Source organism: Mustela erminea, chromosome 2, assembly GCF_009829155.1.
Source record: "Mustela erminea isolate mMusErm1 chromosome 2, mMusErm1.Pri, whole genome shotgun sequence".
NCBI classification, from domain to species: domain Eukaryota; kingdom Metazoa; phylum Chordata; class Mammalia; order Carnivora; family Mustelidae; genus Mustela; species Mustela erminea.
In genome coordinates, this window is record NC_045615.1 from 49,024,043 (window position 1) to 49,168,221 (window position 144,179).

Genomic DNA, 144,179 nt, shown 5'->3' on the forward strand with positions numbered 1-144,179 from the left:
TATATCTGTGATGTCCATCTGGTCTAGTGTGTCATTTAAAGCCTTTATTTCCTTGTTGATCTTTTGCTTAAATGATCTGTCCACTTCAGAGAGAGTGTTATTAAAGTCCCTTACTATTATTGTATTATTGCCAATGTGTTTCTTTGGTTTTGTTATTAATTGGTTTATATAATTGGCCACTCCCATGTTAAGGCATAGATATTTAAAATTGTTAGATCTTTTTGTCAGAGAGGCCCTTTTAGTGTGATATAGTGTCCTTCCTCATCTCTTATTATAGTATTTATCTCAAAATCTTGTTTGTCTGGTATAAAGATTGCCACCCAGCTTTCTAGGATGTCCATTAGCATGGTAAATTGTTTCCCACACCCTCACTTTAAATCTGGAGGTGTCTTTGGGTCTAAAATGAGTCTCTTGCAGACAGCATATTGATGGGTCTTGTTTTTTAATCCATTCTGATACCATGTGTCTTGTGATTAGGGCATTTAGCCCATTTACTTTCAGGGTAACTCTTGAAAGATATGACTCGAGTGCTATTGTATTACCTGTAAGGGGACTCTTACCATATATTGTCTCTGTTCCTTTTTGGTCTATGCTTAGAGGCTCTCTCTTTGCTTAGAGGACTCCTTTCAATACTTCCTGTAGGGCTGGCTTGGTGTTTGCAAATTCTTTCAGTTTTTGTTTGTCCTGGAAGCTTTTTATTTCTCCTTCTATTTTCAATGACAGCCTAGCTAGATATAGTATTCTTGGCTGCATGTTTTTCTCGTTTAGTGCTCTGAATATATCATGCCAGTCCTTTCTGGCATGGCAGGTTTCTGTGGCTAGGTCTGCTGCCAGTCTAATATTTCTACTGTTATAGGTTACAGACCTCTTGTCCCAAGCTGCTTTCAGGATTTTGTCTTTGTACTTGTAAGTTTTACTATTAGATGATGGGGTGTTGACCTTTTTTGTTGATTTTGATGGGGGGGGTTCTCTGTGACCTTTGGATTTCGATGCTTGTTTCCTTCCCCAAATTAGGGAAGTTCTCTGCTATAATTTGCTTTAATAGATCTTCTGCTACTCTTTCTCTTTCTTCTTCTTCTGGGATCTCCATTATTCTAATATTATTTCATTACTTACCTCTTGAATGCTCCCTTCATGGTCCATTAGTTGTTTATCTCTATTTTTCTCAGCTTCTTTATTCTCCATCATTTGGTCTTCTATATCACTAATTCTCTCTTCTGCCTCATTTATATTAGCAGTAAGAACTTCCATTTTTGATTGCACCTCATTAATAGCTTTTTAAATTTCAATTTGGCTAGATTTTAGTTCTTTTATTTCTCCAAAAAGGGATTCTCTAGTGTCTTCCATACTTTTTTTGAGTCCAGCTAGCACCTTGATAATCATCATTCTGAACTCTATATCTGACATCTTACTAATGTCTGTATTGATTAGGTCCCTAGCCATTGGTACTGCCTCTTGTTCTTTTTTCTTTCTTTTTTTTTTTTTTTTTTCTTTTGAGGTGAGTTTTTCTGCCTTGTCATTTTATTCAGATAATAATAGATGAATGAGAGAATAAAATACTAAAAGGATACCAATGACCCCAGGAAAATATACACTAAACAAACCAGAAAAGACCTTTCAGAAAATGGTTGCTTTTCTTTTTGTAGAATTGCTGCTATTCTTTTCTTCAATCTCCTGTTGAGCTTATAGGTATTCAGAATGGTTTAATAAGTATGTAGCTGAATTTCTGGACCAGAAGAAATTTAGGTCTCCTACTCCTCTGGCATCTTGCTCTTCTCCTTTTATAGTTTGCTTTAAATCCCTAGTGACATTGCAATTGGCCATGTTTTCTTTGAGATGGTTCATATCCAGTAAAATTACTTATTTCTTCTATTAGTAAATTGCAAATGAACATTTTAAGTGGTTCAACCAGTAAATTCAAATTTAATTTTCTTTTGTTTAGATCATTTAATTTTTTTCCATTACTCATTGCTAAAACAAGATGACAATTTAATTAAATCAAATATATTACAGAACTGCTAAAAATGTGTCATATTAGTCAAAACTGTGATTTTTGCCAACTAAGAAACAAATATTCCTTTAAACGCTACAGCAATTTGTTTTAAAATACATAATTAGAAATATATCATTTATGCTATGAAAACAATGAGCACATTTCAACTATTCTAGTTACCATAACAACACAGTATAATGCATTTTATTTTAGTTTTAATCAAAATCATTTGGATTTGATTGTCACAACTAAATATGAGAGAGATGATCGATACAACATTTGTACTTCTACTCAAAGTTAAAGGACTAGGTTTGTGTCTACACTGACTTTTTGATATTGATTACATAGATTTCTGTCTTGAGAAATATTCAGGGATAACATCTATGTAAAATGGAGAATGGCACATTTTCTATAATCTCTTACAGCTTGGTGGGATATGAGATTAAGTTCTGGCAAATTAAATGTTAGTATAGGTGTCATATGACACTTACTGGAACCTTCCTTTAAAGACACCTGCTGCACAGCTTTTTCCCCCTTTCATCTCTATATAAAACTTCATTCTCCTTCCTGAAATACAGAGATGATGGGTAAAGCTCTTACTGCCATTTTGGACCCAAGGACATTGGACATATATTAGGGATGACAGATTAGTTGATTAGATATAGCTTTGGTCTTTGAAAACCTTCTGGAACAGAGTTGCCATCCCAGCACCTGCCTATCTCTGAATTTCTCCACAAAAGAGATATTACTTTTATTTATTTAAATAATTATTTTTCATTTTTCTGGATTTTTGCAATTGAAACTAATCCTTACATGCCACATCTCTAGGAAAAGTGGAAATAGGAAAGACAGCACTATACATTTTTTCAAGAAAAATGAATCTTCCTTCATTGATGTGCATATTTATCACCTGTGAATACTTGAGTTTACTACTCCTGTTCCCCTCTTATTCTCTTGGTGGAATCCAGACTGTGAAAAGGACCCCAGAATGGATCAATGATATCAGTCCTACCCTCACTGAACTTCAAACACCATTGAGTTTTGTCTTGGCTAATTCGTTTTTTGTTTTTTTTTTTTTAAATATCATGGCATCCCAAGGTAATAACACTCTGGTATTCTGCAAAACCAGGAGTGGAGAGTGATTTACTTAAGGCCTTTTGTTTTTAAATCCTGGGGAAATAGATAAAGACAATTAAATCTTAACTCTTGATGTTACTACATCAGTAGAGCAAATGACACTGCTGATGGTTTTATAGTCGAAATAATTGAACAAGCCATTTACACAAATTCAATAGAGAAGTGACAATACTGAATGTGTAAGCCACAAAGGTGGTCTTTTCTAAGTTACACATGAGGGATATTCTGAAACAGAAAAAAAGCAAATATTAAATGGGATTAAAACAGTTACATTCAAAATTTATTTTATCAAGTATAATAAGAAGTTGATAAGAATGAAGTAAGAAACATGGAAAAAGCTAAATCTTTAATACTTGTTAAGTGATTACAAAAAGATACATAATTCACCTTTGAGTGACAAAGAAAAGAGAGAAAAAGTACATTTTTTTTAAAAAAGATATAAACAAGAGAAATGGGATAATGATAGATCAAGAGAACATTTCAGGCTAAATTTCCAAAATGTTGTTCTAAGAAAACCACTTGGCACAACAGAATGATATATCACTGGCATTACTGAACGTGGGGACAAAATAGAACACATAAACAGATGAGCACTTGAAGTTGGCAACTCTACCTCTGTCCCAACTTGGCAGCTAGGGATGGACCAGAATAAGAATAAGGGAGTCATCAGGATAAAGTTGCTGACTAAATTCTTCTACCAAAGAATTTGTGTTTACAGCATAATTCCACGATAAATAAATCTGTTCTTCCTATACCAGACTGAAATATCTCTCTTCTGTGAGAATAAACCTTTTTTTTTCATCTTTCTTCCTTCTCCTCAGCTCTTTCCCCGTATGTTCTACCCTAGACTACAGTTCTTAAGGGAAAGAAAAGAAGAGTTTAGCAAATTTTGTTTTATTTTATTTTAATTTTTGCTTTTTATTTTACCTTTAGAATCTATGTGACCATCATGGCTTGGGCTTCCCAATGATTTCCCAATGGCTACTAATTGTTCTAATGTATGTCAATTTAACTTTTTCCCTCACAAACCATCCTAATCTCTGTTGATGCTTAGAGGAGATTATCATAGGATTTTTTGTTGTTGTTGTTTTTATTTTTGTTTTAAGAGAGGAGGTGGCAGGGAGGGACAGAGGGAGAGGCAGAGAGAGAATCCTTATGCAGGCTCCACACCCAGCCAACCCAATTTGGGCTCCATCCCACGACCTTGAGATCATGACTTCAGCCAAAATCAAGAGTCTATTATTTAAAAGACTGAGCCCCTCAGGCACCCCTGAGTTTTAAAGTGGAGTGTTCCAAGGTTATTAGTGTAATCAATTGGATTATGAATTTGGTTTCATTTGTTTTGATGTTAATGCCTCTAATATTTAAGTAATTGTCTTTCCAACTACTATCAGATATTAATTCTGAAAAAAACAGTGTTTTGTTTTAGATATTACAAACATTTTTCTTCAGGAATTAATGTGAATAAAACTGTATTTCCTGAATTAAAGCTAATTGTGTTTCTGAGGTTAAGCCAAGCATTGCACTGTGAGTTTTTTAAAAAAATTTTTGTTCTCCTCTAGGATTCTGATAGATTCCTGTCTCACATTGAGGTCTTTTATCCATTTTGAGTTTATCCTAGAGGAGAAGATAGGCAGTAATCTCTTTGATATCAGCCACAGCAAATTCTTTCAAGATATGTCTCCAAAGGCAAAGGAAACAAAAGCGAAGATGAACTTTTGGGACTTCATCAAAATCAAAAGCTTCTTCACAGCAAAGGAAACAGTCAAGAAAACAAAGAGGCAACCCACAGAATGGGAGAAGATATTTGCAAACGACAGTACAGACAAAAGGTTGATATCCAGGATCTATAATGAACTCCTCAAACTCAACACACACAAAACAGACAATCATATCAATAAATGGGCAGAAGATATGGACAGACATTTCTCCAATAAAGACATACAAATGGCTATCAGACACATGAAAAAATGTTCATCATCACTAGCCATCAGGGAGATTCAAATTAAAACTGCATTGAGATATCACCTTATACCAGTTAGAATGGCCAAAATTAGCAAGACAGGAAACAACATGTGTTGGAGGGGATGTGGAGAAAGGGGAACCCTCTTACACTGTTGGTGGGAATGCAAGTTGGTGCAGCCTCTTTGGAGAACAGTGTGGAGATTCCTCAAGCAATTAAAAATAGAGCTTCCCTATGACCCTGCCATTGCGCCCCTGGGTATTTACCCCAAAGATACAGATGTAGTGAAAAGAAGGGCCATCTGTACCCCAATGTTTATAGCAGCAATGGTCACGGTCGCCAAACTGGAAAGAACCAAGATGCCCTTCAACGGATGAATGGATAAGGAAGATGTGGTCCATATACACTATGGAGTATTATGACTCCATCAGAAAAAACGAATACCCAACTTTTGTAGCAACATGGACGGGACTGGAAGAGATTATGCTGAGTGAAATAAGCAGAGAGAGTCAATTATCATATGGTTTCATTTATTTGTGGAGCATAACAAAAAGCATGGAGGACATGGGGAGTTAGAGAGAAGGGGGTTGGGGTAAATTGGAAGGGGAGGTGAACCATGAGAGACTATGGACTCTGAAAAACAATCTGAGGGGTTTGAAGTGGCGAGGGGGGTGGGAGGTCGAGGTACCAGGTGGTGGGTATTATAGAGGGCATGGATTGCATGCAGCACTGGGTGTGATGAAAAAATAATGATACTGTTATGCTGAAAATAAATAAATTTTAAAAAATTATATAAAAAAAATAACCTCCTAATTAAAAAAAAAATTTTTTTTCGGAAAAAACTGACAAGTGAAACTAGAATTTGATACTGCCATCTGCTGTTTAGAAACAAAATTACATGCATGTTAAAGCTAAAATTTGTTAGTTTTCAAGAAAAAAATAGTATTACACTAATTTATCTTGTGCTATCAATACATTAAAAAGAGAGAAATATATGGTGTTTTATTCATGGGGTTTTTATAACTTTGGATTGTATAATTTCTTTTATATTACATAACATGTATTATATAATTATTATATAACTATAACATGAAATTTTGTAAATACAAATATTACATATTTATCTACTTAAAAGTTAGCAAGTATTTAAAAAGACACATAGTTCAGATTGTGCTTACAAATGAAAAGTAAAATAGCAGATATAGGAGACAATAAGAATACTTTCATTTTCAAAAGACAACAGATCTAAATTTGTACACAAATGTTAAAGATCAGAATGGCTTTTTGTTCTGAACAATGAAGACTATCAGTGTAGCTATGGTAACATATATACATATCTTAGACATGGAAGGACAAATATTTTTAAATATTATACTTGTTTAGTAATGGGAATTGTATTACTTAAAGACAAATACCTTAGAAATCTTCAAATACTTGTGGTCACTTCAGCAGCACATATACTAGAATTGGAACGATACAGAGAAGATTAGTATGGTTCCTGCACAAGGATGACACACAAATTTATAAACTGTTCCATATTTTCTTGTTCCTAATTTTGTATTCCATATTTTCTGGAAATATATATATATAAACACACACACACACACACACACACACACACACACACATATACATATATATCTCCTACAAAATATTTTTTAGGGATATATATATCCCTAAATATATATCCCAAAATATTATTTTTTGTAGGGATATATATCCCTACAAAAGAGTGAAGAGGAACCTTGGTGGCTCAGTTAAATGGCTGCCTTTGGCTCAGGTCATGATCCCAGGATTTAGGATTGAGTCCCACCTTGGGCACCCTGCTCAGCGGGAAGTCTGCTTCTCCCTCTCCCTCTGCCGGCTCCCCCTGCCTGTGCTCTCTCTCTCTGTGTCAAATAAATTTTAAAAAAAGAATGAAATTATTCCATTTGCAATGACAGAGAGTATAATGCTGAGTGAAATAAGACAGTCAGAGAAAGACAAGTACCATATGATTTCTCTCATATGTGGAATTTAAGAACCAAAACAAAAGAGCAAAGGGAAAAAAATAAGAGGTAAAAAGAGAGAGAGACAAATCAAGAAACAGACTCTATGGAGAATCAATGATTACCAGAGGAGGGGGGGCATGGGGGGATAGGAGGTGGGTCAAATAGGTGATGAGCACCAGGCGATGTATGAAAGTGGTGAATTACTATATTATATGTCTGAAATGGATATAATACTGTATTAACTAACTGGAATTAAAATTTAAAAACTTAAAAAAAGAAATCTTCAAATTCTTTATGTAATTAATCTCGTGGATTCACACGAAACTAAGAATGCCTCTACAGATTCACTGGAAGTATTTATTTGGAGATTTTATGTAAAATGATTTTATAAGAAATACATAAATATATTCTTTGTTATTTGAATGATACAAAAATATTTTTATTTGATTATCTTTAATTGCTATAGCTTTTGTTTTTACTTTGCCTGATGATTTTAAGTATTGGTAATAGCAAATCAACTAATTAAATAAGTGTTGCTATTCAGGAGAAAAAAAGCAAATCATACATGATTACTAACTGTGATTATTTGTTACTAAAAATCCTGAGTTTATCCAATATGTTAAAAAATAAAATGATTCTAAGAAAAGGTCTATATTTTTGATAAATAGAAGCAAAATCCCAATGAAATGCATCAAATTCTGTTTCATGGGGTGCCTGGGTGGCTCAGTGGGTTAAAGCCTCTGCCTTCGGCTTAGGTCATGATCTCAGGGTCCTGTGATTGAGCCCCATATCAGGTTCTCTGCTCAGCAGGGAGTCTGCTTCCCCCTCTCTCTCTCTGTCTGCCTCTCTGCCCACTTATGATCTCTGTCTGTCAAATAAATAAATAATTTTTTTAAAAAAAAATTAAAATAAAATTTAAAAATAAATTCTGTTTCATTTTCTCTTTCATAATTAGCCAATATTCTATATATGTAAATTATCTATTGCTTAAACCTTGTCACATTCATCTCTCCATTTAGTCAAAAAGATTTGTTAATATGATGAATTTGTTAACATACTAATAGTTAAAAGGAAGTCTAGGAAAGTTCTCAGCAATTTAAGTTTGTGATTTTTACAAAAGGATCATTAGTCTGAGCTACATTTCAAATTACTTTATGTTGTACACAGAGGTAGATTAATATTTCCATGCTAGGTCATTTCAAATTGGTTTAAGTCAGGGTCTTTTCTAATGTTATTAAATTTGCAAGTGGGATTGCAAAAATACTTATTAGAATTAGATTTTCTTTAATAGCTACTCTAAGAGTACTCTAGAATGGTAGGGGGAAAAAATTCCCAATTTTTTTCCAGAATGAAGGAACACACTCAGGTCCTAGACATTACTATGAGCTTACATAAAGAAAGATTTCATGAAGATTATTTTCTTATGTTTAACTCTGTATGACATTCATTAGTAATAACATAATCATAAGAATACGCTGATGTTAGAGTATTTTAAGTAAAACTTAACAGACAGGTATATGAATCCAAATGTTTAAAAAAGCTTTCAGTCTTATAAACCCCCAAGGAAATTGAATTAGCAAACTTCTGCTTTCCAGCCAAGATGGAGTAACAGAGATTGGCTCTATCCTCTTACTTGATACAACTACAAAAACAAACAAACAAACAAAAAATAGAAAAATATATGAAACAGTGGCTTTCTGGCCACTGGAAATCAGTCAACAGTGATTGCTGACACAAGAGCAGCAACTGAGGGGAGCCTTGTAGTTGTCCAGATTACTGCCTAGAAAAAGTGCCCAGGCCACAGCACAGGGGACCCTAAACAGAGCTGTACATTCTCTTTGAGTTTGGTGGATGGAATTGGGAAATTGGGAACCCAAAGGTGCTTAGAGTTTATAGGGCAGAACACTGGAGGAAAGAGCATTCGTTATACAGAAAGAAAATTTCAGAGTTGTGCAGAGGGCCATCCTCAACCATTCAGTTGGGTACTACTGAGTAAAACATGTGAGGAAAAAAACTGAGGCCAGGAAAAAGACCATGGAGAAGATATAGGGGGACAAACTTCTGAGATCACATAGGACCAGGGATAGTGCCTGTTCCTCATATCCAGAGTAGAAAACCACATATTTCACAAGGCATCGGAATAAGAGGAATTGTCTTGCCTCAACAGTCAAGAAAAACTTGCTCTTAACTAAAGCCTCTCTGGTTCTGCCTGACAAAGATTAAAAGAAAACTTGAAATAAGCGTACTCATTTCCGAGCAATTTAACCATACCCCAGAACAACTCTTAATATTTAAAGGAATACAAATATATATAACACTCAACAGGAAACATTCTCAATGTCTGGCATACTATTGAAATTTACCAGGCATGCAAAGATGAGGGAAAATACAACTCATAATGAGAAGAAAAGCAAATGAATTGAAAGTGACCCTGAAAGGACACAGAAGATAGATTTAGTAGACAAGGATATTGAACACTTTCAACTGTACTCCATATGGCCAATAGGTAGATGTAAGATTAAATATGGTACGTGAGACAGAGAAGATCTAAAAAAACACTCAAACAATATCTAAGATGGAGAACACCCTGGGTGGGGTATTAATGGCAGATAAAACATTGCAAAAGAAGATTATTCATCTGAAGACCTAGTAATAGAAATTATCTGTGCTGAAACCTAAATGAAAAATAAGAACAACAACAAAAAAACCCCCAAAAAACAAAACAAACAAACAAAAAACAAATCAACAGTGAACTGTGGGATAGCTTTAAGTGGTCAAATATATATGTAACTGGAAGCCTCAAAGGTGAAGGAAGAAAAATATATATATATACATAGTTGAAGAAATAATGGTCATTGCCCCCCAAATTTGGTGAAAACTTTAAACTCACAGATTCAAGAGCCACAAGTACAGGAATCATGAAAAACACACCAGGGTGCATTTGTATCAAACGCCAAAGACTAGTAATAAAGAAAAACTGATAAAAGCAACCAGAGAAAAAAGATATATTGTGTAGAGGGGAACAAAGAACAAAGATAAGGATGGCAGTGGTTTTTTTTTCCCCCAGAAACAATGCAAGCTAGAAGACGTTGGAGTAGCATCTTTAGAGTACTGAATGAAAAAGACTATTACTTAGAATTCTTCACTCAGCCAAAATATCTTTCAAAATTAATAGTGAATGAATGACTAAGCTACAAAATAATAATAGTAATAATAATAATAGTAAAATAAGGCTTTGTTAGACATAAAAACTGAATGAAGTCATCAGCAGACATGCAAGATAGGAAATAAAAGAAGTTCTTTAAGCAGAAGGAAAATGATACCAGATGAATATGCAAAGGAATGGAGAGCACCAGAGAAGGTAGCTACATGAATAAATGTAAAGCTTCTCTGTCTTATTATTTAAATCTTGTTAAAAGAGAATTATTCAAAAATTAATTATGACATATTGTGTGGTTTCTAACATACATAGAAGAAAAATATATAGCAAAAAATGGCACAAAATCTTGAAGAGCAGAAAAGGAAGAGTACTTTTGTAAGGTTCCTATAGTTTACAAGAAGTAGTATAATATCCCTCAAAAGTAAGCAGCGATAGGGCGCCTGGGTGGCTCAGTGGGTTAAGCTGCTGCCTTCGGCTCAGGTCATGATCTCAGGGTCCTGGGATCGAGTCCCGCATCGGGCTCTCTGCTCGGCGGGGAGCCTGCTTCCCTCTCTCTCTCTCTGCCTGCTTCTCTATCTACTTGTGATTTCTCTCTGTCAAATAAATAAATAAAATCTTTAAAAAAAAAAAAAAGAAAAAGAAAAAAGAAAGTAACTTGCCATGGCCAGCTTCTTTAAAAAAAAAAAAAAAAAAGTAAGCAGCGATAAATTAATGATGGATACTATTAACACTACAGAAACTAAAATGATAATATAAAGAGTTATTGCTAATAAACCAACAAACAAAAATCATAAAGTGTATCATAAAACATGCTTGATTAATTCAAAAGAAAGCAGAGTAAGGAAAAAAGCTGGAAGTGGGGGCAGTGGTGGCAAGGAACAGATGGGATGGATAGAAGATGAACAGCAAGATGATAAATTTAAATCCAAATATGTAATAATCAAATATAATGATGAGTCTACACATCCCAGTTATAAGGCAGACAATGTCAGATTAAATGGTAATGACATGCTGGCTATGGTAAATCCGAATTAAATATACAACACAAACAGGTTATAAGTAAAGGATGGTAAAAGATATTCTATGGTAACATTTATAAAAAAAAATGTAGAGTGGTTATATTAACATCAGGCAAAGTAGACTCCAGATCAAAGAGTATCACCAATGGCAAAGAAGTTTATTTCATAATAAAGTTTTCCGTTAATTATGAGGACATGGAAATCTTAATTGCTTATACACTATTTCTGCTTTCTGCTGCTGCATAACAAATTACCACAAATTAATGACCTTAAAACACCTATATATTAGGTCAGAGTTCTGTAGGTCAAAGTCTGGGCATAGGGTTCTCTATTCATTGAAATCAAGGTGTCAGCTGGGCTGTGTTCTAATCTGGAGGTCCGAGTCCTATTCCGAGCTGACATGGTTGTGGCAGAAATCACTTTCTTGTGGCCACAAGACTAAGGTCCCCATTTCCTTACTGGCTGTTAGTCAGAGGTCTCTCTCAGCTCCTAGAGGCCATCTGTATTCCTTGCCATGTGGACCGCACCATCTTCAAAACCAGAAACAGAGAGTTTCCTTCACACAGAATTCCTCTCATACTTCAAATCCCTCTCACTTGGATCCCTGTCCCTTTTAAAGACTCACCTGATTAGGTGAGTTTCACGGACGAAGAACTTCAAAGATTTTATATAGGTAATACATCACGGGGCAAGATCTGGGCTCTTAATAGACAAATCCATAATTATAGACCTCAACACTCTTTTCTCAATGATAATAAAATAAGTAGACAGAAATTCAGTTAAGGATATGAAGGACTTAACATTACCAATAAACTTGACCTAATTGATATTTTTAGAACACTCCATCCAAATCAGCTGCATACACACTATTTTCAAGTGTGAACATCTAACAAGACAGACTATATCCTGAGCCATAAAGCAAGTCTCAATACATTTTAAAACAATTAAACTCATACAAAGCATGTTCTCTGAACATAACAAAATCAAAATATAAATCAGTGACAGAAAGCTTCCCCAGAAAATCCTTAAATATTGGGAAATTAAATAGTATACTTCTCAACAGCATATGAGCCAAAGATGAAACAAAAAGGGATTTTTAACATTTCTTTAATGAGTGAAAATGAACACACAACACATACAAATTTGGGAGATACAAATAAAATGAGGACATTTCCAACACTAAATACCTATGTTAGAAAAGAAATTAAACCAGGAAAACAAATGCAAGTAAAACCAAGAATAAGCAAAAGAAAAGGATATAATAAAGATCAGAGTGAAATCAATGAAGTAAAAAATAGAAGAATAAATTCCAGGAATAAAAGGGATGACATTACTGCAGAATCTATAGGTATAAGAAGGGTAATAAGAAAATACTTTGAGCAACTTCCTGCCTATAATTTCAAAGACTTAGATTAAATTAAAAAATTGCTAGAAAGACACAAATTGCCAGATCTCACTCAAGAAGAAATGAGATCGGGGCGCCAGGGTGGCTCAGTGGGTTAAGCTGCTGCCTTCGGCTCAGGTCATGATCTCAGGGTCCTGGGATCCAGCCCCGCCATCAGGCTCTCTGCTCAGTGGGGAGCCTGCTTCCTCCTCTCTCTGCCTGCCTCTCTGCCTGTTGTCATCTCTCTCTGTCAAATAAATAAATAAAATCTTTAAAAAAAAAAAAAAGAAGAAGAAGAAGAAGAAGAAATGAGATCATGGGATGCCTAGGTGGATCAGTCACTTAAGCCCCTGCCTTTGGCTCAGGTCATGATCCCAGGGTTCTGGGATTGAGCCCACCTCAAGCTACCTGCTCAGCAGGGAGTCTGCTTCTCCCTCAGTCTCCATGTATCCCTCCCCTCCCTAGCTTGGGCTCACTCTCTCTCAAAAAAATACTATCACTAATACTAATAATAATTATAATTATGCCAAGCTAAAACAGCCAGATGTAATGGTGTGTTTGTAGTACAATTTCACTCATGAAATTTCAGAAAATGCAGTTATCTGCAGTGTGAAAAATACATATTATCAGTGTTTGCATGAAGATGTTATATGGGGAGAGTGGGAGAGACCAACTGCAGAGTATGTAGAACGTTTTGGGGGTGATAGACATGCTCATCATCTTGATTAAAGTGATGGTTTCATGTTCTGTACACATATGTAAAACTTCCAAATTTTGTATCTCAAGCATGTGCAATTTATTATATGGTGAGTATGTCCCAATTAAAAAGTGAAAGTAAATAAATTGAATTTGCCATTTTTTTTCTTGTTATTAAAATGACTTCAACTCCATACCCTGGAGTTCTCAAGAATATTTCTCAATTCATGGAAATGTAAGCATACTCTATGTTCTACTTCAAGAAAATTAACTCCCAGTATAAGCAAAACAAACGGAGAGCAGACCCATACATGCAGCAAAATTATTGTACAGATGAGTCTCAAATACTTTGACTATATTCAGTATTTATTTAAAGAGTTCAAAGGAGAAGGTGCTATTAAGGAATCAATAAATCAGCAAGTTGAGGTATGGTTGAAGTTTGGGAATATATCCATGCTCTTGTAGACTGGAGTCACATCATTTAAATTTGGAGAGAACACCAGTGGTGTGCTAGAACCAGCTCACATCAGTTTATCAAAGCAAATTTACATGCAGTGACTTCAAATTGATATCCTGATATTGACACCAATGTAGCTTTGGCAGGAGTATTTATATGACAGAAACTGGCAAGCCTCCTCCTCACCCCAGAAAGAACCAGTGGCTAAACATTTGGCCATCACTAACTTTCGGGATCATTAGTTGGACCCTTTAGTTTACACCTAATGAAATTGAGACCAATAACTTACTGAAAACATACTCCTAAGGAGTGCAAAAATGGTTTAGAAAATCAAAATGAGAGGGGTACCTGGGTGGCTCATTCAGTTGAGCAAAGGACTCTTGATTTCAGATCAGGTCATGATCTCAGGGTTATGGGATGGATCCCCTCATCAGGCTCCATGCCCAGCAGGGCAGTCTGCTGGAGATTCTCTTTTTCTCCTTCTTCCTCTGCCCCTACCCCTGCTCATGCTCTCACTCTCTTGCTCTCTCAATTAAATAAAGTTTTAAAAAAATAATAAAAAATAAGAGAATCCTTTCAATGATTATCATTGTGTTCATCTAATCAATTTTTCCTTATCTTTTTGCTTTCTCCCTTTCTCCACTATACTCTTTTGTTGTTAAACTTCTCTTATTTAGTATCTGTTTCTGGCTCTGATATTTGTTGAAATGGGTACCTGAGAAGATGATGTAGTATTATACATGATGAAAATCTTGTCTCAGCAGTTAGGTGAAAGACAGTTCAAACATATATTCAGGTGAAATTTCAGAAAATATGAAAAACCATAAAGAAATAAGGATATTTCAAAGAATATTTCTGTGAAGTATAAGATCATACATTTACTAAATATATCCAATCACACCTTAAAAATGGGATAAAGATTCTGGATTCAGATTTTTTTACTCCTCCTTTTTTTTTTTTCATAGTGATTCAATAATTCTATATATTACCTCGTGCTCATCACAAGTGCACTCCTTATCCCCATCATTTATTTCACCCATCCTCCCTCCCCCTGCTCTGGTTAATAGTTACAAGTCTATTTTTTTTTAAGTATTTTTTTTTATTTATCTCTCTCTCTTTCTTCCCTTTTGCTTGTTTGTTTAGTTTCTTAAATTCCCCATATGAGTGAAAGCATATGGTATTTGTCTTTCTCTTACTGACTTATTTCATTTAGCATCATACTCTTTAGCTCCATCCATCTTATTGCAAATGGCAAAATTTCATTTTTTATGGCTGAATTATATTCCATTGTGTATATATACACCACATCTTCTTTATTCATTCATCAGTTGATGGAAAACTTGGGCTGCTTCCATTTCTAGCCCTTTGTAGATAATGCTGATATAAGTATAGGGATGCATGTATCCTTTTGAATTAATATTTTTGTATTGTTTGGGTGAGTACCCAATAATGTGATTGCTGGATCATGGGGAAGTTCTGTTTTTAACCTTTTGAGGAAACGTCATACTGTTTTCCACAGTGGCTGCACTAATTGGCAAGCCCACCAACAGTGCACATCCTTGCCAACATCTGTTCTTACTTGCATTGTCAATTTTAGCTATTTTGACAGGTGTAAGGTGATACCTCATTGTAGTTTTGATTTGCATTTCCCTGATGATAGGTGACTTTGACCATGTGTCTGTTGGCCATCTGGAAGCCTTCTTTGGTGAAATATCCATTCATGTCTTCTCATTTTTTAATTCGCTTATTTGGGGGTTTTTTGGTGTTGAGTTTGATAGGTTCTTTATGTATTTCAGATACTAATCTTTTATTCAAGATGTCATTTGCAAATATCATCTCCCACTCCATAGGTTGCCTTTAACTCTGTTGATTTGGTTTCAGATTTTAGATATATCTTTATGCTATCAATTTCATAGCCATAGAATTTTTTTACAAAAATTTATATATTAATATTTATAGATATTATATTTACATTATTTTATTTAATAATTAATACATTATTATAGTCTATGTAACATACATAATATATACTTATATGTTATACTTATGGATACATGTTATATTTATAGATAAAATAAAATTAATTAAAATGCCAGTATTTTAAATACTTGGATGCCCACTTCCATTTTGTACTCTCTGTTTCCCACAGGCCTAAAGTGCTCCATCCTGTCTGGTATATTCTCCAAAATGTCTTCATCATTCACCCCTTTCACATGAAAATATTGGTCATTTCTTGATTGTCACAGAGATCTTACTTAAGAAATTTATCATAAAGTATGAAAAAATTAAAGATTTAACTGTCCAAAGAGGTTATTTTAAAACATAACTTTCGACCCAAATGTAATCTTATCGTTTGGTACATTCCTGAGATATTTGCCATTTGTTTGCACCAATACTTAAACTCAATGGCACTTCTTAAAGAGTAATAACAATTTTACTGTCCACGTAGTCTCTCCTTGAATCTTTTTTTTTTTAAGATTTTATTTATTTATTTGACAGAGAGAGAATACAAGTAGGGGGAGTAACAGATAAAGGGAGAAGCAGGCTCCTTGCTGAGCAAGGAACCTGATGAGGGGCTCAATCCCAGATCCCTGGAATGATGACCTGAGCTTAAGGCAGATGCTTAACTGACTGAAGCACTCAGACACCCATGCCTTGAATCGTCTTATTATTAAAATATTTTCATCTTCTTGAATACTAGATTAGAGAATTATAAGCATATTAAATTCTATACTCTATGTGACTGCAAATGAAGATGCCCCAAATTATTGCATTAGTATTATTTTGTTTCTATTACTAATATAACTAATTCATTATAGTATCACCTAAATCATAGATCTGTTGTTTTACTATTTTTTGTTATCATAGAGGGCTTAGCTTATATACGTATAGCTTAGACACATTTAAACTTTATGTGAAATTGCTTCAGAAAAAAAAATAGGAAAAGCAGCCCAGGAGATAACAACATAAAAATGAAAATGATCCCAGCAGGCATAAGTGGAGGCCCAGTGTCCTTTCAAATAACCATTTATTTCACATATTATAATTAGGAATGTTAGTCTTAGTTCCGACATTATTGTAATGCAATTACAAAACAGCATTTGATTTAGGTCATAGGAACACTTACTTAGCCGGATTTTTACAAAGCTTCCGATTTTTCCTTAATATATTTCCCTCAAGCTACACATGCATTTTTATAAAAATTAAAATTTTCTCTCCCTTTTTAGTTCAAAATCAATGATATCATCTCTCTTTTGCCTTATGTATGTGTTGACTTTGGCCTTCCTTTATTAAATATTCTTTAATAGCAAACTGCTTGGTGTAGAAAATGTAGAAAATGATTTGATGCTGATGGCCCCATTTATCAAACACCAGAAAAATATGATTTTATGTCACCTTCCAGTGTACATTATTGAAACTGAACAGAACAAAGGAGACAACTTTAATTAACCCTCCTCTCCTTTCCAAAAATCATATGCTGACTGATGGCAAACTTTCCTATGTCCTTCAAGTTTGAGGGAGAGGTGATTTAAAAATTCAAATGTATTCAAGTCACACATGTAAACTTTTCTTAATGTAGATTGATCTCTGACTGACACTGAGTGTCATAACATCAATTCCCCACAACTGGAATTAGTTTTCCACCTTCACATATATGCTTTAAATATAAAATATCATGTGTGTTTTCACTGGGGTTTGGGGACACAAATTTGAAAAGATGGGTTATGCCACCTCATTATTTTTTTAATAAATAGTATGATCTCAAGAATTGGGAAAAGCCGAAAGATCCAAGTCAATTTATTATAGGGTTGATAAGTAAAGAAAGCACTGTCATGTACATCCCATTGAAGAGGTAAAAGAATTCAGATATAGGTACTTGAAGAAGCTCACCAAGATCATACAGCAAATAGATGCTACAGGTGGTATTTGAACTCCAATTTGACTGAGTTCCAGCTCCAGAGTCAACACCCAGGACTATTTTTTCTCCCCTTGTATTTTTATCACAATGAAATTTCTATTATAAATAAAATCATGCTGCAGTATCAAATTTTCTTTTTCTTCTATTATCAGATGAAAAGTTATATTTGAGTTCTATTTAACTAGCACACTAGTTTCTTAGGAATCTATTGTTTTTCACCAAGTGCAGAGAGAAATGTCAACTTTTTTAGCATGATTTATTCTTTTCAAAGTTGAACCATTTTAATAGTACTCCTTTTAGAGGATTATATAAAATACTCTGGTTTTGTAGGCCTTACCAAATATATCTTAGAAGGTATAAAATCATGTTAATGGTAGAAATTCAAGCAAAGAGAGAAATTAGGGAATTGGGAAGAGAATACATTTTTTTAATAGTCGTACTTAAGGTCATTTAAATCAAAGCATAACATTTTCTATTGCTTTCTTTTTCAGCCTTCGGATATAAATTGTTAAGGTACCATTCATGGAATAGTCTCATTGTTAAGGTATCTTTGCCTCCTTCTGTTTTCCCATTGTCTCTTAATCATATTCACAGTGAAAAATTGCCTAAAAATGGTAACTGTCTTGTAATTATTTATTTATTTAACTTTCGAAACAACTTCTGAAGCTCTATGTCACTTACTCTGTTAGTTAGCATTTAGGCGGGATGCCAATCACTGGAATTCCCCATTAACTGTGGCTTAAACTGGATAGAAGTTTAATTTTAATCTTCTCTGTATTCGGGAAGTCTGCACATGATCTGTCCAGCACTGGAGTGATCTATCGCAATGTCCATGACCCAGGTTTTTCCATGCTAAAGCTTTGCCCCACATGGATTTTTGTCTCCCAGTTATTCTCATGATTCAGGGTGATTGCCAGAACTCCAGGTATTCCATCCAGTAAGAAGGAAGGAGCAGAGAGAGAGGCAAATACATTATTTTAAGAACATTTTCTGGCAGATGGACACACAATTTCTGCTTACCACCCGCTAAATGGCCACAACTGCCTGCAGGGAATACTAGGACATGTGGCCTTCTTTCATCTAAAAATAAGGGGTTCTATTGCTATGGAAAAGGGGAAATAAATATTTGCAGACTTACAGTTCAACATCTCTGGGAAACAGATTATTCGATGGAGATTACTTCCAAAGAAATTTATTAGAGAGTGTTCCTGACTTACAGAAGGTTGCTGTGGGTTGAGGGACAAGTTGAGCTGTTCTTTAATCCCAGTGAAGACCTAGGTCAACCCCATTCAGAATTATCCCTCACCAGCATGAGGAACCTGAATCTTCATATTTCAACTTTGGTCACTTGTTGCAGGCTAGCGCTGGAAGGAGGTACGTCACTAAGCAAGACAGTTCTTTTCAGCTGAGAGAATTTCCAGAGAAAGGTGGTGCCTGTCTTCCAGCAGTTGGGAAAATGAAGTCTTTATTCCTGAAGGGGAACCCCTCCACAGCATATCACAGTGTCTTCCACAGCACGCTGCAGATCTGTGCTATGGAAATGGAGAAGAGGACATCTTGCCCTAGACATTTGAGGACTTTATGTTACAGTTGCATTCCAGATAGCTCTAACACAAGTAGAAAGTATTAAACCTTTAAAGAAAAATACATATAAAGAACTATGGGTATGTGGAGGTTACTTTTCATTCACTCGCTTAAAATTCTTATTAAAAACCTACCATATGATAGATACCATGTGAGGCAATGAGATAAAATAAATGAATGTGATTAACATGTTTCTTTGCCATCATGGAATTTAGTGGCTCATTTGGGGGAGAATGATTGAAAACAAATAAATAAATGAAATAACAGCTAATTGTGATATGTGGTAGGAAGGAAATGAACAGTAAATGAACAACTAATTGTGAAATACATATTTGAAGGAGATACTTGTAGGGGAGAAGGAACTATATAAGTTGAGATTTAATCATAAGAAGAAAACAACCTTGGGAAGACAGGAAGACAGATTTTTAGACAAGGAGCCTCCTTTCTAGACAAGGGGCCCCAAATGACAAAGTACTTTGTCATTACCTTTTAATGAAAAAGTAACACATTTGTGAACTGAAGGAACATCAGCATGACTGAGACATAGTAAGCAAAGAAGGGAGTGCTGTCAGGTGAGACTGAAATAAGATCATTAGGGTCTGAGAATCTGGTTTGCATTTTAGGCTCAATGGTAAAGACCAGAATTTAACAAATGGGAGAACACACATAATCTGATTAGCATTTTACATAAATTATCCCTGGTTGCAGTAGACAAAGTAGTATTTAGGGATTGAGAAGGCTTCAGTAAACTTGACATTACTTTTTTTTTTTTTTTTAAGATTTTTAATTTATTTATTTGAGAGAGAGAGCATGAGCAGGAGTGGGGTGTGCAGAGAGGGGTAAGAACAGAGGGAGAGGGAGAAGCAGACTCCCTGCTGAGCAGGGAGCCCAATGCAGGGCTTGATCCCAGGACCCTGAGATCATGATCTAAGCAGAAGGCAGACAACCCACTGAGCCACCCAGGTGTCCTAACTTGACATTACTTTTGAAAATTGCTTTCACAATTATTCTAGAGATACAGTGATCAGATAAAAAGAGAAAAATTTTGACTCATGAAGTTAATTTTCCACAAGGAGATTCTCTGTCTCCATACATATACACACATGCACATAAATTTAATGAAAATGAATATGTAAGAAAAGTAATGTCTAAAGGAGTCCCATGTCACTTTACTTTCTTTTGGCTCTTTAAAATGCTTATTCCTTGGGGTGCTGGGTGGCTAAATCAGTTAAGTGTCTGATTTAGGCTTAAGTCACAGTGTTGCCACCTGGGATCTCTCCTGGCCTTGTCACCTGTCAAACTCTGCACTCAGCCAAGAGTTTGCTTCTCTCTTTCCCTCTCGCTCTGCCCCTCCCACTGCTCATGCTCTCTTTCTCTCTCAAATAAATATATATAAATTTTTTTTAAAGATTTTATTTATTTATTTGACAGACAGAGATCACAAGTAAGCAGAGAAACAGGCAGAGAGAGAGAAGGAAGCAGGGTCCCTGTGGAGCAGAGAGCCTGATATGGGGCTCGATCCCAGGACCCTGGGATCATGGCCTGAGCCTAAGGCAAAGGCATTAACCCACTGAGCCACCCAGGCGCCCCTATATAAATTTTTTTTTAATGAAAGTCTTATTCCTTCATCTTACATTACAGTTTTTTAGAAGACACACAAACATGCTCTGCTCTCCCATTACAAATATGTATATTATATATACACACACATAATTATTTATATATTCTATATGTTACATACTAGCTTATGCATGTACACATGTAAATATTATGCATAGATATGATATAGTATATACATAACAATACATAGACACTACATATAATATGCTGCATACTAAATTATTTAAAAATATTGTTTTCACTTTTTAAAAATTTCAATAAGATACTAACTTTACTAGAATAATTCGAACAGTTGAACCTCAGTTTTGTCATGCCCAATACTGTGCATCATGCTCACACAATATTTTTGTTGAATTCCTATATTTCTGTTTATATATTTCTATGAAAATAATTTTATATTTTTCTTAGAGTGAACAATTGTTTCAAATGCCTTTGCCTCTTTTTAAATTTTATATGGAATTATATTCATCCATTATTTTACAATGTAATTAAGTCAGACATTAGTGTCAAAGCAGGAATATTTTTATTTACTTATGATTCACGATTTAATTCATTCTACTTGTGATGAGATAATATATTTATAAGGTAATTCAGGAGTTTTCTTCCCAGACTTTAAATAGTACAGGCTAGTGGCGCATAGAGGACAGCTGGGAGCAATACTTTTTTTATAAAATTTTGTAATAGAATTTTTAACTGCTTCATGTGAGAGATTAATGATAGTATATTATGGTTCTACCTATTTCCTAAAAGCTAGGTAGCTGATGGAATACATGCCTCAAAAGCAGACACTAAAAACCCACTGAAATTTAGTTACAATGACATTTCCACCCATATGCATCTAAACTTTCAAAAATGTTTCACACAGACATATGTATATGCCCTAAAATCTGGAGACTGTTTTTCAACAATGAACAATGTGTTTCGTTGGGGGGTCTTGGCTGATTGGAGCAAAAAATCTCTAAGGGAGCAAATTATGTATGAGGAAGAACTCAAACTTACGTCAAAGCTGTTACTACTTTTAGCTACAGAGGCAGGCACCATATATTTATTGATCACCTACCTATCTTATGCCAGACAAGTCCTGAAGGATTTAAAAGACAACAAAGCAGAGGTCTTCCCACTGGGTTGCAGAAGAGTTGTTTACTCAAAAGAAAGGTGACAAATGTCAGAAACTGAGTGAAGGGATTCCGCTGACTCAAATCTATGTTCTAGAAAAATTCTGTCTGAGATGCAGACTTCCAAGAACTCATTTTCCACCCACTCACAGGAGCTGTACAAGAAACTATAGAATGCTCTAGCAAAGAATTAGAATAGACTTATCGTTGAGGTGTGGCTGACTATGAAATGCTCTCAGGAATGTAGCCCAGGGCTGCAATAATGGTGTGAACCAAAAAACTAAGAGCAGTTTACTCTGGTTTCCATTACTGTTTTTCTTGTTCCTAAATGGGATCAAATTAAAAGTCGAAATCTTAATAACTATGTTTATAGATTATGCCCATTTCCATACAGGCTTAAATATTACTAATTAACAAAATATATTGCCATCAAGAATATTGAGAAAAGTCTTAGTCTTGCATTATTTGGAAGACGTTAATCACCGGTGGTGACTAAACCTTCAGCTTAGATAACACTTTTTAGTAAGAATCTCGGATCAAATGCAACTGAAAGGACAGGAGGCCGGCTGGGGTCAGTGCCCTCAGGCATCTTAGTTTCTTGGTCTCTGGGCTTCTGTTGCTAGGCATTCACAGAGAGAATAATGGCAGGGCCATTGTAAGGGTGCTTTTTCCCTCTGCCCCTCTTAAGCTCCCGTTTCTCTGCTTCTGCAAATAAGTGAACATTTGGAGACAGCCTAAAGAGAAGCCCACAGAGGTTTCCACATGTTAGCGTCTAGTATACATCATGTGCAAAGGATATTAAGGTAAGAGCGACCCATGACTTTTTTTTTAATTAACATTCTGCTTGAAAGAAAAAAAAAGTAAAGATAGAGGAGTTTGCTATTGTTGCTTCTAATGAGATTACAGGTCTATTTTGAGTATTAATAGTGTTAGCACTTTGTGTAACAAACAATGGAAAAGAATTTTAAACTTTGTACTTTCCTTTAAAATGTGTGACACATCATAACCCCGTAGGAATGGGTGTGGGGAAAATCTTCTGGCAGAATTTAACCATGTTTACGAAAATAGCCTGAAGAAAAGCATTATATTGGAAACTGTTGGAATGTTATTATTCCTCATGGCAGGGTCAATTGTTAAGCTATTCTTTTAGTTGATAAACTAAATCGTCTACTAAATCAACAGACTTTGTTTTGTGAAACTGTTACTTTTTTGGAAGTAGTATGTTGCTGCTTAAACTTTACAGATACTCTGATTGCTCCATATATAGAAGCACAGGGGAAGACAAGCGATGCATTTGCAAATATGGCTGCTTTCTTTTGAAACCAAGCCCTGTGTTGGCTGTTTGTACTAGTTTCCTAATGTCACAGAAGTTGACTTCTATTGTTAACAAAAATTAAGAATCTAACTAGGTGAGATCGGTTATCCTGGGAAAAGGGTTTAGGTGAAGCTGTAGACTTAAAGAGTCTGGATTCAAATGGCATCTGTCAGCTTTCAGTGACATACCTTGGCCAGTTACTTGATTTCCTGGTAAAATGGGTATCATGAATCACAATGTCACAAGTTGTTTGAGAAATGAAACAAGATTAATATAGTTATGTGCCACTCAATGCAATACTTAGCATAGAATCAGTGCATAATGAGCTAACAATCATTATAATTGTCTGGAGAAGTCAAATCATCGTTAATCTGTCCTTCTTTTGGCCTAAGATCTGTCCCCTGAGAGTTTCTAGAACAGAGTAGCCACACAGAAGACTTTCTAGTGCGTAGAGTAAGAGTAAGGATTTAAAGACATGCAAGAATAGGTGGGTCCAGTCTTTTGCCTTGGGAAGAGAAATGGAAATTAAGTGTAGGATTGGTAAAGAATAGCTCTGGTTTCTTGAGATAATAATATTCCAATTTTTACCAATATATGACTTTTCATTGTATAAAGTGGTCCCATAGGCCCTGAGCCATGTAATCATTGGAGGAAGAATACAGAGGAGGTAACAGAAGCTTGGTGAGATCAAAAGACATGTCTAAACCGTAAGAGTGGTACATGACAGAACAGGATGAGAAAAAAAATCTCAGGTTCAAACTTGCATCCATTGGACAGACTACCCCCTTTCTACACTACCCTGCCTATAGTTCTCAAAGGAATAGTGAAATCGGATTCAGAAGAAAGTGGTCCATGAAAATAAGATAGAAACTGTGTTCACTAGGCTAGATGTATTTGGGAGCGAGATTATTATCTCTTGAGATTTGAAGGCAGAAGCACTGATAAAGTTAAAGGAAGGTTATTTATTGATTTTTTTCAATGAAAATCTGGAGAATTTCTTTGCCTATATTCATAGCAGTGCTTCAAGCAGTAATTTCCTTTTCTGCTTCTTTAATTTAGCCAGTGATACACAGATTTGCATACAGTAAGATCAGTAACAAACTGTAACTACCAATGGAGGTAATTTCTTAATTTTATTGGTGTGTTGCTAGCATCTAGTTAAATTTAAATTAATTATAAATTCTAATCTAGCAAATATGTACTTTAAAACTAAAATTTCACTGTAAATTTGAAGCAGACACATTTTAACATATTTCTTAAATTTAGGAACTGCTCATTATAAAGTATTAAAGGACTTCAAGGGAATGTGGCTCTAAGTCATGGCATACAAAATTTCTAAAATTTGAGAATTAATGTTGGGTGTTCTTGTTTTTTAAGAAAGAGTTCTTCTACCTCTAAAGGCAAGTGTTCTCATTTTGTGTGAACGATAATATATGAATAAACTGTTTGTCTCTTCTATCCTTTTTTTTTTTTAATGAAGGTCTGAGAAAAGAATATTAATGAAAGGTGGTTTTGTGTTTGTCAGAGTTGCCCAGGACAAATGTAAAATGTCATTCTAATCAGTACTCTTACTCCAACTTTAGTAATGGTGTATCTAGCTTTGATTCATAGTCCTACCCAGTTAAGTATTGTACACCTTCTTCAATCTATTGATTTATTATTACAAATTATACATTAAATCCATTTCCACAGGGTTATATTTCAATTTATGATTTAACTTTTGAGAACTGAACAATAATGATAGAACTAATGAAGGAACTGGATGTAATAAGTTATGCATCAAAGTTACTAAGAATACTTCAGATGAAAGTGGAGTGTTTTGTGAGCTATTTTTGTTCTGATTATAACACTTGTTTACGACATCTGGCCATTTCCTAAATTTATTACTAATGAGAGTTTGTCAGCAGCTGATATATCTCTAAATTTAAGCTATATTTATTTAATTTGGGTTGTTATTACATGAACCATTTCCTGCTGCTTAAGAAAAGTATATCTTGCAGAAAGAATACTCTCATATTTTGATGATATCTATATGTTACAACATTTCAGTAGAATGAGCATTCTTCTTTAATTCTACAAGATGGGGGAAATACTATTCGTTTTTCATTTTTCTACAATAAGTGGGTTTTGTCATGATAAAATAATAATAATAATTGTTGGATTGCTCTTCAGCTACTTAGTATTAGGTTTTCATTGTTGCTGTTTTTTAATAAATTCATGTTCTTGATATTTAACCATGTTTACCAATATTTTGGCTTAACAGTAAATATATATATGGATATATGTAACTACTTATATATGTGTATGTGTGTGTAAATGTATCTATTGTTGAAACAGTACTTTAACATTATCCCCCCTTAATAAAATTAGAACAGTTTAAGCTTTAAATTTGATTGCGTGTAGGTGGTTTTAAGAGAATATATTATGAAGACAGAGTTAAGTATAGAAAGACTACTTTCTATATTTGGTTTTAGAAAACCTAAATTTTAGTCCTGATTCTAACAGTGAAGTTTTCTTAGTGTGCCACTGTATTCTTATCATCTGTTTCATGTTCCAGGCATATGAAATTTTTGGTAAATACCAAGCTGAACTAAGTTGACTTCCTGTCCTAGAGATCATCTCTGCTCCACAGAAGAATGTAAGAATTAGATTTGTTCTATTTCGAAAAGGAAAGATTGTATACTTGATTTAAGAAAAATCAACTCACTGCTAAAAGGGGGCAAACATTCTTTTTTTTTTTTTTTAAAGATTTTATTTATTTATTTGACAGAGAGAGACACAGCAAGAGAGGGAACGAACACAAGGAGAAGGAGTGGGAGAGGGAGAAGCAGGCTTCCCACCAAACAGGGAGCCAGATATGGGGCTCGATCCCAGGAAGCTGGGATCATGACCCGAGCCGCAGGCAGAGTCTTAACCCACTGAGCCACATTCTTGATTTCAAGTTTATTATGTTCTTTTTCTTACGCTTAAAAAATCAATGTGTAAATTACATACAACCAAATGCTCAGTTCTTAAATGTTCAATTCACTGATTTTGACAGTTGTATATACTCAGTACCCACAACCCAAAGCAAAATGTAAAATATTGCCATCATCTCAGAAAGATCTTTCATGTCCATTGCTAATAAATCCTCATACTTCCAGAGGAAGCTAGTTTCTGATGTCTACCACAAATTAGTATTTCCTGTTCTTGGACTTCATATACATAGAACTATAACATAGGTACTCTTTTCTGTTTCATATCTCTCACTCAACAGATTGAGTGAGAGATTCACTCATGTTATTACATATATCAGCATTTTATTCTTTTTTAGTCTTGGTTTATTCTTAGTCTGTTCCCTTATCCCTTGTTCTGCTCTGTTTCAACGTTTACACCTGCATATTGGGTAGGGAATAGTTTCGGGTGTCCAGTCAGGAAGTCAGGGGCCTCCTATCTCTCCTGCTTAGACCTTAACCCCTTCCCTATTCATGGGGCAGGACCTGTGAGCAGAAAGAGCACCTAGATTTTAAAGAGTGACTAACTATATACTTTTAAATTAGTGGGGGTTAGGAATAGCGCAAGTCTCCAAGGAATCTGGAAGCAAGGCTTTCAGGACCTTGAGGGGCCAGCTGCTGCTAGGATAAGTTTACTTTAAACATTAAGGCACTAAAGCAGCCCTGAGGAAGGTCACACTCTGCATGTTTCAGGTGCGTATCGAGGGCCGCAAGCTGTAAGGGGATTTTAACTGAAGCTTCATTTCTTTTGCCTTTGCTTCCCACATCACTTGTGACTTCATAATTGCCACACAGTTCTCCAAAGTGGTGGTACCATTTTACATTTCTACTGGAAGAATGTGAGAGTTCTGATTGCCTTACTCCCTTCCAGCACTTAGTGGCGGTGTTGTTGTTGTTGTTCTTTTATTTCTAGTTCTTCTAATGTCTGAGAAATAGTATCTAATTATGGTTTTAATTGCTTTGCTTTGCTCTGATAACAGAATATGTAGGACACCTTTCATGTGTACCATTTGTATCTCTTTGTTATGTGTCTATTCAAAGGGCTTTTGCCAAGTTATTAACTGGATTATTTGTCTTTTTATAATTGATTTATAGGAATTCATTTTATTTTCTGGATGGGTAATTTGTTCAAATATCTAAATTCCTGTTATTTTTATCCAGTGCAGACTTTGCTATTCATTTTCTTAATTGTGTCCTTAAAAAGCTGAAGCTTTGGGCCCCTGTTTGGCTCAGTTGGTTAAGTAATTGCCTTCAGCTCAGGTCATGGTCCTGGAGTCTCTCATCAACCTCCTTCCTTGGCAGAGAGTCTGCTTCTCCCTCTGACCCTCCCCCCTTTTCATGCTCTCTTTTCATTCTCTTTCTCTCTCTCAAATTAATAAATAAAAACTTAAAAAAAAAAAGCTAAAGCTTTTAGTTTTGAAGAGGTTCAATGTATCACCTTGTTTATGGTGCATGCTTTCTGTGTCCTATTGAGCCTGCTTCCCCCTCTCGCTATGCCTGCCTCTCTGCCTACTTACGATCTCTCTCTCTGTTAAATAAATAAATAAAATCTTTTAAAATAAAATAAAAATTTGTGTATTTATTTGCTCCAGTATCTTTTAAAAATAAATCTATAATAAATAAATAAAATAAATCTAAAATCTAGTAAGTTTTTTTATTATTATTATCATTGAATTGACAGTGCTTTTACCCAAAATCAGTGTGGATTGATTTCTGGGCCAACACTTTTCTTCAGGTGTTCTGTTTTTGGAGAAAATGCTCACTCTTACATTATTTGGAATCGGTATTATACTGTTCTGACTACTGTAGATTAAAACTTAAAATTTGATAGTGTGAGCAATCCAGTTTAGTTCTTTTAAAAATTTCTTGACTATTTTCCACTCATTAGATTGTGAACTGGCCTAAATTCACTGATTAGGAGGGTTCTTTCTTTATTTTTTTTTTTTTGAGGATTTCATGGAATTTCTATATGCATAATTATATGATCTCTATAAAAGAGCATTTTGCTTTTTCCTTTCCAGTCACTCTGCTTCTTGTTTCTTTTGTTTGCCGTGTGATGGCCAAGACTTCCAACACAATTGTGAGCAGAAGCTGTAAGAGCAAAGAAACATTTTTGCTTGTTTTTTTAAATGGGGGGAAAGCATTTAAAGTTTGTGATTGGTAAAGATGTTATCAGCACATGCTTTGTTGATACTTTTGTATTTCTAATGTGCAGAGATATTTTAATATAAACCAGTATTTAATTCTGTTCAGTGTTTTGCTGTACTCGTTTAAACTCATACTTTTTAAAAATTAATTTATTTTCTTTTGCTAATATGGTGAATTACATTGCTTGATTTCTAAATGTAAACCAACCTTGAATTCTAGGAATAATCCTCATGTGGTCATGATATAGTAGCCTTTTACAATATTTAGTTTTCATGTCTATGAAGGATATTAATCTATGGTTTTATTTTTCTTAAAATATTTGGTATTATAATATTTGGTATTTGGGTTTTTTTGACCTCATAGATTGAGCTGGGATATATTATTTCTTCTTCTATTTTTGATAAAACTTCATGAAGACTTGTCATATTTCTTCCTTAAATTTTTTATAGAATTTACTGGGGAAGCCATTTGGGTCTGCAGTTTTCTTTGTTGGAAAGTTTTTATCATGAATGGAGCCTTTTAGATTTTTGCTTTTATGTACTTTTTTATCACTTTTAATAAGGTTTTTTTAAAGAAATATATTCATGTCATTTAAATTGTCACTATATTGATATGTAGATTTTCTGGAGACAAATTCTTTCAGGTTTTGCTTAATGAAGATGTCTTTATTTCCCATTTACTTTGAAGAATATTTTTACTCAAAATATAATTCTAAATTAACAGATTCATTTTTCTTTTGAATAGTTTAAAGATGTCTTTTGGCTTCAACCTGCATTAACTATATTTAATGAAAAGTCAGCCATAATTGTTTTACACTTTATGTAATATGATTTTTTTTTAATTATCAAGTGCTTTCAATATTTTCTTTTGCTTTTTGATTTTGGTGTTTCGTGATTTCACCTGTAATGTGTCCAGGCATAATTTTCTTCTTAGGGGTTTCTGAACTTCTTGAGTGTTTGAATTGATTTTGGAAAAATAGTGAAAAATATTAATCCATTATCTTTCAAAATTTATCTTTAGTCCCAATCTCTCTTTACTCCTTTATTTTTATCTTTATATACTTCAATTAGATGTATGTCATACTGTATGAAAGTGTTCCACAGATCTCAGACACTGTTCCTTTTGTCTACACATTTACCCTTTTTGTCTTTCAGTCTGAGTAATTTCTTTTTTGACCTGTCTTTAAATTAGTTGATGGCTTTCTTTGATATTTCCACTGTGCTATTAAGCTTATCAAATGAGTTCTTTATTGTTGATGTCATATTTTTTATATCTAGCATTTCCATTTAATTTTTTAACAGTTTTATCTCTGATGAAATTCTCTTTGTGGTGAGAAATGTTGCCTGGATTTTCTACCACCTTCTATCATGTTATGTTAAATTGACTTTCTAATACATCTAATAACTCAGTCTTTCCTGAATCTTTTTCTATTGATGTTTTCTTTCTTCTTCTTCTTTTTTTGTTTTTTTTTTTTAAGATTTTATCTATCTATTTGATAGAAAGAAACATGTTGAGAGAGGGAACATAAGCAGTGGGGAGTGGAAGAGAAGCAGCCTTCCCACTGAGCAGGGAGCTCGATGTGGGGCTTGATTTCCAGGACCCTGAGATCATGACCTGAGCTGAAGGCAGACCCTTAATGACTGAGCCACCCAGGTGCCCCTGATGTTTTCTTTCTTAACTATAGGTCACACTTTTCTTTTTTCCTTTTTTTTTTTTTTTAAAGATTTATTTATTTATTTATTTGACAGACAGAGATCACAAGTAGGCAGAGAGGCAGGCAGAGAGAGGAGGAAGCAGACTCCCTGCTGAGCAGAGAGCCCAACCTCAATCCCAAGACCCTGAGATCATGACCTGAGCCAAAGGCAGAGGCTTTAACCCACTGAGCCATGCAGGCGCCCCTAGGTCACATTTTTCTAATTTCTTCATTTGTCTCACAATCTTTGGGAAGCATTATGTGTATAAGAACTGTACTAAGCAAACTTTGCCTCAGATAAGGGCATACCTTTAGTTCTGTCAGGCCTCTGGTGTGGGGGCCGAGTCACAACAATTTGTATTTGAGCAAGGTCTAATCTAAACTAAAGTTTTTGGGGGCACCTGGGCAGCTCAGTGCCTGCCTTCAGCTCAGACCATGATCCCAGGGTCCTGGGATGGAGGCCCACATTGACTCCCTGCTCAGCCAGGAGCCTGCTTCTCCCTCTCCCTCTGCCACTCCTCCTGCTTGTGTGCTCTCTTTCTCTGTCTCTCTCTCTTTCTCAAATAAATTTTAAAAAATAATAAAAAATAAACTAAAGTTGTTTCCCCTTTTTAAAAAATTTTTTAATTTTTTTATTTATTTGACAGAGATCACAAGTAGACAAGAGAGGCAGGCAGAGAGAGAGAGAGAGAGAGGGAAGCAGGCTCCCTGCTGAGCAGAGAGCCCAATGCGGGACCTGATCACAGGACCCCGAGATCATGACCCGAGCCAAAGGCAGCAGCTCAACTCACTGAGCCACCCAGGAGCCCCATGCCTTTTATTGGTTTTAACTCAACACAGTCTTTAAATACTTTGACAGCATGATTAGGATTTTCTTTTCAACTAAAGTCTCTGAGCACAGACAAAACTCCAAAGAGTTCTAACCATTCACAACACAGAAGAAAGGCTCTGAACTTTGTAGGGTGTAAGGTCTAAAATTAAGGTGCAGTATCATGTGCTGCCTTGACATGTGGAACCCGAAAGGCCATAGATGGCCTAACCACAAGTCGTCTTCCCCACTTTGCCCTGGTGGATAAGGTTCCCTGTCAAACAGTCCTCTTTATCAGAGGGACCAGGCATACTTCCTGCTTGTCTCTAAGTCATAGGTTTCAATTCCCTGTCAGTCTGTAGAATTATTTAAACAAGCCAAGTGCATCCTCCCAGGGGAGCCAGAAGGCAGCCCACACTCTCATTATGATAAAGTCTTCTTCATGCCCCTGGTTGTTTATCCTGTTCCTCAGCACTACCTCTGTGTGACCCTGTATAGTATGTGATGATGTCCTCCTCAGTGTGAGTGTATGTATAAACTGCTGCCAGTTTCATCCATCCAGTGTCAGGTATCATGTGTTCAGCCATCCCCATAACTCTAGGCTGGGAATTCCTCCTCATCAGTGGGGTGAAGAAGAGGTGATAAAACACAGGGGGAGACCTCCTACTTTATAGTAAGAAAGCATTTTTAAAAAGAACTCTGGTGAGTTCCCTTATTTTTCTAGATCCACCTGTGAATTTCTACACCATGAAGATATCTCTCTGAAGTTTTGTCTCTTTCTCCAGCCTTTTGGGGACCATTGGAGTGTAGTCAGTGAAGACCTGACATGCTTCAAAGCTATTTTTATTTTCTAGTTCTCTTTCCTTTACCCAGCCATTGGAGGGTTAGAGCAGTGACTCATTGGAGCTCCCTTGATAGTGAAATTTCTAGCTTCTCTATTGGCCTTTTTCTGACAGCCAAGGGAGGGACAGGGGCTGACAACTTGCTGCAACCTTACAAAGGTAGAAGTCTAAGGTCCTCCATTCAGCCTTTGCTGCAAAGTGGGGGTGGGATCACATGTTTTCTGTAGCTTTGGTGGGGATAGTGCAGCGATTGTCTGACTAGATTCCTGTCTTTGTGAGCGCGCCTTTTTTTATTCCTTTTTGGCCTTTTTTGAAACTTTTATTGTTGTGCCATTGTGTTCCCTGTTTGCCAAGTTCTCCACCACTGGGATATGAGACAGAAAGAAAATTCAGGAAACCCAATGCTGTGGTATTTCTTGGGTCCTCCTTGCAGTATGGCTGTTTTTTCTCTACCTTTCAGAGTCTTCTGATGTTTGTTTGATATATACTGTCAAGGATTTTCAGATGTACTTAGCAGGAGGAAAAAGGAAGAATTATATGTGTTTCATATTTTTAGGAAGAGTCACTCAATGGCTAGACATAAATTGGGAAATGAAATATTGTTATTTTTTATATTTTCAAAAGAAATTATTCTTAATTTCATTTCAAACATACTGTTTTCCTTAAATAGAAAATATAAATTAAGCACTAAGATAATGTTGCAAACGATATATCAATATAGACTTTTGCTTATGAGGGATATTTGGTCTTGTGTTATCAATGTGTTCTTTATGTCCTTAATCATAAAGCTAAAAATTTGATATTAAGACCAATTATGTTGTGTTTTCTTTCCTGACAAACTAATAATATGCTTCTCTCACTTAATATTAAGAATAATATAATTCATTTCACTTCCATATTTCCTTTCCTACCAACCCACTAAGACCTAAATTTTGTTCTTAATTTTAATTTGCATACTTAGATTTTTTTCCTGGCATTACGACTTCCTCATTATCCTTTAATACACAGCTCTTAGTCTTTGCTTTGATTCTCATGTGCGGGCCTGGTTTTAAAATAACCTATTTAAACCACATTTTAAAAAACAGGTGAGGTAGAAACAATGGGCTTTTGAAATTTTATTTAGGGAAGATTGACAAGAGGCAATCTGGTTGAAGGGGTATTATAGGAGATTTTTGAAGTTTATTCATAAAGTAAGTATATATATATATATATATATATATATATATATATATATAAGTATATATTTAGATTGGTTTTTGTTTCTTTTGTGTGGCTATAAGTTGGAAAAATAGATCCCTTTTTTAACCCTCTAATAGGTGCTATTACTGAAGTACATTCACAGTTTCATCCATTCATTCATTTATTTAACAAATATTTACTGAATGCCAATGAAGCACTGTCCTAGATGCTGGGAATGCAGCAGTCTTCTGCTATCCTGGAGGTTCCATTCTAGCAAATGAAGAAGCATACTATTGTGCTGTCAAAAATAAAGCAACGTCATCTCTTACAGTACTGTACAGAAATTGAAAAAGGCACCCAACCAAAGAGGAAAAAAAAAACAAGAAACAAAAGTTTAGACAAAAGGCAAACTTATAAAAACACAAACTTTCCCCTCTAATTCCATTAACTCAAATTTTAGTCATTAAATTATTAGTATATCTCATTATATGTTTTAGTTGTGAGATAAAAGCAAAAAATAAAGAAGTTAAAAAAAACCATTGAGAAAATGAATTTAAGACAACTTGTCAATTATTTTCCTCAAACTTCTATAAATTTAGAAATTTACTACTTCTTTTATGGGATATATTTTCAGATGTGGAAAAAATCAGAATAGGACATAAATATCTGTTCTATCAATTACCATTGTGTTATTCTAGGACATCATTTAACTTCGTTAAACTTAATTTTTTTATCAGCAAAAATGAAAGTAGAATACTTATCCACCATGACTGGGAGAACTAAATAAATGCCAAATTTAACTTACCTAGCACATTTACGGCTCATGAAAATCTCCCTGAAATCTGTTTCTTTCCCTCCCCCAGCCTTTTGACTGTATGCTTGCAACAGCCTTTGTGTGTGTGTGTGTGTGTGTGTGTGTGTGTGTGTGTGTGTATATTCAAGAGGTTTTCAATATTTTCGAGCAACATAAAATTGAAAAAGGCTTAGAACTTTGTTTTCTGTGATTATTTTTTAGACAGTGACAATTTATGGAAGAGGGTTATAAGAGGTTAGAGCTCCCAGGTTGTTCACTCTGTTAAGTATATATGCTTTGGGCTCACGTTATGAATACAGGGTCCTGGGACTCAAGGTCATGATCCCAGGGTCCTGGGATCCATCAAGCTCCCTGCTCAATAGGGAGTCTGCTTCTCTCTTACCTTTTGCCCTCCCATCTACTCATGCTCTCTCTCTCTCTCTCTTTCAGAATAAATAAATAAAATATTTGATAAATAAATAAATAAATATTTCAAACTGTTTTTAAAAATAAGAATTTCTCATGTGAAAAAAGAATGAAGCTGCTCAGAAATCTTATTAATCTATTAGAAGTTATTCTATACCCCAACATTCTATAAAGGATAATATTCTTACAGCCCTAAAAATTGCTTTAAATAATACATACCATCATCGGCAAACAATAAAATCCTTAATCTAAGATTCTCTTTTAACTCATTTATATTTCTATTTCAACTTAATAAACATTTTTTCTAGTGATTAGAAAATTGATTCATGCATATTATAAGGGAGAAAAGAAAAATACAGTGAACACATTATCTCATTACTTGGAGAGAACCCAATTTGCAATATGTATTCAATGCTATATTTGTGATAAATGAAAAATAACCCAAAAAACCTCCTGATAGTACATAATATAATGATAATATATCATATTATATATCATATATCATAATATAATAAGTTTCATAGTTCCTTTCTTTTAAAATTACTGAAAGTTAATAAATGGCAATAGGGTAAAACAAACTAAAAACAACCTAATGGATAATGTGGAGTATAGCAAAATGATGGGATACAAGTATATGAAACTCTGATGATATAGTTTAATCCACAGATAGTATTTAAAGCAGTTAGAAGAATGGATTGAGTATCTTTAGGCAGTAATCGCAGAAATATAATTTTTCTTAATTGTTATTTGGTGAGTATTTGTATTTGGTGAGTCTGAGGAAGCAGAATTTGAGGTTAGGCCTCTGACAGTTTCTGGAGAACAGATATTTTATGTCTCCAATTACAGGGTGATCTATACATCTAAAACCTCCAAATGTGCTGGGGATTCTCTGGAGAGTTACATGTAAAGATGGCTTGGTGGACTGATAATGAGATACAGAACCTTTAGCCTTTTGATCACAAGGTCATTTGTAAGCTAGAAAGAGGGTAACCAAAAGTCGTTATTGGTCAATACCTTGCAAGAGCAAAATGAATTGCTTAGCTCAGTTCAGTTTTTATTTCCATTTGAGAGCTATTTGTTACCAGTTATAGATCCAATAAGTGACCCTTTACCACTAAAGTTCACTTGTCCTGAACAGGATTAAGATGTATTTTACAAACCATGGAAGCCAAAAAAAAAAAAAAAAAAAAAAAATCGTGTGCTATCATTCTGGTTGTTTCTTAAGCTTTCAAGGCAGCCTATTCCTCTGCTTTTATTAGATCTAAGAAAATGTATTTAAAATTATACACTAAATAGAAGATTTTTACTTGGGTTTTCCTGAATTACTAGTTTGCTCTAAGCCAAGGCTAGTTGTTCGTGTCTTTTACAGATAAAGATGCTGTAATGTCTTTCTCTTAGTAGTAAAAAAAAAAAAAAAACTTTGTGTTATGAAAATTATACAGTTTCATTGTTCTTTTTAGTGATGAATTACTGCCTGGATTATCTGTGTTGGATCTATTTGCTTTTTTTACTAATGCAAGGTTTGTTGGATTTTTCTGTGGTATATATTCAAGAAACAGATGGGTTTTAATTCATATTAAAGTTAATTAGGGTTTCTACTGATTAGTATGTGTCTTGGTTTAAATAACTTCTTATTATATATCTCTAATTTGTCAACAATATACTTGTAGAAATAAATGGTAAAAATTAAAGGGAGGGAAGAAGTATTATGACCTAGTAGTTAGTAGTTCAGAGAAAAAGTAGGCCTTGTTCCAAATCCTGGTGCTCTGAATACAGGATTAGGGACAAGAGTATGTATCTACAGTAATATGTAACGCAACAGGCATGAGGTTTCTGGTTATCTATTTTTTCTTTTTTTGGTTATCCAATTCTGAAAGAAAAAAATTCTATGGCTGAATATCAGCAAAAGCCTAATGCTTTGCACAAAATGGGCAGAAAGATTAATTACACATAGATCTGAGCTTAAGATAACATAACAGACCATAAGCAAGTAGAGAGCCAAGAATATTCTTGCTTTGTAATCTCAGCACCTAAGTCAGCTGAAGCTGACTGAGGGTTTGGGTAATTACTGAAAGAATGAAAGAGTGGATGAACTGTTATAATGTGTTATTTATATGTCCAAAGAGTCTGCTGTGGAAATTTTTTACAGATGAGAGAGCTTAATTGAAGCCTGAAAATCAGAGATTTGCTATAGTAGTGAAGTCATAAATCCTATGAAGCATCTCTACTAGGAAAACAACCATAGAAAAGTCTTTAATCAATTTAGTTCTCTATTACCTACAGTTAATATCCTTTTGCACCACAGTAGAAGTACCAAAGCATTATATATGATTCCATTTTAATCTATTTTCACATGACTTCATTTTTCTTCATCTGTTATTATCCAAAATTCTTACTATTCATTCCATAAACTGGTTCTGAGAAGTTCTAACAGCAAAATTTAACGTAAGTTCCATATATACCTGTATAATTCAATAATCTACACTTCTATTTTTTGGTATTACTTGTCATCACTGAGATTAACTTCAAGTAATGCTTTGGCAGAAGTATATTTATAAAAATAGGGGTATATATATATATATATATTTTTTTTTTTTCATAATTCAGCCTGTGATGTGTAAAAGGTTAGGGACTCTGTCAATGAGTTTTTGTTTGTTGTGCATGCATATAAGCATTTGAACAAAATGTGATTCTCTGGATGGGGCACAGTGGAAAAGAAACGTCATAATTTCTTTTTCTCATTTTCCCTGTGTAATAGAACAAAGTGTTAAACTCCTTGATCCAGCTCATCCAAACAAAATTCCATACTCTTCTATCATCAATGTGAAATTTCTCTTCAAATCAGCAACCAATGAAACATGAGTGGACATAGGAAAGAAAAGTTACTTCATGTTTTTCTCATGGATTTCCCTGATAATAATTGCCTGTGTTTTCCCATTTACCCTTAGCTTCGTCAGACACCCTTTGCCACCTCCATAGATCCATCCCACCCGAGGTCACAGATCACACAAAACCTACAGAAACAGGAAATCAAACTTCCTGAGTCCATTACAAAACACAGAAACCTGTTTCCTCTGCACATCTCAAATTGGCAAAGCTCTGTCTTAGCGGAGTCAGTGTGGAAGCAGCTGTTGAAAAGACTAGAAGGACTGTATCTCCCAATTTCACATGAGCTTTTTTGCTACAAACTACTGAGATGAAGAGAGCAAAGCTATTTATTCTGCTTTCTAGTTTATGGAATGGGGGCTTTGGGCTTATCAACACCACGCATACTTGGACTACCCCTGAGGATGCAAGCTCCCAGGAGAACATAGCCTCTGCTACGGTTTCTCTAAATAAAATGCTTCCAACCCCTCAGATCATGTCAGCTGAGATAGCTACAATTCCTGAGGCAAGAACCTTTGAAAAGCGTCTTCTAAAATCAACACTGCCTCCCTCAAAAAGAGGCACACCTCCTGAGGGTGTGGGAAACCAAACTCTCACACCCCCAGAGAAGACAGAAGGGGCGCTGAAGTTACAGCCTCTTGCCCTCCCAACCAAACCTAGCCTCAAGTTCAGCCCAAGAGCAGAGTCAGTGGTCCTTTCCAACTCTACAATGAAATTTCTTCAGAGCTTTGCCAGAAAGTCAAATCAACAAGCCATCTCTCCCAACGCAGTTGCAGGCGACCTGGGAAATCGGTCCCCACGGGAAACATACCTCAGCAGAGGTGACAGCAGTGGAAGCCAGAAAACCAACTACCAAAAATCAAGTTTTGAAACAACTAGAGGAAAGTAAGAAAGATTCTTTCCTTTTCTTTCTTCTTTTTTTTTTTTTCTCTCCTTAACTATAAAGTCTGTGAGATTGCAAGCTAACAGTTTCTCACTCTTAGAAAATGTTTTCATGTTCAGGATGAAGCTGGATCACATTTCAGTTAGATAAGGTAATTAAGCATTACTTTATCTAATGTAGAAAAGATGAACCAAAAAAATACAGCTATTTTGTTTTAATTGAACTGATCGTAGTCATTTATAATGGGGCTTTTACTTGAGATGCTCACTAACAAACACTTAATACTACAGTGATTGTTAGTTGCTTATTCAATTCAAGGGTATATTGGTGGGCCTCAGAAGGACACCCACAACATGAAGGAAAAATGACAGTACAGCGAGATGTGAACAGACTTAAAAGTTGACAGAGCCTGGTGCTGTTAAAGATATAATTCTCAAGATCAAACCAAGTAGAGCTGGGGTGGAATCCCGGATCCAGTAATGTCTCAGTTGGTGACTTTGAGCAAGTTAATGGGGCTCCCTGACTGCCTTTTTTCCTATGTAAAAATACAGATATGGTATGAAGGTACAGATAAAAATACCAAGTTCACAGAGTGATCCTGCAAGGTTCATATTATTCGAACATACTTAGATGTATGCTTCTCACAGAACAGGTGCTAAGAAACATATTTTACTAGTACTCTTATATTGAGTTATAGCATTATCATGAATGTGATGAGTAGAAAAGCCCATTTTTCAAATGGATTTTGATATAAAATTCAAGCAAAGTCCATGTGAATTGTTGAAGTAAAAAAATAAAAAAACTTTTAAAAGTACTGTTAAGGAAGACTTTCCAAAGGGCTCCCAGAATACTAAAACAAACAAACAAACAAACAAACAAACAAACAAAATAGCTGTGAAAAATGCAGGCCAATGTTTTTATTTGTTTAATGTCCAGAGCAATCTGTTTGGAATACTAGTAGTTTAGTGTTACGAAACTAAACTTTCAAATACCTTTTACCTACAACAAAATAATTTCAAGACATCAAATAATGCCTTGGGATCTTAGTTGAATTAAACATCTTACTAACTATATAACATAGTTTAAGGCAATGATAGTAGCTTACACCTGCTCTGTGAGAGGCATCATGTCAAAGCAGTTATTGATATTGATAAGAGTATCAGTGTTATTGATACTGATAACAATATCAGATATAGGTATTGATACTGTTATTGATATTGATACGATGAGGAGACACTGGGAAAAATATAAGCCAATAGATTCATATCTATGTATTCTTTATTTTTAAATCCCATTATTTCACTGTATTTCAAAGGTTATGGAATTTTTAAAAATATATAAGTAAGTCTGATTCTAACTAAATATTTATTTACTTAGTGGAATTTAGAACAATAGCAATGTACTATAAAACTAATTTTACAGATTACAAAATGTTCAACTTAGGTTGGGTAAACTATCCCTATAACAGACATTTTAACATATAAATTAAACTTTCTCACGTTGAGGGACAACAGGATGTGGTCTATTAAATGATGATAGCAAATGCCATGTCACTTTATTAGATTGCATGATTTTATTTTTTAAACCAATTATATAGAACTCTTAGTACTCATTGAAAATGATTATGAACTTTTTAAAGATGCTGTCATCAAGAGATTTTTCAATAGAATATGAAATATAGTGAAAACAAGGAGAAAAATCCACATTAAAATGTCACATTTTATATAGTATTATTTCATAATTAGATTGCTTTTAAGAGTCTCATGCTCTACCGACTGAGCTAGCTGGGCGCTGAAATACTCGCTTTTAAATAAATGCTAGTTGTTTTATTATGTGCCTAACACTGTTCCAGTTTCTAAGGACACATAGAATTTTTTTTTTTTTTTTTTTTTGGACACATAGAATTTTTAAAGTAAGAATGATTCTGCCTGCAGGGATATGTCTTATAAAAACTGAGCAGTAACATATCTTCCAGATTTCTAAAAACTCAATATGTAGTAGAAGGAAATAAGATGTTAAAGGTGTAACCTTTAACATCATCCCGTGGATTTTCCAAAGAAAATACACATATATTTTTCTTCAATCATTTGATCACTACCATAACTTCATGAAGAAGATTCTGTTATTATTTCTTGCAGAGAGATTAAGTAATTTAACTAAGGTCACTTAAAAGTAAATCTTGTAGATTCAAACCCTGCTGGCAGGCTTCAGTGATGTAACTTTCAACCCCTATATTATACTCCTTCAGCAAATGCGATCTGTTCTCCCAAATGGGTAAGTGAGAGTGACTAGTTTATGCCCCTGCTTATGAGCCCTCAGAGGCTATTCTTTGCTTCCAGAACAAAGCTCAGATCCTTACACAGTTAACCATACAATGCCATCTTTGATCTGTCTTCTGCCTACCTCCCCAGCCTTGTCTTTGACGTTCTGGCCAGTAAAATTTGTAGGTCTCTGGTCCACAATATGCTATTAAACCTGTCTTTGTTCCCTGTTCATCCCTCTGGCTAACATGTCCTTTTCCCATCATCCTCTTCCTTTTCACCCAATAATTATAGCTCCAGAAAGCATTCTCAGGCTGTGAGGTACGTCTTCCAACTTTCATAGAGCGTTCCTTGAATTCTTTTATCACTGCACTTACAATAGTGTATTATAATTACAGTGACCTTTGTGATCTCCTTTCTTATAGAGACACATTTGAATGCTAACAAGGTCTCTGGATTATAATAGGTACACAATAAATATTTAACAAGCTGAATGTAAAATTTATAGATTAATATTTGAATATAAAGAAGAATCTTTCCCAAAGAAATATTCTTGTTTCTCTATGATAAAATCTAGATGATTTATTTTAGGTTTTCCTTGTTGTGCTTGTTTTGTTTTGTTTCATTTTTCATTATTGCTCTTGGAACTTTATAGTGATTCTAGGTAAAAGGAATCCTATAGAATTTTGCTGGCATATTCTTGTCTCATCTTGTACTCTCTTCGTCTTAGTGCTGCAGGAACTGTTGGCTACCCCAGAGCTGTGGTTTACTATCTGGTAGAGTGGTTATTGATCAGTGAATGGACTCTGAAATAGGCAGATTTTTTAAAAAGACATTAGAATTAACCTATTTATGCATTGGAAAATTATTTGTGGAGGACCTAATATGTCCCCAGCATTGTGTTCATTTTGAGGGTAAAATAGTGAACAAAATGGCCTCCTCTTCTGCCCTCATGGAGTCTATATTCCAATGGGAAGAACATGAGGAGGAAAAACAGTGAATCACGAAGGCTGATATTGAAACCAAATGGTGGTAAACATTCTGAATGACGCTTATGAGTGTATGTGACAGAGTGAATGACCTACCTTGAAGGTGGGTAGACCTTCCCCAAGAAGATACTCGGTTAAATGAGGTATAGATAGATATCAATTGCCTAATTAACTTTTCCCACAATCCCAACCCTGTACACACCTATGTGAATCTTCATCATCTCAGTTAATGTCTAGCTCCCTAACCAGAAACGCCTTGATATATCCATGACATTTTTCTTCCCTCCTTTTATCTAATATATCAAGACTTCTTCTTGGTACTCCTTCCAGTATCTTTCAAATCCCTCCCTACCCTCACTACACCATCCTTTCCTAGGCACCATTATCTACCACCAGACTCCTAGCTTGTCCAAATATTACCACTCTTGTCCCTTGTAATTCATGTTCCATCCAAGTGAGAGATCCTTTTAGCTTTTTTTTTTTTTAAATAAATTTGACATATATCATTGGGTGTTAAAACTTTTAAATCAGATTAATGAATTTCATTTGATATAAGACTTCATCTTTTGTGACACATTATTTCATATACTATAAGAAAGAAAAGTATGACATTATTTCTTAGAATTTTTAGACTTACTTATCTCTTAGAGATTATTTCATATATATGGATATATACATATACACATGTCACTCTTTTGTGACTTAAAATGAAAATATAAATAAAACTGGTTAAGGTGTCTCTAAGGCAATGGCAATAACTACTGTTTGACAAGAGTGACTGAAAAATGTCATTGATTTTAAAATGTATTATTGATTTCAGAGATGTTGTCTTAAAATTTATGGAATTTAACATTTTGTTCACATGCTAAAAATCTCTCAGTAGCTTTTCTTTTCATTTAGAATAAAATCCTAAATCCTCACCCTGGCCCATAGGGTCTTGCTTGATATGACTCCTGACTTTCTCTATGATCTCATCTTCATCACACTCCCAAGTTCATTCAACTTCTTTTCCTCTGGCCACACTGACCTCTCTTGATACTGAACTTGTCCAGTTTATATGCATCTCAAGAAAACTTCCTGTTTGTTCTTACTAGAATGTTTTTCTTTCAGTGTACAGAAAGAGAGAAAATTCCTTTCCTCATGTGTCTTCATCTTTAATGTCCCTCATCAATGAAAACTCTGATTAACTGGTGTAAATTTGCCATTCTTATTGTATCACCCTTATTTTTTCTTCATGACACTGATGTGAAATTATTAAGTTTATTTATGGAGACAGCCGTGTCTTTTTAGTCTTTCTGCAATAAAACAGACATCCCATGAAAATGAGAACCTTGCCTTTCTTTTTGTTTGTTTGTTTGTTTGTTTGCTTGTTTTAAGAGTAGGATTTAGTGACTCATCACTTACATATAACACCCAGTGTTCATCACTAGTGGCCTCCTTAATACCCACCATGGATATAGCCAATCTACCCCCCACCTCCCTTCTGGCAACCCTCAGGTTTCTTTATAGTTAAGAGTCTCTTATGGTTTGCTTCCCTCTCTCTCTCTCTTTTTTCCTTCCCCTATGTTCATCTGTTTTGTTTCTTACATTCTCTATATGAGTGAAATCATACAGTGTTTTTCTTTCTCTTCACTTATTTCACTCAGCATAATACATTGTGGCTTCATCCATGTTGCTGAAAATGACAAGATTTCATTCTTTTAATGGCTGAGTAATATTTCATTGTATATATATACCACTTCTTTATCCATTTATCATGTGTTGGACACTTGGGTTCTTTCCATAGTTTGGCTATTGTTGATAATGCTGCTACACATATTGGGGTGCATGTATCCCTTCAAATCAATATTTTTGTTTCCTTTGGGTAAATGCCTAGTAGTGCAATTGCTGGGTCAGAAGGAAGTTCTATTCTTAACTTTTCATGGAATCTCCATATTGTTTTCCACAGTGGCTACACCAGTTTGCATTCCCACCAACAATGTAAGAGGTTTCCCCTTTCTCCACATCCTGGCCAATATCTGCCATTTCCTGTGTTGTTCATTTTAACCACTCTGACAGGTGTGAGGTTGTATCTCTTTGTGGTTTGATTTGTATTTCCTTGATGATAAGTGATGTTGAGCATCTTTTCATATATCCGTTAGCCATTTTTATTATTTATTTATTTATTTATTTATTTTTAAGATTTTATTTATTTATTTGACAGAGAGAAATCACAAGTAGATGCAGAGGCAGGCAGAGAGAGAGGAGGAAGCAGGCTCCCTGCTGAGCAGAGAGCCCGATGCGGGACTTGATCCCAGGACCCTGAGATCATGACCTGAGCCGAAGGCAGCGGCTTAACCCACTGAGCCACCCAGGTGCCCCCGTTAGCCATTTTTAAATCTTCTTTGGAAAAATGTCTGTTCATGTCTTCTGCTCCTTTCTTAACTGGGTTATTTATTTTTTGGGTGTTGAATTTGGTAAATTCTTTTTTTTTTTTTTTAAGATTTTACTTATTTATTTGAGAGAGAGAGAGATTATGAGAGGAGAGAGGTCAACAGGAGAAGCAGACTTGTGGGACTCGATCCTGGGATTCCAGGATCATGACCTGAGCCAAAGGCAGTTGCTTAGCCAACTGAGACACCCAGGTGCCCAAATTTGGTAAATTCTTTATAGATTTTGGACATTAGCCCTTTATCAGATATGTTGTTTGCAAATATCTTCGCCCATTCTATAGGTTGCTTTTAGTTTTTTTTTTTATTGGGTGGATTTGGAGTTCAGAGAAGAGATTAAGACTATAGATATAAAACTGGAAAATACGAAAATATTGACACTTGGCTAAGGAGAGCTTTTTGTTTGTTTTTATTTGTTTGCTTTTGTGGTTGGTTTGTTGGTTGGTTTTAATGAAAGGGAGGAGAGAATAGAACAGAAACCAGGACTAGTGAGAGAGATTTCTACTTTTTTATTTTTTATTTTATTTTGAATACATAATTGTCATAAATATGGTAAAATATTAATGAAGCATGCCAGAAATGAAATAAAAGTTGAATGCCAATCAAGATAACCATCTTATTTGCTAAGTTTAATGACCTTTCTTTTAGAACTTCATTTATTTACTCTTTTTCTATAAACTACATAAGTTGTTTTGTGTACAAGTAGGTAGCTTACTTTAAATGAATTATGACTTCTAAAATAATGTTTAAAATGGCAAGTTCTCTAAATCTTTCACTAGATCGCTCTAAGTAAAAATTTTGAACACATTAAAAAAATATTTAAAATTATAAAAACTAACCATTACGTTAATTCTACTATTGTAATATGCATTTTTCTACTTATTTCTGTGAATTATGAGTAGGTTTTGGGTGTGAAAAATCTGATCAACTAAATTTATATATTGTGTCAGTTCCTTGACACTGCTATACCAAAAGTAACACAGACTGGATTATAAACAACAGAAATTTACTTCTCACAGTTTTGAAAACTGGATGTCTAAGATTAGCATGGGCAAGGGAGAACCCTTTTCTGGGTTTCCAGATTTCAAACATGAAAGAAGGTATGAGAGAATCTCTTTAGGGCCTCTTTAATAAGAGCACTAATCCCAGGGATGCCTGGGTGGCTCAGTCAGTTAAGTGTCTGCCTTTAGCTCAGCTCATGATCCCAGAGTCCTGGGATTGAGTCTCACATCATGCTCCCTGCTCAGCGGGGAGTCTGCTTCTCCCTCTGCCTGCCACTTCCCCTCCTTGTGCCTTCTTTCTTTCTCTCCCTATAACAAATAAATAAATAAAATCTTAAAAAAAAAAAAAAAGGCACTAATCCCATCAAGTGGGCACTGCTGTCTCCCAATGGCCCTAGTCCCAATATTATTATATTGGGTATTTGGATTTCAACATATAAATTTGGGGAGGACACAAACATTCAATCTATGTCATATGTATTTTGCAAAGTTATTATCAAACCTAATAGCATCTGAAGGGGATTACTCTCACAAGCTGTAAAATTCTTAAGAGAAACACACCATTATGTTAAAGAGTATGTTCTTAAATTTCCTTGGGAAATAAATGCATCTACCAGATTACTGCCAGTGAAAACCAACACTCAGTATCTTAATTTTGTCTCATTAATCATTTCCTTTTATTTCATTCCTTTGATATTTCTCCTCCCTAAATTACTACTGGATATATAAATACATACTATATTACACATGCTAGAATGTAATGAGTGCTTATATAATCCTAGGTGGTTAAATGAGAAATTTTTGTATTTCCTTTTGGCTTTTTCAATATGAAAATACTACTTTAAACATTTATTATTTAAGACAAAATGCTAAAAGACTCAGTTTACAGGAATAACTGGAATAAGTATAGAATTAAGCATCACAGCATCTGTTAGCATGCCTTTTCTGAGGCTTTCTGGTCTGCACACTGGGAGAGCCTGACACCTACTGGAACAGAAGCAGTTTACAATGTTCCCGAATAGGCTGAAGTCAGATTGTGAGGAAAAGAAACAAAAAATAAAATAAATTTAGGTAAAATAAGACAAATTTATGAAAAACTATTATATTTAAATAATTTTAAGAATTATTACTTATAAATATATAAATATATATTGTATATATAATATGTCCTACATTTCTAAGTCAATGTGTCTCTTAAAAATATACTATCATTAGCTTTAAAATTTAAAAAAATAGGTTGGACTAAATTGTTCAAACTCTATGGAATGGGGACACATTCAGCTCATTCTCCTAAAATTTTGCACTGAAAATATTATATATACACAATAATTTGTGACTCTGAGCACTGTATAATCCTCTATCATCAAAAACTCAATTACATTTACCATACACTGCCCATGATGGCAGGCAAATTAATGATGTCTGACAAAAGACTTTAATTGCAAAAGTTGGTATGTAAAAAAAAAGTTTATTCTTAAAACCTAAATTAACCAGAAAGTCAAAGCATCAGAATATTAGAAATTCCCCATGATCTGAGCATTGTGTGATTGCCTTTCAAAATTTGTTTTAAAAATGTTTTATTTCCTTATTTATTTTTTTAAGTTTATTTGCCAAAGAGAGAGAAAGAGTGTACAAGCAGGAGGAGAGGCAGGCAGAGGGAGAAACAGGCTCCCCGCTGAGCAGGAAGCCCTACATGGGGCTCCATCCCATCAGGACCGGAGCCAAAGGCAGATGATTAACTGACTGAGCCACGCAGGTGTCCAGTTCTAAATACATTTTTACATGATTCTTTTATAAAACTAATACTTCTATCCAAGTTAAATATTATATAGAATTTTGAAAAACATGGGCTATATAAAGGTACTTAAACTAAAATATTAATGAATTACAAATAAAATTTTGTTTGAAAATAAGTTGTTTTCTTAAGGAGATTAATATCTAGACAAATTTACTTTTGGACTAAGAGCCAAACTAAATATAAAAAGTCTAATGTTTTATTCATGTGTGATTTATGTTAAGAATCATTACTATATGTAAGTACTTACTTTCAATTTCTATTATTTCTTCCTTCATATTGTGTATATGTCTATTTTTTTTGGAGTACTTTCTCATTCATGACTGGTAAACTCATGTAAATTCTAGTCTCTTAAATTAATAATTTGATAAAGGTGTTCTTATTATAGTTCAATTAAAAAATAAGGACTTGTATAAAATAAAGATTTCATAACATTTGGGAAGTCTTTATGTTCATAATTTTTTAAGACTATAGAAACATTTTGGAGTGTCTGGGTGGCACAGTCGTTAAGTGTCCAACTCTTGGTTTCTGCTCAGTTCAGGATCTCAAGGTGGTGAGATCAAACCCTATGTGGGGCTCCACACTCAGCAGGGAGTCTGCTTGAAAATTCTCTCCCTAGGCCCCTCTTCCTACTCATACCATCCGTTTCTCTCTCCCTTAGATAAATAAATTAATCTTTTTTTAAAAAGACTATAGAAACATTTTGAAAAAAAATATTTATATATATAAATATTCTAGGAGCTAAGCTCATCATGTGATCTGAACAAAAAGGATGATGATAATGTTCTGGGATGGTTTTTTGGAAATTATTATTATTATTTTTAAAGATTTTATTTATTTATTTGAGAGAGTGCGAGCAGTGGGGGAGGCAGAGGGGAAGGGAGAAAAAAATATATATATATACATATACACGCACACACACATAATGTATATCTGTATAAGCAATTACGGTTAAGGTAAATTTATCATTAGAGGAGTGTAAAAGGAGTCGTGTGTCTCTATTTGCATATATGGCAAAATCGGGAGATATATAAATATATTAGTAGATACACAGTTACCTAGTCTCCTGGTAAAAAAAAAAATCCTACTAACTCTCTGAATCATGTAATCAGCAGCAGCAGTGATTTATATTAATTCATTTGGTCTCACAACAACCCTGTGAGATAGGTTATATTATTATACTTACTATATAGAAGAGGAAGCCACATGTAATGAACAAGATAATGGCTGGTAACAGTAGAGTCAAATTCTCCAAGTAGTCAGTCTGGCTCAAGCATTAGTCAACAACTACGTTACCCCCCCCTCTAGTCAAGGAAACTTTTCCTTATTATTTTGTTTCGCTTATGTAAGTATCCCAGTCTCTGCTCCTCCCCTTCTGCTTCATTCAGGGAAAAAACAGAAACAAAAACTCCAGACACAGAAATGCAATCTCTTCCTCATTTTCCACATGTGTGGAGTAAAAGGAGAATGAAAACCTTGTTCAGCAGGCAGCCCTTCATCATCAGAAATGAACTTCTAAGTCTGACTTCAGAGGGGGGCAAAACTGTGTTTATGATGGTCGTGAAACTGAGAGAAACCCCTCCTTTCCCTAATCTTCCCTTTCTGTCTTTCTCCCTTTTCACCATTCATATTGTAGTATGTGGCAGAATTCCTTTCCTTTTTAAGTTGGAATAATATTCCATTGTAGATAAGTAGATGATAGATACCTATATATCACATTTTTTTAAAGATTTTATTTATTCATTTATTCATTTATTTATTTAATTTATTTATTATAGAGTGAGAGAGATATTTATTACAGATAAATTTATTTATCCATAAATAAATTTATTATAGAGATATTTATTATAAAGTGAGAGAGAGAGATAGTGAGAGAGAGAGCACAAGCAAGGGGAATGGCAGGCAGAGGGATAGGGAGAAGAAGAGGGAGAAACAGGCTCCCGCTCTGAGCAGGGAGGCCAATGTGGGGCTTGATCTCAGGACCTTGGGTTCATGATCTGAGCCCAAGGCAGCCACTCATACAACTGAGCCACCCACGCACCCCTGTATATGTCACATTTTGTTTCTCCATTCATCTGTCCATAGGCACTTTGATTGTTTCCACCTTTTAGCTATTGTTGTCCATGAAATTTTAATGTATTGTTAAATTAGGATAGTGTGCTAGGGAGAACATTGACTCTGGTTGGTGGTGTTATCTGAAAACTGGTGTTTTGTTTTGTTTGTTTGTTTTTTGCAAACTTAGAGCACATATTTATCCTCAGGAACTTAGTACCTGAACTACTGAACCACGTAAGGCTTTATTTGATTGTTTTCCTTCCTTATTACTGACATCAACAAAATTAGGCTTGTTAGGATATATTCTTGCTTTTTATATTTATTTTGCTTTTAGAATGAAATACTTTTTACTAACTTGTAGGAGAGAGAGGGGCAGAGAAAGAGAGAAGAAATTCACCACATACGCTACCGAGTTGAGAAATGAGCAGGTTGGATTTACAAAAGTAGTAAACACTTGTCATTAAAAACACATGACTACTTTTGATATATTTAGAATATGTTTATATTACTAATCATCATTGAGTTTGGTGGGAATTTAATTGCTATGTGTTTCAGGGGTTTAGTGTATGATGATGTACTATACCATAATTTCATAATTTCACCGTTAGTGATGGACAAACTTAGCTCAGGTGGTTTTATTGGAATATATTTCCATGCAGTCATTGCCTTGTAATTAGAACAAAAGTGTTCCTCAAAAGATAAATGAGTGGCAACATGAACGGACTATTCTTTTGTGAAGGATCAACAAATATTCTTATCTACAAATTAAATCTCATGGGAAACAGTCCTTTCCTTGAGGCATTTATGAATTCATTAATACATGTATATATGTTTATCATTTGTTTGTGGTCACCTTTAGGTACAAGGTAAAGAATGATTCTCAAGTCAAAGAGGCATAGGTGTTTGTTAGGTGAGGTGTGGGGGCAGATAGGAGAGTTGCAAAATAATCCTCTTTCTCTGAGAATGTTTTTTCAGAGGTAGCCATGACTGTGTTTCATTTTCCTCTTGTTCCTCTTTGAATCCCTAAATTCCTCTAAATAGGAGATGGCAGGAAACAAAATCATAAAGTCCCTTCACTTCATAAAGTCTCTCAAACACAAAATCTTCTCTAACTTCCTAGGGAAAAATTATATACCATTGGCTAATTTATGGTGGAGGCTTTGCTTAACTCGATGTCTAATGAATATCCACAGTTCCTATGATTTTCATGTTACCATGTCAATTCAAGCCACAGGTTATCAGTATACAAGTTGGAACATTCCGCCTTTTACGATAAGATGGCAAACAATTTATCAATATGAGTTTTAAAGACTAAAATAAATGGATGCTGTTAATTGGTCGATTGTTGTCTTTTATTTCTTAAAGAAAATATTTATTCTGGTCATTATTTAAATGACTCCTTTGTTGCTCAGTCTACTCTCGGTTCAGGATAAGAATGTATAGGATTAGGTCACGGACTTTTCAGGTTATGCTTCAAATGGCAAATCACTAATTAATAGAACATTTTTTTAAAATTTAGTCTTTTTACTAGATCCTTGGGAGACCAGGTTTCTAAAACATTTCCGTCAAAATTACAGTATAGAGTAGACTGTTTATTTACGATGCTTCTCTTCATTCATTATCCACAAGACTTCAAGTCCTTTAAGTCCAGCTGGAATCCTTTTTCTTCCTTCTATTTTGCATGGTCTGCAAGCTGGCTGATCTTCATAAGTAACGAAAGCTGCCTGGTTTTCCCTAGAACAAACCTTTTACATATTAACTTGGAAAATCCGAAGAATCAATACAAGCTTTTTTCCGTACATGCTGCGGCACAAAAGAAACCGTGTTATTACCCTTAAAGAGAATCCCAAATGCAGTCTGCTGTTTGGAGGGTTACGACCCCATGGAAAGCTGAACACTTCAAAGTAACTGCTTTCCATCCACCATAATCAGTCTGGAAAGGTACAAAGGATTTTTAGATTTCAGCAAAATGCTTGTCTGGGATCATTACATTTGCCTTTACACTGCCTGTCACCCTCTTACCATGCTTAATTTTCTATTTTTAAACTTATATTTTCCAATAATTTGGTTTTAAAATTTCTATTTACGTTTTTAACATCCCTTAATGAGCTTATTTCATCAGTAGCATAAACCTAATTACGAGTCACACCAGGGGCTCTTTGGCTGTGGATATTTCTTCCAATTTGCACTGGATCAAAGATTGCTGGGCCATGAGCGATCTGCTGGTCTGCTTTTTGCCTACTCAACTCTTTCAGTCATGAGATTGTCTTAGTATTTAGGAATTTAAAAGATCTCTGCAGGTGACACTGTGATTCAGTCTCACAACAGATAATCTATATCTATCATCTATCGATCAGTCAATCCACCTATGCATCCAGCTGTCATCTCTTTTTCCAAAGCCCAGAGTATGTAGGGATGGAGATACTGTTTTTTTCTGTCCTGCCTTGTACGCCTCCCTCAGCACTCACGCAGCTAATTCAGGTGACAGACTATTTAACTGCTTCTGTTGAAGCTGCTCGTTCTCTAAAATTAGAATGATCAGTGAATTTGCATAAGAAATCTAATGCACATTTTAAAGTCTCCCTTTTTTGTGGTCCTCTCAATTTGAAATCTTCTGTATTTCTATTTCTTGCTTTTGCCAGTTCTTTGTTTCACAGTGTTTTTGCAAGTCTCACCATGCTTTTACAAACTGTACCAAAAGGTCTTTTTATTTCTTTATGGAACTAACCATTCAAACTTCTCATTCAAAAGATCCTTGCACAATAAGCTATATGGTTCTCACTGTATTTGCTGTAGGTAGATAAATGACGGAGTCCGCTTTATTTGCAGAAAAAACATTAGGTCCAAAGAAGCCTAAATATTCCAAAGCAGATGTTTATTAACTTCAGTGTCTCTACTCTGGGGAATAACTGTGTTCCCCCTTTGGTCTTTAACATTTAGATTGATTTTTTAAAAGATTTTATTTATTTATTTATTTGATAGAGAGAGACAGAGCACAAGCCGGGGGGAGGCAAAGGGAGAAGCAGACTCACCACTGAGCAGGGAGCCTGAGCCGAGGTTCCATCCCAAGACCCTGAGATCATGACCCGAGCAGAAGTCAGATACTTAACTGACTAAACCAACCCAGGTGCCCCAGATTAATTTTTTAATTATTTTAATTATTATTTGTATTTTTAGGCAAAATAGATTTTAAACATTCTACTGATTTAGAGGCATACATCCCATACTGATTTGAACTTGTAGCGATTAGATTATACTGTCATATAACATTTCTTTTTTTTTTTTTTTTTTTTTAAGATTTTATTTATTTATTTGACAGAGAGAAATCACAAGTAGATGGAGAGGCAGGCAGAGAGAGAGAGAGGGAAGCAGGCTCCCTGCTGAGCAGAGAGCCCGATGCGGGACTCGATCCCAGGACCCTGAGATCATGACCTGAGCCAAAGGCAGCGGCTTAACCCACTGAGCCACCCAGGCGCCCTAACATTTCTTTTAATACCATATTTTGTAAATCATCCCTGCCCCTTGCCCCCAAAAAACCTCATTATAAATGAGAAAGAAGAATCTAAATTAAATGTAACCAGATGCATATTTACAATAGGGAAAAAAAGTAAGGATTTTAAAAAACTCATGGTATAATTTAATCATTCAATTAACCTACAGTTATTAAGAATTTTCCATAGTATGGTGTAGGGTCTTTATGATAAAATAACTTGGTATTACAACCAGAAGTGGAGCTGAGCCTTCTTTCCCTAAAACAACGCTTATATATATATTCTGCTACCAACCTTTAAAAATTAAAAAAATAATTTATGTAACATATTACAAGCACAATAAAAACACTTTCCATACTTCTACCTATAGCAACTAGGTCTCACCCATCTGTATTAGGGAACTTACTTTCTCATGTAATTTGTTTAGTAACTTATTTTTATGCAATTGCAAATAATTGATATTTTGTGTCTGCATTAATTTAATAGTTAACATTTAATTCTCTCTCTAGGTCCTATAACTCCATTTTTAGCATTAATGTATATTTACAATTTAAAATTCCTTGAGGTAGGGAATATCTTTAAATATCTTTATCATTTTGGGGGGCTTCTAATGTTTGAATGTCATCTAGAAATATGTACTTTTTTAAGACCCATTTTTGTCTGATTATGACATTTTTGTGGCAAATGACTCTGATGCCGTGGAAGTTTCCCAGCTATTTCTACACTATTTTATGTGTTGAAGAAAATGAGCACACATGGATGGATATAAAGGAAGTTTTTTAGAAACTGGTTTGAGAAAAGTTGTGGATGCAGTATGGTCTCATTGATAAGACATGAGTATCAGAACAGTAAGTCAGCTAAGGCTATAAGATGGGATTTATTTATGTTGTTCTTAATCATAATATTTTAAATTATGCTATATTTGATCCATACAAAATAGGTGCATTATTAAATATAGTTTTACCATATATACACATATCCCTAAACAATGTATTGTTCACTTTTATTTTTTAGCTTTACATAAGAAAAATGCATCATACTGTATTTCTTCTGTAACTCACTTGTATCACACAGGTTTGTTATAAGTTAAATTTGAGCTATTAGATAATATTATAGTTCATCTTTTTAAAGGTGAATAATGTTCATTATGTAAATATTTCAGCATGTATTTCTGCATTCTATGTTAAATGAACATTTGAGCCACTTTCAGTTTTTGATAATTATAAATAATGCCTATTGCTAAAAATATTCAGATATATGATTCCTGGTATACCTGTGCAATTGTTTCTCTAAAATATGTATCAAGAAGCATAGCCACTGGGTCAGAGGATATTTGCATGTTCATTTTCACATAATATTAACAAACTATTTTTCAAAGTGGTTGTACCAATATATACTTCTGTCAACAGTATTTAAGAGATTCCTCCTATTCTCTATATCCTCTCTATGTGAGATTGTTGAATTCTCAATGTTGGCTTATTCTGGAGTATCAGATATTATTACATTGTGATCTTAATTTGCATTTTCTTGACATCAAAAAAATTGACCTTGTTTTTTATATGCTTAATGACCATTGGTATTTCCTTGTATAAAATGTTTGTTCAAGTAGTTTGTCAATTTTTCTATTGTTCTATTTTTATCTTGTCCTTATCTTACTCATTGGTGGGAATTTGTTATATTTTATGAATATTAATCTTCTGATTCATAGCCTCTCTCTCTCTCTCTCTCCTTCTCTCTTTCTTTTTAGACAGAGAGGGAGTTTGGGGCAGGGGCAGAGCAAAAAGGGCAGAGGAGACAATCTTAAGCAGACCCCAAGCTGAGTGCAGAGCCATTCATTGCAAAGCTCAGTCTCACCACCCTCAGATCCTGACCAGAGCTGAAACCAAAAGTCGGACATTCAACCGACTAAGCTACCAAGGTGCCCCATAGCCTCTCTTTTTCAATCACTTCTGGTGTCTTTACATGAACAAAAATTCTTAAACTTTATATAGTTAATTTTAGTTACTACATTAAAAAATTTATTTTTCTGTATATTTGCTTTAGATCTTGCTAAGTTCACTAATTATCACCAATAGCTTTTATTTATTTTTTTTTGTAGATTCATCATGATCTTCTACATAAAACCTAAGTTTTCTGCAAGTAAACATACTTTTATGTTTGAAGTCACTGGGAGACTTCACTTCTCTTTCTTGCCTTATTACATTGGCAAGATAATCTCAGGTCATGTGGATATATGTCTTTGCTTTCTTCTAATTGTCTTATAGTTTTAGCTCTTGCTTTTAAGTCTTGATCAATTTTTGAGTTGATTTTTATATCTGGTATGAGATATAGGAGTCCGACTTTAACTGTTTGTCTGTGGCTATCAATTTAACTTACCATTATTGGTTGAAAAGAACAATCTTTCCCCATTGAATTGCTTGACACTGTTGTCAAGAATTAGTTGATGATAAATATAAGGTTTGTTTTCTAAACTCTAAATTATCTTCCATTGATCTATAGAACTATTCTTAGGCTGGTCAAATACAGTCTCACTTACTATAGTTTGTAATAAGCTTTGATATTGGATATTGTGAGGACTGAGCCCTCCATTTCTTTTTCTTTTTTAAAGATTTTATTATTTATTTGACAGAGATCACAAGTAGCAGAAAGGGAAGCAGAGGTGGGGGAGGCAGGCTCCCCGCTGAGCAGAGAACCCGATGTGGGGCTCGATCCCAGGATCCTGGGATCATGACCTGAGCCGAAGGCAGAGGTTTTAACCCACTGAGCCACCCAGGTGACCCTTTCCATTTATTTTTCAATATTGTTTTAGCTATTCTGAGTTTCTTACATTTCCACATGAATTTTAAAAACAGCTTTAAATTTTTGCAAAAAAAAAGGCAGGAGGGATTTTGACTGGGATTGTGTTGAAGATGTAGATCAATTTAAGGAGTATTGCCATTCTAACAATGTTAAGTCTTCTAGTCGATGGACGCTTTCCATTTATTTAGGTTGTCTTTCTTTCAATGATATTTTGTAATTTTTGTACTTCCTTTGTTAAATATGTTCCTGAGCATGGCTCATTTTTGATGCTATTGTAAGTGGAATTGTTTTCTTAATTTCATCTTTGAGTAGTTCATTGCTAGTATGCAGAAATACAATTGCTCTTTGTATATTGAAACATTGCTAGTTCCAGTAACATTTTTGTGGATTTTTAATAATTTTCTACATAGGAGAAATAGATTTCTATGATATGTTTTCAATCATATATATATTATATAATATATATATATAATTGCTTGACTAGAACTTGTAGTAAAATATTAAATAGAAGTTACAATAGCAGACATTCTTGTTTTATTCCTGATCTCAAGTGGAAGGTTTCATTCTTTAAACGTTTAGTATGATGTTAGCTGTAGGTTTTTCATAGATGCCCTTTATTAAGTTGAGGTAGATCCCTTCTTTCCTGAATCAATGTCTGCCTTCCTTTCTCTCTTTATGTTTTTTATCTGGAATTTATCTGTAATGTGCTTAAGGGAAGTTTTACTTTGTATTTATCTTCCTGGATACACTGAGCTTCTTAGATCTGAAGACTGATATTCTTTAGAAAAATTTCAGCCCTTATTTCTTCAGCTATTTGCTCTTTCTTGATCTTTTTCTCCTACTCTTCTAGAACTCTAATATATTTTAGACCACTTGAGTTTCTGTTCATTTGTTTTAATATTTTTTCCTCAGTACTTCAGATTGGATAGTTTCTTTTGCCCTACCTCCAAGTTCATTGATCTTAATGTCCAGGATCCACACTTTTGTTAAGCCCAATCCAGGCAACTTTTATTCATATCTTGTATGTTTTTGTTCTATTTAATGGTTATTTTTTTTTTTAGATTTGCCATGAGTTTATTCATTATGCTCATTTTTTCCTTAATAATCTTGAACAGATTTACAATAACTATTTTAGTCTTTGGTTGCCTGCCAATTCAACATCTACGTCATCTCTGTTTTGTTTTGTCTCTGTTTATTGGATGTTTACTCGTATATTGGTCCTATATTCCACCTTCTTCACATATCTGGTTCTTATTATTGTTTATTTTTTATGCTGGGATGCTACGTTCTGAACAGATTTTGTTGTCTTCCCTTAAAGAACATTGACTTTTGTTCTGGCATGGAGTTAGTTATATCAAGGATGGGATTTTTGTTAAGGCTTTCTTGGAGTGTGTGTAAATTAGACTTACCTTACTGGATACAGATATTGTTAGGTTCAGAAGAACACTCAGATGTTTAATGAGTCTCTCCTCTTTGGCTGTTCAGAATTCTCTATGATGGGATAAAATCTGGAATCTGTTCAGCTCACACAGCTTCACAATATTTTTCTCTGGAGGCCTTGAAAAGACTACTATTTGCAAGCTCTACATGGTATTCAACTCAAGATTTATAAGAAACCCTATTTTTTTTGTTTTGTTTTAAATTTTTTTATAAACCTATAATATATTATTAGCTCCGGGGTACAGGTTTGTAAATCGCCACGTTTACACACTTCACAGCACTCACCATAGCACATACCCTCCCCAATGTCCATAGCCCCACCACCTTCTCCCTACCCACCCCCCCGGCCCCCTCAGTTTGTTTTGTGAGATTGAGAGTCTCTTATGGTTTGTCTCCCTCCCAATCCCATCTTGTTTCATTTAAGGAAACCCTATGTTGACTTAAGATGACATCTCTGCTACCCGCCACATTTTATCTACATATTCTTACCACCTCAGCAGCCCCAAACTCATATATATTTCCTTCACCCAATGCTCTCTCTCCTTGGATTTATTCCTTTGCAATGTAGTTTGAAAACTGAAGACAGAAAACTAGATTCAATATGGAATTCACATCATGTTGTTCCCTTCTCTCAAAAAATCATTTCACTGTATTGTCTGTTGTTCCATTATATATCTTGTCCAGCTTTATAGAATTTACCAAAGGAAAGTAAATCTTACAGTCTGTAATGGCCAAAGCCAGAAATTTCTGAAATTTGTGTTTTTAGTTTATTACATAAAAAAAAGAATCAGCTTATTCACTTGTATAGAATTAAAGTTTGACTTAAAAAGGCTCTAAATCTGTCGATTAATTTGAGGAGAATTGACATATTTACATTGGCTATTCCCATCCATTAATAGGATTTATTGGATTTTCTTTTGGGCCTTTCAATAAAGCTTAAAATGTATATGTTATATCTTACACTACTTTTGTTAGATTTAAAAAGAAAGATGTTATATTTGCTATTTTAAGTACTGTCTTTTTAAAATTTATTGTTAGTACACTGAACCATAACTGATCTTAATGTTGTGGCCATACATTTTTATTAATTATAAAAAATTTGTATTGATCTTAACTACACACTGAACTCTTTTAATGATTTGCATCTGGGCTATTTCATATTTTTTATTCACAGTCATATCATCTGCTACTAATAATAGTTATTTTTTCTCTCTTTTGATTCTTTCAGCATTTACTTATTTGTTTTTGTCTTATTGCACATTGTTCGTCAGAAGTAATGGGCCTACATCTGAGTCTACAATCTAAGTACTAATACTGACATTTGCCATAAAGGCAGTCTTGGATTATTTCTTAACTTACAGCTGAACAATACAAGTTCTAGTTTTAACTCTTATTTATTCTTAATTTACTTTGATCTTGTAGTGTTTCCTTACTTTTCATGTGTACAGCAATGCAATAACAAGTGTGTTTTCTCTCATCTCCAGATATTTTAAAGATAGAGACCAATTTTTTAAAATACCTACTCCACAACACCAACAGCAATAGAGGCCTATGAAAATAATTTTCATGGAAAGAATTGTTTTGGACAATGATTTTTTTAACAAAATTTATCTCTTCCTTAGGAATTGGTGTGCTTATGTACATACCAGATTATCTCCCACAGTGATACTAGACAACCAAGTCACTTATATTCCAAGTGGGAGAGGGTCCTGTGGCTGGGCGAGTGGATCTTGTCCTCAGAGGTACGTGACATTTTTTTGAAAATAGCCACTGCATATAGTATATTTGTGTATGTTTTGGAATATACAAAGTTAATCATCCCAAGTGCATATGTGTATAATAGGGTCAGGGTAGGGTCATCACAGTAAATTAGATGCGTGATTTGGGGGTAAGTTAAAACGCAGTTACCAGTAATACATGCTTCATATGGGAATTTTTAGAATATGTGAGATAATGCAGTAATATGCTTAGCCTAGGGACAGATAATTTGTGAGTCTTCGGTAAATGTTAACTTTCACGCTTATTTCCATTTTTACTATTACTATTACCTTTATTCTATGATCTGATCAATAACCCTGTCCTTTAATTCTTATGACATTCATATGCAGTTTTAAAATTTTATTGATAATTTCTGCTTCATATTAGGTCAGAAAGAAGTCCATAACTTAATTGTAATTGTGCATGATTAAACGGTTAAGTGAGGCCTTTCTTTCTATGCCTACTTTAATGATTCATGTTATTTAATTTTCATTTTTTAAAAAGCCTATTTAGGACATTTAAAAATTGTTCAAATGTAGGGCTGAGTAATTGATAAGTTCTCTGAATTCCTACAGTCCTAGTTGCTTATCTGAAGGTGTTTCGGAAGACCCTGAATTAAAAACTAAAATTATTATTCAGGCCATGATGGCTCATGTTATGCAAATTGTTGTACAAATAAGTGAGGCAATGAATCTGACACATTGGCAGTCTGGAACAGTGCACAGGAAGGATATGTAAAAATCAAGGTGTTTCTTACTCCCTGGAGGAATAGCTAAGGTTCATGGTCCAGAGAGCTAAGCACATCTTAGGGATTTGGGAGAGCTGAGCTCCAGTACTGCTTTCAGCATTTACTCCCTTTGTGGCAATTTCCCTGTCGACATGATACACAGAATGCATTGTTAATTCTTCAGTAATGAAAATATTACCACAGCAACCCTATTATACTGCCCTTCTGAGTTCAAGGTGAGTATCTCTCTCTCTCTCTCTCTCTCTAAGCAAACCAGAAATATGGATCTTTATTCTCATCTCTTATCTTTCTCTATCTTTAAATGTGTCTCTCCATTCATTTATTATTTCAGTACCTATACAGTGTTTGTCACTTTCTCTTTTATTATGCCAGAGCCACATCTAGCGGGGATCTGGTTTGCTAAAGCAGGGACATTGACTCTAATAATAATGCAACTATCTGCTTGAGTTCATCCTAGGAAACTATTAAGGGTCCTTTTCCAAACAGCCTTACTTTCTATTTAGCTTTAGCTACTGGACTGGAGCTATTTCACTGGACAGAGTTACTTACTGACTATAAGTTACTGAAATAAACATAGGTAAATGACTAGCCTACTTTGAGATATGGGAAGAACTTGTAGTTCATCTTAAAACTGAGGAATAACCTCACACACATTGAATTACCCTTCAGGTCACAGCAGAAACTAAAACCCAAGTCATCTAAAGCCCAGTTGGCTCCAATACATTCCCTCCACATGATCAGGGTTTATCCACGAAATTGACTATTGTTGGCCCCACATAGTTGTAGGGGACAAGCTAGATAATTAAAGGGAGGCTAACCCATGTAGCGTGGATTAAAATTTTAGACTTGAAACTTTGAGCATGTTATTTCATCTCTCTGTTCCTCATGTTCCTCATCAGCATATCATGATAATAATAATATTTTCCATACAGAACCAATACAAAAATTAAACAAGGTAATATATACCAATTCAATAGCCTCACTTGATCAATATTAGCTAAACATTAAAGTCATAGGGATAAGAATAATGTGGCTAAATTGTATTTATAGATTTACATTTACATATATAGGGCCTACATTTAGTACCATTCACCATTTATATTGATTGCTATGTTAAAATGCTGTAATTTCATTTTCCTTCCAGGGTTTCTTCTCAGAAATATTTTCTCATATTAGATCTCTTCCTCTCTCCCTCTCTTCTCTGTCTCTTTCTATCAGAGATAAATACCATATGAGAGAAATAATATTAAAAATTAAAATTTTAAAATTTGAGAAAGGGAACACTGCAGGTTAAAAATCATAGTGGCATTGTAATTTCAGTTAGATCACTGTTACAAAATTTAAGTTATTTGATATTGATCTAGGGGGAAACAGATCCTTTTAACTCTAATTATATAAGAAATACTAAGAATTGAAATAAAAGAAATTGTCCTCATAAGCTATTTTAAAAAAATTTAAAGAAGTTTTAACATTGGTTTTGTAAAAAGTATTATCAAGGGAAAAGCTATGCTATGTTTAGAAAATGTAATGATAGGTATAAACTTAAAATACCAAATAGCATAGATCTTAATGCTTTTTGTAATTTATTTAAAGAAATGTAAGTTTAACAATAATATCGATGAGGGGCACCAGGATGGCTCAGTTGGTTAAACGTCTGACTTGATTTCAGCTTAGGTCATGAGTCAAGGTTATGAGATGGAGCCCCACACTGGTTCCGTGCTGAGCATGGAGCCTGCTTAAGATTTTCTCTCTCCCTCTCCTCCTGCCCTACTTTGACCTCTCATGTGCTCTCGCTCTCAAAAAAAAAATTATCATTATTATTATTAATATATATAAAATGATAATAATATCGATGATGAAGAATATAATAATAACAGATGACATTTATTGAATATTCCGTATATTTTAGATATTGTTTCCAAAAGTTTAATTATCCCAACTGATAATTTAATGTGAGACAAATAATTGCTCTCCTCTCCAGATCTCAGAAGATATCAAATCCTGTCTACAGGATGCAACATAAAATCGTTACCTCATTGGAATGGAAGTGTTGTCCTGGATTCAGTGGAGCAAAATGTCAGCTAAAAGGTATATTTTAATAGTAATTTTCTAATTACTCATAAGCTATGAGTAATACTTTTTACAAAACCAATGTTAAAACTTCTTTTAATTTTTTTAAAATAGCTTATGAGGACATTTAGAAGCATAAAACTTTTGGAGAATAAGCAACTGATTCCAGTGAAGAAAAGAGTTGTATTTTCCCTTTTGAATCAAAGTTAAGGAACATGTAGCCAACTCATTAAAACTGTTACGTCTCTAGAGCTTTCCAACTTAGTAACTAGTTTAGCATCCCAAATCTCATAATGAGATATCTTATATATTCCTATATTGTTATGTTAGTTTTAGAGGATGAGTAAGTGGAGATCTATCACATTTTTTCTTAACTATATGCTATGGAAACATGCCTTATTAAAATATCAGAAATCCTAATATTATATTTTAAATAATCATTAGAAGTGATTCTATATGAAAATAAACTACCTTCTAGTTTTGTTCCAGTTCAATTATTTGAAATAATATTATGAATGTGAATGAAATTCAGTTTTAAAGAATATACAAATGTGGCATGAATAATTGTGCTTTTCTTCTTAAATCCTAATAGAGCCATTTTATCAACTGTGATTTTAAGGATTTTCTGGTGGCAAGGCTAATCAAACACATAGTAACCTGCTGTGGCCTAACATCTGTGTGGCTATTATGTTGCTCTTGGCTTTAAACAAGTTTCCTTTGAAAAATAAGATATGGCATCAGCATACATATTTTAAAGGAATGAATATTACAAGAAAAACCATTAGCAGTTGTGAGGAATTCAATCAGCAGTGTGAGAGACTGTGATTAAAAATTAATGTAAGTGTGGAGAAACCATTATGATTCACATTTTAAAAAAGAAAGTTGTAGTACAAGAGCTCTAGGAAACTTACAGTTCCGTTAGGATGTTATATATGGTTTTTCTAGCCCATTCAGTGAGAATCTGTAGGCAAATTCAACTGTAATGCTATTTGTTCTGGGTTTGGCCTGAATTTCAGAGATGTCATAAAAATTTAATATATTTTCAGGGTATAATATGAATATGTACTGCATTTGTAATCAGGTAAAATAAACTTTTAAATAAAATTTTATCTATGCCAAAAGTATTCAGAAACAAGATAATTTAGCGTAGTCTAAAAAAGTCCAAATATGATCCTGCTTTCACAAGATTCCTAATTTATGTGAGGTGCACAGTTCTATTCCCAGTGGTAAAACATATTTGTTTATAATCTGTTTATAGCAGATGATAAAAGTTATGAACAGTATTTAGAACTGTATTTCTAAGTCTGACTAGTTCTATATTTTTCTTCTTTCATGCAGAAGATCTTAGGAGTATTAATTCCATTATTATTCTTAAAGATTCAAGTGTTTGTTCACAGAATACCTTTCTAGAAATTTAGAATGTCATTACACACCCTGTTGCACCTACGAAACTGAACGTTGATGCGTGGCAAGAAGCAAAATCTTTATGTCAAGGAATGTCACAGGCTGCAGCTGATTATGAACTGCCATTACTTCATACTTTGTCCTTTTTACCTATTAATCAATTATTAATCACAATAGACTATAAACATCTATGAGGAAAAATCATAGAATTCCATCATAAATGTACACAAAAGAAACAAGGCTAGTTGACAGTTTTGAACATCTACTATGTGTTGTCACCCCCCCTTTTTTTTCAAAGCATCGCATGAAATATTTAAATTAAATTCAAACAGTTTAGCTTTGATTATTTACTGACATCTCATGTTCTTTTTGGAAGCAACCTGTGGATATTTTTAATATTAGATTTACAGATCGTCATCTTGAATCCCATTAACAACAATGTTTCAGAACAGATCTATGACCTTCTGTCACAGTACAATAATTAGAGTTATTCATAATTCAGGCATCTGCTGATTAAGCTGTTGTGTGAAAGTCATCTTTCTATTGAAATCTGCGGTAGGAATAACTTTCTGATGGCAGCTATGCCCATTGTGTCATGTCATATAATCAACTCAATATCACTGTGATTCCCAAAAAAAAAAAAAACCAAAAACAAAACACCCTACTTCTCCCTACTATATTCTGACCATGCTACTCTTCACTTTTATTGCAATACATAAAAGCTGTTGAATTTTTTATTAGTGCAGTTGATGCACTGGTAGTATCAAGAACGACTGTGTCTTTGTCCCTTGAATCAGTCTTCAATTATTTCATCTATCCTGGGCTTCTTTTCCTTCCTTCCTTTCTTTTGTTCTTTCTTTCTTTACACATTTTCCCCTTCTGATTCCTCCTTCCTACAGTCCAAGTACCGCCCCCCCCCCCCAACAACCATCACACTTTATATATTCTCATTCTTATATGGAAGGGAAAATTGTCAGGTTTCCTTTGACAACACTCTTCACACTGTCTCATATGACAAGCAGCCCCAAATATGACAGGAATAATCAGTGTGGCTCATCCATTCTTTAAGCTTCTTCAGAACCCTCAAGGGTTTGGAATAACCTGGTCATGTAGCTACTGTGATAATTACTTCAGTGTCAGGCCTTCACATCAGGAGATCATTTTATACGTAGAAAATTTGTAAAATACTACATACATTTTACAAATCCCTACTTTCCCCAAAAGTTGCATCCCCACAAATAAAATAAATGTCATAATACAAAGTAACAATTTCTTTTTCACTTAGATTGCAGTAGTCTTTTTAAATATACAGGGAAGATTCATAGAACAGGAATAAAATAGAACAGTTAGCCACTGTAATCTCTTTTATTTCTCCTCCTCCACTTCTCTACCTGTTTCTTTTTCTTTCTTCCCCCAACTCCTCTACAGCTCCGTCTCCAATCTGTTAGCGATACTGTAATTCAAAATCCATGAGGCAATTCGTCCTGTTGTCTTACTCTACAATATGCTGTTTATAATATTACTGACCCTTCATACATGCTCATTTTGCTACAATTTAGATAATCAAAATTCTGGTTAAATGTTCTAGATTAGCTTATTAAAATATTAGTCATACTATCAAGAGGAAACCAACTTTTTAAGAAGTCTAAGTGAATAGAATTTGTTGGTTAAAAAAAGGAAGAAGCATTAAGTTCAACAGCAAAGTAATAGATTTGATGTATTTGGTATACATTTGGTATACCTTTTTGAGGATCAAAGAGTTTATCTTCAGAAAAGGACCTAATTTTGTGATGTCGACTCCAAGACATTTTTTTTAATGTCAGCAACAATATACTTTTTAAGCCAATTTTATAAAATTTGCAATAATGTGCTTTTCCAGTAGATGTCTCTAAAATGTTCTGAAGTAGAACAAGGAAATTGTGGTTTGCTGTAATGACACAAAAGACAGGAATTTCAGTTCAAAAAATGTTCAATTAGAAAGGAGGAAAGAAAAGTTTCTTTGTAAATCTGTTTAAAAAATTCCAGTCAGCTTTACTCAGATCCTCTCTATAAGAAAATTATGTTTTATGAAATGTATCACAGATATTATGAATGCAGAATATACAATCATGCAATTGTTGAAATAAACTGATCCTGCCATATGTTATGAATATATAAAAATGTTTCATTTTACAAATGTGGAGTAATTCAATAAATTTTATAAGCTATTATATATAGCATTTTAAATATGGAACTTCTCCAGTAAAATTGTTTTAAAATATGACTTCAATTGATATAAATATTTAAACCAAAAAAAGTCCCTGTATTTCTTATATATTTGCATATCTAATTCATTCCAGTGGCATTAAATGCTTTCTCCTTTAAGAAAGAACATTACCGGGGCGCCTGGGTGGCTCAGTGGGTAAAAAGCCTCTGCCTTCGGCTCAGGTCATGATCCCAGGGTCCTGGGATCGAGCCCCGCATTGGGCTCTCTGCTCAGCAGGGAGCCTGCTTCCTCCTCTCTCTCTGCCTGCCTCTCTGTCTACTTGTGATTTCTGTCTGTCAAAATAAATAAACAAAAGCTTAAAAAAAAAGAAAGAAAGAAAGAAAGAACATTACCACCTATAAGCATCTTGCTCAATTATGATACATTTAGTCAAAAGTCACCATATAGGGGCACCTGGGTGGCCTTTGACCCAGGTTATAGTCTCAGGGTCCTGGGATCAAGCCCCAGGCTCTCTGCTCAGCAGGGAGCCTGCTACCCGCCCCCACCCACAGCTCTCTCTGCCTGCCTCTCTGCCTACTTGTGATCTCTCTGTCAAATACATAAATAAAATCTTTCAAAAAAAAAAGTCATCATGTATCTTCAGTCTTTGTTGCACCAAATTGCTTTTTTTGATTTGACTACCAAATCTCAGTAAATCTTTACATATGTACTGACCATCATCAAGTAAGCATTCACCCGGTATTGCAGCATCAGCAGGAAAAGGGTCTTGTCACACAGGAGGGTTTTTGGTTCTAAGAACAAGCTTGCTCATTACTGAGTTACCGTTAATGGCTTCATCTATAGGCCTCAAAGGTCTGGAAGGAAAAGAAAAAAAAAAAAAGAAAAAAACTCATTAGTTAATACCTGCCTAATAAAAGGAGGAGGAGGAAGAAGAGAAGGAGTAGGAGGAGGAAAAAGGAAAGAGAGGGACAGAAGGAAGAAAGGAAGGAAGGGGCACCTAATGAACAAATTGTTGCTCTTGACGCTTGCTGACCTTGCTTCTCTAAGTCTTTGATCCACCAAGGACAGTGTTTCCATGCAGGAAAAAAGAGGAATTGTATTGAGGGAACAGAAAAAAATAATAATAATCTTATTTTTAAAATATATTGCATTTTGTAAAAATCTGAAGTGCATGAAGATCTTTAAAAGTTATTTGACTTAAATACATGTCCTTCTGTCCCAGCAACCATGTCTCAGAAAGATCCAAGAAAAAGGGACTGAAAAATCCGTTCTAGAGAACAAAGCAAAGGTCTGTGCTGAAGTGCAAGATACGATAAGATTGCCTGGGAAACCTAGAATTTGTAGTAGCTCTTGTGGTAGGGAATACATTTGGGAAGACAGAAAGATTGTTAAATGAAAAAAATAAAAGAGCATCGATCATCCAAGAACTTGATCACAGGAGAGTAACTGACTCCACTGTGAAGAGATCCTATCAGCACTTCTCCACCGGCTAAATCCCATGCAATAAACTGGGATGAATACAAGTATTGAACTCCAGTCCACAAATAGAGCCGGGAAAAGATAACATAAACTATTGAATTTGTTAAACAGGCATTTCAGGCTTTTACAGCCTTGGCAGGGACCCGATCCAAAGAATTCCAGAAAAAGAGATTCGTATGACAATTGGCTCTCAAGGATCTCTGTGTGATGGTTAATAGCTGTTTCTTCCACTTAGGAGTACAATTTCCTCACCTGATTCCTCTTAAAACAATAAATTAAAAAATAATTATAGCTAAGAGCAAATGTAAAATTTTAAATCTGTACACACACACAATCACATTAGTTTTTGTCACTTAATATTTAAGGTATTTTCCTCATTCCATTTTCTTTCAAATCAGTCAGGAGAAAATTTCATTTTTCTTCACATATATTACGTTTTCATAAAATGAGGAGAGAATTACTGAAGATTAGTAGGCAGAAAACTGAAGACTTTCACTTGATACTTCTATGTATTATTCTTTGTCCCTTTTAAGAACTTTCTTTTTTTTCTCTGATAGTTTTGTTTTCTCTTCCATTTGTCAATGATTCTAAAGGGTTTCTAAAATAATTTATAAAAATTTTTGACTTTTTTTTTTACATGGATGATTCCAGCTAAATGATGTTTCTGTCACACAGATGATTTCATGTAGAGTACTGTCTCAACCTCCTTTAAAGAATTCTCCATCAGATTTAGAGTCAATGGGTGATACCAAGTCTCGGCAAGTTGATCATTTCTATTAACATACATGATAGTGCCATCCTACCAAATTATCTGTTAGTCTTTACCGAATTAACAATGACTGCATTCAAATTTTTTTCCAGCCCTTAAATACTATGTGCATTTTAAATATTTAATGTATTTATTACAAACTAAATCATGAAAATTGTAGAATGTCCTATTTATTTAATTCATAGAGCTTTGCAAATGTCATTTGGCCAAATTTGTGGCACCATAAATCAAGGAATGTAAATATTTATTGTATTTTTTAGTTCTGTTGTATAAATATTTTCATATAATTAGAAAAATTGATGTTTTCTCATGTAATTGCTTATTAATTTTTGTTTCAAATGAAATACATATATTTTTCATATCTGAAATGTCTTCTAATCCTAGGTTAAAAAAGAATTGACATCTCTATTAGAATGTTATTTCTGAGGGTGCCTGGGCGGCTCAGTTGGCTAAGTGTCCCACTCTCGATTTCTGGTCATAATCCCGGGGTTGTGAGATCGAGACCTGAACCTGCTCAGCATGAAGTCAGCTTGAGATTCTCTTTCTCCCTCTCTCTCTACTCCTTCCCTACCCATGCTCTATTCTCAAATAAATAAATAAAATCTTTAAAAAAAAAAAAAAAGAATGTCATTTCTGTAAATCAGTTCTCCACTTTTTTAAAACATGGCTTATTTTCTGAATGTTAAATATAAAACACTAGTAATGATATTCCTATATAGAAATTATATTAGGTAAGTTCTATAACATTTTCTTTTCTAAAAAATTATTTATTATTTAAATTATATGATGCTAAAATTCTAATTTTATTTCATAAACATTTTCCTTTCTTTATTGATTTTTATTAACACTATTTGATAAAGTATTTGTTCAATTTTTTATTATTTCAAAAATGTTGCTTTACTTGAAAATTTTTGTTTCTAATCTTATTTCATGAGATTAATTTCATAAAGTTCTTTAACATTTTCCTCTTGATTTCAAATGAACTTTAATGGAAATTGATTGTCATTATGAAAAACGAATCTACTGATTTCAATTTTAAATGAAAAAAGTTTAGGGGTGCCTGGGTGGTTCAGTGGGTTGAAGCCTCTGCCTTCTGCTCAGGTCATGATCCCAGGGTCCTGGAATCGAGCCCCGCATCGGGATCTCTGCTCGGCAGGGAACCTGCTTCCCTCTCTCTTTCTACCTGCCTCTCTGCCTACTTGTGATCTCTGTCAAATAAAATAAAATTTAAAAAAAGAAAAAAGTTTAGAACATTATTTGAGTCAAAGTTTACATAGCTTATAAAAATCCACTAATTTTTATTGAAAATAAAATTGAATTGATTTTCATTTCAGAAATACACATTGTTTTATATTTAATTGATTTTTATATCAGTTTAATGTTTTCATATCAAAAGATGCTCCAGAATGATTTTTTTAAGAGAGAGAGAGAGGTAGAGGGAGCGGCAGAGGGAGAAGGAGAGAGAGAATCTTAAGCAGGCTCCATGCTCAGTGCAAAGCTGGATGCAAGGCTTCATCTCACGATCTTGACCTGAACTGAAATCAAGAGTTGGGTACTTACTGAGCCACCCAGGTATCCCTATTATTGATAAAATTTCTATGGTTTTTCTTTTTACAAAAAAATCACACTCATAAGAAGTGCTTCTAAAATTTAAGCTTTTATCTCTTTTCCAGTGTTTTTAATAATTTATTATAAATTATTTAATTATGTTTATCAAAACTACCTCCTCCTTATAAAGGCCCACTTCTCTTTGGAATGATAGGAGACTCAAGTTTGTCATTTATTAGAGTTTAAATAGATCATGTCTTTAACATATGTTCTTATTATCAACAGGCAAGTGTGGTTATTTAAAAGTCTATGAAGATCAAATTCTGGATTAAAACTTTAATATGAAAATATTTGGGATTTTCTGCCTTGTAACAATGAAACATTAGAATTAGAATTTTTCACAATTTTTTCTAAATCAGTACTTCTTAACTAAGGTCATACATCAAAAATCACTTGTAGAGTTTAAAATTATATGTATATAATATAAAAAATATATAATAAAATATATAAATACATATATGTGTGTGTATATATATATATATGCACATGCTCAGTTCCCAGAAGAGATCTTTGGAATCAGAATCTCTGGGTGAGATAATGGAAAAGGCAATGACACTTTCAGTGTTTCAGAATTTACAGGTGCTTTTGTTTCTCAACTGTGATGAAAAATCATTAAAGAGGAAGAAAAAAAAAACCAATGTGTTTAAAGTTGATAACAGATAGAAAAGGAAATTGGAATTGTAACTTGTTTGTTGCCACAAAACAATATAATTTTGTTGTTACTATAATCACACATTTCTTACTAACAAAGTACCCTCTGTCTACCATGTTATTGAAATGCCTTTAAATGCACCAGCTTTTTTTGTTTTCCTATGATTTTTTGGTTTTGTTTTCCTGTGATTTGATGAAAAAGGTAAGCAGTAAGAAAATGTAAACATCATTTGTTAATCCTGTTGATGAACATCACATGTTCCTTTTGCTATAAATACTTGCTCATATCCTGAACCCTCTCCCACTACTAAGAGAACTAGGGAAGGCTGTGAGATAGGTAGTTGTTAGGGAAGATTTATTTTGATGCTTTATTCTGGTGATTCTCAAACTTCAGTGTGCATTGGAAACATCAGAAGAGCTTGTTAAAACATGCATTACTGTCCCACTCCAGACTTTTTTATTTTTTAAAGATTTTATTTGTTTGTTTGGCAGAGAGAGACACAGTGAGAGAGGGAACACAAGCTCTGTCCCAGGACCCTGGGATCATGACCAGAGCCAAAGGCAGACAGTTAATGTCTGAGCTACCCAGGCATTCCCATACTTTTCTAAGTTAGAAGGTCTGAGATGGGGTCTAGAAGTTGTATTTTCAAAAGTTCGCAAGTGGTCAAAAAAAAAAAAAATACTACCCATAAAAGAAAAGTTTCCAGGTGATACTGATACTGCTGATATAGGAATGCTGGTTTGAGAAACATCACTTCACTTTCTAGTTACTCTCTTCCGTATGCTTAGATTTTAGCTGTTAGAAAAATGCTTTCTACATCATCTAAAGAGAAAACTTGATAAAATCTATGCAATTATTTAATAGATATATTTATATGAATTAGTTTGTATTTAGCCTAAAGGAACCTTATTACTAGGACCTAAGGGAAATTTAACACTTTTTGCCACTTGTGCAGCCCTAAAATAAGTATAATTTCCCCAAGCTGCAGATTGTTTTCTTCCAAATATATCAATAATTATATAGGACTTTCCGTAATACAGTGGAGAGAAAAAAAAGAAACAATATCAAAACAAAAACCTTGAAAATGAATGGAAATTCGTTAGTTTAGCTCAATGCCCTAAAGAAAAGCAATGCAAAATTCAATCTAACAATAGAGACTAACTCACATTAATACTAAATATATTATTCTTTCTATGGAGTAGAAATCCTTTAGTATTACTGTCACAGTCACATATGCCTTAGGGAGCTTAATTAACATGGGCTAGAGGGAAAGTTTCATTGGTACATAATTTCACATGGGAAGAAGCACAGTTAGACACCAAATGCTTATTTTCTCATATAATTATTTTCTCAATAATGAATACATTTATTTATTAAAAGTCTGCAAATTACAGGCCTGCCTTACTTGATGTGTTCAATGTTTTTAATAATTTTCACTCTAAATTGTTTTCTCCCATGAAAAACTATATTTCCATCTAAATATTAACTTGATTCATGGGAAAGGGGAATCAATTCTTTAACAGAGTAGACTTATTTTATAAGAATTTCTATTTTTCTGAAATTTCCCTGATTTTACCGGTTGATCCCCTTACGACTTGCCATGTAATAGTTTACTTTTACTGGTGGTCCTTGTGTTTTGAGTCTAGGTTTTTCCTAAAAATCTGGGAACAACTCATTTAGTTAAGCAGATACTCTTTCAGTCAGGAACCCATAGCTCTCCCTTATTTCCAAGGAGGAAATCCAGCAGGAAATCGCATTGTTAAACAAGCAGTCTTTGTGGCAGTCCACTTACAGAGCCACGGTAGACTTTAACACAGCTGATTTTCAAGTCCCCTTGGTGATGCAGGTAGTCCATGTCCTCCAGTTTGCACAGCTGCCACATGCTACCATCCATTCTCGCCTAAAAGCGGGCCTGAATAATTTTATTTTTTCCAAACGGAATTAGAGTCCCGGACTTCCAACACAAGGTAGTAGCACATTGCCCTCCTGATTGGGACAGAGCAGCTCTTTCTGCAATCCTGGCAGACTGTCATGCTTCTGGACAGGGAAAACGAATGGCAGCGATGTCCCTGAAGGACTGGAAGAAATGAGGCTGTCCCAAGGCTTAACTCTCTTTTCTCTTTTTGTGTTCGTCTAGCCCAGGAACAGCAGCACCTAATACACAGCAACCAGGCTGAGAGTCACACCGCTGTTGGCAGAGAGACCCCTGAGCAGCCGCAACGGCAAGACTGCGGTGACCCAGGTCGCAGATTGTAATTGCTAACATCCCTAATCCAATTATCGTCGACACTATTTATAACAATTTCCAAACAAGAAAACACTTGACTGTCAAATGCTTGATGGGGACACATTCAGCCATACCCTTCAATCCTTTTCTACTGGTGCGCCCTGTTGGGAGAAACCTTGGAGGAGCTGAAGGTTCCCAGCCTTGAGGGATCATGTATGATTGTGAAGCTCTGTGTGCAAACACAGGAGATGATTAAAAATGCTGTTATCCTAATTGTAAGGAAATCACAGGTTGCCACAGTAAGGTCAAGCTTTTGTACTTCAAAAAGGGCAATCATGGAAGAATTTTGAGGTGGAAGGAGTGACGTGATCCTTTGAAGGAGCTAAGAAAGCTCCCTTCCACTGACTGAGGAGAGATCTCCAAGGATGTGTGTGGATCACTGACTAGGGAAAAGAACTGTGGCTTAGAATCAACAAGAACTTCATGTTGATCCAAAGTTGGCAAGCCACATATTTTTCTCATTGTTCTAATTATAAGTATTTTACCATTTCTTTTAGGCCTGACTTTATTTCTTAAAAACATTTAGTCCTACTAAATAAGACACTCAAATTGAGAAATGGGACTTAGGGGGAATAAAGGTGAATATATCCTAGAAATTGTGCAGTTTGTTTTTTTTTAAGGGATTGGAATTCCGTATATTCATAAAATAGTATAAAATCCTCCTTGAACTACTGACGTGCATGCAAAAAAGCAGGGGAAGTATCATTGCTATGTTAAATGATTCAGACTAAATCTGAATCTTTATCACTCATTAAATAACACCTCAGTAAAGAATAAAATCTTCAGACTATAGTTATGACTACACACATATATAGAGCCACACGTATTTAATTCTGTAACATTGGATTTGAAAGCAGAAGATGAGGTATCAGCTCTGCATCCTCAAACCAGTTACTTTGGTTTTCTTTATTTTCTTTTTTTTTTTTTTAAGATTTTATTTATTTATTTGAGAGAGAGACAGTGAGAGAGAGCATGAGCGAGGAGAAGATCAGAGGGAGAAGCAGACTCCCCATGGAACTGGGAGCCCGATGCGGGACTCGATCCCAGGACTCTAGGATCATGACCTGAGCCGAAGGCAGTTGTCCAACCAACTGAGCCACCCAGACATCCCTTACTTTGGTTTTCTGTCCCTTAGTTTCTTCATCTCTTAAGAATGCAACAATAACACTTTAAAGTTTAAAAAAAAAAAAAAAGGACTGAAGATTCTGAGCAAAGTTAAAACATTTTAGAAATCTATTATAAATATATGTCTTTTATATATATATCATTTATTTATATATTTATTATTTATTAATTATATTTATTATAATATTATATATACCTATATATTTATTATATTGTATGAGCTATTATATAAATATATTATTATATATTATAAATTTTCACCCTTAATGTAAAATTCAGGCTGTCATTTGCTGAGTGCATATATAGTAGTCTATATTTTCAAATAGAGAGTACAAACATGATTTATTTGAAATACCTTTAAGCCTGTCATGATATTTGAATAATATATTTGAATAGTATTATATATATATACATACACACATATTCTTTTCTTTTCCATGCAGCAGTGACACAAAAGATGACCGAGCAGATGAACTACCAGGCAATGAAACTGACCCTTCTTCAGAAGAAGATCGACAATATTTCTTCAGCTGTGAGTGATGTAAGAAACACATACTCCTCCCTAGAGGGGAAAATCAATGAAGATAAAAACAGAGAATTTCAATCTTTTCTAAAAGGTAAAAGTAAAGTAAAATATTCATTCAGTTAAGACAAAAGGTAAATGACTCATTTATCTTTTCTCATATCATTTTGGAATCTTCACTTTAGATTGAGTAGTATAAAAGTCTAAGACTATATTTTTGGAATAAGATATTTGTAAATTATTATTTGAAATATCTAATTTTTTTTCTGAATTGTCAAATCTTTTACTCAATGTTTCATCTGATTTATTTTCATTAAGTACTAGTTAAAGCATAACTTGTATTTCTTTTTAGTTAAAATGAGCTGTACTTAGTTTACTTCCATCGTGGTCTCCAGTTCAAGATAAAGATGAGTTAAGAAAGGATTATCAAGGGACACCTGGATGGCTCAGTTGGTTAAGGGGCTGCCTTTAGCTCGGGTCATGATCCCAGAGTCCAGGGATAGAGTCCTACATCCGGCTCCACATCGGCCACGTCGGCCTGCCTCTCCCTCTGCCTCTGCCTGCCTGTGCGCTCTCTCTCTCTCTGAAAAATAAATAAATAAAATCTTTAAAAAAAAAAAGGGATTATCAAGGCACAAATATATGGTTGTCTCAATAATATTGATGAAGATACTGAGGATAAATCAAAAGTGTGCTGTTACCACAGAAATTATTTAGTTTATGGGGTATAATCAATAAATTATATCCTCAGACATCTCAGGTAACAGAAATAATAATTTCCTCATAAATATGAATCAGCTTTGCTCAACTTTTGTGCTCTTAAAACAGCAGGCTGTATTCCTTTCTGAAGGTTGTACTGGATAATCAATTTCCTGTTAATTCCAGTTGTTGTCAAAATTCATTTTCTTGCAGTCGTGGGACTGTGGTCCTCTTTTCTTATAGCTATAAACTGAGGCTCTTTCACAGCTTCCTGAGGCCACTGCACTTCTTGGCTCATGGCCTTTTTCCTCCATCTTCGAAAACCAGCAACACTGTTGGGTCCTCATGGTAGGTCTCAAACCCAACTCTTCTACCTTCCTTTTCCTCGTTTAAGGACTCAGTGATTACATTGGACTGACCTGAATAATCCAGGATAATTTCCTCCTCTCAGGGTATTTAACCTTAATCACATCCGCCAAGGTCCTTTTGCCAGGAGGGTAACATAGTCACAGTTTCAGGAAATTAGGGTGTGTATCTTGAGTGGAGCAGCGTTATTCTACCTACCATAGGGATCTGTAGATAGTGAGCAATTGCTGTGGTAGTGTTATATACAGGGTACCATGGGACCACCTGATGGTTTCAACAAATCCAATCTAAGGGCTTCTTTCTACAAAAAGAAGCCATCTCAACTAATAAGCTATAGATCAGGAGGAATTAATTAGGCAAATGGTTTCAAGGAGGGCATGGATTTTCTAGGCAGGTAATTTGGTCACTAGGAATAGCTCAGTTCTCTGGGTTAATTGCATGTTTCCCAATTTTAAGATTAGTGATCCCTTTCACTTTGTTTTACACGTAAAAATACACTTATTGTATAATCCCATATCTATCACATTATTTTTTTCTTTATTTTTCACCTGTGGTTCACAGGTAAAAGATAAGGTGGACGTTTTGTATCATCTACCAGTATGGCAGCACCATGATTTTTTTTTTTTAATTATGTAGATAATTGGTATTGTTAAGCTCCTGAAGGAAAGACCCTGCCCTACACTTCTGGCATGTCCCTATGACCAAACTTACCAATGGCAAGCATGAGAAAGGAATATATTTTCCCTGAAGCGACAACATGAGAAAGAAGTCAAATAGAACAGTATATAATTCACTATAACCACCATAATGAAATTTGTTTAGCAAAATTCGGTTATCATTACCAAAGAGAATTAGAGAGAATTAGACCTGTCAACAGCTTTTTGTGAAACTACTAACAAAGATTCTGGCAGTGACACAGGAAAAAAGCATACACTCATAACAGCAACAACAACAAAATTCTCCCCTCAATGTGAGGTGTTAGTTGTGTGCTAAGCATAATCAATTATGAAAACTAGAGAGCTCGTAGTTAATGAACGTTCATTCAGGAAACAAAAACTAAACTCACCCCACAGTACTGTACTTGCCTAACAAAACCACAGCCCCTTCTCTTGCTTACTCTACATCCCAGTTCCATAAGAGATACCTGAATGTTATGCATAGGCCATACAGATATTGACATAAAGCACTTTGATATGTGTTTGCAAAATCAGATCTTGCACAATTTTTTAGCAACAAATTATAGAAATGTTATGTGAAAAACTCCTTTTCCAGAAACAATAATCTGTTTTTAAAGCTAATAGTCTGTTTGATTTCTTTTCAGACATGGCTGTGATTTTATCCCATACCCAGTGTATTTTTCCATTAAAGATTTAAAATATGATAGGGGCACCTGGGTGGCTCAGTGGGTTAAGCCTCTGCCTTCAGCTCAGGTCATGAACTCAGGGTCCTGGGATCAAGCCCCGCATCGGGCTCTCTGCTCAGCGGGTAACCTGCTTCCCCCCTCTCTCTGCCTGCTGCTCTGCCTACTTGTGTTCTCTGTCTGTCAAATAAATAAATAAAATATTTTAAAAATTTAAAATATGATAACTGAAGCACCTCCTAATTTCTATTTTCACTATTTACTTTTTTCCTAGTTACTTTGATTAATGACTCTGAAATAAATTTTACCTATTTACAGTGTTTTTACCTGTCATTCTTATTCTCACTTCCATTTTTTTTAAAGATTTTATTTATTTGATAGAGAGAAATCACAAGTAGACGGAGAGGCAGGCAGAGAGAGGGGGGGGGAGCAGGCTCCCCGCTGAGCAGAGAGCCCAATGCGGGGCTCCATCCCAGGACCCTGAGATCGTGACCTGAGCTGAAGGCAGAGGCTTAAACCACTGAGCCACCCAGGCACCCCTTATTCTCACTTTTAGGTCATAGTGTTTTTTCTTTAAAAATTTTATTTATTTGGGCATCTGGGTTTGACTCAGGTCAAGATCCCAAAGTCCCACAATCGAGTCCCACATCAGGATCCCAGCTCCACAGGGAGTCTGCTTCTTCCTCTAACCTCCTCCCCTCTCATGCTCTCTCTCACTCTCTTTCTCAAATAAATAAAGAAAATCTTAAAAAAAAAATAAAAATTTTATTTATTTATTTATTTATAACATGCTTGCTCATGCAAAATTGAGGGGGTAAGGGACAGAAGGAGAGAGAGAGAGAGAGAGAGAATTTCAAGCAGACTCTGTACTGACCACGAAGCCCAATACTGGGCCAATCTCATGACCCTCAGATCCTAACCCCAGCCAAAACTAAGAGACACTTAACTGCATGAGCCACCCAGGTGCCCCAGATCACATTCTTTTTGTTGGATGAATTTAAACAGCTATTTTTGTGGCCACAATGAATTAATTCAATTATGCTTAAGTTTTAGTTTACCTTTTCAATCTTGAAAAACATTTTAAGGCCAAAATTATATAAATTCCAAGAAGGTCTGATCCCTAACCTTAAATATTTTATTGTATTTCATCAAGTTGTCATGAAAATTTAAGACAATTTTAACTAACAGGAAATGACTAAATGATCTTGTGGGAAGTGCAATAAAAAAAAAGAAATTTGCTATTGAGTAGCGCCTTATACCCAGTGAAGCTAACATATTCTATTTTTAAGTATTCGAAGTCTAGTTTTCCAAATTTTGCTTTCTGTGTAACATATAAAATACACTCAGTGAAGATTTGTTGTGCAAATGAGTAACCAGTTAAATGCTAACTAAAATTTAGAAAATAAAAATACTTTAAAAACCTGCAGTGTGATTATTCTTGGTATCACATATAAAAGCTAGGACTATTTCAATATAATTTATCTTAATTGTAACTGCTTAAACTTTCTAATTAATGTAGCCTTTCCTTAGTATTTTGGTGGAGTGTCATTATTGTTCCCATACTTAACATTTCTACTATTATTTTTTCCATTATATACAGATTGATTTTCACTTACTTATATTATTTAGCCTGTTAAATATATTTCAGTCTTCACTATGCTCAGAAATGTAAAATATATATATATATTTTTACTCTGGAAATACTGTTCCCTAAAGATCAATCAGCAATATTGAACTATAGAGTATAAGATTTCCAGGGAAGTCTTCATTCATGTAAACAATATTTACAGCTTTGTCTTTGTACCAGATTAATATCAAGATGCTCAAGCAATACATCATTCTATTTGCTATAATTGATCTTTCACATACTTTTTATGTAAATCTCTCATGGGTCTCAGATGCTCTTTAAAACGTGTTGATGAAATAGAGACATGTGGAAACTATATATTTTTATTCTACAATGATCTTTCTTAAATAAGTCTTATGACAGCCATAAGTCATTTCACAGTTGTGCAGACCTTCCTGTTCAAAATGCTTTGTAGGACATTGGCCATGTTTTACATTACAGTCATTAGTTACCATTTGGATTTGAGTGGAAATATCTTCCATTTATAGACGCTTCATAGCTATGTACTATAAATACACCTCAAGCATATGTTTTATTTTTTCCCATTTTCTGTTTTTGCATGTAACAGGTTTGGTACATTGTTTTTTTCCATTTTTAAATATGAATTTCCTCTTCTGAATAGCTCTGAGTCTTGAGTTCTTCTGGATCCTTTTCCTTTTTTTTTTTAATACTACTTTTAGAACTGTCCATAATTCTGACTTTTGATCAGTCCATGCTTTCTAATACTGGAAATACTAATATATGTTTCATTGGCAGCAAGTTTCCTCTTATTTTTTTTTTAAGTTTCCTCTTATTTTTATTAACTGTATTTATTTTATTATTAAAGTCATATTATGTTAGCCGATATATATCTTGAATTCTTATTTTCATTTGTCTTTGTTTTGTGATCCCCAAACCTCTCATTATTATTTTATTGTTGATATAAACTATTGTCAAATCTTGTGACTATTACTTCATAATTTTCCTTATTTGGGAATTTCATTAAATTTCTTCTCTGCAGTCAGTTTATTCGTTTTTATGAGCTCAAAGCACAAGCCCTGAAACGTAATTACTAGCAGCCTAATAGCATAGTCATGAGATAACACCAGGTATTATTTACTGAGCCAGAGAACCCAAAGCCATTTATTTTCATACCAGAGTAAGACTAGGTTTAGAATCATAACATATGAGGATCTATTAACTGAAATCAGTGGCAGTTCCTTCATGTCTTTTGTTTATGACTGTGATATGTTCTACACCACAATTGATTTCTCTCCTCAGACTTACCAGTTAAGAAAGCTTTCACCTTCTATGAACTATAGTAATTTTTGGAATTTCATAAGTAAGTGTAGTGAAGAAATATTTTTATTATTACATATTAGTGGTGCTTAGCTCAAATTTTTTATCATTTTAGAGATATCTGACGTTTACCTAATTAAAATCATATATCATTTATTGTTGTTTAATATTTTTTCTCTAGGCCTAAAATCCAAAAGCATTAATGATCTGGTAAAGAACATAGTAAGAGAGCAATTTAAAATATTTCAAAATGACATGCAAGAAACAATAGCACAGCTCTTTAAGACTGTATCAAGCTTATCAGAGGACCTTGAAAACACCAGACAAATAATTCGACAGGTTAATGAATCTGTGGTTTTAATAGCAGTCCAGCAAAAGTCTGTTTTAATGCAAGAAAACAGGCCCACTTTGACTGATGTACTAGATCTAAAAAATCGCATTGTGAATATAAGGCAAGAAATTACTGTCACTTGTGAGAAGCCTATTAAAGAACTAGAAGCAAAGCAAGCTCACTTAGAAGGTGCTTTAGAACAGGAACATTCACGGAACATTTTGTATTATGAATCCCTCAACAAGACTCTGTCTAAAATGAAGGAAGTACACAAGCAGCTTTTATCAATGGAACAAGTATCAGATCAAAAGGGAGTTCCAACTGCTGAGTCAGTTCACAGTAATGTCACTGAGTACATGTCTGCTCTACAAGAGAACATAAAGAAGCAGGGTTTGATGATGCTGCACATGTTTGATGATTTGCACATCCAAGACAGCAAGATTAACAATCTCACCATTGCTTTGGAGATGGAGAAGGAGTCTATTAGGGGTGAATGCGAAGACATGTTATCTAAGTGCAGAAATGATTTTAAATTTCAAATTAAGGACACAGAAGAGAATTTACAAGTTTTAAACCAAACACTGGCTGAAGTCCTCTTTCCAATGGACAATAAGATGGATAAAATGAATGAGCAGCTAAATGATTTGACTTATGATATGGAGATCCTTCAACCCTTGCTTGAGCAGGCAACACCTTTTAGAGAGACAGTGGTGCAAGAACCACCAAAGGAAGCAATAGCTACAAGGAAGAAAGTGGAAAACCTGATAAGTGCTGTCAACAGTCTAAATATTCTTATCAAAGAACTTTCAAAAAGACACAACTCACTTAGGAATGAAGTACAGAGTCGTAGTGATGCCTTGGACAGGCGTATCAATGAATATGCCTCAGAAATGGAAGATGGCCTAAATAAGACAATGATTATTATAAATAATGCCATTGATTTCATTCAGGATAACTACATGCTAAAAGAGGCTTTAAATTCAATAAAGTATAATCCCGAAGTCCATCATCAATGTACCCAAAATATGGAAACCATTTTGACATTTATTTCTCAATTCCAACACTTGAATGATTCCATTCAGATGTTGGTCAATGACGATCAGAGATACAACTTTGTTTTGCAAGTTGCCAAGGTCCTTGCAAATATGCCTAAGGAGGAAAACCTAAGTCAGTCCAGCTTTCAAAAGATTTATCAAATGTTCAATGAAACCACCTCCCAAGTGATAAAATACCAGCAAAATATGAGTCATTTGGAGGAAAAAATGCTTTCAGCCACAAATATTTCCAAAAATTTTGAAACTAGGTTGCAAGGTATTGAGACTAAAGTGGCCAAGACACTCATACCTTATTATGTTTCACTAAAAAAAGGCAGTGTGACCACAAATGAAAGAGACCAGGCTCTTCAACTGCAGGTACTGACTTCCAGATTTAAGGCGTTGGAAGCAAAATCCATTCACCTCTCGGTTCACCTCACTGCACTTAACAAAACTCTGTCTGAAGTCTTACTCATGTGCCATAATGCTTCTACACGTATCTCAGAACTGAATGCAAGCATACCTAAGCGGATAGAAAGTTCACAACCTGATCTTCAGCTTCTTCAGAAAGGCCTGACAGAATTCGTGGAATCAGTAATTGAAATAAAATCTCAAATCGCCATATCTAATTTAACTTGGTATATAAATCAAACACTGTCTGGTAGTCTTGCCAATGTTGCCAAGTCTCAGAAGCAAATAAAACCAGTGCTGAAGAAACCCAGTTCACTTAAAAAACCAACAGTGAATCTGACCACTGTCCTGATAGGCCGGTCCCAAAGAAACACAGATAACCTTCTAGTTCCTGGTAAGATATTGCTAAAATAATAACATTTAATCTCTCTTTTTATTTAAAAGATGTTTAGTAGATCTGTGGGGTTTATCAATACCATAAGAAATAAAAGGCACTTTCTTGAACTTGAATGAATAGTTAAGTAATTCAAAGATCACTGATATACCATTTGAAGCTGATTCCATCCTATGTAAATCAGGCATTAAGTGTTTATCATGTAAATATTTGTCCTACATGTTTCTTTTTTTCTGACAAGACCCCTGTAATACAATCAGATTTCTTCCTGTAGAACATTTTTGCTTTTATGTATAATTAAGGAAAACTATTAGATAATGAGCTTCTGAATGAAAATGACCAGACTGAGTCTTACTCATTTTGGCATTATCTGACAAAATGTCTGGTATACTATAGGAACTCAGTAAATATCTGTTGAATGACTGAATGAATGAGTGCATACGTGAGCAGGAATTTGATTTGGGTAGGTCACAGCAAGCTACAAATGCCAAACTAAGTGTCTTAGTCCATTTGGGCCACAATAACAAAATACCAAAGACTGAAGGAGGCCCAAATAACAGAAATGTATTTCTCGCAGTTTTGGGGGCTAGAAAGTCCAAGATCGCTGTGTCAGCATGGTTACACTCTGGTGAGGGCCCTCTTCCTGGGCCACAACCGGTGACTTCTTGCTGTGTTGTGAGCCATCTCTCTGGGTATCTCTTAAAAGAACACTGATTCTGTTCTTGAGGGCTCCATGTCCCAAAGGCCCCACCCCCTAATATCACCAACTTTGGGATTTAGAATTTCAACATATAAATTTTGGGTGGACACATGTAGATTATAACACTAAGTCCTTTAGACACAGTTTTGTAAGAACGGTCTTTGAAACTTTGGAGGAGAGGGTTGGGTATGGGAAGAAATGTATCTCAGAGGCATGAAGCTAGCAGTAGTATAGAGCAAGACCGCAAAGAATGAAATTAGAGATACCAGTTAGGACAGTATTAACAGAGTGGTAAGAGCCAGATCTGAGGAAGAGGAAGGTGAAACAGAGGGGACAAATGTGAAACTTGTTGTGAAGGTAAAATTAACAGAAACAGCAGGAGAGTGGAAAAACAGATGATCCAAGGAACAACAAATCAGGATTTTGGGTCATAGTTGTTTCGGGGATTTCTCCGTAACTTTAAGCAAGTCCACCTCTCTGGGTCTCTGTTTCTTCCTTTTCAGTGATGGGATTGGGGTAGGTATTTTGCTGAGCTCATTAGCAGGAATATGTGCAGAGCGCATTACTGTATAAAAAAACGTGAACTGTTCACAGCCTGAATGCATGGCACCTGGGAGGGAGAAGACCTAGAATACTCTGAAGTTTTGAATTTGGGAAATGATAGGGTAGCAGGGTAATTAATAGATGTTGTAAACACCAGAAGAGAGGCATAAATCTGGGAGGAAGGAAGAATTCAATGCAGTGCTTATAAACATACAGAAGTCTCTCATGAAAAAAGTGTCTCATGAATGTGTTTGGACTCTTCACAATGAGAAGAATAGCTGCTGATTCTGACTAAAAGAAATGGCAGTGTTCCTCTCATAGGAGTCTGCTATTAAGTTATATGCGCAACCGGATGAATTTTTTATTTTATTGCTTTCTAATTACAGAAGAGTGATAACTGCCCTGACATAATATGACTCCATCTTAAGTCTCTGAATGTTTTGATAACATTAAAAATCACAGAATAATACAAAGCTGAATTGCTTCTTGACTACTTAAATTACTGTATTTATTTATGGCTTCCTTGCAATTCGTCTGACCCAGGAAGACCAATCTTTTCATGTGGAATCACAGAACAAACAATTCAGATGTACATGTTTCCTAGAGAAAGATGGTAGTAGTTCGATAGGAGATGTTCTTACACTAATTCAGGAAAAATGATAAGCTGTTCTTTTTCCATTTTATCTCAATCTTTGGTCTTCTGTGGACATTGCAAATGAGTTTCAGTTAAGCTCTACTCCAGCACATGTGGTCATACACCAGGCAAACCATGTTATTTCTTTTTTTTCTTAAACCAAAAAAATGCCTGGACCTATATAGTAAATATAAAATTTAAATAGCTTCAAAATTAATTGAGATAAAAGGTTTAATACACATAAGAACTTATAAATTTTTATAGTATAAAGAATGCCTGTTAGTTTATAAAAATTGTATTTAGTTATTTATATAGCAGGTGACTCAATATTGAACTTAATGGGCTAATAATTGCTTCCTGTTACTTTATTTACTGGAAGTAGAATTTTTTATAGACCTGTCTACAAAAATTAGTAATTAATTACACTTTATGTAATTAAATTATTTATACTTTATAAATTAAATAATTACACTTTAGGTAAGACCAGCAGCATAATGTGTAGGACCCTTTAGTAGTTGTGTAGATATGCATACTTATTAAGCCAACTTCGATGGACCATAAAATCGATGGCATTCGTTGGACAGCTGAGCTGGTGAAGTCTGTGCATGGTGATAAAACCAGTGGACTCAGTCTAAGTTCTCCTGTAACAACAAACCAGCTGTGGGGCACCTGTGTGGGTCAATCAGTTAAGCCCCTGACTCTTGGTTTCTGCTCAGGTCATGATCTCAGAGTGGTGAGATCAAGCCCCTTTGGGCTCCATGCTGCACGGAGACTGTTTAAGTTTCTTTCTCTCCCTCTCCTTCTACCTCTCCCCCTGCTCGTGCTCACTGTCTTTCTCTCTCTCTCAGAAAAAAAAAAAAAAGAAAAGAAAAGAAAAAGAAAAAAGTAAAGAATAAACCAATTGCAATTAACCACTTTGTTTGATACCCTGTTTCATACCAAGGGTGGGACACACTGGCACACTGGCTAAAATTTGGTTGTTTCCTTTGACCTTTACTATTATATTATAAATAGCCATGTAGCCAGATTAATATCAGAAGATAATTTATCATCATCTTATGAATCTCACAATAATGTTATTCAGATTAGAGTCACTATCATTTGCAGAATAATAAGTGCCATTAATAGAATGAAAAATCCTATGAATTTAGTTTTTAAAACTTAATTTTAATACTGATAACTTCCTTTTAAGCCTAATAGTAATATTATAATAACATAACATTGGATACTACTTATTAATAACTATATCACAGGTGCTATACAAATTATACTATATATGTTAGCTCACTTAACAATACTTAGGAAGTAGTTGTCATTATTGTTATTTTGAAGATAAGTAAACTAACCCTCGGAGAGATGAACTGACCTCTTCTGCTTAAGGTCGTGCAACTAGCTGGTAATAGAGCCTGACTCCTGGTCTGTTGGACCCAGGACTCAGTCCTCAACCTCTCTACTCAAAGAGATTGTGGAGTATGTTCACCTGCCTTTCTCTTCCTTCTGCTTCTGTTCAGGGCATCAGATCTGAGTATGGCTGTATCTGAATATTCCAGATGGCCAGAATCCGTACTCTGAAGGAGTTTTCCTTCTTGAGGATCCAAATACTGCCATTCATTTCTGTATGGTAAAGGTGCTCCTTTTCAGTTTGGATTTTTCTGTGATATGACTGATGGGCAGTTGTCATTGGAAGTGACCATCAATTATTCACAACATCTTTCCTTGACTAATGTGGTGGAAGGGCAAAATGCAGGGTCCTATCCCTCTCACTTCTTGTGAGGTGGCCCCACATTCAGTTATGTTAATTATGATTCCTCCTAGGCCAGTGCTGATAAGCTATTCCAGTTGAATCACTAAATATTTGATTTGTGTCTAAATAATATTCCCATAGACACCAAGAAGGTTTTATTTCATCTTTGAAGATTTGTTTGTACAGCAATTGGCAGACTTGTCCCTGCAGGAGGGTTTGGCTGCTTGCCTCCTAAGAGGAACTCAGTCCTGTGTTAACACATCCATATTGACGACAACATCACGGAGGATAGGCACCTGATGCTTGAGACCACTGACTTTTTATTGCAACACTATTCCTAATGTTTGCCAGGTATACTTAACTCTCATAATAAACCTCTTTTATTCATAATTACTCCTTTAACAACTCCTCTTAAGAAATATTACCTTCCACAGAAGATTTGGTAGTGTACCAAATACAACTTTTTAAAATTATCATCACTGAGGATATAAGCGATTTAACAGAGAAAAAATAAGAGCCTGGATATTTCACTGTTTTATTCTGTTTTAAACCCACTTTTAATTTTTGTGACTCTGCATTGAGGCAATTATGATGACTAAGGAGCACTGATTTTGGAGTCAGGAAACGAACGTTCAGGTCTTGCCTGGCAATGTTTTTGTTTGTAACAAGTCATTCATTTTCCTAAAATTTGCTTTCCTCATTTGTAAAATATAGAATAATATAACCACCTCAAAAGTTTATTTTGAGGATTGTGAACTAACTTGTAGATAGTATATTATTAAATTAGTTATAATTATATGATGCTTGTTTTTAGCTATACCCAACATTTATGGGTTTTCTCTAATATTTTCACTTAATATTTGATATATACTCTTTACATAGATCAACATAATTTACAGACTTAGGTATTCCATCATCCCCTATCTTTACTTTATAAATCATTGCATTTTAAATTCAACATATGTTTATAACTTATGTCTATAATAATAACTCAAAAAGAATAACATAGAAAATATAAAGGCTCAGCTGCACAAAAATGAATGTGTATCAATAAATGCTAAACAATATCTGCAAAAATTTTAATAATGGTCTTTTCCAAGGTATTTCCTACTCTTTAGATGTCTTCCCATATTATTAAAAAAATAACATTTTCAAGATAACTTGAGGTATCAATAAGTTGACTTCTCTCCAAAATGGTTAACTAAAAGCTGATTAAATTTTGAAGAATAACTGCTTGCATTTAGAATTTATGGTGTGTTTTATAGGGTCTCTAAAACCACACACAAGTTCGGTGATCTGTTAGCATCAACTCCTGGAACTCAGCACAGAGTGATGCACATAGCTGAAGTTTATTATGGTGAAAAGATACATGGTAGGATCAGTGGGGGGAAATGATACAGGCCGAGTCTGGAGAAATCCACGTGCAAACTTCCTTATGCTCACTCTGTCCTGGAATGGGACATGCTTGTGTGTGCTCTTTTCTCTAATCACAAATACACATACACACACACACACACACACACACACATACACACACACACACATGCAAATGTGCAATATTTCTGTCAAAGGAAGTCCATCAAATAGCACCCAAGGGTTTTACTGGGGCTTGTCTTAGTCAATTCAGACTACTATAACAAAGTACCATAGATTGGATTGCTTATAAACTATAGAAATTTATTTCTCACAGTTCTGGTGGCTGGAAGTCTCACATCAGGCCATCATCCCTGCAATCTGGTGAGAACCCTCTTGCAGGTTGCAGACTGCCAACCCCTTGTATTCTCATGCGGCAGAAAGGGATATAGTGAGAGACCTCTCTGGGGTCTGTTGAAAAAGGCACTACTCCCATTCGTGAGGACTCCACCCTCATGACCTAGTCACCCCTCCAAGTCCCTACCTACCAATATTATAAGATTGGGGGTCAGGATTTTAACATATGAATTTTGAGTGGACACAAATATTCAGTCCATAACAGGACTGGTCACATAGGCACCCTCTGCCTAGTCCATACCAAAATTCTGGACTATCAGAAAGAAGTCAGATGTTCAGCCTAAACATATTGTTTGTACAAATAGTCTGGGCACAGTGGATGACACATACAGTTAGGAAATGGCAAGAAGCCAAGAGCTCAGATGTGGGCTAAGGGAAAAACCTGGCAGGCAGCCCTTTCTAAAGATAGCAGTCTCAGGCCTGCTTAATGAATTCCTTTCTGCTCATGATTTTAAAGGTATTCTTTGTGTCACAATTGATTAGCAAGCCTACCCACTGGGGATAGTCTCCCTAGGTGTTGTCAATAAAACCAGTGTTGAAGAGAATATTAAGTGAACTATTTTCATTTATGGTTCCCTGGGAGAAGATACGCCTCTCCAGCTTTCTGCGTAATTCTCCTTCCAATGGAAGGATGGCAGTTGAGGAGAGGATGCTGGCAAAATTGACAGCCCTTCCTGCACCTTGTCGTGCAGTAAAATGGCTATGATGTCTTAGGTGAGCAGACAGGAGCCGTGTGTTTGATTCCTGCATATGAACCAAAATTTATAACACATGGTCTGACAAAAAAAGGGAAATTGGACAGAATACCAGGTCCCATTTACACAGACACTGCACCTGTTTGGGTTCTTTCTCCATCTAGAATCACAGGAGCTCTTTCTCAACAATGGACTATTTCTTTGGCATCTGAGAGTTGAAACCAAATTTGATTATTAACTGATCTATAATTAAATACAACAAATAGATGTCCTTCTACTGGTCATCAAAAGCACTGTGAATTCAAAATTGCCCATGTGGTATTATTTTGTGTCATATTAATTATGAAACATGAAAAGGAAAGTGTAGGGATTATTAAATCACATATAGTGAACTTACTGCACAGTGGTCTGAGTTGCATCTTGACAAAAAAACTGAAGGATAAAAATAATAGCTGTACCAAATTTTTATTGAACATGAAGTTTGAGAAACATGCTTTAAAAGGTTGCCAATTTTAGTATACACAGCTTAAAGTGACTCTGAAAAGAAATAATACATATTTTATTATAAGTTTAATTGGAACTATTCAACTATGTTTATGTTGAATAACATTTTGTTGTCTCTATGGTTTTCTTTTGCCTTTTCCTAATGAGTAATGATTTGTACAGATTTTAATACGTTTGTCATTTTTTAAATGTGCTTTTGATTAAAGGTTATGACTTTTAAGAAAAAGGTGAATAGAGTTGATAATATCAAATAAAAACATTTGATTTCCTGGGTCATGACTTAAGATAAATAAATGATAATTTAATGACAAAGGTTAGAGTAAATCTTCTGGGACAGGGATAATACATTTGGTAAGGATTGCTGATATGATTAAATGAGCTTTAAAATTATATTTAAAGGACTGAGGAAAAAAGATCTCAAAAACAGTATTAAGAGCAACAGATATGACTTATAAAGAACAAAAATAAAAACACTATGAAGGAAAAGTAATAAAGACAGTTAAAAACAATATTTCCATCCACCCATCCATACACCAATGGACAAAATATGAGTACTTAGAACAAGGAGTTTGGAAATGTCATATAAACAAATAAGTATCCACATTTTTTAAAGTTGTTGGAAAGGAATATATAGAGTATTTTTAGAACAACAGAGGAATAAACCTTATTTGATAGGAACAATTTTGATAAGCGGGGACACAGCATAGTGCTGAAAGTTAATGTGTCCATAAGTGGAAGGAATCATTTTAGAGAGCATTGGAATTGGGATGAAAAATAAAGTCCTAATGTTGTGTGGACATGTTACCTTGAGCAAAGTTGTGTAGTGGATTTGTACATAATGTGTTTCTCTGTGTAGGACAAGCTGGCCCAAAGGCAATGCTAGGTTTCCTCAGTAATCTGTTGGAAACTCCATTCTGCTCCAAGCAGAAATCTGCCCTCTGCAATGTTATTATTAAAATAAAGAAAGAAAAAATAAGATTTTTAAATAATTTTTTATTTTTTTTAATAAACATATATTTTTTATCCCCAGGGGAAAAAAATAAGATCTTAATGATGAAATATGACTAAACAATGAAAATACCAAATAAAATTAAAAATACATGTAAAACACACATAAAAATAAGAACGAAGGAGAAAACATCAATATAATATGCTGCTTTATTTTATCCACTGAATATCTATTGAGTAAGTGTTGAATGAGCCCTGAGAAAGATTGAGTAGACAGAGTGGTAAATTCAACACACTTCTTCTTCTTACGGACCTCATGCATTACACAAATAATTATAATAAAGAATGGCAAATATTAGCAAAGGCAGAGTGCTTTTGAAAATGTAGGGAGCTCTCCAATCAGTTCAAATTTAACATGAACATTTATGAAATATAGAAGTAGGATTAATAGGAAGGTGTAACTTGAGCATTTATTAGGGTCCAGAAAGAACAGACCAGAACGAATTGAAGCTTATGAAACATTCCAAGATAATGGCAAAAAAAATTTAGTCATGGTCAGAGCAGGGAAATGAATATTGAAGGATTAGTTATGCCATTTGCACAAGATAGTAGAATGTCGAGTTAGCAGAACTGTTCAACTAATTGCACCGACCTCTACCAAAGAAAATAAATGGACTGGAAAGAGTTTAAGAATTCCTGAAGCCCAAGGTAGGGGAGAAGCTGTGAAAAGTTTGCTTGAGATGATTCCTTGTCTCTAGAAAAACATGCCAGTGACTCCATAGCATCAAATTCTACCTGGTCTTTGAGAACTGTGGGAAGGGATAGAGTGTTGGATTATATATCATCATCTACTCAATCTTCCAATGATTTGCTCATTCACCTTAATTGTTTTTAAGTTTTTATTTTCACTCCAGGTAGTTAACACACAGTATTATATGAGTTTCAGATGTACAGTATGGCGACTCAGCAATTCCTTACATGACCCTGTGCTGGTTTATTCATCTTTAAAAAGACATTTTTGCACTCGGTATGTCAGGCACTGTGCTAATTAGCAGTGACACGCCGTGTAGTCGAGGACCCAAGCCCTGACTTCGAGAAAGCTCACAATCTAATTGGAAGTCAGGACATGGGAGCAATTACAGTGGAGTGCGATAAGTTCAACAAGAGAACTTCTGTGCATCTGACAATAATTAAGAGAATTAACGTAATTAATTCTATTGATGGGGATGAGAGAAGATTTCGAAAAGAAAATGATGCTCTTTGGGGGTCTGATCTTTGTTGTTAATTCAAGAAAAAATTGCCTTTTGAGACAAATATGTGCAGGAACTTACAAAGGTACCTAATCATTTTTTAACTATTTTAGTAATAAAGTAAAAAATGTAAGGTGGATGATGTACCAAAGTAGATTTTAGCCGATTGTATATTAAAATGTAAATAGTTTCAATTTGATAAGTCAATGCCAATCAGTCTTGGTTGTTACAAAGCTCTGCGCTTGACACTGGTCCATTAAATATTTTTATCAGTGATTTAGATGAACACATAAAAAGTAAATTTGGAAATGAAGTTCATTAAAACATCGTGTACAGAATTAAAACAAAGAACAGTTTCTATGGACAGGTGATAAGTCCAATAAGATAAATGTAATTCTTGGTAATAATTGCAAGTTCATGCTAAAATGACTTAAATAAATATGAGATTTTAGATAATTTCAGTGACATCAAGGCATAGAAGACCTGCTATGATGCAATGTAATATAGATGCAAAAATAGACAATGAACACTTCATGTTTATATAATGTTAACAGAAGTATAAGGTCATTTTATTTCAGTATAAGGTCATAACTGGCGGTTGTTACTGTAGCCTGCTCTAATCAGTCTATTCCTAATACATCCAGTTCTGGGAGCCATAGGCATAATTTTATGTGTCATAATGTGAATTATTGAGGCAGGGACTTGGAGACCAGAGATATCTAAAATATCAAAGAAGGCAAGAAAGGAACTTAAAACACATGTGACAGAAGAAGGTGCAGACCAGTGTGCGAAGCACCCTGAACAGGAATTCGGAGGGTACATGAGAGGTGCCCCAGCAGGCAAACCAGGTGTATTTTCAGCAAGTTTGAGCTACTACAGTGATAGGAGACAGCAGGCTCCAAGCAAACTCAGGTGAACCCTTTCTCCAGATGAATGACCCTGCAATAAAGGGCAAAATGGCATCCTCTAAAAGTTGGAATAAAGAAGTTGGAATAAAGGGCAAAATAGCATCCTCTAAAATGGCTCAAAGAGAACAAGGAAACACCCCCTTCCTAGAGGTAATGGAATAGACAAAGGAGAAAGATGAAAAGTGCATCCTAGATGTTAAATAGAAGGCAAAGACCCTGGTCATATAGAATCAACATAGAGTCAATAGCAATACAAAAAAATGTACATCTGTTTGATCCCTGTTTCATGCATGGGGCAGTCTCCAGGTGAGAGTGCATTTATAAGAAAATGGGAAAATAAGAATTATAGAGCTAATCAGATAGCATAAATAATTCAGTGTGCCCCAGCTCCCCTGCACAGTTGATTCATTCCTAGTGAAACCCAGTAATTGAAGGCCACCCTGTGATTCAATCACTGTGCTAGATTCAGAAAACGTGAAAACAAATGAAGCCAGTGCTTTGACGTCAAGAATTCACATTTCCATAGGCATTAGAGAATCATTGAAGTTTTTAAAGTAAGGAAGAAATGGACTAGGTTTTAGAATGATAGCTAATAGTGAATAGAGGGGTTTAAGAACCTATTCACTTGGTTGAGAAAAGATGTTAAAGAAAATGTAGGCCAGTTTGAAACATTTTGAAAAGCTATTGCATATATGTAATGTTTTCCATATGTATCTTAGTGAGCAAAATAGTGTATGGAATACTGCAAAAGTATATCAAAATAATATAAACTATTCTCTAATTACTAAGTAATATATATTTTCTTTGAAAAAAAAATTTCTAATACCGGCATGTAGTTTGGTCACAATCTATGTGAATTTGAATTATTTAAACATGAAGCATAATGTATATGAAACATTTACAGATCGCATTTCTTGAGAAAAATGTTAAACCAAACAACCCTAAATTTAAGTCATCAACAATCCGTATTTTGAAATCAGTGAATTGTAAACTGTTCAAACTTGTCACAAGGTGGCGCCATAGCGGTAACTGTGACCAACAACCTATTCTTCCCCAACATTTTCTCTGTTTTTACATAATGATGTATGATGTTTATAACCATATTCATAATTTAAGGTTTTCTAAATAATTGAAAATATTCTATATCTAATGTGTGAACTGGATCTTGCTACCTTCAGTAAATCAAATTTGTCCAGGGATCTATCTCACACTTTAACTACTGTCTAATATTCCTTAGGGAAAAGATACCTATAATTTATTTAACAATGAAATGGTCATTTAGGTGTCTTACAGTTTTTCACTAATGCAAATGATGCCATAAAGAACATTTTTAACAGTTTTCTTTGTATACATAGGCAAGTATCTCTGGAGTATATATTCTGCCAGGAAAAATTTCTGGCTTTGAGCAAATGAACCTTCTTAATTCTGATAAGTATGGTTAAATTGTTCATTCTGAGCTTCTAACAATTTAAGCTCTAACCAACATTGTATGAGAATGCCCATTTTCTTCATCACTGGATATCTTGTATCTTTTTGAATGTTGACGCCTGATAAAGTGTTGGTGGTAAAAATTTATTATTCCTTAATTTGTAGTGAAATTGAGTAAGCTTTAAAAATTTTAATGAAATTTTGCATTTTTCATTCAGTAATTGGCCAGTTCATATCATTTGCCCATTTTTTCAGTTTTTTTTTTCCCACAGTCTCTTAGATTGGTCAGAACTTTTCATGTTTTAAATATTATCCATTAGATCTTTGTTTCTGTCAAAACATTTTTCTCTTAATCTGTCACTTATCTTTGACCCTGAACTTTTGAACCTTATCTTTGAAACTGAACTTTTGAGCCTGCAACTTTGGTTGCAAATGTGTTGTAATTCTTATGTGGTCAAATGTCAGAATTTTTCTCTTACGGCTTTTGGATTTTTTGTTTTGTTTTGTTTTGCTTTGAGTTTTCCAAAATTTTAAAGCTCTACAAAGATACCCCTTTTACTTGATCATAATACAATCATATAGGTTGTTGTTTTTGCCTTTAGCATTTTTGTACATGTGCAAAGTATGTTTTTATGAATATTCAGTTATGTTAGCACCGTGTATTCAATAGAATACTTTTCTTCTCCAACGGTTTGTAATATTACCTTTATCATGTATCACTTCCAAATAGATCTAAATCTGAGTCCAGTTACCCTATTCTGTTCTACAGTTAACCAAAATCTTAACATTTTCACATAAAGAAGTACAGTGGATTATCCCCACTTAGACTATCACAGGATGATCCCCACTTCCAAGACGTAGTTAAAGGAGCTCGGAGACTTGAGAGGTTTGTATGAAGTCCTGTGACTACACGCGCAGCCAGCCTGCGCCCGGGACCCATTTTTCTTATTTCTCCTTCAGCGTTTTTCCCATTCTGTCTCAAACTGTAAGATCGAGGAGAAAATAGGTCACCTTCACCCTCTTTTATCTGGACTCTTTTTCAGCAACAGAGGAGTATTCAGACTGTAGCAGGTCCCCATGCCAGAATGGGGGCACGTGTATAAATGGAAGAGGGAGCTCAGTCTGCGCCTGCCGACATCCCTTCACCGGTGACAACTGCACGGTCAAGCTGGTGCAAGAAAACGCTTTAGCGCCAGGTACGAAAGCGCATGCGTCCTTGGATTGGCTCGCTATCCTAAACAAAAACGCTTCTTGAAAACGTTTACCAAGGAGTATTTAAACCAGATTAATCTGGACTCGTGAGGATTAGTTCCTTTTGCCTCTGAAATTTACTGAGTAACATAACGTGATTTACAAGTGGAAATGTCGGCCCGGTAAATCCATATTGATGTACACTTGTGGACGTTTTCGATATTGATAGGACAGAGGCAGTCTTTTTCTTTTCCCGGGCAGCTTTAAAGAAAATACAGATGCATATATGTGATGGGTACAAACTCCTTCTCCTCAAACAAGCTGATAAAGAAATAGATCTTTGATTCATATCACATATGATTTAAATGAAGCTTTAAAAAGTAATTAGCAGCGCGTCTTCCATGAAGGTTAAGCTAATAGTGTCATTTTGACTGGGTGAGGACTGTTAGAACCGGCTCAAAAGTACTGAGTAAAACAAAAAGCACCCCCCCTTTTTTTTGCCCATTTACCTTCATAAGTATTGTTTGTTATAAATTAACTTCAAGAGTGTTCCATTTCTGAATTTTTCATTTAAAATTTGTGCAGCATTTAAAATATATTTTCTTTAATGACCACAAAAACATATTTCAAAACAGGCTTTTCTTAATAATATGCTGCATAGCAAAGAGTAAATTTTTTAGTCTATTATTTGAATCTCAGCCTTTGTAAGTACATTTGGCATTAATTACACAGAAAATTGCTTTTGTCTACTTCTCTGTACCGCATATGATTGCATTTGGTTTCCATTTTAGCCTCTAGAAACTGTTTGACAAGATGCTGGAAAAATTGTTTCTACATCATGTCAGCTTCAATTCCTACAAGGGGCTTTAAAACGTTCTGGCATACCATAATAATCATAGAGTGCTTTGAATTCCTTTATCTCTGGAGAGATCAAAGCAACATGCAAATTAATCTTTGAGGCATTTCTATGATGGATATATCAAGCGCTATTATCATTCCATCTTGATCTGAATGGAGAAACTGAGGCTCACAGAGAGCAAATGATTGCAGGTAATTCAGCCAAGAGAAGAAGCAAGCATCCAGACACCTATACCCTTGTTAAAAATTTGATGAATGACCTTGGTTCCTTCTGTGACCCCTTTTTGTAACTGTGATAAAATGATAAAGAAATGAGAAAAGACAAAGCATGATAAAAAAAAAAAAAAACATATACCAAAACATGAAAACCAACTCCCTTTTTTTCTTGTAACAGATTTTTCCAAAGGATCTTATAGATATGCACCGATGGTGGCCTTTTTTGCATCTCACACATATGGAATGTCGACGCCTGGTCCTATCCTATTTAATAATTTGGACGTCAATTATGGATCTTCATATACACCAAGAACTGGAAAATTCAGAATTCCTTATCTTGGGGTGTATGTGTTTAAATATACCATTGAGTCATTTAGTGCCCATATCTCTGGATTTTTAGTGGTTGATGGAAGAGACAAGCTTGCATTTGAGTCTGAGAATATTAACGGTGAAATACGCTGTGACAGGGTTTTAACTGGGGATGCTTTATTAGAGTTAAATTATGGGCAGGAAGTGTGGTTACGACTTGTAAAAGGAACGATTCCCGCCAAATTTCCCCCTGCTACAACATTTAGTGGTTACTTGTTATACCGTACATAAATTCGTATGAAAGACAGACTATCAACTTTCTTAAGAAGGAGCCAGTGTTTTATTTATCTTTGCCTGCACATCTGTTCTGTTTTTGTCTTTTCTACATGAAATGAGAATCAGCTTCTTTTTTAATCTGAGTAAGGCTGTAAGTTTGTCTATGTCATAAGGTTATTTGAATATCTCGAATAACCTGTATACAATGAAGTTCTTGCTTCTAATGAGATTTAGGGGCAGAGAAAGCAAAGTGTGTTTTAACAAATATTTTAACATAATGGTTCTTATTCTCTCATGTTAAGTCATTTAACATAAGGTAATCCAATTAAATGGCAATCATTCAATTTTGTCAGTCACAGTAGTCCTTCCAATAAAATGTTTACCTCTTGTTATTCACTATGTATATAAATATATAACATATATTTCCTAAATTCACAATTCAAATAAATTACTCAAAGACCAAGAAGTGTTGTTGTTTTTTAACTTTTGATTTTAACTCTTCTCTACTGGGTTGATCAATTTTATGTGTTAAAATTTTCATTTGTGGGCGCCTGGGTGGCTCAGTGGGTTAAGCCGCTGCCTTCGGCTCAGGTCATGATCTCAGGGTCCTGGGATCGAGTCCCGCATCGGGTTCTCTGCTCCGCGGGGAGCCTGCTTCCTCCTCTCTCTCTCTCTGCCTGCCTCTCTGCCTACTTGTGATCTCTCTGTGTCAAATGAATAAATAAAATCTTAAAAAAAAAAAAATTTTCATTTGTAACCAAAATTAAGAAAGTTGCATTCGAAACTTGAAATACACTTAACTATTTTTCTCTGCCTATAATAAGAGGTTAAAGTAATAACTGACAAGTTGTTGAACATTTAAGTCTATGTCTGAGCATATGTAAGTGGGTCTTTTACCTGCGCCCATTATAGAATATCTACAGGGAAAATAAAGGCTTCCTCTAGAGAGTATCTTTCTTTAGCAGCACATGCAGGCCTGCTCATATTCTTACAAAGAGCACATAACCTTCCAAAGTAATACTACAACTTATGGAATGTTCACTATGTCCTGATTCTCTTCTAAGGAACTTACCTGTAGCATCTCACTGATTCTGCACAAAAACTCTTACAAAGTGGGTATTAGTATTATCATTTTTACAGCTGAAGAAACTGAGACACAGAGAGATTAAGGAATGGACCACGCTCCATGACTAGTAAAGACTGAGGCAGGATTTAGAACAAGGCCAGGTCTCCTCGGCAGCTGTCACACCTTGTCCATTTTGCCTCCAACAGACCTACCACAATTTATGTAAAAATTTCTTTAGATTGTTTATAAAGTTTTATTACAACAACATTGCAGCGAATTCCTTTAAAGGTACATTTATTACATATTTGGTAAAGTGTTTCTGAAGAATAGATTCCTATAAGTAGGAGTGAAAATAATAATGAAAAAGAATTTGGGGGGCACCAGGGTGGCTCAGTGGCTTAAACCTCTGCCTTCAGCTTGGTCATGATGTTAGGGTCCTGGGATCAAGCCCCACATTGGACTCTCTGCTCAGTGGGGTGCCTGCTTCCTCCTTTCTCTCTCTCTACCTGCCTATCTGCCTACTTGTGATCTCTTTCAAATAAATAAATAAAATCTTTAAAAAAAAAAGGATTTTGGCATGGCAAGCATTTTTCATGAATTAACTTTTTTGAAGGTTCACTATAGTCCTATGAATCACATATTAAACCTATGAGATACACTTTAAGTAATATCATCATCTTTCCACTGCTGGGAAACTGAGGCACACAGAGGGTAATTCCAGCAAATTCTGGGATAAGCTTTTTTTTTTTTTCATTTTGCTAAGTACTGTCAAATCACCCTTGAAAAGTTTGTGCTGATCCACAGTTCCATTTTGCTCATGTGGAAGAGTGTTCTTTATTTCCTATACATCCTCATCAAAATTCACAGCTTTTTAAGTAATTGCCAATCTTGTGAAAATGGTATTTTCTTATGGCAGAAGCTTGGAAAGATTTCAGATTTGACAAAACTTGAAAACATATCTCCATACAAAGACTTGTACGTGAATGTTCATGGGAGCTTTACTTGTGATAGCCAAAAACTAGGTACCCCTTACATGTCCAGCAACAGAAGAATGGTTAAGCAAACTCTAGTATATGCATATAATAGACTGCCAAGCAATAAAAAGGAATCGACATGCAACAACATGTATGAAACTCATAATAATTAGGTAGGAGATTTCAAACCATAGCCTGATAAAAATTGGCCAACCCTGCAGAAAAGTATGGAGGTGATTTTTTTTTTCTCTAATTGAGATATAATTGAAAGTTTACCTAACATTCATCACCTCACATAGTTATAATACATTGTTTCCTTAATGATGAGAATTTTTTCCCCTTACGTTATGTTAGTCACCATATAGTAGAATACATCAAAAACTAGTGATGAGAACTTTTAAGAGTTACTCTTTTAACAACTTTCAAATATACAATTTAGTATCATTAACTTTAGTATTGCCCATCCGAATGTCTCATGTTGAGATGAATTAGTTCACAGAGCCTCACAGAGTAATAGACTCAGGCTACAAGTGGAGGCTTGGTGACTCACAACTTCTATTCTGTTATGTGTACATGTGTTATTTTCAAAAATATTTGGAAAGTTTTGATAGTTTCTTTAGTCCCTGCCTAAAATTACATCACAATCTAAAATGTTTCTATTTTTTCAAGTACTCATAGATTAAACAGAATTTTTGTCTTACAGATATACTTTCAACATAGATTCCAGTGATATCAATGTACTTTAATATTAGCAGAACGGGGTGCCTGGGTGGCTCAGTTAGTTCAGCATCTGACTCTTGGTTTCAGCTCATGTCATGATCTCAGCGTCCTGAAGTCGAGCCCTGCACTGAGCTCCGTGCTCACTGGGGAGTCGGCTTGAAGATTTTCACCCTCTGCCCCTCCCCACACTCGCACTCTCTCTCTCTCTCAAATAAATAAATAAAACCTTAGAATATTAGAACAGAAGGAAGTTAACCTCTTGACAATATTTGTCATTGCCACGCATAATTTAGTTATTTGATTTCATAATTAGATAATTAAGAACATTTAGCATGAAATGATACTTTGGTGTTTGGAATTTTATTTATTAATACATTTTTTTATTTTTGTACATATTTTAGAAATACACAAATGACAAATTACTACCAATAGCAAAGAGCCATTGTAGCAACTTTTAAGTTGCTGTGATTTGTTAGCCAATTTTTTTAAATCCACCCAAAACAATGAAAAATAACTAATTTAGTAATATATTTCTACTTGTCATAACCAAACTTACCCATGTGAAAAAAAAATACAGCACTAAGGTTTTCTCAATTTCTCCTACGGAGACAGAGACTTTCATGGATATTATTTTGCAGTTGAATTCCAGAGCTCTTCTCTGTAGCCAGACCTTCCTGCCCAGCAAGCTCCTAAAGTACAGTAGGACCCTAGTTACTGATGACAATCTCATATCCATTCATTCATCAATTATTGAATAAATACCTACTTTGTGACAGGCAGGATAAATCACATTTTTTAAATAATATAAAAATAAATATCAAATAAATCAGGACAGACAGATGCTGCATTTGAAATACATTATCCAGACTCATGCTGACATTTATTACCACTGAAATCATGAGTAGGTCTGTAAGGATGGAAAATGTATCTTTAATAACCATACCCTCCTTTTTCTGCGTCTCTGACCAAGTTTCCACTACCTCCTTTGGATCACTCCAGGAATTGAAGAAGTTTATATTCAAAGCCAGGTGCACCTAAATTGCTCTTCCTTACTCTCTTTCATCAGTCAGAACTGTTACTTTGGAAGAATGAGCTAATATCATTTGAGCATTAAGAAATGACAATTTAAATTTATTAAAATAAGCTATGTTGATTTTCAGTTGACTAGTCTATTTTATCTCCTTAGAGGGGATTGTTTTGTTATTGTTCATTTGTTTCAAAATTTAAATTTACTGAATTAACTGAATTTCTAATTTGTAGAATATCAGCTACATTATATATAAATAGTATTTATAGGTTATACATTTCTATTAATATTACATATGCATTCAGTTATATAACTTAAAATTTTCATTGATCTAATACATCTACTTTAAATGTATATATGTATCTAATATATAAATTATAATGTATATATTTATAAAACAAGGTTTAATCACATACTTTTCATTCAAGTCTATACAAAATGTACAGACAACCTGGTACTTTTTTTTTTGTATATGTATATGTATTTTGTAAATGTATAGACCACCTGGTACTTTTTATAAAAATTGCTATTACTGTCAACTTTCTATATTAAAAACTAGCTGAGTAGTATTCTTCATCTTCTTCATCTTCATCAAAGGCAATCTTTAATTTAATAAAATTTTCCTTATTATTCAAACCTATTCCTCTATCCTCTATCCCAAGGCACATGCAAGACCCATTAAAGCAGGAATGATAAGCCTGGCCTTCTTAGACTATACATTTATTGGGTAGATTTCCACTGTCAGAGGCAAAGATGTTTGTTGCCCCAGTGGTTTCAAATCCAGGGTTTCATCAACAAGCTGAGGAGTGTTCTAAAGCTACTTCCCTTGAGAGCTTTTACCACAGCTCAGTGAGAATCTTCAATGAGCTATATTGTGTTTGTGTTTAGGGAAAACAACAACAAAGTAGTGTTCATTTCTCTGGGCTGACATCCTAATTAAACAATTCCAAACTCTGGAAAAAGTCCAACTTTGGGAGTTTTCATTACTTTTTCTCATGGATTGCTTCACGAATTGATAAAGGCTTTAGTCAAGACGTTTTACAGTTACCAAGTGCTGAATGTAGTAATATTTAGAATATTTTAAGATGTTATTTCATTAATTTAAAAAATATCAATCTATAGCAGATCCTGGTTGAAGTGTGATTTCCTATTAGCATCAAGCAAATACTTGTGTCATCGAGCTCACTGACAATCACAGGGAAAAATGCTTCATGACACAATCTAGGAGTTGGTGCATTTTGTTTGTTTGTTTTTAATTTTCAGTGTCTTTTCAGGGTATCTGAATAAACTTGGATTCAAACATTTATTTAAATTTCTTATTTTTTAGATTAAAAAATACTATATCAAATTCATTCAAGTTAAGAGTAAGAATACTACATGACACAACCCAAAGGGTGGGTATTTTTATAAGTACTACATAGTATAGTAGTACTATACTATGCTTACTTCAGCCACTAATGAAAAAGCGACTCACTAGATTTTTCTTACCAGGACACAATTACAAATAGTTTCTAAACTTTTTTTTTTGTAATTTATTTCCCCTCATTTATCTTTGCCACCACCATCATTACCACTAAAGCATTTGATTGTGCATAATTTTTATAAAGTGGACCTCATATGTATTCCTTTATCTCTATGAAATCTGTAGATTAGGATGACAGTAATTTGTCAGAAAACATGCAGGAAAAATTCATTTATTTATATTACCTAGCCATTTCCAAAAATGACTTGAGGTTGCTAGACGGATAATACATGATAACAGAGATACTAAATTTTGACAAAGATAGTGGCTACTTACATACCAAATATATGTCAAGATCACATAGTTTTTAATTCTAATTTCTTAGATATGTTCACATGCACTGATTTTCATGATTTATCTCAGAGTTATCTTGCTGTTCACAGAGAATATCCCACAGAGATGCCTCCCTCAGTCTCAAGTCCTCTTTCAATTCCTTACTCTCCCTTACTCCCTCTCCCATCATTGCAGATTTGCTATTTAATGAACATGTTTAGATCTCTTTAATCCTGCTGAGGAGCCAGCTAAATAGGGTGGAAATTATTCTGTAGGTGAAATTTAAAAGACCCTCCAGAGATCGTGTGTCTTTTTAATGCAACTTCATTGCCCTTTCTGAATCTTGTCATTAAATCTTTTGAATGAGAATTCTATTGCATACACTCTAATTCTGTTTCCTTTAAATGGTCAGCACACTGAGAGGTCATCAGTGGGTTTTAGTCTATTACACAGCTTTCTCTATATTCACAGCAAACTCTGAACTTTGCCCCCCAACACCCCGCAATGAATGGAAGCAATAACCAAAGACAATCTCGGCATTTCTGTATCGTTTTGGCTTCTCTTTCCCCATGTGTATACTCAAAGTAGAACATGTTTGAGAAAACAACACCATCTACCTACCCTAAAGACTTTCTTGAATGTCATTTAAAAATTAAGAAATTCATTGTAGATATCATGGAGCAATATTGATATCTGAAAACTCATTCTGTAGTCTCTTCTGAAAAATGGACAGACTTGAAGATGCCTATACAGCATCTGAGAATTCCATGAGGCCCACTGTTAAGGTTTTTGACACTGCAGTTAATGGAAGTTCATTGATACTAGTAAATGCACAGAACATGCTAGGAGAATGGAAAGAAGTAAATGTCTTAAATTCATTAATTAAATTTTAGAAATGTAGAAAATTTTCTAGGAAAAATCATTTGATGCAAACTAACGGAGACGTACTTGATTTTGTAATCATCAATCCTAAACTATTCCAAATTTTCTCTTTTTTTAATCTAGAAAATTAAAAAGTGACATCTGTATTTGGCTAATTTTATTTTTGTTAGAGGTTTTAGGTCTAGGATGAAGACACCAAATTTTCCTAAAATGCTCTCATTCTGGGCTGTGACAAATAACTACTACATGCCCTAGATATAACCTTAATATATTCATGGAGTTTTGTCAACAAGATACATCTTTTTCACACCAGTAGAAACATTATCTTGGCAAGTGGCCTTGTGAAAAAGCTATCTGCAGTAGGGCCAGTTACCACCTCAGGGAAAATGATCACTTTCAAGAGTAAAGAATTTGGCAGAATTTATTCTGCCATTCTCTTTTTGAAATGCACAAGACCCCCAGTTACTAATCTCCCTTATATCACTATAGCTATATCACTTATATCATTCTCTACAGAGAGAGTGAGTGTGGGGAGCCATGCAGCAGGAGCTGGGAGTCACGTAGATGGATATGCCTGAGGAGGAGGGGCTGTGAATGTTTAACCCAAAGATAATGGGTGCGCTCATGGACGACGCACGTTCAATGCCTGGAGTCACAAGGAGGGTATAGGATTAACTTGTAGTTTTGGGAAGGACACAAGATCTGTAGAACAATAGAAACCTATGGAGTCACGTAGGTGCTCACGAGCATCTCACATGCTCATGGATAAGGTCACTAGTAATCCTTCTGATTGGTGTTTAGGTGAATCGCGTGATATGGTGATTGGGCATTTGTAACTACTGATACTATAATAAGGGGCTTAATTTGAGGAGCGGGGTTCCCGGATCAAGATATGTAGAAGACTGACAATAAAGAAGTTTGCCACTCAACCTCGTCTGCGGGTCGTTCTTGCGGGTCGAGAACGACATCTGGTGCCGAAGCCCGGGAACCCGACTCTGGACGTGGACCGAGGATTGGGGTAAGAGCAACGAGAAAGTTTGCCCTAAGGGCCCTAGGGCAACGAGCAAAAGTGCGCGCCTATTTCCTGTCTTTAGACGGGGGTGGATTCTCTGAGGACGAGTTTAAAGTTCCCCAGAAGGGAGAAAAGTCTCCGGGGACGAGCGTGGAGTTAAAGTTCCCCAGAAGGGAGAAAAGTCTCCGGGGACGAGTTTAAAAGGGCTAAAATAAAGTTCCTCAGAGGGGAGAAAGCTTTCCGGTATGGGAAACGAGCTAGCCCGGTATAAAATGGAAGGTCCATTGAGAGACCTTTTGAAAGCCCATGGCACTCCATTAAAGACTAAAACTGCTCGCGCCTTCTTAAAAGAGGCCGGCGAAATTGCCCCTTGGTTCATAGAGGAAGGGCTCTTAAGTGTACCGCAATGGGAACATCTTGGAGAAGAGTTACGGCGCAGTACTACTGTTACTCCCGGAACTCTTGCGGTATGGTCTTTGGTAAAAGTGTGCTTACAATCGTCACGAGAACGTTTAAAGCAGGTGGTACAGCAAGGGGGGCAAATTTTGGAAAAATTAAAGGAAGAATCCCTTAGAGGCTCCTCGAGAACCTCTGGTGCAGAAAGCGGCAGTTCTACGGACTCCTCCGATAGTTCACCTCCAGGCACAAAACAAACTGAAAAACCTAAGGAGAGGGTGGTCTTGAAGCCTCCTAGCGGAAAAAAGTCTAATACTGCCCACTTATCAAAGAAGGCCACTGGCCCAACAGCCCCACCCCATGAGTGGCCCCCGCCTTATAAGCCCAGCTGCACCAAGATGTGCTATTGTTCGGGCTGCGCCGCGGAGAATTGGAGAGAGGTCCTTGGCCCGGGAAAAGGTTTTTTTCCAGTGTTAGAAGATCAGAATCATCAGAGGTACCACCAGCCACTAGATTTTAAGTTGGTAAAGCAGCTGAAGGAGGCAGTTAGAAGCTATGGGCCCCAGGCAGCCTTTACGGTCTCCCTTGTGGAGTCGCTGGGAACACTCTATCTCGCTCCCGAAGATTGGGCTAACTTAGCCAGGGCGGTTTTGAGTGGGGGACAATATCTAGAATGGAAAATCCAAAATCAGGACAATTGTCTGGACACAGCACGGAGAAATGCAGCCGCGGGTAACCCGCAATGGAATTTGGAAATGCTGACAGGCACGGGGCCATACCTCGGGGCCCAAGTGCAGAGTACATACCCCCCTGCGGTGTATCAACAGATAGCCACGGCGGCCCTCAGGGCTTGGAAGACACTGAGAGGGGCAGGAGACTTGCAAGGCCAATTATCCAAACCCGACCCGGTGCTTAGATGGCACCGAGGTTCCCTTTGTGTTTTCCCACAGGATGCGCCTGCTCCACTCTGGGTGCCGGAGTGGAACCTGTGGAGGGTGCTGGTGATGGTGATGATAGTGACGATAACTGTCCTACAGCCTGTTCCCATGAAGGCAGAGCCAGTTCAACTGTGGTCGAGACAAGAGACTGCCCAGCTTCAAGCCCTTCTTTAAATGGCTCAGCATAGAGTGCAATCTTCTCACCCTAACTCATGTTTGTTACTGACGCTTAAAACTTTGTAAGCTCTTTATTTTCTCACTTTCCTTCCCTGACGCATGTATGGTATGTTGTAGGAACTATTATAGGTGTGCTAGTAGTAGTTATTCTTTTCATGTGTCTCTTGCCCTGTGCAGAGATAATCGTCAGAAAAGCGGAGGGTCCTTTGTGGACTGAATGTTATTTGCCAAGACCATTGGTCATCTCCCCGACGGGTATTGATTTTCCTATCACGGACTGGTCTAAGAATGATACACGAAGTTCTTACCATTATCAATATATTCCAGGAAGTATACTTACTACACAACAAGAAATGTTTCATCCTGACCTGTGGAAAGTGGTAGCCGCTATGGGACCTATTAATAATTCTAGAGCTATACCGGAATCGGGAAGTCTTACTTTTCGTACTTGTGTACCTAAACCATTTTTGCTTGTAATAGGGAGGGGGCAAGTGATTAAGGATAATAGTCTCTATCACATAAGTTGTATTAATTGTAAGCTTTCTAATTGTGTGCCCGTTGATACGTATAATCCCAATGTACCTATTCATGTGTTTTTAGTTATGCAACCACCTTTTTTCTTGTTACCTGTTGAGGTGGAGGGACCGTGGTATGCTAATTATGGTTATCAATTTGCCTTAGAACTAGAAAATGCGCTGTCTAGAAAAAGGCGATTTATTGGAATGCTAATAACTGGAATAGGCGCTCTTATTACTTTAATAGCTAGTGCTACGGTATCCTCTTTCACATTGGCACAGACCATACATACTGCTGATCATGTTAACGCGTTATCTCAAAATATTTCATTAGCATTACATATACAACAAGATGTTGACCAGAAATTGTTAGCACGCCTTGATGGAATAGAAGAGGCTGTAGAATATCTAGGCACACAACTCTCTGCTCTAAAAGCGCAAATGTCTTTCATGTGCCATGGTGCCTATCAACATATTTGTGTGACGCCCTTGTCAGCCAATAATATTTCTTGGGAAAAAGTACACAACCATTTGCGGGGAATTTGGCATGATACTAATGTTAGTCTAGATCTTTTACAGTTACAACGAGAAATCACTACCATTGGGCATGCGCGATTAGATATATCTGATCCAGCAAAAATGGCTGGTCGTATTTTGACTACTTTAAAAGATGCTTTACAGGGATTTAACCCAGGAAATATTTTACATTATACCTTCTGGATTCTAGTAGGAATTTTGGGAATCATCTTATGTCTATTGCTTATAGGAGGAGGATTTCTAAAGGTCTGGTCCAACTTCAAAAAGAAAACTTGTGCTCAGTTACATATGATACAATCAAAGCATAAGAAGAAAAATAATATAAAAGGTGCAGCATGAAGTAAAAATTATTAGAAGTATTGGAATAACCATGCTGCGATCTGTGCCTTACCTTCTTTGATCATTAGTATATTAATATTGCTCTATTGCCCTCTGACTCCTGTTCCCTCCTCAGGCTATATGTCTACCACACGTGTGACAATTTTAACTCACGTATGTATGTGGGCTCTGGAGCTGGTACCTGCCCCCAAATATGGCTTAGTATGCTGGATCGGTAGCCAAAGACGGGTAAGACTGATCCCTCACCATAGCAACCTAAGACAGGGGCTCCTCGGCCAGGGGGAGTACCCGATGACGGGTAAGCATGCGTGTTGAGGATTGGCAACCTAAGACAGGCACGATCCCTGCCATATAAATAATAAAAAAGGGGGAGATGTGGGGAGCCATGCAGCAGGAGCTGGGAGTCACGTAGATGGATATGCCTGAGGAGGAGGGGCTGTGAATGTTTAACCCAAAGATAATGGGTGCGCTCATGGACGACGCACGTTCAATGCCTGGAGTCACAAGGAGGGTATAGGATTAACTTGTAGTTTTGGGAAGGGCACAAGATCTGTAGAACAATAGAAACCTATGGAGTCACGTAGGTGCTCACGAGCATCTCACATGCTCATGGATAAGGTCACTAGTAATCCTTCTGATTGGTGTTTAGGTGAATCGCGTGATATGGTGATTGGGCATTTGTAACTACTGATACTATAATAAGGGGCTTAATTTGAGGAGCGGGGTTCCCGGATCAAGATATGTAGAAGACTGACAATAAAGAAGTTTGCCACTCAACCTCGTCTGCGGGTCGTTCTTGCGGGTCGAGAACGACAAGTGAGTGCATAATTGGGGGTAGAGGCAGAGGGAGAAACTCTCAACAACATTCCCTGCAGAGCTTTGAGACTGGGGTGAAGCTCCGTCCACAATTCATGAGCTGAAACCAAGAGTCTGATACTCAACCGACTGAGCCATCCAGTCTCCCTCAGAGGAAAATTATGATAGGGAAATTACTGTTTATACTTACCCCAGCTGCCATTTTGAAAACCTGTGGATTTGTCTTGAAAAAGTGTTAAGATACATACTGCCCTTTGGACTTTGTGGAATGCTCTTCTCTGAATAATTGTAACACTAGCCTCACAAACTAGGAAGGAAGAGGAACACAAATTATTCCTTATCAAGCAAGGGCAAAAATGAATGACTGGGACTTCATCAAAATCAAAAGCCTTTGCACAGCAAAGGAAACAGTTAACAAAACCAAAAAACAACTGACAGAATGGGAGAAGCTATTTGAAAACAACATATCAGATAAAGGATTAATATCCAAAATCTATAAAGAACTTATCAAACTTGACACCCAAAGAACAAATAATCCAATCAAGAAATGGGCAGAGGACATGAACAGATATTTCTGCAAAGAAGACATCCAGATGGCCAACAGACACATGAAAAAGTGCTCAACATCACTCAGCATCAGGGAAATACAAATCAAAACCACAATGAGACACCACCTCACACCAGTCAGAATGGCTAACATTAACAAGTCAGGAAATGACAGATGCTGGCAAGGATGCGGAGAAAGGGGAACCCTCCCACTTGTTGGTGGGAATGCAAGCTGGGGCAACCACTCTGGAAAACAGCATGGAGGTTCCTCAAAAAGTTGAAAGTAGAACTACCCTATGACCCAGCAATTGCACTACTGGGTATTTACCCTAACGATACAAATGTAGTGATCAGAAGGGGCATGTGCACCCAAATATTTATAGGAGCAATGTCCACAATAGCCAAACTATGGAAAGAACATAGATGTCCATCAACAGATGAATGGATAAAGAAGATGTGGTATATATATACAATGGAATACTATGCAGCCATCAAACGAAATGAAATTTTGCCATTTGCAACGACATGGATGGAACTTATTTTACTTAGCAAAATAAGTCAATCAGAGAAAGACAATTATCATATGATCTCCCTGATATGAGGAATCGGAGAGGCAATGTGGGGAGTTTGGAGGGTAGGAAAGGAATAAATGAAATAAGATGGGATCGGGAGAGAGACAAACCATAAGATTCTTAATCTCGTGAAACAAACTGAGGGTTGCGGGAGCGGAAGGGGGTAGGGAGAGGGTGGTTGGGTTATGGACATTGGGGAAGGTATGTGCTATGGTGAGTGCTGTGAAGTGTGTAAGGCCGATGACTCACAGACCTGTACCCCTGGGGCAAATAATATATTATATGTTAATAAAAATATTTAAAAATTATTTAAAAAATTACTCCCTATCTCCCAAAATTCTTTGTGGTTAATGTGTTCTTATTTTTTCTTCTCTTGTTTCTTAAAATATGGCAAGTTGTCAGACAAATTGTCTAACAAGAGAGGAGCTTAACACCCCATACATTTTCTTTTAGTAGAATCCCATGCTTTTTCCTAATCCTAATAACATGATTACCAGTGTGTTGTTCAGCATACTTCTTGAAGTTCTATGAAGCAGCTCTGTAAATTATAATAAAAGTCATGGATGAAGAAAGTGGGCACATTTTTTTAATAAAGGAGCTTAGGCTCCAGTAATGGGATTGCTGAGTTTCTACACAGACATTGCTGCTGTGTAAATGTAAGAAGTTAGGATATTTAGACTTTCTGTGTTTTCTGAGCTCTAAAAGTGAAAAAAAAAATGCTATAGATATGTTTATTTTTTAAAAGATTTTATTTATTTGTTTATTTATTTATTTGTTTGTTTGTTTATTTATTTATTTATTTGACAGAGATCACAAGTAGGCAGAGACGCAGGCAGGCATGGGAGTGGGGAGTAGTCTCCCCGCTGAGCAGAAAGCCTGATGCGGGGCTCCATCCCAGGACCCTGAGATCATGACCTGAATCGAAGGCAGAGGCTTAACCCACTGAACCACCCAGGCGCCCTACTATAGATTTTTTTTTTTTAATTTCTTAGAGTAGTGGCTTTGAAATGAATCTGCACTGAATTCAGATTCCCCTTAATATAAAGTAGGTTCTGCATAAAAATTGATCAGAAAATGATTGTAGTAGTACAAACTTCTCTTTCTCCAAAACAGCTCCTAAAAGATAAAAGAAAATTTCCACCTGAGATAAAATTTCATCGATTTCACCTGCATCTCCTTCAGAAAAAGAGAGAATGCTGGTAAACAAATATATTTAAAAAATAACTGTGGGGCCTGGGGGGGGGGATTTTATAAAATCTCAGAACAGATATCAGAGGCACATTCTTCTGATTTTCCCTTCCTGAGGTAGAATATCATCCAAGATTAAAATGACGGTTTTTCAGAATGAATGGAAAGATACTCTGGAGGTTACCCTATTTTGTTTTCCAAGCCTTTAGTTGGAAAAGGTAAAGAAATAAGAGTAATTCTTTTCCTTTTCTGCCCACTTTACATCTTACTTTGACCTCTACATTCACTCTCCCGGCCCCCACATCTCCTCAGGAGCCTCTCAAACACGGTCATTTACCCAGTGACCCGGATGCTTCAGGTGTGACAAATGGCATTTGCAGTACCTGAGAACTAGCCAAGACCTAATTGCCTCTCCGCAGGTCTCAATGGCAGGAACTTTTATTCATTTCTTCCCCCACATCCACTCCTTTTCTATGAAAGTAAGCCTCAAGGCAGGAGATCACCTTCCCATTACCCAACAGCTTGATTCTCTAGGTGAGCCTCTGAAAGGCCGCAGAGAAGGTCTGGCCTTGCTAGTGAAAGGAAAAGCTTTGGTCTTTAAGTTTCATGATCCTGTTTCTTTTGTAACTCTGGTCTCCTCTTTCTCCTCCCCCCTTGCCCTTCCCCCACCCCTCTGCCTCCCCGGTTTCCTTAGGTTTTTTTGTTGTTGTTGTTGATCTAACTGCCTGGGTTTTCTCTACTTATCTCCCTATTCCTCTTCTACTCCCTCCTGTCCTTTTTCCTTCCCACTCTGCATTTCTTACACAATTTCCCGTAAAGCATCATCTAAAGAATGGACAGATTATAAAACCCTGAGGGTCATTTTGTCACGTTTATTTTTACCCCATATTTTCTAAGGTCCAATAATAATTCAAAATACTCCCTAGGCAGTATTATGTTTTCAATGATATTTATTTTCATTGTGTACAGTAGTGAAGCAGGCCCTAACTGTATTTTCTTTATGAAAATATTACTGATAATGTGCTGCTCATAGAATTCTATAGCTATCTAAATAAATTAAACTGTCATCTGAGCAGTATATTCCAAAGAAATAATTTAACATCATTATTTACAGATTGCATCCAGTTTAAACATAGATGATATTTTACTTATTAGGTGAAATATTTGCCATGTGCAAAAAATATGGAATGAAAAAAAATATATATGGAATGACCAAAAAAAAAAAAAAAACCTGTCTCCATAAAAAGCAATAGCTAACTTTATAATTGAGTTATATGAACATAATACAGAACTAAATAAAATTATCTATTTATTTATTTTTAAAGATTTATTTATTTATGTTAGAGAGAGAGAGTGCACACGTGGGGGGAAGAGCAGAGGAGAGAGAGGAAGCAGACTCCCCACTGAGCAGTGAGCCCCACTTGACTTGGTGCTGATCTCAGGACCCTGAGATCATGTCTGACACTTAACCAACTGAGACACGCAGGAGCCCCTGAACAAAATTATTTATAATAATGGATGAAGAAATCCTTGGGGTAAATTAGCCACCATACAAAAAGAAGGTCCCAGTCAAAAAATTTGTTCCTAAGTATCAGAAACCTTTTGAGTGTACAGCACTCACATTATTGAAAATCACTACATTTCAATTGATGAAGATTAAGCATGATGAATGCTTGATTGTCTCCGATGAAATCACATGTGCTGACAGAACATCTGTTACAGCCTCCCTTCTTGTTATTTTATTGCAAATTTACAACTTACTGCAATTAAAATAACATGATTAAAATTATAGACATTTTGAATAAAGGATAATTTATAGACCTCTCTAAATAATCAAACCTACTTTGCAAGTGACTGAAATTTTAAAAAAGAAAAGATTTCTGATACCCTATACATATTGCTTTTCATGACAAAGAAACACTGGTATTTAGTATTTATATTCAGCATAGCTACTGCAGAAATTTAAAGAAAGAGGGGGAGAAAAAGAATCCTAGAATCAGAAATCTGAAATACCTACTTATTATTTTTATTAAAGCCACTCTACAAGGCTTTAACATTGTTTTTTCTTGATCTTTGCAATTTTCACAAGGTCCAGCCCAATGACCAACATATAGCAGGCATTTATTTAGTATTTGTTTACTGAATGTTTGATTTGAGAAATGAATGTATGAGTGAAGTGTTCATAAGACATATGTTTTCGTTGTTCACAAATATATCATGTTGCCTAAAAAGTAACTTCAACAGAAGGATGCCATAAAAATTACTTAATTTTTATACACAGGTGTGTGAAATAGTAAAAGTCATATTAAATGTTTATAAAAAACTATCTTTTCCCTATAACTGCAGTTGCCTGTAATCATCTGTCTGTTCAGTATAACAATTAAATTAAATCTGTGGAACTGGATCAGATTCAAATAGAAGCTTGTAAGAATCACTTATAAACTTCAGTTTGACTGTTTGCATGTTCCTAAAACTTTTTATTTCATTATTTTCCCCTTACATCAAATGTTCTGAGATTGAGGTGCCAAGATCATCAGGTATTCCTTTCTTAACAAGGTCAGAAACTTGGACAAGGAAACTAAAGGGACCTCCTGAAATTCCACTTTCTTTTCCTCCTTTCCCTGCCTCTATTCTTGCCAGATCCTAAACCGCTTCCTCACACACATCTTATACAATAAATAATGTATGTTCTCCTGGTAAAGGTCAGAGATTTAATAATTTCTTTGGAGGCTTCCACAACAATAGATAACATCTAAAGAGTGACGGGGCAGAGTCAGCATGAACGTTTTCCAAGACCACTGACTCACCAGGATCCCTGGCTCCAGGGCATAAGTGGCTTAAGAAGAACACCTAAACACTTGTCTTTGTTCCTGGATGCCTGAGAAGGCAGGTGCACCAGACCACTGTCCTCAGTTAAAAAAAAAAACCCAGGTCCCACGCAAAGAAGAGACTCACCCTTCTTTCCTCTCTGAGTCTCCCAGATACTCTGTTTCTATACTCTCTCTGCATTTTTTAATAAACTCCACCCCCGCTTCCTCTCAAGTCCTGTTTGATTTCCATCCTGCAGAAAGCCATGGACCCTCTTGTCTGGTCATGCCGGCGCTACTCTGGGTCCTCAGAGCTGGCCTGCCTGCAAGAAAATCAGCTGTCAGGTGGTCAAAACATAGTTTATATGAGAAGCAGTCTAGGAAGGATGGGTTCTGACGGGCAAGGATTGACTGTGTTCAAACTCCAGTCTTAGGCCATTTGACTAACTTTCCCATGCCTTATTTTCTTTATCTGTAAATAGACATAAAAATTAGTTCCTACTTATTATTAGGATTCTTATGTGGATGACAATGCATGTAAAACATTAAACACAATGGCTCGCACTTAGCAAATCTATGGCCGGCTGGCACTGTCATGCTAGAAAGAAGATTATGAAGGGGAAAGAGGAACGCACAGAAGAGATGACTAGCAAGCTCTCCATACTTGCTTACCGTGGGATCCAAGTTTTAACAAAGAAAAAGAAAAGCAACAAAATGAATAGAATTAGTTGAGTGAGAAACCTCAAGAAAATGAATAGGGCAAAAGATACCATATCACCAGAAAAAAAACTTGCACAAACATGTGTGACAGACTGAAACACTGAAGGGCAAAAATGGAGTAAAAGATAGTCCGGCATCCTGGATTGCAAACATCTGAAAGTGGACTTTTTCTCCATTATGACGTTAGTCTGTACTTTCTAATTGATTAAGTTCTTCTTTCCAGCTAATCTCTTAACTCTGGCGAAAGACCCAGCAGGCAAGGCATCCTGTGACCAAAACTGAAATTACCCCCTCAAGCAAAAGGGACTGCCCTGACATCAGCAAGCCCCCACGGGACTGACCCCAAGACAAGGAGCAATTTGACTTTCACTGCCCACATGCACGCACCCATAACACTTTGTCCCATATTTTCTTTATATAAACCTAGAAGTATTTACAGCACTTTGGAGACTGTCTTTGAGACCTTCGTCAGCTATCTTCCAGTGTTGGTCTCACTGAACTAAATTCCTTTCTTGTTTTACTGCCACTCCTCTCCTTGCTTTTGGGTTTTGTCGCAGTGAGTGGCTGGGCATGATCTGTTTGGGATTCCCAGAGCCAGGTGTTCTTGCACTCTGGGGCCCCAGTTATAATTCTGAAGTGAAAGAGCCTGTTACCTCAGCCTGAACTAACACATCATTGTTTAGGGAAAAGACATAGGAAATGAAAGCATATGAAGAAGAAAATTATTCATTGGACTTCAGATACTGTTTTAATTCACCATCTTTCTTTATATTTAGTAAGATGTTTTAACCTTGCAAGTATGTGAAAAAGAAAAAAGGGTTAGTTACAAACAAATATGAAAAAAAAATCATTACCAAGATAAAAAAGAATTTTCCATGTAAGTATATTTTATTTTAGGTGTTATATGAATCATAAATGTCAAAATAAAAAATCACAGAGAACAGGTAAAAGTTAAAACTATGGGACTTCACAAGCTGTTCAAATGTATCAAAATTGCATGAAAATTAAGGAAATCATTTTATATTGCTAAAAATTGCTTGGTTCAGTATTGGTAAATTGTTTCACTAAACTTTCTTTTTTATAAGATTATACTTATTTGTTTGACAGAGAGAGAGAGAAACAGTGAGAGAGGGAACACAAACAGGGGGAGTGGGAGAGGGAGAAGCAGGCTCTCCACTGAGCCAGGAGCCCAATGGGGAATTCGATCCCAGGACCCTGAGATCATGACCGGAGCCGAAGGCAGACGCTTAACAACTGAGCCACCCAGGCGCCCCTTCACTAAACTTTCTTGACTGAATTATCTAAAGTAGGAATTTTCAAATATTGGATAAAAATATTCATCCCCCTCTCCAGCACACTGGAAAAGACAAAAAAAAAAAAAAAAAGAAAGCAGATTAACGAAAAGGTTTTATTTAAGAGGCAGACTGCATAATGGTCACAAGCAAGTTTGCTTAACTCAAAACCTGGCTCTGCACTTACTTGCTGTGTGACCTTTCATTAGTAACTGAGTCTCTCTGAGTCTCAGTTTTATCTTCTGTAAAAAAAAAAAGTAATAATAATAATAATAAGTAACTCATAGGGTTGGTGCAGGGATTGAATTAATTACAATGCAACATTTAGAATAGTAATTGCTACATAATCAATACTCTTTGAGTATTCACTAGTAGTGCTTCTGGAATTCTTCACTTAAGAAATGGTGGCAACAGATAATTAACAACCTCGAGGCTCAGAAAATGTGACACAAACTTCTTGGGTGTCTGTATAGTGTTGCCCAGGGCTGCCCACCTCAATTTATTATCCAAAAAAATATTTGTTCCTAATTTCAAAGAGATTTCACTTGAAACAAATATTTTGAGATTCTCCAAATCTTTCCTGAAACAAATATAAGGACAAAGCCATAGAAAATATTTTATAAGGAATCTCTTGACCAAGCCAACATAGAACAGAAACATTCAGATACGAAAATGAATTTCCCACTCATGATTTCCTTATATTTCTGTTGCCTTGCTAAAGCCAAAAACGCTAAAGCGTTTTTACATGATGAAGTTCCTCACCTATGCTACAGGTAAATCACAGATTTCAAACTTAATCCACGTAGATTCCTGCATGGATTTAGTTATCTGTCACTCAAGCAGAGGGTCAGACATGTTCTGATTAGCTATTTCACAGAGTGGTTCAATCCACTTGTGATGTGGGTAATATAATAAGAAATATATATTTGGTCTTTATCCCAGGTTCATGGCACAGAGTTCCTAAAACTCTTGTAATTTCTTGAGTGATATGGTTGAGCGGAATGTCTTTTGTTATTCATAAGCCCCGTTCAACCACACCTGAGTTTATATTAATTTGATGACTGATGGCTGGAACCCTACAAAGCTTCAGGATGAGGGCTGGTTGCCAGAGGAACCACCATATTATGAAAGGGTTGACACTTTCAGCTCTACCCCCTAGACCTCCAGAATGGATGATGGGCTGAGGATTGAGTTAATCATTAAAGATCAATGACTAAATCAATCATGTCTAGATAATGAAAACCTCCATTAAATCCTTAAACCAAGGGGTTCAAAGAGCTTCGGGGGTGATGGACACATCTGCATGTGGGAGTGCGGTGTACCCCAAACTTTATGGAAACAGAAGCTTTTGTACATGGGACCTGTCCAGTCCTCACCCTATGTACCTCAGAATCTGTACCCTTTATACTGAACTGGTAATAGTAAGCAGAGTTTTTCTCTTGAGTTCTGTGAGCTACAATAGCAAATTACCAAGCCTGAGGAGGAGCTCATAGGGATCCCCAGTTTGTAGCTAAGTTGGGCAGAAATGTGGGTGATCTAGGGACCTATTACTTGTGATTGACATTTAAAGGTGGGGAGGCAGTCTTACGGGACTGAGCCCTTAACCTGCAGGTCTGCACTAACCCTGTGTAGTTAGTGTCAGAACTGAATTAAATTGTAGGACAACCAGTTGGTGTCCACAGAGATTACAGAATTGCCTGATGTGAAAAACCCAAACATTTGGTGTCGGAAGTGTTATGTATTGATAAAAAAACAGATCAGACTAGTAGAGCACTATGGAAAGGTATTCTGAGTAAAGGAGTATCGATGAAAGAAGCAGCATATTAAAACAACCCAACATCCAATGACAAAGAATGCAATTAGGTAGAGCAAGATGGGGCTAGAATTAACTAGGTTAAGACTGAATTGTGCTGTCAGATTACAGACTTGGCAGAGAGAGAAAAGCAACAAGATGAAAATTAACAATGAATTAACACAAGATACTATAGGGTTTTTTGGTCACATATACATATACATCTGGAAAACTGAAGTAGGGGGCGAGGGTGGAAGGGAAGCACCAAGAGAAAATGGTTTTGTTCTCCGGATTTCCCATCCACTTCTGAAATGTAAGTATGTCATTCACCTCTAGAAAAACAGTCAGTCTGTGAGGAAGAAGCTGGATATTTAAAATGAGAGCATAGACAAGGGAAAATGTAACAGGAAATTATTTTCTGAAATCCAGAATTCCACTTATGCAAGAGTATAAAGTAAGTAAGTATTTTGTTCCCTTTACAGGTGAGAATAGTAACACTGACATGAATTATAATATGATTATAGATTAAAACTATTTTTATTGTATAAAAATGCCTGATTTTGAGAAAAACTACTATGGTAATATTTTATTGTTGTTTTATGACGTGTTCTCTTGACTGTAACAAAATAGTGGGAAAAAAATTCAACTTAACATTCAACAACTTAATATTTAATTACCAAGTTACTTGTCAGGTGTAATGGTATCAACCTGTCACAAACACCAGGGCAAAATCTGTTTCCCTTTCTCCTAGTACTGGCTCCCCTCCAGGTGAAACCTGACTCCTGACTTCAAGATCCTATGCAGGAAACACAATACCCAGAGGAATCTAATTTGGTCACACTTCTCAACACTTATCCCCATCTTCTTCCCTCTTACTCCTGCCTCTCTCTTGGAGAAGAGCCCCCTCACACAGGCCTTTCTATATCATTGAGAATAAAAATTTCTTCATTTCTTCTAGTCATTTGATCTGTCATGAATTAGGAGACAATACAAGAGATACAATCGGATTGGGACAACATGTTTGAAATTATTCCAAAAAATCCATTTGCATAGTATGGAAAGCTATCATAGTTCTTAAGACACACAATGGGTTGCACAGTTCATTCTCTGAAAAAAAAAAAAAAAAAAGGATGAATCGGTATGTAGTGGCTTTTATATTGAGGAAAGCACAACTGCTTAATACAAAAAGAAGTCACTAAAAAGAAGTTCTCATGTTTATTTTTAAATTATGAAATTAATAATATCCATAAGTTAATAACAAATGCCATGATAAATTATTTTAAATAATAATTTAGTAATAAATAAATGGAATTAGAAATTATTAAATTAAGGAGAATAATATGGTAACTATCTTATTGTATTTCACAGCTTTTGACCTTCCAAAAACCCTGAATCCTTTCAGATATTAAAAGGGTATGCGGCTTTGTACATATCCACAAGGTTCTTTTCTCTGGGTGAAGACAAATCAGTAATTACATGCAGAATTTAGATGATATGCAAATAATCCAGTTACACTAACAGTAGAAATTAAAAGAGAAGAATATTTCATGGAAGGTGGTCTAGGGATTATCCTGCCTCTGAATACTTTATTGGATGGTGGGGGTTATTACATAATGAAAAGTCCATTCTATTTTAAGGCACATATCTTGTTCTCAGTATTAAGGTGAAATACATTTCCTGTTATTCTCACAAGTGAGTTTAGTTCAGTTACAGAGAGTCACATAGAAGATAATTTCTATGGCCTTGCTATTTCTCCTCAATGCCTCTTTCTTAGTGTCCCACCCAAAAGGAAATGCTGTATTCCAAGGATAATTCAAATGTCATGTGGGACAAAGCTCAGAAAAGGAATTGTCAGGGTTGTCAGGCTCTTGACACTGAGATTGTCAATTCAACCCTCAACACTTGCGGTTTTCCTGGAAGTGTCACTCAAGGATCACTTGAGATAAGACTATAGACATCTTTCCCCACTTTCATAACAGCTGAGATCTAAAATTTAGAGCCTATTTCACATTATTTAAGACATTTCTATAAATGAAAGTGCAACACTAAACTTAATGGTAAAATTTAGCAACTATAAGCAAACTCTATTAACCATATGACAGTACACATAATTCATATAAAATATATTGTGATGGGTTGAACTGTGCACCCTCCCCCCCAAAATTCATATGTTGAAATCCTAAGCCCCAGTGCTTCAGAATGGGACTGTATTTAAGAGGTCACTAAGTTAAAATGAGGTCTTTAGGGTAGGCCTAATCCTTTGACCTATGTCCTTGTCATTAGAGGGGTGAGAGGTCTTAGGGGAAAGAACACCAGGAAAACACAGTGAAAAGGTAGCCACTTGTAAACCAGAGAGAGAGGCCTCAGAAGAAAGCCAACCTGCTAACATCTTCATCTTAGATTTCTTGCTTCCAGATAAAATAAATTTCTGTTGTTTAAGTTTAGTCTGTGGAATTGTATTACGACAGCCCTAGAAATGAATACATATATTTTATATATAATCTCATATATACATGTATTAGCTATACACAATATATACAGTGATACATAAATTAATATGTAATATATATTATATATTAAGGATATAATATTAATTTATATGTTAATATAAATTGATAACATTATATCTGTGTCTGTATCATCTATACCTATAAATGGACCAATTGGGTGAACTCACTTAGAGAAGATATTGAGTTCTATACAGTTTATTTATGTCAACAAGCAAATTTTTAGAAGTATTTGCCCATAGTGGAAAACACTGACTGTGAATTAAAAAAATAACAAGAGAATGCAGAGATCATTTCTCATAGATAGCTTATAGGGGATATTTAATTCTACTTTGCTACCAAGCAATTTGCCTTCTCCAGCCAAGAGCATTTTAAAAAGCGCTGACAACACACTTACACAATTGCCTCCAACCTAACAACCTTAATGAGAAGTCTATCTGTGTTTTGATCTTTCCACAGCATGATGGCTGCCTCTTTCAGAGTATTGTACCAATCATTTGCTCAGGTATGCTGATAACAGCATGCTGTCAACTTCCACATTGTTGGGCCTGTGTACTATATTTGACATACTTGATCATGGCTCCACACATTCCTTTATAGCAGATGTTACTGCCTTACATAAGGCTGTTCTGTATGCATGCGGTATATATAGCACCTTATTGCTAATATGTCTGAATGTCTTCCCATTTGTTTCAAACACACCATTAAGACCTGTGGGATTTAGTTATTGAATAAAGGTGGCTCTGGAATGGTTGAATCTAAGTTATATTCTCCTTTTAAGGCTATCATTCTGAAGTACAGTTTCAGCTGACATTGTTATGTTTATGATATATGAGTTTATTTTTCATCTCTCAAAAAGCAATTTACAAATAGATTAAGTGCCTGAGTGTCATTTGTAAAGTAAAATTGTGAGCACCCATCCATCACCTGAATGTTGCTTTATAATTCTCACTTTCATATGACTTGTATTTATTCCACAGCTTTAGGGACATTTTGATTCGTATATTTAGTGACAGCAAGCACGTTCCCGGATCCTACTGCAGTTCAGGTAGAAAATATTTTGGTACTTTCTTTCCTTTAAGGGCTTCCAAAAGTGTCTTAGAATAACATTATATTAAGACATCTTATATATAACAATTTAAAACTCAAAATGAGTCTACCAGGTAGACATTGTTATTCCTATTTTACATATGAAGTTACTGAGACACTCACAAACTAGACTATCCACTACTCTGAACTGGATGTCAGAGGAAGGATATTAACCATGTCTCATGCCAAAATCCATTCTCTTCCCTATTTCACTACACTGACACACAACTCCCATTAAAATAGTCGGGAATGAAATCTAATTGGGGTCTGCACCTGAAGATTTACAGTTGTTTATTTATTTACACCTGGTTATTCCATAAACCAGGTGCTTCAAAATAGTTATTTAAATTCATGCAGCTCGTTGATCACATGATTAATTACAAACATTAGAAATGGTTGTGTAAGCTCTGTCATAATAGAAAAATAATTAGGGTGCTTGGGTGACTCCGTTGGTTAAGCATCTGCCTTTGTCTCAGGTCATGATTTTAGACACCTGGGATGGGGTCCCACGTTCGGCTCTCTTCTTGGCCGCAGAGTCAGCTTCTCCCTCTGCCTGCTCTGTGTGCCACTCCCCCTGGTTGTGCTCTCTCTCTGACAAATAACATCTTTTTAATAATAATAGGAAAAATTAGATTTTGTTTGACACTAAAATTAATAATTGATCCATGTACAAAAATGACACTAAGAAAGTGAAAAGCAACTTACAGAATGGAAGAGATTATTTTCAATACACGTATCCAACTGAAGATTTATATTTGGAACATACAAAGAGCTCCTATAAATCAACAAGCAAAATACAGCTTAAAAGAGGAATGGGCATAAGTCTTCTTCAGGAACTTGACCAAAAGGGATATTCAAATGGACACAGAACATTTAAGAGGACGCACAACATCAGGAAATGCAAAGTAGAACCACAAACAAAATAAGTGTACACACCACCAAATTGCTAAAAACAAAACAATTGAATATAACAAGAACCGGTAAGAATATAGAGGAATGAAATTAAGAATTTTCCTGAGTATAAAATCAGGAAACAAGAATCAGAACATAGAATTTGTCAAAGCTCGTCTTTCAAACACAGTGTGATGGGACTGAACGCATTCATATTTGTAAAAGCTTCCTCAATAGGTACTCACATATGACAGTTTCAAGCAGCATTAGGCCTGACCCAATTATTTCCAGGATATGCCAATTTTATCTCTTCATCCCTCCCTCTGACAGCTTTGAGTGACTGTGGAATATTCAGCTTAAATTTGAATGGTTTTTTTCTTATATCGTATGGTTTTTCAGCTAATAGGACTGATGTGAAAGCTAGAAAAGTTTGCAGTGACAACTGACAACAGCAATTTTACCCTACCAACACCCTCGTGGTATAATGGAATCATCTAAGAAGCTGTTTTTTAGCTTTTTTTTCTCTCTCTCTCCCTTTGGCTAGGAAACCTGATGTGTGGAGTGTAAACAAATAAAGTGGGGCAAAGTGTGCTGATCTGGCTGTAAAAAAATGATTCAGAAAGCAGGAAAACCCTTCTGGCCTTCCCTGCATCCCCATGAGGGAGGATCTTGGCCACAAAACGCGTAACTCTGTCTCTCCAGGTAATTGTTGGGAAATAATATTCAACTATCTGAATAACTAATACAGTGAAATGGAGGTCTACACCATGGCTTCCAAACGCTCTTTCTTTCTTTCTTTTCTTTTTTTTTTAAGATTTTATTTATTTATTTGACAGAGATCACAAGTAGGCAGAGAGGCAGGCAGAGAGAGAGAGGGGGAAGCAGGCTCCCTGCTGGGCAGAGAGCCTGATGCAAGGCTCAAGGCTTTAACCCACTGAGCCACCCAGGCACCCCCCAAACACTCTTTCTTTAGACGAAAATTTTCCAGAACCCTCAGGAAAATTGTCTCCAAATCCCAGCTGATAAACATTAATTGAAGACATTAAACTCTTAATCTAACAAAACTTTATAAATTATGAATTGGTGCTATAAGTGAGAAGTCTGTGTAACTGTGGAAAAATAGTCTCCAGGATTATCATTGAAATAGAACCGCACGATTTATGATTTCTTTCTAAGTTTTTGATCCCTGGTTTTCATGTATAGTTTGCCTATACACAACCAGTTTCAGGAAACAGGAAAATGCATCATCTGCTTCTCATTTAATGTGAGGTTTCTGCAGCGAGGAGACTGGCATATGGCTTCAGCCCCTTCTCTTATGAAGTGTGTGCCTGAATAGGTCGCTTCAACTTTGCATCTTTTTCCTTCAGCAAAAATGTTACACTTAGTGATCTCTGAGGACTTGCATAAGCCAAATAATGCCTCTCTCTTCCAAACTTAATTCCTGGAATCTATAAAATTTACCTCATATGGAAGGTAAGCGTCCTAAGATGTGGGGATAATTCTGCATTGTCTAGTGGACCCTAAAAGCAGCCACAATTCTTTACAGGAGGGAGAAGAGGGATATTTGATAAAGAGGAAAAGGCGATGGGACTAGGGAGTAAGGCAGCCACAGCCAACAATTCGCCAGAGTGACATGGAGCTGGAAGAGGCAAGAACAGATTCTTCCCTAGAGCCTCTCTCTGGAGGGAGTATGGCCCTGTTACTGACCCCTTATTTTGACCAGTGATACTGATTTCGGACCTCTGATCTCCAGAACTGTGAGACAATAAATTTCTGTTGTTTAAAACCATCAAGTTTGGGGTGCTGGATGGCTCCAGCAGTTAAGCATCTGCCTTCGGCTCAGGTCATGATCTCAGGGTCCTGGGATGGAGCCGCTCACTGGGCTCCCTGCTTAGTAGGGAGTCTACTTCTCCCTCTGCCACTATCCCTGCTTGTGCTCTTTTCTCTCTCTCTGTCAAATAAGGGAATAAAATTTTTTTTAAAGATATTATTTATTTATTTGACAGACAGAGATCACAAGAGGCAGAGACACAGGCAGAGAGGAGGCAGAGAAGAGGAAGCAGGCCCCCTGCCGAGCAGAGAGCCCGATGTGGGGCTCGATCCCAGGACCCTGAGATCATGACCTGAGCCGAAGGCAGAGGATTAACCCACTGAGCCACCCAGGCACCCCGGGAATAAAATATTTTAAAAATAAAAATAATCAGACTACCTGCTCAACGGGGAGTCTGCTTCTCCCTCTCCCATCCCCCCTGCTTGTATTCTCTCTCTTTTCCTGATAGATAGATAAATAAATAAATAAATAAATAGCCTTTAAATAAATAAATAAAGCCACCAAGTTTGTGATCACCTGTTACAAAACCCATAAGAAACTAATACAGGATCCTTCTGCTAATAGGGGATCCTTTAAAATTGTTTGACCAACAAAAACAAATTGAAGATGTGGAAGTCAGTAGGCATTCAGAGTAACTTGCTTTTGCTAACTAAAATTCTGAAGTATAATTGGGAGCTAAGAGCTTTTTTGACGTCCATGACCCTTATAAGTGGAGAAATTGACTTTGAATTTTGTTAACTCTACATGAATGCTTTTTACTAGAAAAATAAAACCAGTCATAAATGTTGATAGTCTGGAACTGACCTAATGTCTAATTTATGATAGCCACATTCTCATCCCCTACGATATGGGCCCTTGCTGACCTTTGTCATTTCCAATCCCACCGTTCATCCTGTAGCTTGCTCAACATTTCACATTTACTGAGGAACCTGTTGGTCGGATACCCAATTCTCAACAACTACTTCTCAGGAACACACTCTTTCTCTGTCTTCCATTGTTGTCTTTAATTTCTCCCTCTTTCTTGCTCTTCAGTCTGCTCAGGTCTGTCTGTTGCCTCCACCATTCGGACAAAATAATTTTTCTTAAGGTCAGTAATATCTTCCATAATGCTAAGTGCAAGGGACACATTTCTGTTCTCTTTTTAACTTCGCCCCCACTTGCCCCGGCAACACTGGACAGAATTGATTCCTTTTCTCCATCACGTGAAAAATGTTCTCTTTTAACTGATGACTGTGGTGCTTAATTTTGTGTTTCTCAAGAGCATGTTTGTATTCCTACTTCTTGAAAATTCAGTTTTAGGAATCATCTGATTGTTTGCTACTGTGAAAAATGAGCATTTAACTTTCTTTCCTTAAGTCCCACAGACACACACCCATTGCATAGCCAAGTCTCCCAATATAGCTATGTCATTTGATAGTTACGTTAATATTTTGTGTGTACATTATGGTGTTTTGCAAACACAGATGAGTTTTCTCTGGAGTTAATAATCATTTTTGTGTTCTGACTTTTCTTTATACTCATCACTAATTCAATCTGAACCCCTTGCCAATTGTCTAAATCTTCCTCTAAATGATTGGATCCATGAGTCATTCCATCAATTTCATTTTTTGACTCCAATCTACTCTCATTGCCTTCTCAACCTGATGGCACAGCTGTCAGCAGGGACTCTTTTTACTCTCATAGTGGCGATTCCCTTCATGTCTTTCCAAATTGAAATTGTTCCATGTTTTCCTCTTTCAAGGTTTAGTCCTTCATTTTAATGGGTCACCTTCTCCAGCCTTCTTGGAAAGAATACAAGAGACATAACTCTTTGTTACCCTGCAAGACTAAAATATCTTTACTCTATCTTCATTCTTTTTTTTTTTTTAAGATTTTTATTTATTTATTTGACAGACAGAGATCACAAGTAGGCAGAGAGGCAGGCAGAGAGAGAGGAGGAAGCAGGCTCCCCACCAAGCAAAGAGCCCAATGCTGGGCTCAATCCCAGGACCCTGGGATGATGACCTCAGCTGAAGGCAGAGGCTTTAACCCACTGAGCCACCCAGGTGCCCCTCTATCTTCATTCTTGATTGAGTATAGTTTTTTCTCAAAATTCTCAACTTCAAATAATTTTTCTTCAGCAATCTTAGCATATTACCCAGGACCTTATTAGCTTCCAATGAGACTATGGGGATATTCAAAGTCATTTTGACTCTTTATCCTTTGTTAGTGTCCTTCCTCTTTTTGTTTTCCTTTTCTCTTTCTAAGCTTATTGAAGTTTCTCTTTGTCCATAGTGTCTGATTATTCACCACGTATCTAGGTGTGGATTTATCCATTAGTTTGAGCACTCCATGAAAAGAAGGGAGGAATGAAAGTAGGAACAGGTATATTTGTACCTGAGTTGGCAAAATTGAGGTAATTTCTGGTGGGTTTTATTTTCAAATAAGGTCAGATCTTCTGAGCCCCTCATAAAATTTTTGGAAAGTTTTTCAGGTCAGGGTACCTGGGTGGCTCAGTCGGTTAAGCGTCTTCTTTCAGCTCAGACCATGACCACAATGTCCTATCCTGAGATTGAGCCCCAAGGCCTTCTCCCTACTCATGTTCTCTCTCTCTCTCTAGCTTGCTCTCTCATAAATAAATAAATAAAATCTTAAACAATATATAAAAAAAGAAAGTTCTTCAGGTCTATTGTGGAGAATAACAAGGAGTTCTTTTTAGCCAAGTTTATTCTTATCCCTAAATAAGAAAATGGAACTCTGGGACTTGAGTTTAGCTGAGAGCCCAAAATTCAAGAACTTGTTGCTAGTTTAAGGACAAACAAGTAAGTTTCAAGTGTTTTCACATTTCCTAGTGATATGCTAAGTATCTACACAGAACTTGTGAAATGGGTGATCAAAAATCAGTTTTATATCAATTCAGCCCAAAACCTTCCCTGACACTATCACCTCTTTTGAGTTCTAAAAGTTTGATGTTGAATGAATAGGAGAGAAAATTTATTTGAGGAAAGCTGGTGATGTGCTGTAGCATTTCATCTTTCCTTTCCCCTTTCTCTGAAAGGAAAAGAAGATCATGTTGTGGTCTTTTACCATGAACATGAAGTGTGAGTACTCAAGATTACTCAGTGAGTTTAACTTGTATCGCTCAGAGTTTTTAGGAGGTATTGAGTCAATTCCACTAACAACTGGAAAGTTTAAAAGTGAGATATTATGGATGGCTAGCTTCTCTGACCTCAGTGTAAGTTGAGGTGGCTCTTTTGAAAAACAAAAACAAAAGCAAAAAACTACATGTGCAGGCATGCAGAATTTGGGGATGGCTTATGATAAATATTTTTCCTGAGTCAGTGTCATCTTGAAGGAAACTTTCTCAAGAGGATGGCCAACCAAGGGGGGAGGAGATGCAACAGGAGCTCAGCCAGATAGATATAGATATAGATATAGATATAGATATAGATATAGATATAGATATAGATAGGTATCTCCCATATAATTGAAATGTATATTACGCAAGTCTTGAAAGAAGTGTTCCAGAGTGCAAAGCAACTTAGAGAACACGTGCCGTACATAAAAATCTTCAAGCTACATTGCAATAGTACTGATGAATAGATTCCTCATCCTAACGGATTAAAATCCTATACTATGGTTGTCAATACTGCTGCTCACATAGGTCCAGATATGTGAGAATTCAGTATCTCCCAGAGAAAGATGGAGTTATATTGATCTAAGATTGTTATTTTGCCAAAAGTTTACAACAAAAAAGATAATAGGGTTAGACTATTACAAATATTGTCAAGAAAAACCTGGGCAGCAGAAGAGGGGAATGCAAAGCATGGAGGATGATGTGGCTATTAAGTTTTCACAGAATTATTAGTCAAAGCAAGATGCTGCTGGTGAGGGGGAAGAAAATAGAAGACAGCGGGTCTTAGACCTCTCTGAAATTACATATTCTCTACTGAATAACTGGATTTATGGCTAAGCCCTAACACGGGTGGCCAGCAAAGAATGTCACCTGTGATTTCCTGGACTCTAAGTTTTGGAAAGAGTAACAGTCTCTTCTTGCAGAAGACAGACGCCTTAGGACTCTGTAGGAGTAAACATTCGTCAGCTTCTGACCTCCAGTTAATATTTAACTATCTTGATAGAATACCTTAAAACTTTATTATGTAAGTAGGTTGATAAGTTCCATTTTTGTCTTCCTCCACCCCTATGGAGATGCATTTTGCTAGAATGAAATCTGCCTGGTGGCTACTGTTAAATCAGTGAATGCAGTCCCTGCCTTTTCCTGCTACAATTAACTATATCTGGTATTTCCCAAGGATGAGTTTTGAAGTCACATGTGCTTAGATGAAGATATAGTGGGCAGATGATCTGTGAGGTTAACAGTGAAAAAACAGAGAGATACCAAGAATGATCCTTTACCTATCCTAATGGGAATAAAACAAACAAACAAACTACACCAACAAAACTACTTAAGAGACCCAAGCTGTCCAGAACGTCCAGAACCTCAGAGAAAGAATTGAATGAGACATAGATTTCTTTTTCTTCTAAATTTCATGGTCTCTTTCAGACCACTGAAGTACAATTTAGTTCACTGGAAGTAATTTACTAAATGTATTCTGGTATCCTGATATCTGGTATCCTGATATCTGGTATCCCTGAGTCCATGTATCACTGCAAATGAGCAATTTGTTCCTTTCTTGTAGTAACAGACCCAACAAATTATATAGAAATAGGGGAAGAAGAAATGTCATTAAATATATTGAACTGATTAAAGTAGTGGTTTTCAAACTATGTTCCAAGGTCAGAGGCCCCTTTCAGAAGGGCAAAACAGAGGCAGCTTCAAATAGATCAGCTCCATTTTTATCTGTTTTTTATATTGAGCTTCTACACGGGATTAAATTTAAAAACAGGATTCTGCTCTACAGTAAATTAAGAAATCATTGCTATTCTAAAGATAGAAAAGGTGGAACATCTTTAAAATATACCACATAGCCATGTTCAAATGCTGTATAACATAACAATGAACATATATTTTCAATTTCTGTAGCTACCATTTAAAAACAATTTTTATATATCTAATTTAGTAATTTTAAAACAAAAAGGAAGAAACAAAAAGTGAGAGGGAGGGAGGAAGATGGATTAGGCTGGATTCCAGTCTCAAATTTATTCCTTTTTTCCTTTACCTTAAGGTAAAACACTGATGGGCAATTCTAAAGTTCTATGATTACATGAAAATAAATTTTAATTAGACATGTGATTTTTTTTTTATTCATCAAGTTAATAAAGCATTGTTTTTAAAAAAATAAAGTTTCTCCAGAAGGAGGAATCAAGTGATATTAAAATTGACCAGAACATACTGGGCACCTTATGAATATTTACTAAATAAACAAATGATGAATAAAGTCTCAGGAAAAGATATAAGCTATCATTTCATTTATTCATTCAAATATAAAATGATTATAGAAATTTTGTGAAAATATGTATTTCCACATATTGTCAGGAAAATATTTTACCTTTCTCTTGGTTCTCAAGAAAATCACTTATTTTGTTCTCTCTTTTTTTAATTAAGGTGAAATTCACAAAACATAATATTTTGAAGTGAACAGTTCAGTAGGATTTATCACTGGACTGACAATGTTGTATAACCCCTATCTGTATTCAATTCCAAAATATTTTCATCATCCTGAAAGAAAATCCGTACCAACTAAGCAGTCATGCTCTGTTCCCCTCTCTCCTCAGTCCCTGGCAACCACTAATTTGTTTTCTGTTTCTGTGGATTTATCTGTTCTGGATATTTCATATAAACGAGATCATGCAATACGTGACTTTTTGCATCTGACTTATTTCATTCACTATAATGTTTTTGAGGGTCATCCTTGTTGTAGCATATATCAATACTTCATTCCTTTTTTTCCCTAAGAATATGCCATTGTGTGTGTAACCCACACTGTGTTTATCCATTTGTTGATTGAAACATTTGGACTGTGTCCACTTTGGGCTATTGTAAACAGTATTACTCTAACCTTCATGTACAAATATTTTATTAAAAAACTCTTTTTAATTTTCCAGAGTATACCTCTACAATGAACTTGCTGGGTCATGGTAATTTTTAATTTTTTGAGGAACCACCGAACTGTGTATTAGGGTGGCTGCTGCACCATTTTTCATTCCCCCCAGCAGAGTATGAGGGTTCCACTTTCTCCATATCCTCACCAACACCTGCCGTTTTCCACTTGGCTGTCTTTAAATCAAACATTTCTGTTATTAAATATAATGACTGGTTTTATAGGAGAAAAACTTATTCAAAATGAATTTCCTTTTTCATATAGTTGCTTTGCCATTGTTCCAAAATGGAGCTCTTACTCTTCTTCATTCATTTATTAAGGCCCAAGTGTCGAACACCGTATCATTAGACTGTGGGGACTTGCTTTCTTGAAACAGAATGCCAGGGCTCAAAAAGAGGCCAGATAACAGTCCCAGTAGTTTTTATCCCTTCCCCATTCATTCCCATAGTGCCATATGTTTTTTTTTCTACTAAATACTTTTGGTGTAGAGTATCCAAGTCCGTTATAGTGAATGTTGGGAAAGAACAGGGAACAGAAACACAAAGATGCAAATTAGAAAATAGTCTGAAACATCACTGTTTACACAGTTATACCCATACTATATGCTGTTTCACATGTACAAAATTATTTCATGGCATGAGAAAACAGAAATCCCAGAACAAAGGAACATGGATACTTTGGCCCATCCTTTGACATTTTACCATTATTTTGTTTGGTTTTGCTGGTAATTTCACGTTTTGTTCCAGTTTTATTTTTCTGCTCCATGGCTCCTTTATCATCTAGAATCGGTTGTTTAGGTGACTCTAATGTGGCCACATAACAGTTTAATACATTTCTGCTCAAGCAGTGATCAGTCACACACCACCTGCCAAGCACTGTAAACGATCACCAAGTAGACAATTTTGACAGGCTGCTCCCAGGGGATTCCTGTGCTGTTTTGTAACAGGCGGTAGCCCAGCGGGATTGCAGCCTAGGAATGCTAACCCAAAAGCAAAGATGAAAAAAGAGGGAAATAAGACTGAAGATGACTCAGCGCAGGTAAAAACCTTTAAAAACTAAAAGTGTTGAAAGATTATATAAACACGAACACCAGAGAGAAACAGATTATTATTTGGCCTCAGAATTAGAAAGAAGTGAAAAAGATTATATAACATGATGAACAATGCAAACTTACCGTAAGACACACAGAAATGCAGAAAATGACAATGGGGAAAATGTAGCATCTGGCAGTTTTTGCCAAAGAAGTTGGAAGGAGAGAGGACATAAAGCTCAACTTAGTGGAAATAGGCAAGGAAACTCACGTTGCACACAAACAAAGCAATAATCCTAAAGACTACAATTCACTGACAGAACATGTACTCTCCCTGTGTGAAGCTTGGGGTTTCCATCCCATCATCACCCATTTATGTGCACTTGTGGGAGCTCAGTCAATATTTTTTGGTTCTATAAGAAAGAAAGGTATGCTACGTAGAAGTTTTTTACATATGTAAAACATGAAGAAAAAAGCATTTATTTTTTTTCTTCTGACATGTGGAAATATGTTAATTTGTATTATTGATATTTCTCAATATTTCTTGATATTTCTTAAATACATCCTTCCTCTGAGACAGAATAATATGTCTTTATTCTATGATGTATTTACCAAGAAATAGCACTAGGTAAATCATATAAATGTAACCCAAAAAAAGATTGTTTCTTTAAGATTCCTAAGAGCTGTAGGCTGGACTTTGCATGACGTGGACACGCAACGATTTGGTCCCATTTGACCGTAAGTGGTGTGGCAGGTGGGAGGACCACAGATACACTCTGCTTCCTCCTGTCACTTTCAACAGCCTGGAGAAACCACAAGCAAAGAAACAGGGACTGTTGCCTTGAATCCTGTTCAAGAGGAAGACAGTGGTGCCTTTGTGCTTGCTTCTGCCCAAGGGAGAGTCTTGTGGGCACAGGATCTGTTACCGAAAACCTGCCTCGAAGGAAAACATATTTGAGACCAGACCCTGGGTAACTGGAGATTCAAGCTTTTGTGAACTAGAACCTACAGGGGACAGCCCTGATTTGATTGGTAAATATCTGCTCTCTTTAAACTGTGTGGTAATATCTTCTTTTGGTAAAGACACTGAAGCTGGCTTTGTGGGAAGAAGTTAGTCTAGTGTTACACTTGTTCACCTAATGTTTATGAGTTGCAGAATGGAACAAGATAAAGTCACAAAGACAGAAAGTCCAGGGACACAGAAAAAAAAATGGCTGAATAGTTCTTTGAAGAGAGGATGGAAAAGTAGCCCAGAGTTGTACTGAAGTGGGGGTGGTAGTTAATACTGTAGTCAAAAGACGTTTGCGGACTCCTGGCTGGCTCCATCAGTGGAACATGTGACTCTTGGTCTCGGGATTGTGAGTTCTAGCCCTACGTTGGGTGTAGGCACTACTTAAAAGTAATATCTTTAAAAAATAAAAATAAAATAAACAAATTTGCATACAGAGTGTCAAAAGAGCTACTTGTTCTGCCTCTTAGAGAGATAATGCCATAAGAATTTAAAAAAGGATATCCTTTAATTCCAGAAATTCCACCAAGTGACATAACCTCTCTAACCCTTGGACCCCTCAGTACAAAATGGGACTGTACCATTTACAGTCCTGTGAGAATTTGCGACACCTTGCTCAGGGCCTGGTGCAGAGTAGGCATTTGATAAGTGGCAGATTTATTTGGGTTCATTTTTTTCTCCCTTCAGTTATTCTAGGTTCAATCTCAAAACTCCAATAATTTTGTTTCTCAAAAAAATCTTACTAACCCAATTTGTATTGCACTACTTCTTAAATAAGTTGTTGATACTAACATCTGTATAAGAAAAGGAATTTAGGGGACGCCTGGGTGGCTCAGTTGGTTAAGCAGCTGCCTTCGGCTCAGGTCATGATCCCAGCGTCCTGGAATCGAGTCCCACATCGGGCTCCTTGCTCGGCAGGGCGCCTGCTTCTCCCTCTGCCTCTGCCTGCCATTCTGTCTGCCTGTGCTCTCTCTCTCGCTCTGATAAATAAATAAAATAAATAAATAAATAAATAAAAAGGAATTTAGGCAGCAAGGGCATGTCAGGTGTGTACACACAGTTGAGAAGACTGTGTATGTATTTCTCTCACAAAATAACTTCTACTGTAGCCACAGTTGGGGTTTTAGCAGTATTAACTTACATGGGAAAAGAAAATCTTCTAGGCTGAGTGTGGCTTGAGCATGCTATTAATAAAAATGTCCTTTACTAACATATTTAGTGTGTCTTCACTATCTCAGAGGCAGATGAATTCAAAAGCTGTTTCTTTGTTAAATTCTGAATTATCGATACTTCATTAACTCTATGAAATCTACCAGATATGTTTTCACGAGTATAATCCATGTATCACCTGGAGTTCCCTCGGCCCTCGAAACCTATTAAGATAAACTTGAACCCCATTCAATGCACATGTATAATTTTCTAAGATTTATGAAAGACTTGTTTGAGAATATTTGCTCAGAGTTAAGAAAGTTCTCAAGAGCTTATATTTAAAGGGTCAATTCTGGGACGCCTGGGTGGCTCAGTTGGTTGCGCAGCTGCCTTCAGCTCAGGTCATGATCCCGGCATCCTGGGATCGAGTCCCACATCGGGCTCCTTGCTCGGCAGGGAGCCTGCTTCTCTCTCTGCCTCTGCCTGCCATTCTGTCTGCCTGTGCTCGCTTGCTCTCTCTCTCTCTCTCTGACAAATAAATAAATAAAATCTTTAAAAATAAATAAATAAATAAATAAATAAAGGGTCAATTCTAACTCCAGGGTTTTATTTGCACACATACTATGTCAACCTATTTGTGAAGCTTATATCTTAATCTTTACTAAAATTACGTGTTTCTTTCAGGACATGCATGAAGTAAACTTAAAGACTTTGGTGGGAGTGGTAGAATTGAGGGAGCTTTACACTGGGGCAACACCGACTATTTCCAAACATTGACAATCATGTTCTCTAAGATTCTTCTGGCTACCATGCTACTCTCTCACTGACACTTTGCTCCATAGGACGCCTATACATAAATTACCACTCAGTTCTTCTCATTCCACCCCATTTTCCCCACTATTGTTGCTTTTTTCCCCCCTTACTTTAGTCCCTCAAAATGTTTACTAAAGGAGGCCTCTAACATCATACATCATAGTTTTATCAAAGCAAAAGTCATTAAATTCCTTTAGTAAGTTTTGGTGTAGCCTTCTTGGCCAAAAGACGGAGTTGTGCCAATTTGGGCTCTGTGGCGTGCCACCAACATTCCCCTTCAGGAAGGACTTCTTCCCCAGTTACTGGTGATGTCTCTGGGAGCCCTGGAATCGGCTAGGGTGAAGAGAATATCCTTGGCCAGGGTGACGCTGCCATTCTATGAACAGCTCACAACTAATAAATGGTGTGTATGGGCATTTAAAGGCCTGGCTGCAAACTTACACTCAGGAGATGATAACCGGTCCCCTCAGCCCCGGTGCTCCCTGTGGGATCCGCTGCCTGATTGAGCTGAAGTCTTCTTTGCTTTGACTGTGTTGCTTCTCAACCTCTACCTGTGCTCAATTCAGCTTTCCGGCTTCTCCTTCCATAGTTGTTATTCCGAAGATCACTCTCTAATCAGCTTTCTAAATGGAATTTTTATCTTCAAGTTGGCTTCCCAGACAATAAGGCAAGAGTCCCTTGTTAGGAATACGTAGTAAGCAAAATAAAGACGATGTTTGAAAGGGGTGAGAAAAATACAAGTGTGGAGAGACCTAAAAAATAATTTCGGATAAGACAAGAAGTATAAAGAGGAATAACCCAGGTTTTCAACACCTAAGAATGAAAATTTTAGTTGTAACATCTTGACAGTATCAGTCTGGTACTAGGAGAGCAAGTAGCACTTGACGGAGATGAAATAGAACGGAAATGCTCTAAATTAAAGTGTCATTACACTAGAGGAATATTTCACTATGGCAGTCAAAATGGCAAAGTGGGATTTAAATCATCTCATGTTTCCAGCAGTTTTGAAATACACAACATTATACTTCCATGGGACCCAATTTTTGGTTCATTGACACAAGTCCAGAGATTCTTACTTCTCTCCTAAATATAGAAGCAGAGGTTAAATGCCTAATTATGAAAACTAGGAATATTTTAACAATCTATTTCAAAAATGATTCCTAAAAGACATTGGCCGTGAAAAACACTGAAAGATATTTCTCTGGGTTTGGTCACGGTAGGTTTCCATCTGGCATTTGGTCAATCACTCATTAAATATTAATTAGCATTATTTATGCAATTTCAATGCTCTTTTACCCTTTTAATGGAGCAAAGCCTGAAGGAAAGGAGTCTTCAAAGAACAGTTATGTTCTTTTCTACTGATCTGTTAATTGCTTATCCAATTTAAATAAATTTATTTTTCACATTCTTTTTACCCTATTAAGACCGAAATAAAAACAGTAAATGAAGTGCAAAGAAAAGGACTTTGCTTCTGGTCTTGCAATTTCCTTCCAAATAAAGAAAAAGTTATCCAGGTAATTGCCATTCACATAAAGAAGAAATCACTATATTATTTAGCAATTCTTAAGTCTGCATTTTCAGTTTTTTTATATATATATATAGAATAATTTTCAGATCACATCATCCTAAATTAAGGAGTTTTATACACAGAAAGATAGCATATATCTAGCAATTGCTAAAATATGCCACAAAAAATTGGTTCTTCAATGTGCCAAGAGGTTAAAAACCATTCAGTGACAATGCAGGGATTTGGAAATATTTTGGAATAGAAACGTGCCTCAATGAAGTCATTTAATTCTTTTTTCCCATACCCATTTGAGCCTCTGTTACGTGTCAAGCATACATACAAAGATTTTCAGGAGGGGCACCTGAGTGGCTCAGTGAGTTAAAGCCTCTGCCTTCAGCTCAGGTCATGATCCCAGGATCCTGGGATCAAGCCCCACATCTGGCTCTCTGTTCAGGAGGGAGCCTGCTTCCCCCTCTCTCTCTGCCTGCCTCTCTGCCTACTTGTGATCTCTGTCTGTCAAATAAATAATAAATTTTAAAATCTTAAAAAAAAATGTTTTCAGAAGTTAGCCGACCTCCTGCCTACTCAGCAGGAGCACATCTTCTAGCGAGGAGACTAACGAAAAGCTAGCAATTATGATATAGTGAAAAGAAGTACTGCGATAGATCTCTGTATGGAGCCTAGAGAGAAGAAAGGACTAATCCATCCTGATGAAGGGGCCATGGGTAAGGAACATGGATAAGGAACACTTGCTATTAGTCTTGCACAGGTGTGAGGTAAATGAGGGAATAACCCTGGGATAAGAAGGAAATATACATTCAAGCCTGTAAGTTGTGAGAGATCCTGGTTTATTCTGAGAATACCAAGTGTGTTATATCACTGGACATGCGTGTGTACATGTGTGCAGGCGGCAACAGATAAGAATGAACATGCATCTCATGAGAAATTAATGAAGGCTCTTATATGCTCTGTTAAGAACTCTAACTTTAGGGATGCCTGGGTGGCTCAGTTGGTTAAGCAACTGCCACTGGCTCAGGTCATGATCCTGGAGTCCCAGGATCAAGTCCCACATCAGGCTCTCTACTTGGCAGGGAGTCTGCTTCTCCCGCTGACTTTTCTCTTCTCATGCTCTCTCTCAAATAAATAAATAAAATATTTTTAAAAAATAATTTTAACTTTATTCTGAAGCCCATGGAGAGCTAAAGAAATATATTCCAGGAATTGTTATTCAGGAAAGACAGAAGCAGCTATGGCTTTAAGAGACAGATGGTAGTTAATCTGTTCCATACTTAGAGCCCTGGGGCAGTATTAGGGGTCTGCACTGATAGTTCCTTCAGGGGCTTTGGTTATAAACAACACAAAAGACCAGACCTCCTAAGATCACCTACACGAGAGGTTCTCAATGAGAATCACCTAAATATGTGCTTTAATTTGTCCAAAGAGTTCTCTGGGCATGGGTATCTTTTTTTTTTTTTTTTTTAAGATTGATTTTATTTATTTATTCATTTATTTATTTATGTGAAAGGGAGGGTGCGGAGGCACAGAAGAGGAGGGAAAGAACCTCAGGCAAACTGTGCTGAGCAAGGAGCCCAGCATGAGGCTCCATCTCATGGCCCTGAGATCATGACCTGAGCCAAAACCATGAGTAGAATGCTTGACTGACTGAGCCACCCAGGTGCCCCTGGGTATGGGTATCTTTAAAAATCTCTTTTGCTTACTCTAATGAGAAGTAAAGTTTACAAAAACTGGGGAAAGATTGAATTATAATGTTCAGATATCTGAGATGTTTGTATCCCCCCAGAGTCTAGTGTGCTGTAGGTGTTAAATAGGAATTGTAATAAATAAATGCATTTTAAAAGAAGGTTTGTGAGCTGAAGCAAAACTATTAGATAAAGTCAGTGTTGAGAGCTACCATTCCTCCAAGACACTCTACACACACCTTTTTTCAAACATCCTCTTCATTTTTACGTACATGTGCCTTTGCTATCTAGAATAATGTCTCCCAAACTGTTCACATGGAAACATCCGACCCATGTTTCAAGGCCACTTTGCTGGATCTTTCCTAACACCTCTTTCTCATCCAGGCAAAAATGGATTGTTCCATTTACCAGGCACCTTTAGCACAGTTTATTATACTGCTAAAGCAGTAACTTCATCGTGTCCACTGTCCTTGCCGGACTGTACACTCCAGGAAGAGGAACTCCCCTTGAATCCCGTCTGCGGTGCCTGATAGGACATGTTTGCTAAATAGCTCTGAGTATGGAACAGGGAAAAAGAAAGTTGCAGATTATATATTCAAAGATGCATAATGGGGAAGGTGTGGGAGCAGAGAACAAAAGGGACGAATGTCATTCTGAGAAGTATTTTGCCTGACTGACAGACTTGACAGAGTTGGAAGAAAAAGAGCATTGACTATTATGCAGTATTGACTGGGAAGGAAATCGTTCTCATTTCCTATCTGTGGTGGACTCCGGTTGTTGAGGCTTTGAGTACAAAGGGATAGAAGGGGCCCCACCGTCTTGGTTTACATTTGCATCAAGGTTGTGTGGGTTAGAGGAATGAACAGGTCCTAGTGGAAATTCTCAAACCTTTCTGTGACCTAAACAATGAGCAATTACTTGGTGTAACTTAGAATAGTTCAACTGCTACTGTCAACTCTTTTGTGGATTCTACAAAGTAAGCTTTTTATTTATTTATTTATTTATTTATAACGTGAGACTTTTGGGAGCACAGATAGGCAAAGGGGAAAAAAAAAAAAAAAGGCACCAAACAAGAAGACAAACAAAAACTTCTTGTACCACTTTGGACAAGAAACACAAAATCAAAACCAGAACCAAACCCCCTTGTATGGTGGTTCTGTTACATTTATGGGCCCAGAAGCCCAAGTTCAAACTCAAGTCTCTGAGCATAGCCCTGGTGATAAGGCACATTACATCACTTGCCCATCTATTGGTGTAGGTAATTTGGATAGGTTTGTACTGGGCATTCTGGATTCAGTTTTCTTTGTAATTTCTTTGTGCAATTACAAATATCAAATCAAATCTATTCTTTACTTTTCCTTAACATGTGCTGTACATATGTTGGGAAAGTAGAATATTCTCTTCTTTAGGGTATCAGTATCTGTACCATTTGAAGATTACCAGTTTTGGAAATCATACAAAATCTGCATCTTAGGCTGTTTGTAATGTGCCAGAGATTAATAAGCCTCCAGGTTATTGTGATATTTGCTAAAAATGGAAGACACGTAGATCAGATGCTTGAGATTCAAAATATACAAACATAATGTGTAGGATACAATCAAACCTACATCTTCAGATTTTATACTCTACGAAGTTACTATGAAAGACCGTTTTACTAAGGATTAGGTAAAACTGAATAAAAATCCAGCATCTTGTTTTGTTCTTCTTTCCTACTGATCTGATTTTAAAATGAAGTTCACATGTCAAAGCTACTGTTGAGATAAAGTAAGAAGTTTGACTTGATTCTGCCATGGATACACTGTGGAACCACGGAAGAGGCCTTTAACCTTTTTGAAATTCGCATTTACTATGTCAAAAAGGACTTTATTATGAGGTTAATAAGATCATGTCTGTAGAGTATTTTAAGCTCTTTTATTTTCAGAATGTTAAGCAAATGTGAGGCTTTATTATCATTATCATTACCATTGGCTTCAAAGGGAATTTGGCTTTCATAGCTCGGTGGGGTGAAAAAAGATAAGAGCTTGGCGGCTGGTGTTCAAATAAACGTCAGGGTTAAAAATTCAAGGGGAAGGTGAAGAGACAGGGAGAAAAGCCTCATTTCATTGCTACCTCAGTGATGAGAGCTAGCTTGAGCAAGATTGAATCCTAAATAAACTATCAGGGCAAATTATACATATTCTCTCTCTCTTTTCTCTTTCAGGCTCAATCTTTTAAATTCACTCCTCTGTTATTCAATTTAATATATTACACATCCTTCTGTGTTAAATTCAGAAGATAAGTAAAATCATTCTAAATGTATTCCTGACTGCTTAGTGCATACGTTAATAGAATTTCCCATGTTTAATGTTGCATATATTAATAAAAAATACAGCAGACCACTTCTTTTAGATTAGCCCAAAGCGCAGTTTGGTCCTAAGAAGACACATCTGTAATCTCCCAGTTTGAAATGGATGGTAATATTAAAGAGGAAAATCTTAACTTTCTACAATTATGGGCACTCCTTTGGTAGTGAAATCAAAAGTGACACATTTTGAAGATCGTTAAACATTTGCATTTTTTTTTTTTTTAGCTCCATGAAGAGCGAAAAGAAAGGTCTACCTCCTATATCTAATACCGTTTACTGAAATGTAAAGCACAGTCATGATACTTGTAGAAAGAATGGACAAACAGCAGGAAAAATAAAAAAGCATCACCTCTCTACAGCCATTTGTCTTCTGATAGCAGGAGTAAAGCTTCAGTCAGATACAATTAAATGGACTGAAGCTTTAACAGTGACTTTTGAACTGCTTGAATTAACAAAATCAATCCTCATAAATTAAGCTATCAGTGATCTATGATACAATTAAGCCCCATAATCAAAAAATGCTACAGAGCATGCAATGTCTCTTGTGCTCTTTCTAACACTGAATTTTCACTGCTGCCGGCTAACTCTTCCTGCAGGGCTGTGTAAAACTCCATCTGGCACACGAGACACTAGCGTGATCCTTGGTTTCTTTTCCATTCTTCAATTTAGGCTGACATCTGGTGGTCTAGGGAAATGACAAGTAATGCTTCTGAATGTAAACCATTCACAAATGTGGCTTCTTTTCAGTTTTCCCTTTGTCTTTCTGAAGCGCTTGAAATTGCAACCAAACCAGTTAATTACATGGAAATTCACGTAGAATAACAATTTAAACAGCAGAACAAGGAGAGTGAAGAAAGTGACCTTCACGTGATGAATTATATACATGTAAGTATATCGAACTCCTCAGTGGCTAAAAAGCATCAATAGGAAGCCCCATATATTGGCCAATTAGACCCACTCAGAAAGGGTACTATTTAATGGCACCACACTGGGGATCATAATGGAAATGTTCTATGTGTAAGATTTCCCTCTTTCTTTCTCCTTGTCAGGATAGTTGGAGGAGGAAAATGAAGAGAATGAGGGGGAGGGGAGGAGAGAGCTACTGTGTGTCGTCAGAAATGGATGTTTAAACAGGCATAAGACAGTGTTCAAAAGCATTTCTCTTTTATTTTTTCCTTTGGGAGGAAGGGGGCACTTCCAGCAGTTAGTGGCAGTCCAGATGGCAAAACACAGAAGCAGGGCCAGAAGCAGGAGCAATTTAACTTTCGTTATGCCTAGGATTAAAACAGAAAATAAAAAACAAAAAACTTCCAATTAATTTTTTTGTGGTATATTCCACTAATTACTGAATTGTGGTGGAACAGAACGGCACACTGTCAACCCTATGGCTTTCCTACCATGTGTACAATTTTCCAGCACAGAAAAAGAAAAAAGAGAAAAGCTTTTCGGATTCTTCTCCATTCAGCACTTAAGTATACCATCTTATAGTACTTGGACTATGAAAAGACATAATAAATGGGCATTTTTGTGATCAGATTTTGACTAATGTTTCTCTGTGTGTCTCTTGTGCTGTCTGTAAATAGTACAGACAATAAATATAATGCTTAATTGACTTTATTCTATCTCCATATTTATAAAAGTTTCTAGATTGGCAGAATTGTGGACAAACCACTCTGTAATGAAAAGCAACCACAAAACAAACCAAAACTAAACAAATACAAACAAAAAAGACTTTAACCTTGTCCAAGAAAGGCCATTGTGAATGTTTGGTTTGGTCCCTGTTTCCACTTAACCTTGTGACCCTCAAAAGGTTATTGGAAGGAGTGCCAATTACGTTGGTGCTTTTGAAATATGGCCAGGTCCTCTAGGAGGTAGCCTCAAGCTGCCAATACCTAATCTCATAAAGGTCACTGAGAAGTTCAAATGAAATTGCTTTTAGTTGCTGTAAAACTCACCTGAGTTGAAATGAGTACACAGAAGGTAAAATGTTTCCATCTGCTCTTACCCTTTCTAAGGGTGAAGTTTAGTCCTAATCAGCAGCCATCATATTTCCCAAGAAAGAATTTTATTTTCTTTTAATAAACTTGTAACAACTTATAAACCCTTAAAATTTTGTTTTAAAGATTTTATTTGTTTGACAGAGAGAAAGAGAGACAGCAAGAGAGGGAAAATGAGCTGGGGGCGTGTGATAGGGAGAAGCAGGCTTCATGCTGAGCAGGGAGCCCTACAAGGGGCTCAATCCCAGGACCCCGGCATCATTACCTGAGCCAAAGGCAGATGCTTCATGACTGAGCCACCCAAGCACCCCTACTTATAAACTTTTCAAAAAGGAGAAGAATGAATATGTGTTCTGTCAGAAAAATGTCTATAACAAATCTTTAGTTGGAAAGACAATGTCTTTCTAGTAGACTTTATGTGACTCTTTTATTTATTAAGGGGTTAAGGGCAGAGAAAAACTGATTTTAGGAGTACTCAAGGAGTCTCTCTCACAAGTATCTTATACTGATTACTAAGGAAAGAGATCTCAAATTAGAGATTAGTTCTTCTGGCTTTGGACTTCGTGGCCTCCCTGAATGTAAATACTTTTCCAAGGAGTCACTTCTGGAATTATGTCTCATTTTTACCAACTTAATTTTCTTTAGAAAAATGAATTCATAAATGTAACTTCCATTTCTTTTAGCTTCTCTGGTCGAGGTATAAAAATGGTACCATATTCAGTGTAAGGAAACTTTTTCATTAGACACGTCATAGAGTATCTTCAGCTTCTTCAAAGACTTCTGTGGATGTTAGGCAGACTCCTCAAGAAGTCTTTCCTGTATGCTCTTGTGTACGAACTCCTTTGCTCAATAGCCCACAAGAAGATTCCTCATCAACTCTACCAGCACCACTGCCCACTGCCCACCTTTACTACCACCCCTGTCCCCACTGCTTGCCACTGCTGAAAAGACTGGTACCAACAAAAATCACAAATGCCAGCGCTAGACCTGTCATTGCCCGTTGAAAGTGTTGTGGTTTTGGCAGTGGAGCACAATGGCAAAAAGCCTTCCCTCTTTTCAGATTTAGATTTCTTTTCTTCCTTCCTTCTTCTTTTCCTTCCCTCATCTCTCCCTGTTGTCTATGGTTTTGTTATGATTTTCTTTTTTTTTTTTTTTAAGACTTTATTTATTTGTCAGAGAGAGAGAGAGAGAGACCGCGCATGAGCAGGGGGAGAGGCAGGCAGAGGAAGAAGCGGTTTCCCCTCTGAGCTGGGAGCCCAATGCGGGACTCGATCCAAGACCCTGAGATCATGACCTGAGCTGAAGGCAGACCCTTAAGTGACTGAGTCACCCGAGTGTCCCCTTTGTTATGATTTGAAATCCCCTTGTTTATGACTTAAGCAAAATTGCTTTGATCTAAGGATGAATTAATTTGCTTACATTGAAGAAGCTGTGTCTAGATGCTGTCATCAACATCTGTTGTTGATAAGCAATCAGTAGCTCAACGTTGATTTAGTGAGGACCACTAAAGACTTATTGACAACACATGGAAGAGCTTCTATGCCGTAATGGACACTTAAGCTTTAAATACCAAGAATTTGTGAGAACTAATCAGCAGTGTTCAGTCTGGGCCAGTCTACTCTTTGTTGATCTAAACAGCTCTCCAAAGATCTTGCAGCACTCTCTTCTGTGGCAAATAGGCACTCTTGGTCAACAGTGGTGTTAAACCATGTGGTAGTCTCAGGAGGAGACGGTATACCATTCTTGTGTCGGCGAGGTTACTCTTCGTAGGTAGTGGTACAAACTCTGTGATGGTAATAACCTTCTGAGCAGCCCACTTTGCCTGCCTCTCCAGTGCCGTCATCTGCTACCTATGCACCCCAGCAGTGAGGGAAATACACCAGTAGCAAATCCCCAGCTTTTAGTTGGAAGGGCCAACTCTACTGATAATCAACTAGTACAAAGGTATGCCTCAACTAATGTTGGATTTTAGATCTTTCATCTCCCCTTTGCCTGGAACAACAGTGTAATTAACCTATCATTTGTTTGGAGTATGTTATTTCTTTATTATTTATTTATTTATTTATTTATTTATTAAGAGATATTATTCTCTCTGCAAGTGGCTTGCAAAATATTGTTATTTTAAATTATAATGCCCAGGGACGCCTGGGTGGCTCAGTTGGTTAAATTATAATGCCCACAGCAAATGTGTATTAAATAAATTATTGGCAGAGGCAGCCTCTGAGTATAATTTGCCTCACACAAAACTCTTCTTTCCTTCCTTCTTTATTAAGAAAAGTGTTGCTCAACTAATCTGTATAGATGCTAAGCTATTTATTTATTTTTAATTAATTAATTAATTATATTAAAATATAATGTATTATTTGTTTCAGGGGTACAAATCTGTGATTCATCAGTCTTACACAATTCACAGTGCTCACCATAACACATACCCTCCCTAATGTCCATCACCCAGCCACCCTTTCCCTCCTACCCCTCTCTACTCCAGCAACCCTCAGTTTGTTTTCTGAGATTAAGAATCTCTTATGGTTTGTCTCCATCTCTGGTTTCATCTTGTTTTTTTTTTTTCCTCTCTTCCCCTATCATTCTCTGCCTTGTTTCTCAAATTCCACATATCAGTGAGAGAGCTATATATATATATATATTATATATATATATATGAATATTATACAGCCATCAAAAATGAAACCTTACCATTCCAAGGACATGGATGGAACTAAAGTGTATAATGAAGAGATGGCAGCATGATAAAATACATGCTAGGCAAAATTTAAAGATCAAATAATATACTATTAGGTTTATGTATATGAATTATATTCAAACTCCTCTTATTTTCCTCAAATCTTGTATGAAGCATTATTTACAAATGTTGCCAACTGGAATACTGGAAGGGAAAGGAAAGAGGGAATCAATGAATCTAGTATGTGCTTTGTCTTTTTTCACATCGTTCCCTCAAATCCTCACGAGGCAGGGGAAGATGAATATAAGAGTGATTTTAATAGAATTATTATTGGAATAGTTTCATTGCTTCTTTATTATAATATATGGAAATATTGATAATATTATAGGTATATTACTATGCTATATATAAAAATAGTAATAAAAAGAAAACTAGTAAGGTGGAATTATGTTTTTAAAAAGCAGATTTATTGTGGATAATATGTTTTAAGTTTGGTTTTATGCAAAAATATAAGGAATATGTTTAAAAGCTAAAAAGCAAGTATAATTGATATACTTATTAATGGTCTGAACATCATTGAATGTCCTTTTAAAATAACAATCATTGTTTCATTTTTGTAAATTAAGCTCAACCCTTTAACAAATGAAATTCAGTCTGATAATCAGTTCACAGGTATAAGGGCTACAATCCAGAAACTTAGAGCACTTTCTCTAGCTCGAGCAGTTGGACCTACTGTATGGGGACCCTGGTTTTGGGCCAAAGCTACTGTGCCAGTCTGTCTGGATGTCATACACACAAGGTGGCTCATCTTAGCAAGCAGATTCCATTTCCAGATGGTTAGCTTGAGTAGACAGTGAGATTAGATGCCTCTCTTGTCAGGCTGCCAAGCATTCCTGGGATGGTCTAATATTTGTGCTTAGGAAAAACAATGGCTGGAAAAAGATAGCTGTCATGGCTGCTGAAATTTCCTTGGTACAGAGGAAACAATGCCACTTCTTTGTCGAGAGGTGCGGTTTTTGTTGTTGCTGTTGTTGCTATTGTATTTTTTACCTGCATAGTCACAGCAAGGATTAAAATGGTTGGCATTTGTTTATCTCCTTTGAGAGCCAGCGCTTTCCCTGCCCAGCTGTCTGTAGTTCCAGAAGTCATTACGCACGAGGTTATGGAAGCCAAATAGCAATTTCCTCAATTCTTCCCTGAAAACTTTTCCTTCTATCCTCTTACATTCTTAGATGTCCACATGGCCTCATTATGGGAGCCAGAACCCAGAAAATGAATCAGCCAAAGCTGGATTGAGGTTTCCCAAATGTGGCAGGTGAATAGCAACAATTAAGACTACTTTAAACACAAGTGAACAGTTGAAAAATATTTATTTTCCTGCCCACCTTGAGTGTAACCTGGAATTTTAATTATTAAAACCATTATTTGCTTGAAGGTATTACCTCTGCAAAAATAAATTATGCACTAATCACTATTCTAGGATTGGAAGTAAAAAATAACTAAGGAATTGTCCAACCATGGTTGGTGTATGATGACCATAATGCTTCAGTAGAAATACACAAGGTACTGAAAAAAAGATAGTCTCTTTAACAAATGGTGCTGGGAAAACCAGACAACTACATGCAAAAGAATGAAACTTGGCCACTTTCTTATGACATACACAAATTCAATTCAAAATGGATTAAATATCTAAATGTGAGACCTAAAGCCACAAAAATCCTAGAAGAAAGCACTGGTAGTAATTACTGTGGCACTGGTCAAAGCAATATCCTTCTAGATATGTCTCCTGAGGCAAGGGAAACAAAAGAAAAAACAGACTATTAGAAATACACCAAAATAAAAAGTTTCTGCACAGTGAAGGAAACAATCAACAAAACTAAAGGGCAACCCATGGAATGAGTGAAAATATTTGCAAATGATATATCTAATAAAGTATCAGTATCTAAAATACCTAAGGAACTTATATAAGCCAAGACTCCCAAAAAACAAATAATTCATTTAACAGTGGCAGAAAACATGAACAGACATTTCTCCAAAGAAGACATGCAGATGGCCAACAGACACATGAAAGGATGCTCAACATCACTCACCATCAGGGAAGTACAAATCAAAACCACAATGAGGGTCACCTGGGTGGCTCAGTTGGTTAAGCGTCTGCCTTTGGCTCAGGTCATGATCTCAGCATCCTGGAATCAAGTCCCACACTAGGCTCCCCACTCAGCAGGGAGTCTGCTTCTCCCTCTCCTTCTGTGCTCTCCGTCTCTTTCAAATAAATAAATTAAATCTTAAAAAAAAAAACAACCCACAATGAGATATCACTTCACACCTGTCAGAATAGCTAAAATAAAAAACTCAAGAAATGACAAGCATTGACTAGAATGTGGAGAAAAATGAACATTTGTGTACTCTTGTTGGCAATGCAAACTGGTGCAACCATTGTGGAAAATACCATGGAGTTTCCTCAAAAAATTAAAATTAGAACTACCCTTTGAATAGAAATATCCTATGATCCAGTAATCTCACTACTGAGCATTTACACAAAGGATACAGAAACAGGAAAACAAAAAGATGCATTCACCTCTATGTTTATTGTTTGCATTATTTATAATAGCCAATATATGGAAGCAACCCAAGTGTTCATGAGAGATGAATGGATAAAGAAGCTGTGCTGTATTTATACAATGGAATGTTATTCAACCATAAAAAAGAATGAAATCTTGCCATTTGCAACAACATGGATGGATCTAGAGGGCATAATTCTATACAAAGTAAGTCAGTCAGAGAAAGACAAATACCATATGATTTCACTCAAATGTGAAATTTAAGAAATAAAACAAATGAGAAAAAAAAAGGAGTCAGACGAAGAAACAAACTCTTAAATATAGAGAACAAACTGCTGGTTACCAGAGGGGAGGTGAGTAGGGGAATGAGTGAATTAAGTGGAGGGGATTAAGAGTATACTTACTGTGCTCAACACTGAGCAGTGTATCAAATTATTGAATCACTGTATTATACCTCTGAAATGGATATGACACTGTATGTTAATTATAATACTGGAATTAAAATTAAAAAAATACAAAGTTGAGAGGATAGTATTAAAAATATATATATAC

At 35.8% G+C, this 144,179-nt stretch overlaps 1 protein-coding gene and 1 non-coding gene across 2 annotated transcripts; both read left to right on the forward strand.

Moving 5' to 3' along the window:
* The first annotated feature begins 6,529 nt into the window (after positions 1-6,529).
* LOC116585388 lies at positions 6,530-6,636 on the forward strand. The gene has a single exon (XR_004283588.1). It is a non-coding gene; the product is annotated as a U6 spliceosomal RNA (small nuclear RNA).
* A 16,119-nt stretch (positions 6,637-22,755) lies between these two features.
* MMRN1 (multimerin 1) lies at positions 22,756-94,830 on the forward strand. Its single transcript, XM_032332891.1, has 9 exons — positions 22,756-22,841; positions 37,184-38,006; positions 57,887-58,006; positions 60,752-60,858; positions 71,096-71,200; positions 72,814-72,987; positions 78,405-80,393; positions 92,561-92,713; positions 93,961-94,830. Exons 2-9 carry the CDS (start codon positions 37,432-37,434, stop codon positions 94,380-94,382), a joined length of 3,645 nt encoding a protein of 1,214 aa, XP_032188782.1. The 5' UTR covers positions 22,756-22,841; positions 37,184-37,431; the 3' UTR covers positions 94,383-94,830.
* The last annotated feature ends 49,349 nt before the right edge of the window (positions 94,831-144,179 follow it).

Bases quoted from the DNA above. Each gene is read 5' to 3' on its own strand.
- MMRN1 (XM_032332891.1), top strand. From the start codon at position 37,432: ATGAAGAGAGCAAAGCTATTTATTCTGCTTTCTAGTTTATGGAATGGG. The intron at 58,007-60,751 runs GTACGTGACATT...TCTCCTCTCCAG, and splicing joins AGTGGATCTTGTCCTCAGAG to ATCTCAGAAGATATCAAATC. The intron at 80,394-92,560 runs GTAAGATATTGC...ACTCTTTTTCAG, and splicing joins AGATAACCTTCTAGTTCCTG to CAACAGAGGAGTATTCAGAC.